Source organism: Genypterus blacodes, unplaced genomic scaffold (genome assembly GCF_046128005.1).
Source record: "Genypterus blacodes isolate CSIRO-AG114 ecotype Tasmania unplaced genomic scaffold, CSIRO-AGI_Gbla_v1 ptg000006l_1, whole genome shotgun sequence".
Taxonomy (NCBI): Eukaryota; Metazoa; Chordata; class Actinopteri; order Ophidiiformes; family Ophidiidae; genus Genypterus; species Genypterus blacodes.
Genome location: NW_027466820.1, coordinates 275,771 through 400,000, shown reverse-complemented (window position 1 = coordinate 400,000; position 124,230 = coordinate 275,771). Strand labels below are relative to the sequence as shown.

At 47.8% G+C, this 124,230-nt stretch overlaps 8 protein-coding genes and 1 long non-coding RNA gene across 12 annotated transcripts in view; 3 read left to right on the top strand and 6 right to left on the bottom strand.

Moving 5' to 3' along the window:
• Nucleotides 1-2,977: 2,977 nt before the first annotated feature.
• LOC143000530 (uncharacterized) lies at nt 2,978-41,427 on the bottom strand. The gene is made up of 2 exons (XR_012963635.1): nt 41,101-41,427; nt 2,978-3,093 (listed from the first exon to the last, which is right to left on the bottom strand). It is a non-coding gene; the product is annotated as an uncharacterized LOC143000530 (long non-coding RNA).
• Nucleotides 10,331-15,413, bottom strand: LOC143000279 (rac GTPase-activating protein 1-like). 3 transcript variants are annotated; one of them, XM_076149539.1, is made up of 17 exons: nt 15,215-15,413; nt 14,820-14,912; nt 14,358-14,548; nt 13,970-14,145; nt 13,733-13,802; nt 13,585-13,638; nt 13,393-13,470; nt 13,165-13,282; nt 12,919-13,067; nt 12,604-12,768; nt 12,418-12,513; nt 12,091-12,289; nt 11,895-12,000; nt 11,661-11,793; nt 11,445-11,553; nt 11,235-11,346; nt 10,331-11,149 (listed from the first exon to the last, which is right to left on the bottom strand). In XM_076149539.1, exons 2-17 carry the CDS (start codon nt 14,902-14,904, stop codon nt 11,074-11,076), a joined length of 1,917 nt encoding a protein of 638 aa, XP_076005654.1. In that variant the 5' UTR covers nt 14,905-14,912; nt 15,215-15,413; the 3' UTR covers nt 10,331-11,073. The 3 variants fall into 3 exon arrangements, with proteins under 3 accessions (XP_076005654.1, XP_076005671.1, XP_076005663.1); XM_076149556.1 differs by having other exon boundaries at nt 13,994-14,145; XM_076149548.1 differs by having other exon boundaries at nt 15,263-15,413.
• LOC143000298 (major intrinsically disordered Notch2-binding receptor 1-like) lies at nt 18,711-21,567 on the bottom strand. The gene is made up of 3 exons (XM_076149567.1): nt 19,576-21,567; nt 19,043-19,261; nt 18,711-18,905 (listed from the first exon to the last, which is right to left on the bottom strand). The coding sequence occupies exons 1-3, from the start codon at nt 21,565-21,567 to the stop codon at nt 18,711-18,713; spliced, it is 2,406 nt and encodes an 801-aa protein (XP_076005682.1).
• On the bottom strand, nt 23,732-30,080 carry evc (EvC ciliary complex subunit 1). Of its 2 annotated transcripts, none has more exons than XM_076149520.1 (20): nt 29,606-30,080; nt 29,410-29,523; nt 29,137-29,223; nt 28,570-28,793; nt 28,394-28,478; nt 28,206-28,304; nt 27,987-28,115; nt 27,736-27,897; nt 27,420-27,636; nt 26,842-26,993; nt 26,559-26,657; nt 26,237-26,449; nt 26,053-26,162; nt 25,660-25,864; nt 25,150-25,362; nt 24,932-25,067; nt 24,512-24,614; nt 24,298-24,424; nt 24,109-24,211; nt 23,732-24,011 (listed from the first exon to the last, which is right to left on the bottom strand). In XM_076149520.1, exons 1-20 carry the CDS (start codon nt 29,783-29,785, stop codon nt 23,857-23,859), a joined length of 2,913 nt encoding a protein of 970 aa, XP_076005635.1. In that variant the 5' UTR covers nt 29,786-30,080; the 3' UTR covers nt 23,732-23,856. The 2 variants fall into 2 exon arrangements, with proteins under 2 accessions (XP_076005635.1, XP_076005642.1); XM_076149527.1 differs by having other exon boundaries at nt 23,732-24,008.
• On the top strand, nt 30,398-40,504 carry LOC143000506 (limbin-like). Its single transcript, XM_076149851.1, has 23 exons — nt 30,398-30,810; nt 31,169-31,238; nt 31,429-31,589; nt 31,701-31,757; nt 31,842-32,028; nt 32,120-32,220; nt 32,317-32,382; nt 32,472-32,606; nt 32,692-32,831; nt 32,918-33,242; nt 33,386-33,625; nt 33,742-33,917; nt 34,074-34,233; nt 34,489-34,665; nt 34,865-35,163; nt 35,308-35,500; nt 35,916-36,053; nt 36,141-36,368; nt 36,452-36,699; nt 36,798-36,885; nt 36,971-37,146; nt 38,513-38,614; nt 38,816-40,504. Exons 1-23 carry the CDS (start codon nt 30,643-30,645, stop codon nt 39,228-39,230), a joined length of 4,050 nt encoding a protein of 1,349 aa, XP_076005966.1. The 5' UTR covers nt 30,398-30,642; the 3' UTR covers nt 39,231-40,504.
• Nucleotides 40,531-42,416, top strand: LOC143000525 (cytokine-like protein 1). Its single transcript, XM_076149872.1, has 4 exons — nt 40,531-40,742; nt 40,843-40,887; nt 41,452-41,598; nt 41,745-42,416. Exons 1-4 carry the CDS (start codon nt 40,578-40,580, stop codon nt 41,847-41,849), a joined length of 462 nt encoding a protein of 153 aa, XP_076005987.1. The 5' UTR covers nt 40,531-40,577; the 3' UTR covers nt 41,850-42,416.
• Nucleotides 42,417-47,202: 4,786 nt separating this feature from the next.
• Nucleotides 47,203-49,591, bottom strand: msx1a (muscle segment homeobox 1a). The gene is made up of 2 exons (XM_076149606.1): nt 48,954-49,591; nt 47,203-48,359 (listed from the first exon to the last, which is right to left on the bottom strand). Exons 1-2 carry the CDS (start codon nt 49,396-49,398, stop codon nt 47,941-47,943), a joined length of 864 nt encoding a protein of 287 aa, XP_076005721.1. The 5' UTR covers nt 49,399-49,591; the 3' UTR covers nt 47,203-47,940.
• A 64,419-nt stretch (nt 49,592-114,010) lies between these two features.
• LOC143000497 (uncharacterized) lies at nt 114,011-116,946 on the bottom strand. The gene is made up of 4 exons (XM_076149841.1): nt 116,772-116,946; nt 115,698-116,001; nt 115,299-115,416; nt 114,011-115,077 (listed from the first exon to the last, which is right to left on the bottom strand). Exons 2-4 carry the CDS (start codon nt 115,993-115,995, stop codon nt 114,675-114,677), a joined length of 819 nt encoding a protein of 272 aa, XP_076005956.1. The 5' UTR covers nt 115,996-116,001; nt 116,772-116,946; the 3' UTR covers nt 114,011-114,674.
• An 11-nt stretch (nt 116,947-116,957) lies between these two features.
• stx18 (syntaxin 18) overlaps nt 116,958-124,230 on the top strand; it is a 12,396-nt gene continuing 5,123 nt past the window's right edge. Inside the window, exon 1 of the mRNA XM_076149832.1 lies at nt 116,958-117,152. Within this exon, the coding sequence (XP_076005947.1) occupies nt 116,997-117,152 (156 nt within the window). The 5' untranslated portion in view covers nt 116,958-116,996. The remainder of the gene's footprint in view (nt 117,153-124,230) is intronic.

Below are 124,230 nucleotides of genomic sequence, written 5' to 3'. Positions count from 1 at the left end.
TCAGACGTCTTTATCCATCCTCTCATCAGGACACAGATGCTGCCGGCTCTGAAGACCAATCTGTGCTTCCTGTACGGCTGGTGGTGAGACAGATGGCGTGATGATGCTCCTCAGGCTCCTCTCAGGTCTGTGCTTCATGACGCGCCGGCTTCCTCCCGCTCCAACATCGTGTAACTGGAGTGTGTTTGTGTCCTCCACATGTTTTTAGCTTCCATACGTTTCAATAATCAGAGAGCTGATGAGAGAAGCTGAGGTTCCTGAACGCATCTCAGCTTCTCAGAGGAGGAGGTTTTGTTTTTCCTTCAGCTCCAACAGTCGTCGCTCCCACAACAGCTGCTTCCACGCCACTGGAGGCAGGGAGTGAAAGGCTGTGCTGGAGGAATCACACGCTCGGCCAATTAAGTGCTGAAACAGCGGTGTTGACCTTTGACCCCCGGCCGCTCGCCTGCTTTCCCACAGAGAGATCCCTTTTTGTTCATTAGGCCCGGCGGTGCAGGCTGAACTGTCCACAGCTTAGAGCTACACAGGCATCAGACGCAGAGGCCAGGACGCCGGCGACGCCACCAATGCCGCCGACGCTCCAATTACAAATTCACTCCGGCATCTCCACGTGTAGAAGAAGAAGAGAGCGTTCCTCTGAGGCTCCAGAGAGGAGAGGAGATAATTGTACTTCCTGTCTGACCTTTGGGGAAACTTTTTACCTTCCTGCTTTGCCGACACCCACAATTTTACAGACGTATCAAACAGACGCTTCACTTAGACGCTCAATTATTTTCCTTATAATGATCTCACACAGACGAGCTACTTTGTGCTGCATCACCACGGCGACAGCTGCCGTCACAGCCGTCAATATAAAAGTATCTGGACCGGCAGACGTTGTTCTGCCTGGTTTCCTTCCCTGTCTCCATCTATAGAGTGAAGCTATGGCAGAAACCTCCTCACCCTTCGTCTTCTTCCTCTTCATCATCTCTCCTTCCTCTCTGTGCATGTTTCACGGAGCACGTCGCCCCTGAGAGCAGCAGATCTTCGCCGGTTGCTTCAGCCCAGCCGGTCGTGTTGGCGTGAGCAGCAACTCTGTGTACGTTTCTGTCTGAGGGAATGTAAATCTGGGCTGTTAGCAGATTTACCGTCACTTCTGAATCTTGACCATCTGCAGGCGCTCTGCTCGGAGGCTGCTTAGACGGAGCGGCGGCGGCGGCGGCGGCAGCGGGTTAACAGTGGGCCCACGGCGCTCCGGAGCTCAGCCGGAGATCTCCCTCAGCCTGGGTTTGTTGTCTGACGGGATTCTATATATTTCGACAGTTTATCTATAGGAAAAGAGATAAACAGTCTGTTGCCCTGGGACACCCTGAATCCACCACCAGGGGGACGCAAAGAGCTCTGAGGCCTGATGACCTTTGACCCACACACCTTTACATCACCGCACCAAATGTAACGTCGCTCTAACACCGACACCTAACAACTTCCACTGTGACGATCTTACAGCCACGTTAGCCGGCGGTTGCAGTCGTTGCCGTGGGAACAGGTGGTGAAGCTCTCAGCTCTCACACCAGCAGCTCACACTCACACACTATGAACACACACACACACACACACACACACACAGAAAGCTACATACATACACACATACATCTTCCACAGCAGAAACATAGAAACGTATTTCTCTTTCTTAAAGTCTGAAGCTGATCTCTTGCTGTTTGTTTTCTAAAATACTCAGACCATCGCGCTGCATTCAGGTGACATCATCTGGGCACCATGGTGACATAAGTTCTAATTAAAGCGGTGTGTTAATAAGACGTTTGGTGTTGTAAAGGTGAGGAAACGAAGCCTCACACTCGTCTCCCGTCGCTCAGCTGTAAAGTTCCCTGACAGCTTGTTGTTCTATTTTGAAAAGTAACTTTGCAGTGATTGACACGCAGCAGCTGGGGAGGTGGATGATACACACACCTGAAACACACACCTGAGACAAACACACACCTGAGACACACACACACACACACACACACACCTGAACAGAGGTGTCAGTCACAGTGAATGATTAAAACAAAGGCAGCGGCGTTAATGAGAAACGGCGAGCGAGCGAGCGAGCAAACCTGCTGCTCCATCCTCCCCCGTTCACCTCTGACGAGAACCCTCAGTAGAGAATAGAGACGCTGGGATCACCAGGACGCCACGGAAAACAGGTTCAACCTCAACTGGAGCGTTTCCAGTAAACAATGAGGCTTGCTGCTCTCGTCCTGAGATGAGAGCGGACCGGCCTGAAGACAACGGCTGAGCTAAACAATGTGTTCATGTTAAAGACAGCAAAGCAGCAGAATGTAAACATCTAAACATCTAAACATCTACATGAGAGCTCCTCCTCTGCTCTCAGACAGGAGGCCGTCTCCTCAGCTGTGCAGGTTTCCTTTCATACAGGAGGGGAACAACAAAACCTCATTACATCATTCAGATGAAGCACACAGACTGAACTCAACAACAACAACAACAACAACAACAACAACAACAACAACAACGTCTCTGGGTTATCATGCATGTATATGTGTGTGTGTGGGGGCTGTGTATCTATAGAAACACACAGGCCACACCTCCACATTCAGTCCACCTCCACTGCTCAGATCAGAGGAGCTTCACACACAGATTTAATGAGGTTTCTTCTTCTACATGTCTTTGATTCTACAAACAGTGTTTCTAAAAGCCAACACACACACACACACACACACACACACACTGGTTACTGCTGCTCATACTGATCAGGCTGAAGGTCCAATGTCCTTTGAATGCATCGACACTACAAACCAGGCTGATGCTGAGGAAGCTCAGGCTGATTCAGGAGCGTGTGTGTGTGTGTGTGTGTGTGTGTGTGTGTGTGTGCGTCTCCACTTTGAACCTCCACAGATGAGGTCATGCATATTTCACAGCGTGTTTGGATGTAAACATAGACGGAGAAATGGACGCACGGCAAAGAACTCAGACTAAATTTAGATCAGAAGAGCTGGGAGCTTTTATGGAGGAGGAAGAGGAAGAGGAAGGATAATACAATGTTTGATAGAAATGCAGCAACGGGAAAACAAAGAGGGATGAGAAGGAAACCGCCTGAGAACATCTCAATGGGGTCGCAGAAGAAGAAGAAGAAGAAGAAGAAGAAGAAGAAGAAGAAGAAGCTGTGGAGGCTCCAGAAAACAAGGAGGGAACAAAAAGGGTCAGGTTTTCACTCAGTGTGCACAGCAATACAGTTTGGCTCATCAAATAAACAAAAAGATCTTCTAAATCTCTGGATGGTACAGAAACAGAGTGAGGAGAACATCTGGACTCTGGACCGGAGTTCAGTCAAGGCTGCTGGATCCTTCGTTCTGCGGCAGGAGCTCCCTCTGCAGGAACGCCACGGCCTGACTCAGACCTGAGACCTGCTCTTGGAGGCTGTCTCTGTCCGTCTCCAAGGCTTGGTATCGACACTGCAGCGCTCTGAGCCGTCTGCTGCAGGCGTCCCCCGGCTGGGCGGAGTCAGCCGGCATCTCTCCCGTCCCCTCTATCAGCGAGGCGTTGTGGTGGCACAGCTCTGCCTCTTCTGCTTCTGGATGAGCTGAAAGAAAGAAAGGGAAGTTGCAGTCGGAGGAGCGAGGGTTTCCTGTTGACGCGTTTCAGCTGAAATTTGAGAAAACACAAACACTCACATGACAGACGCAGAGAGATGTTGAGAACCGCCTGCAGGACGCACAACAGGCCCAGGATCAGCAGGGCCGCACAGAGGAGGGCCCGTCTGTCTGTGACACACACACACACACACACACACACATTACGATCATTTGGCAGACGCTTTTATCCAAAGCGACTTACATTACATTTACCACCCTTCGCAGAGGGGGGAGCAATTGAGGGTTCGGTGCCTTGCTCAGGGGCACCTCGGCAGGGGCTCGAACCAGCAACCCTCAGGTTCCCGAGCGGAAGCTCTACCCACTGAGCCACTGCCTCCCACACACTTACTGCGAACAGTGCACAACTCACTATGACGTCACAAATCCAGTAAGAGGGCACACAGAGAGGCCATACCTCCACCAAGGCCAACCAGTCCAATCATTTGTTTTTGTTTTTGCCAGCTCAGATGCAGACATTTACAGTCATAAGCATCTATCAGGTACCCCTCAGCTGTGTTGTTGTCATGCTCTTCTTCTGGATCTATAGTCATAACTATTCGTCATCATCATCTTCCTCATCATCGCGGCTGTATAGTAGTTGGTGGGAGGTGTGTAGTTGGATTTGTTAAATTACAGCAAAGCCATAAATATGACGTAATCATCAATATCTGGATCATCCTCATCACCCTCATCATCATCATCATCCTCATCATCATCATCATCAGGTAGAGCTGTATACATGTTGTTGTTTTGGAAATTGAGGAAATTGAAGTTAAACTCACAGAGTCATAATGTCAGAAGCTCATAATCCTAAATGAAGGTCTTGATTCTTACCTGATGGTCCCGTGGCGCAGCCCTTTCCTTCGCCGCCCTCAGGTCCCTGCAGCTCTTGGACGGTGCGGTCGTCCTTCATCTCGGTCTCCTCCATGGCGTTCTCTCTGATGCAAACCTCAGATTTTCTCATAAAGTGTCAGATATCCAGACTTCCTGTTTGACCGCCTTCCCAGCAAAAGGAGGAAGTGGTTTCTCAACGTGGCATTTCAGTCAAAAGCAGAATAATTTCGCTGAGAGGAAAAATTTAGGCGTGGATATTTGCAGGTCACAGCGCCGATGACTCGTTTCTCTGATGGCGTCTGATGTCATGATGTCCACCCACACTGGCCTGACTGCTGTTGCTATGGTAACCCCTGACCTTTCATTAAAGTGCTGCTGACAAATCAACACGTCCAACTTGTACGCAGGAAATATGTGCAATCATGATCCCCGGAAGATTAACCCTTTCAGCTGTGAACCATGGCTGTCAGAATGGGAACTCAGACAGACAGGAAGTCACCATGAAACTTGAATGTGACTTCACTGCCTCCACCAGGGGGGCGCCGGCTTTCACGCCTGTGGGGAGGGACGTTCTCCGAGCATGCACAGTAACTACCCCCCTTCCTCACCCATACGGCGCCACACTGTGGTCTTTATTTCAGGGAACCTGGAAGTCCCCTGACACATCTACAGTTCTATTCACAGCGATCGTCTATAGATATATAAGAAGAAGTTGATGAAACGCTCTGAAGCAGCTCAGGCCTCAGCAGACACACAGTTTATATCAGGAGGATTTGAATTTCAGCAACAAGAGGAAATTATAACAGAATTTAAAATAGAGACGGCAGAACGCGACGGGAACAGAGGATGAAAAGGTGAGCATGTGGGAGCAGATGTGAGAACGATCCCTTATCCTCCTGCTCACTCTGCATCTATGGATGAACTCTGATCTCACCTGGGAGCAGAGCGCCACCCAGCTGCCACCTGCTGTCACTGACAAACTTCATCATTCCTCATTAAAGCTTTGATACAAACAAAGAGGAAACTTCTCCTAGACGCTAACAACTAAATGATGGGGGGGGGGGCGTCACCTGACACAGTGATGGGTTACAGGGTGCAACAGTGCCTCCTAGCAGCCAAAAGGGAAACTACAGGAGCCGTTACTGAGCAAATCAGATATTTTATGGAGTTTTGACACTTGTGAATTTCCAGAGACCACAAGACACAGAATCCTTCACTAAAGACCTAAAGACAGATCTGTATATGCAAGGAATATGGAAGATAAGAGTGTGTGTGTGTGTGTGTGTGTGTGTGTGTGTGTGTGTACATGGATGTAGCTGTGCTCATCCATGAAGAAAAAACAATCCCAAACTCAGACACACACACACACACACACTATAGTACACTCGTTCATGCACACAGCTCCTCTCTCATATAAATCTATACTATGCACCCATGCACACACACTCACACACACACATTCTGTTACATGAACTCAGATGCAGTCACACAGCGAGTTCTGTAGAAAACTGCACATAAATCATGGCAACGATGGCAGAAGTCAGCGCTTGTGTGTGTGTGTGTGTGTGTGTGTGTGTGTGTGTGTGTGTGTGAGCGCACCCACTACTGTCTGAATGCTCACAATCAGGGCACGATGTCACTCTGGTGGGCAGCGGAGAAAATAGATGTTTTATGAAGAGTTATTTTAATGCATCACACACACACACACACACACACACACACACACACACACACACACACACACACACACACACACAACACACACACAGTTTTTTTCCCTCTGTTATCGATTTGTTGAAGTTACTGTTTTAAGGCAGCTTGAAGTGTGTGTCAGCCTGATTGACTTCCTGTTTCCTCGCTGGTTTGGACAGAGACGTGTTGGCGTGAGGACGAACTGAGAGGCGCTTTTAGCTTCAGGAGGGAAATGAGACAGATGTGTCGCCTTGTTTCTCTGTTAGAGGCCCCGATGAAACAAACGAGGGGAACGAGAGGGGACAGAGAGAGAGAGGGAGAGAGAGAGAGAGAGAGAGAGAGAGAGAGAGAGAGAGAGAGAGAGAGAGGCAGCTGTTTGTTTTGCCTGGTCTGGACCTAAACACCGACACCTACATCACTGCTCTGTCGCCTGAGTGAAAACGCTCCCCATTTGTTATTTTGGTGGGTTTCCTCTAAGGTGAAAGACGGTAAAGTCACATGACCCCATCATGGATCAACAGGTGACACAGACTCAAAGGTCACAGTATGATGACATCATTACATTTAGTTGAGGCGTGTTTGGCCCGGTGAGTGACACATGAGTACAGCTACATGTTCTGAAGTCCTTTAGAACACACGAGCTCATACTTCACACTTCCTGTGGCCTCTTCTTCTTCTACACATCACAGATTTAAGTGCATCTCTGCTCAGTTTCTGGTGTTTTTATATTTAACAATAATAATAAGGTGTCAGTGGTTCAGCTCCTTTACTCTCCAAACAGACTTTGAGCTTTAAGCTGCATGAACTCAGGCTCCATAAATCTCCTCGCCCAATGATAGATTCATATTTAATGGCCGCGGCCGTCGTCTGGGAAAGGAGGAGCGTTCTTTCATTATTGCTCGGTTCCCCTGCTGCTCGGTCCAGATAATTGATTCCTCTGTGGTAACAAGGTATCGACCACGCGTGGAAGAAGGCTAAGACCACGGCTCGATTCAAACGAGGGGCGGAGAAAGAGAGGGAGAGGGAGAGGGAGAGAGAGAGAGAGAGAGAGAGAGAGAGAGAGAGAGATGAAAAGGCCAACAAGCCACGTTGTTGAATAAGAGATGCAGGTTGTTGTGTGAAGTGTTCCTCATGTCTCTCGTCCCTCTCATTGCTTCTCTCCTCGTGTCTCGTCTCTCTCCTCGTGTCTCTTGTCTCGTCCCTCTCATTGTGTCTCTCGTCTCTCCTCTCATCTCTCTCCTCGTGTCTCTCGTCTCGTCCCTCTCATTGTGTCTCTCGTCTCGTCCCTCTCATTGTGTCTCTCGTCTCTCCTCTTGTCTCTCTCATTGTGTCTCGTCTCTCTCATTGTGTCTGTCGTCTCTCCTCGTGTCTCTCGCCTTGTCTCTCATTGTGTCTCTCCTCTTGTCTCTCTCATTGTGTCTCGTCTCTCTCATTGTGTCTCTCGTCTTGTCTCTCATTGTGTCTCTCGTCTTGTCTCTCATTGTGTCCCTCGTCTTGTCTCTCATTGTGTCTCTCGTCTTGTCTCTCCTCGTGTCTCTCTCGGTGTCTCTAATGAATCGGCGTGCTCATCTCTCTCCTGTTGCTCCTCTCGATGTCTAACTCACAGATGTAAAGCGTATCGACCCCACAGTCCGTCAGCAGCGACCACAGAGTCGGAGTTAAACTCTCTCAGCCCGTTTCCGCTCTGAGGAAGCGGCGGCTCGTCGAGTCTCAACGCGATTTCCCCCCGCGACATCGCAATGCATCCTGGGTGGTCGTGTTCCTGCATTTGTCTCCTGGTTAATGAACGCTGCTTCTCCCAGCAGCGAGCGTATCGAGCGGCGGCGTGATTAGACGGGCGGATCTGACCGGCCTGCAATTCAGTTATCGAGTCGACATCTCTGAGGTGCCGACATTATTGGAATGGCGTGACGCAGTGAACACGGAGGCCCGACACACGGAGGCCCGACACACGGAGGCCCGACACACGGAGGCCCGACACACGGACGCCACGCCGCGCTCGATAGCCTTATGAATTGGAGGATGTATTGATTGTATTCAGCTAGCGTGGACGCTTATGTTGCTGTTGGTTTACTTGGCGCCGCTTCCTGCTGCTCGCCGTATAAACACCAGAGCGGAATCCTGCCTCCGTCGCCGTCGTGGTTGTGTTTACTAGCTTACATTGTAATTTATTTAAGAGCTCTTAATTGGAGCGGTTACTCGTTTGGCCCCGGTGGTCCCGCAGCACGGTGGAGCTCTATCACCGCACGCCGGGGTGTACGGGGGAATGTAGAGCTGTTTGATGTGTGCAGCCACAGAGTGTCTGCTGCTCTGTGCGGCGTAAACAAACACACAAACCCCCAGATGAGGACGGAGACGCACACAGGAGACCTCATTCAGGCTAATGAACTATTAATGCCCATTCCAAATTCAAACATTTTTTTCCAAGGGTGTGTGTGTGTGTGTGTGTGTGTGTGTGTGTGTGTTAAAAACATGCCTAGACAAAATCCAATATCCTGAGTTAAAGAGAAAGAAATAAATAAAATAAATATCCCTCGTTTCTCTTAAGGATCTGTCAGACATATTAGTGTGTGTGTGTGTGTGTGTTTGTTTGTTTCCAGATGTTAATTACTCTGCATGTCCTCCATTAACCCTTCACACTCTGCTGCATGGACTCTACTTGCATTTTTCTTCGCAATTCAACAAAAGCTTTGAAAGTCAGCGTGTTGAATTCGCAAGAACATAAAAGTCCAGATGATTGGAGCCTTTCCTCATCAAGTTAGAGCGAGTCTCTGCAGCCACAGTCCGTTCAGCACCGTAGGTTCAAAGGTTAAAGGTTCCATGCAGAAGGACATGTAGAGGGGCGTCACGCTCTCTGATGCCACTCTCCCTTGTAGTGGTGCCGTTTTATGCTCATACAAACAAGTTGTTCTAGACTTCCAGGAGCAGTTTCCTGCCCGGTGATACCACAGGAAAATCAACACTGCCCTCTAGTGGCTCAGCTGGGTCCGTCCACAACAAAGACCGCCTCCTTTAGACTGAAGATAAATGCTAAATCCTATAAAATATGAGTCAATCCACCCCTGGACACGCCGCAATCCTCCACCAAGTCTCCACTGCCTGAGCACCTGGAAGCCAACTGAGTGGAAACACAACCTCCTCAGCGTGTGGAACTCGTCTCTGCGAACCATATTTTTAGACCCAGACAGCCGAGCTCGGACCTCAAAAGGCTCTTTTGTGTTGCTGAAGCTTTGTAAGTGCGTGAGGCCGTACAGAACTCATGCCGGTGCTTTCAGCTCGGTTGAGTCGCCGTTAATGGAATAACAGGAAGATGTGGAAATGATCCCGGCTATAATTTAGAACTTGGGCCCTCGTCGGCTGCTCACTCAGCCCGTTAGAGAGAAGAGAGACGGCTGTAATGACGACGGGAACAATGAGCAGAAAGCTGTATTATCACTCAGAGCCGTGTAGAATCACTGAAGATCTCCAATAACAAAGGCCAGCATTCAAATGTGATGCAGGCAAGAAGCGTGTTAAACATGAATGAGGGCTTCAGAGTGTGTACACCACATTAATGAGACATTCAGAGTTAATGAGGATCCATGGAACACGACAGAAAGACACAAAGCTTCAAAAAGCTCAACAACTGCTGAGTTTAGTTAGAAGCACATGATGCCTCTGAAGGCGTTCTCTCCTGATGGAGCAACGTTTGTATCTCAGATGTTTGAATCCAACCAAGCCCGACACAAACAGGTTGTTCTCTCTCACACACACACACACACGGTCTATTGATGTTTTATTTTTAGCACAACTGTGGACTCCTGTGATCAAAACAGAGCTGAAGTGAAGTGAAGGTTAGAATTCAATCCAACAGACGAGACAATTCATTACAGAAGACTGGAAACAAAACATTTACGTACAACTGAATCTTATTTTAGTGTTAGTGAGCAGAACAGACTGGCTTTTAGTGTCACTACAGTAGAATGGAGTGTTTTTGTCTTTGGCACACACACACACACACACACACACACACACACACACACACACACACACACACACACACACACACACACACACACACACACACACACACACACACACACACACACACACACACACACACACACACACACACACACACACACACACACACACACACACACACACACACACACACACACACACACACACACACACACACACACACACACACACACACACACACACACACACACACACACACACACACACACACACACACACACACACACACACACACACACACAGGGTTTCACTGCACTTCATCACATTAACCCCTGGCTGGTTGTGACCGGCGTCCAATCACAACGCGTCCACATAATCGCGATACAACGGCGCCCTCTAGTGTTGAGTGATCTGTATTACACACTAATCACTCAGATTGTCCCGTCGGTGCAAAATGCAACAGAAAGCCCATTGAGTTTCTGTGTTTACTATAAAACAACATGTAAAGATCACTGGCTGGTACATAAGATATGACATCATCACACAAAATGAATCAACAAAGGCAGAGCTAAATGTAAAAATGATGAAAACAAAAGGTGATGTCACAGAGGCGACGGGGCGGTTTGGACGGAGCTTTGGTCTGTGTGTCTGCGGTTACAACCACAGGTACACAGACGCACACACATCCATCACCGTGGAGACCGTCAGCTCCGTTTACTCGGCGGCTGCTTCGTCCAAACTCACACATTCATTCACACACACGACACTCAGTGAGCCATTAGTAGTCAAAGATATAAAATAAGTAAAATATGTGCAGGAATAAAATCTGGTTAGAGTTAAACACTTAGTTAGATTGCACAGCAGCAGCCCTTAGATCCCCTCATCAGTCTGAGTATATTCTGTTATTGCAGTAAATATAATAATAGCAGGGATCCGGTGAGTTTGTGTCCCATCACCTCAGCTGTGGCGAGCTGAAGAAGCTGACCTGTCTGTTACAGGCCGACGACGCTTTGCTCCGGCTCCCAAAACTAAGACACAGAGGAAGCAGGCTCTTAGTTTGTCAACGTAAAACATTAGAGATGAATAGAAAGAGAAGAGGCAGGATGATCTTACATGGTGGTGCTGGAGAGGGTCTGCTTGACTCGCTGGGTCAGAGAGCTGGAGGACGGCGTCTTGGACATCATCATCTGGTGCTCTGGAGTGGTGACTGGGCCCAGGATGCTGACTGGAGGAGGAGGAAGAGTCAGAACAACGCCGTCGCCACAACTGGGAAGCTGCCAAAGCAGCACCGCTCAGAGTGTGTGAGCTGTGATGTTCCCTCACCTTTGTGGTCTGGAGTGCAGAGGTCGTCGGTGCTGCCTATGGAGATGTCATCTGGATACGCAAACCGGCTCCAGTAGCTTCCTGGAATACTGAGCATGCGCTCGATCACCTGAGGGGAGACGGAACAAAGAAAGCCAGGATCTGGGGTCAAAACCTGATCAGAACAGAAACTCTGAGGTCCACTTGTGTGTGTGATGCTGGGCTGAGTCCACCGACCCTGGGCTGCCTGCTGGTGTCCTGTAGGATGGTCATGGGGTCGGGGTCGGGCACGGCGTGACCCACTAGGGTGGGGCCAAACACCCGGGCCAGGTTGTGTGCGTCCATCTTGGTCTCCACGCACAGGGAAACCCTGGAAACAAGTCCAGATGTTTAACAGGCGGAGTGAAGCAGTGAGAGAATGGGACGGAGCAGGACAGCGTGTTGGGTTAAGGTTAGGGCGGAGTGTCTCACCTCTGCAGGTGGATCATCAGGCAGGCCAGCGTGTCTCTGTTGGGCTGAGGCAGCTCACTCATGGTCTGGTACAACATGGCCACACTGTTACCATCATCCGAGATTTCTACCACAGAATAAGAAACGACAACATGATGATGATCAGGATCTCCTCCTCATCTTCAACCGAGCCAATGTGCTGCTGCGGTGAACCGACCTGCCGCCTCCATGAAGGCTTTGTTGAGGTGGAAGGTGAGCAGCGGCTCTGGGAGGTTCCTCAGGAAGTCTTTGAGGACGCCCGTGATGACGTGGATGTCCTCCACCTTGCTGAGCGAGGGCATGGTCTTCCCTCTGATCAGCTTCTCCTTCAGGAGCTTCACCACACGCTCCTGGCCCGAGACGCGGTACAGGCCCACCTGGAGAGAGAGAGAGAGAGAGAGAGAGAGAGAGAGAGAGGGAGAGAGAGAGAGGCCGCCAGTTGAAAATGACACCGGTTCATTTGACGGGAGCAGGAGAGGAAGGTGAGGCATAAACCTGGACGCACCTCGTTCAGACCCCGGTGCTCAATCTCCTTGATGCAGTAGACGACCAGAACAGGGATCATGGGGGCGGTGACCGGAGCGATGTCAGCCAGGGTGAACTGCACACACACACACACACACACGAGAAGTCAACATTAACGTGGCTGTAATACGTCGTGGTGCTGCGGCGCTGTGCCAACCCGCCGTACCTCTGTGTTCAGCGTGGGCGTGGCTGCGGCGGCCGGGATGCAGGGCAGAGGGCAGCGTTCCCGACATTCCGGGTGAGACACCAGCCTGCAGTCCTGGCAGCGGATGTACATCTTGCCAAACTTCATCCTCTTGCCACACGGAGCACAGAACTCTGACTTGATGACCTGAGAGGGAGAGGAACAGAGCTCAGCGTCGTCACTCAGCAGGGACGAGGGACAGATCACATCTCAACTAAGCGAACATCAGCGACACCGTTCAGAAGCCATCGCTTGCAGACGGTTAGTTTGGATGTCAAAGTGAGTGTTTGGCCTCACCGTCTTGGCGATGAACTGGTGCTTCTTTCCTCCCCTGGTGGCTCTCGGGGTCCGGAGGGGAGTTGGGAAGTCTGTGGCCGGCGTGCTGGGAGCCTCGCTGGCCGTCTCTGACTGGTCTGTCGTGGTCGTGTCGGCCCAGGCTGGAGTCACTACAGAGCGGCACAGCACGGTTAGATCCAGGTCCATTCACAGACACACACACAGGTTCACACTCATTCAGTCATGTTTGGTGTGTGTCCCTCTCACCGCTCCTCTTCCTGCTGCGGGTCATGTATGGCACCGTCTGGATGGTGGACACGGCCTCCACAGGGCCCCCGTTCACCGGCACAGTGATGGTGGTTTTAGTCACCACAGACTCGTTCATCTAAATCACACAGGAGAGACGTTTACACACACACACACACACGTTACAGCAGAGTGTGTATGTATTTCCTGCTCTTATTCTCTCTGTAGCTTCTGTGTTTGTCGCCTCACCCGCTCTGACTTGCGTCCACTGGAGCGAGGCTTCTTCACCGCCTGTGGAGGAACGTCACAGTGCTTTCTGGAGGAACGCTGCGGAGAACAAGGGCATCATTAAAGTCCAAGTCGGCTGCAGAACACACCGGGATACAAACGGCTACACAAACGGCTACAAATGGTCAAAGTGTGCAGAAATGCAGCTCTCACCCGTTTCTGTCGTTTCCTCAGCCTGACGTGCTTCACAGCTGAAGAATCCCAATCCTGCAGGAGACAGATGTGTCCTTTAGTCAGTAAGTTACCATGGCGACACATGATGAAGTGTTATGAGTGGAAACACTTAGAGAGATGAACTCACCAGAGAGTCGTCAGTTTGGTCGTAGCTGATGTCCGACATCAGGGAGGCCGATTCATTGATGGTCGTCAACCTGCAAGCAAAACAAACCAACAGGGAGTAGAAGAAGCCTGACTGAAGAAGAGTTAGAGTTTAAGACTCCAAGATTTACTAATGTGAGGAGGACAAATACATTTGAACCCTCACATTTGTAAATGGACATATTAAGGCACCCACAGACACAGACTGAGGGGCTCTGACCTTTGACTGGTGTTAGGGTCTGACCTTTGGCTGGTGTTGAGGTTCCCTTTGGCCGCCTGTGCTGCCTGTGAGTGAGCGCTGAGGAAGGCGAGGGCGGAGCGCTGCTCCTCACTCAGGTGGATGCTGTTACTGCTGTCTGAGACCAGAAGCTCCCTGATCAGCTGCAGCTGTCGCTCCTGACACACACACACAGACACACACACACACACACACACACAGCAGGTTCAACACAAGAATAAACTACTAGTGATGGATTCCACAGCTTTGTAAGAGTGTGTGTGTGTGTGTGTGTGTGTGTGTGTGTGTGTGTGTGTGTGTGTGTGTGTGTGTGTGTGTGTGTGTGTGTGTGTGTGTGTGTGTGTGTGTGTGTGTTGGCATTGACACTGACCAGCTTCTCGTAGATGGCCTCGGCCTTCTGCCTCCTCCTGATCTCCACGTCCACTTGGTTGCGAGCGTGCTTCAGTTTGACCTCCAGCGCTCCTCCCTTGGCCAGCACCTCCTTACAGGAAACCAGCTCATCGCCCGCCCGCAGCCACTTCTTGCGGTTTTCCTCAAAGTTCATCGCCATCTGGAGGAAATCTACACACACAGGACAGGTAGATGACGAAAAGAAAACAACAACAACAACAACAAACTCCTGTGGTGATCAGACAGCGACAGAAACTAACAGAACAGAAACAAAGAGGGCTGAAGCCACATCGATACAAAGCTGAAACACAACAGAACCTGAACATAAATACAATCATCAGCACTGCTGAATAAGAACTAGACCCCGGTGATTCCCCGCAGTATTGATGCACTTTATAGCGAAACCTGAGCGAAACTAGAGGGCAGAGTTTGATCCTCTTACGTGGCTCGACGCCGTCATTCAGCGCGTCCAGATGAGCGCTGAGACTCTGGAACTGGTGGAACAGGTTGAGCACGGAGGAGTCCATGGTGTCACCTGAAGGGGAAACCAAACAAACACGCAACATTAGAGATTTAGAGATTTATAGATGAATAAAAACCTCACTACTTCCGCTTTACATTTCCTGCTCGCCCTGTGTTTAAGAATGCGAAATAAGTCCAAGTTTAAGTGTAAGAGTGTAAACAAAGCGAATAAGCAAAACTACCATCCGGAAGTGTTCTGTTACTCTTTGTAGAAGTTTAGTAGTTATATCTTTATCGTTCAACGTTATGTATTACAGTTTGATGAGTTAGCGGAGCACATTAGTTAGCTGTAAGGTAGCATTAGCTTAGCCGTACCTCTACTAACTCTCGTCGGGACCAAAGGTGGATTAAAGTTGATCGTACCGGTGTGTCGCGTCTCCTCCGGCGGTGCGGTGGTTCTCCTGATATGTGCCCCAAATGTTCCCGGTACTGAGGCGGTTCTCAGTGGAGTAGTTTTTCCGGTGTGAGAGCGGAGCCGCACCTGAGAGACAAACTCACATTCTTCTCTAAGTTTAAAAATAAGCGCCTGTTTTCTTCCTCGTCGTGTTAAATGGCGGAGGATTCGCGCTCTGTCGCCCCCCACAGCACCGGAGCGGCAACTGCAGGAGGGTTTGTTGCTTCTCCGGCGGAGTTGAAGTATTAAGAATAAAAAAGACATAACGAGAGTAAAGAAGTAATGGACCGAGAATACAAAGCAAACAGCTACTTGGAGATTATTTAAACTATTATAAAACTTAACAGAAGCGACTTTCCAGTTCTTTTTCGTACACTATAGAAGAGGAATATCTTTACAATTAGTATTCAGTTACTCCTATAGTTGTGTTGTGAGCAGTGATAGAGTAAACGGGTCGTGCCTGAGGTGAAACACACTGGGGTCTCCTGCTGTCTGCTTCCTTGCTGCCGCAGCTACGTATAGTACTGACTGGAGGTTCGGCACATGGGATGCATGGAGCAGCATCATTAATCATCCATAGGTGGCAGATCTGGGTGCAGCAGCAGCAGATCTGTGTGCAACATCTAATAGGGGGAACACACACACACACACACACAAGCAAGTACACGTGCCCAAGAAAAAGTATTGAAAAATAAAATGACTATATATGTGCAAAAACCTCAAAATCAACTGAACTAAACAATGTAGCAGAAAATGTTTGTGACTTTTAAATGCACACAGGCTCAAAGAACACTGACAATGTGATCAAAGCTTAATGCATGCAGGCAGTTATGCTTCAGTGTTTACATGCATGTACAGTGTGTGTGTGTGTGTGTGTGTGTGCTGCAGGTCCATTAGAAGTGATTGGAGATAATAGGATCTGTCAGTCAATAAGCACTCTGTGTCTGTATCCATTATTCATGTTCACTTCCTCCGCTCGTGGATCATTTAACCGCCAGGAGTTTCCCCTTAAACGAATCACTTGCTGTCTTTCCTTAAACTGTCTGAAATATTTCCGCCATCTGCAACAGTTGTGTCGGATCAAATCAGCCTGTAACAAGTGAAACAAATGTGAAATAAAGCTTAATAAAGGAGTTCCTTTAAAATACAATTCCTCATTCAACATAATGCTCTTTAAGTGCACATTAATATGACATCACGCGTAGGTTTCAGTGTATTATTGATCAGATCAGACAGCCTTAATGGTATGTTAGTACTTTGCAGAGTTTATTCAGACAGGTAACGTTCACTCCACAGTTAAATCAAGCCTTGCACATCATCATCATCATCATCATCATATTGCACAGCCAGAGCGTGATATCTTCCCTTTATGAGCAGCGTTTAAGACAAAGTGTGTACCTGAATAATACATGTTTGGCCGTGTGTCTAACCAGCGCACAGACACGCCTCAAAAAAAATCCAAATTTCATAAGTGCCTCTCAGGAGTGAGCAAGTATTTGGAGGCTCTAATGCAGCGGCGTTCCAGAGGCGAGCACCTGCAGATTGTGCTGACTGCACTGTGGGAGGGCTGCTCAGTGGCACCATCACAGGGTAATGGATCCACAAGCAGCCTCGTGGGGAACACTTGGCAGATATACATCTACTTAGGAGGATGTATCGCTGGAAAACAAAACATTATCTGTACATCCTGCAACATATTTGTGTGCAAAGCGAAAAGGGAAGTTTCTTTTTTGAAGTGTGGACACAGAAGAATGAGCACTAAAATGATTTCCTCCTCTCACACGTCCAGTTTGGCTCACAGCTCAATACGTCAGACACAAAGAACTTATAATCTGCCATAAAGACGGTCAAAGTAACATCATGAATACCTAGAAAAATGTAATTCAACAAAACAGCTTCATAATCCTGCAAATCTGTAAGGTTACATATTTGTTTTCATTTGCCTCTTGAGTCATTTGTGGTCTGATTGCTTTACATTGTGAGACGTTTCTGTCTTTGATCCACATTATGAAACAGAACATGGATGGATGTAAGCGACGTTATAGACAGTCTGGCACTAAGTGTCTATTCAAGTCTCGTCAAAGTCAACAGGATGTTTTTATAAAATGGAATGTGACTCCACCGGCAGAACTTCTTCATTACTTGTAAAAGCAACATGAGCTGAATCTGTTTGGCGTGAGACTCAAGTATGTGGAAGTTTGTGGCACAGCATGATGCCAAAGTGGGGCGAGGATAATGTGCATCTAGCTGCACTTCAAACACCACCTTAATTAGATTACAGCCGGAATCTCCCACTCAGAGAGCGTTTCCTGGAAAAGGCCTCCTCCTCCCTTCAGCGCACGGACGGAGGTCAAAACATCATCAACAGCAAGAGAGAAAAGACTCTTATCTTCCATTTCTTGCAACCCGACACTCGGAAAAAAACACCAGCTCGTCTGTGAGTGGACAGATTGTCCCGTTTGAATAATGGGAGGAAAATCTATAGGAGGAAAAAAAGGAAGTTTTGATTGACTGAAGCTTGTTTGTGCAGGATATCATCTGGCTACAATGAGGCACAACAACTTTCAAACGGAACAGAAGGAGGATTCCGCTCTCAGGATCCAGAGTTAGTAAGAAACTGTTGTTGTAAAACTTACACACACTGATCAAAGTTCCCTGTGCTGCTCTCACTGGAGCTTCAGGCAGCAGATAGACAGATTCAGACTCAGGCAGTGATCCAGACTCAAGCAGGCTCACGCTCTGGAACAGTGCCACACCTCTCTCACACCCACACACACACACACACACAAACACACACACACAGACACAAACACCCACACACAAACAAACACGCAAACAGAAAGTAAAATGCAATCAACAGGTTTGCATTGGCTCAGTAAGGATGGATTCATGCTCCCACAGCAATCACAGGATTATTTAAAAGCTCCATCCCTTAATTGCTTCCTCTGGCACTCGTTTGCGGCTCAAAATGAGGAGGAACATAACTCATGAACTAAACGACAATAAAGGAGGGGACGAGGAGTGTGTGTGCAAGGGAGATTACTTACGACGGATTGGCAATGAATCTGCATGAGGGAATGTGTCCGTGTCAACATAAGAAGATGCAGTCCTCTTCCTCCTGTTTGATGGTGCAGCATGCAGAGGAGAGTCACAGCTGTCCATCAAGTTAGCTTCAGGGTCCTAGAGTCACAGTTTATCATCTTATAAGCACCGTGATTTAAGAGCCCCAACAACTGTGTGTGCATGTGTGTGTGTGTGTGTGTGTGTGTGTGTGAGTGTGTGTGTGTGTGTGTGTGTGTGTGTGTGTGTGTGTGTGTGTGTGTGTGTGTGTGTGTGTGTGTGTGTGTGTGTGCGTGCGTGTTTGTGTCCCTGGGTACAGCATGTAGTAAATGAATAATAAGGAGGTGGTGAGGATCTCTATGAGCCCAGGATGCAAATTGGAATTACGATGATGAGGATGATGGCCACCGCAATTGCAATGAGCGCGACAAGCTTGCAGATTTTGGCGCGGCGCATGTTGGCCTCTTTGCGCCTGAGGAGGCCGTCGTAACCCGGAGTGTAGATGTCGTCCATCCAGAACTCCATGTTGTTGGGGTTCATAGAGTCTTGACCCTGAGGAAGATCACAGCGTTTATACTCTCAGAGCAGATAGACAGGTGGAGGAATCCAGTATGAATCCTGTTGAAAACCTAGAAAGAAGTCTTCAATCATAGTTCCTATCATCCTAACTGAGCGTGTCTGAGTCTCACCTGTAAGTCCAGAGGGGACATGCGAGCCTCTCTGTCGTCTACGGTCCAGATGGGTCGGCCCCGCCCCTCGGCCAGCCGGGGGTCCATGACCTTCCCAGAGGTCATCCCACCGGTCAGACTGCTGTCTTTCTGTCTGAACAGGGAGGAGTTGAACACCTGGTCCATGATGCTGGAGGGCTTCTGGGAGAGCAGGTTAGTTGTGCTGCTTGATTGATCCATCTGGAGGAAAAAAGGAGGATTTCCTAATTAAAAAGCACACAGATAAGAAACGGACCGGATGCTGGCAATGTTACAGGAAGAGGACAAGCATCAAACATTAGGATGAATTTTTAATGTTTTAATGTGCAAAAGGTTTCCAACCAACATCCCACAAAGTGGAGTTAACTGACCGCTGATTCAATACACACACACCAGCAATTACAGATCAGGTCAGTGTGTGAAGCAACTACCATCTAACACACACACACACACACACACAAACATGTACTCAGGTGTGTATTGCGTCATAGTGAACACGTAGTCAGTCTCAGTACCTTGCCCGTTTTCCCGTGGGATCCTTTGCCCTCCTTGTTCTTGCTGAAGGCCACAGTCCAGTCCCTGGCAGACAGGCTGGGCTGATTTGGATCAGCGCCGCTCTTCTCCTCCGACTGGGCTTTGGAGGCACGGCGAGACGCTGCGTCCTTCTTCCCCTCCTTCGCCCCTTTATCACCCACACTTTTGCTGCCGCTTTCTGTCGGCGCGGCGGGAGCGTTCCATCGGTTCCAGTCCAGACTGTTTGTGCTGATCCCTGGGAACAGATGTCCGGACACAGACAGAGGCTGAGGGTCTGAGGACTCTGAGGCCGGGGTGACCGGGTGGCTGCTGAAGGAAGAGACCCCGGCACTGAGAGGCTCCAGCCAACGCCCTCCTGTGTTCCGCCCGCCGCCACCGGCCTGGATCTTTTCATCCAGGCGCTGCAGAGCTGAAAGCACCTGTGAGATCTCAGCCCTCACCTCGTTCAGGGACTCCAGCTGTCGCTCTATCTGGCTCATACGGATCAGCAGCTTACAGACGCTGGCCTTGAGTCCGTCATCGCTGCTCTCCAGAGAGTGGAAAAGCCTTTGGAGTTGACCTAAGCGGCCCCGTCTTGCCTCGTGGGTGTCCTGGTTGATCGGGACCGAGCCGTCAGGGGGGTGCAGGACTCCCGTGGAACCGCACATGCTGATGTCGTCCAGGAAACGAAAGATGACACTGATGTCATCCTCGCAGAACTCCGGGTCGTCCAGTGAGGTCATGAAGGAGAGGCGGTCGGCGTGGACCAGGCTGCGGAGGCGCCGGGGGTCTGGGGCGTCCGTCTGGGTTCCCTGAGCCTTGACTACATCAACGCCACCTGGCAGTCCACTATCCGCACTTTCACCTCCTGAAGACCCCAAAGCCGGGGTGGATCTCCTGGGGAGGTTGCCCCTTTGAGATTCCATCCCTCCACTGCCCACGCCTATCCGGTCCTCTAGACTGTGACTCTTGTTGCCCCAGAAGGGTCTTGGGTTTTTGGGCGGTTGGAGGTGAAGGGGGGACCACTCTGAGATCGCCCCAGGTCCGAAGTAGGTCGAGTCCTGCAGGTCGTCGATGCTCTCGTGTTTGGCCTGCTGCTCTGGCGACTGGTGGACGGCTGCGGGTGAAGGATAAGGATTAGGGATCGGATCGAAGCCCAAGCTCTTCTGCCCTTGGTTGGGACTTGGAGACTCGCTGCAAACAGTGACCTGCGGTATGAGAGGCGGCTGGTTATGGAAGTCCTTCTTGAACACGCTTCTCTTCTGATCCACAGACGAGCCCTGGTCCTGCTCCTGCTCCTGCTCCTGCTCAGCTTCAAACACCTCCATGGGGGCCGACTCTCCGCTGGACTCACTGTCCGTCTCCAAAGGGAGGTAGATGTTCTTCATGGTGTTGCTGTAGATTTGACCGCTGGGGTACAGGAATGTGCTGTGAGGCAAGTCGAAGGAGACGGCCCTCGCCCTGGGCGGCGGCGGGGACACGAAGGAGATGGGATCAGGGGGAAGACTCCCTCGCTTACGGGCTGAATAATTGGGCCGCGGGAAAAGCAGGTGCGGATCGACGGGCCTGCCGCTGGAGTCGGACTGCGTTCGCACTCGGTCTCCATAAAAGCTCTTCTGGTCGACTCCTGGCAGGTTGGGGCCGGGGGACTGGTCCACGGGGAGGGGGACGTGACTCCTCATTGGCTGGCCGTCATCGGGAGCCCCACCCGTCATCTGAATAAGATTGAAGATGGTGACGATGTCGGCGGCCACGCCTATGGGGGACAGCCCCGGGCCTCTGGTGGAGACCCGGTCCCTGAAGAGCGTGGCGGGGAAGCAGGGGTCCCGACTGGCGGCGGCAAACAGCAGGCTCCTGAGCTCGATGAGGTGCTCCAGGTCAAAGCGAGTGCTCACCATGCGGCAGAGGTCCTGGAAGGTAAGCCACTGCCGCATGTTGGCCAGCTCCTCCAGGATCTCCAGGAGGACCCCCGGGTACTCCTCCTGGTTAGCCATGGCTGCTCACCTGGGACTGAGCAGAGGAGAGGAGTGAGCACAAAGACAACGTGTTTACAAGCATGATTGAATTAAACACTTATTAGGGTGTAAGTTAGCATTAACAAACCAGTAACCGTAACGACACACAGCAGGTTTAATGTTCAAATGAAACGGGGATCAGGTTATGTAAGGACAAGCTTCTCTCACAGGCAGAATAACATTTGAAAGTCAGAGTGGGAATGATCTCAGATGGTAAAAGCCCTCCAAGTGGGAATTTGCTTGGCGACCTTATTTTGGAGCCCTAAAATAACCTGAACCATCTGATGTGATGACGCTGTCACACTGCGCACATCCTGCCTCACTTTCCTCCCTCTACACTTTCACTCCACTCGTTTCTTTAAGCGTCCGCTCGTCCGTTTGTCTTTCATAAATGTCAACGCGCCTCAGGTGACACAAAGACGCACAGAAGAGATGAAACAACAATCCAGACCAGAGAGCAAGGACAGGACGGTGCTGGGATGTAAACATGTTATCAGCTGTAAGTGTGAGGGGGAGGGAGAGTGTGAGAGTGTGAGAGTGTGAGAGTTACAACACTTACCCCAATCAGTGGAAAATCACAGCCGCACCAGCATCGCTCAAAAACCACAAATACAGATCCAGGTTTAGACGACGTGCGGGGCCATGTTTAAGAACGGATCCGGGCCGGTGTCTCCTTTCACGGGCTTCTCTGTGTGAGGCAGCGACTAACACCACAGCCAGGCAGGAGAGGAGAGAAAATTAGAAATCAGGTCATCTTCCCACAAGTCCCTGCAGTCCCCTAAGAGACCTCAGAACAGAGGCAGACAGGCTTCACATCACCGTCACCACGGCAGGACCACAGCCAGCAGCTCACCTTCACGTCCAGCATCACACAGAGACATGAAGAGGAGGACACACACACGCCTACAGCCAGGAGCTCAGCATGTGTGTGTGGTGTGTGTGGGTCAGGTCCAGCAGCAGCAGCAGACAGTATTTTCTCAGGGTGCCACAGGTCTAATTGGTTATGTGTGTGAGCAGAGCGTAAGAATAAAGCAGATATGAAAAATTGATGTTTTCTAATTGAGCCTCCTAAAACTACAAATTGACAGCGAGCACAGGACTCACGCTGCACTACGCTGAGCTAAATTGCTTGTAGATGGCCGCTGGTACGCTGAGCCTCGTCTGCCAGTCAGCCCTCTCAGACTTTTCACCATTACTCTGCATTATCATCCATAAAGGGCCGTACTTAAAACCCCATTAGAGCGAGCTAAGGGCCAAGCTTTCATCTCTGAGTAACAGCACTCTGCTACAATCAGACCAGACATCTCTAATTCACCTGACAATCCACATCCATCCCCCGGTGTACTCAGGAATCACCGGGAATCAATAGAGTGAGCGCTGGTATGAATGTAATGTGGATGAAGGGCGGGAGCGTGTTATTATGGACGCACACGCCTGCAGCGCAACAGCTCCCAAAATATGGAGCCAGGAATCCACTCAGAGGCTTCACCTGAGGGTTCATTATGCTGGAGGAAATGAGAGAGAAAGGCTTCTGCTTGAGTACTTTCCTGTGCCTGTAACTGGTGGGTGATCCCCATTCACACACACTCATACTGAGAGAACACACACAATGATCATGGAGCAGGGACATTCTGTGTGTAACTCTGGAAATGATTAGATGCAAAATGGTGGAAAATCTGCTCAGAGCAATGATGGATTACTTAAAATAAATGCTGATTCTATAACGTGAGGTTGAAAAGTTATAGCGCCACCTTCAGGCCGACTGATGAGAGTGAAGGGGTTATATTAGACCGGTTTCTTCATGAGACACAGCAGTGTTTGTCCAATAGGCCACACCCCCTCAGAGTAGCCTGCAAATTGTGTAAAGAAGTTTAAAACAAAAATCTGATTAACACCAGACAAACATTTGAAAAATCTGTGACAAATCACAAAAAGGTTAGGATGAGATGTGAAAGGTAAATGGATGTGAAAGGAAAATTTTGAAATGGCTGAAAATCTAGTTGAGTCTGAAACTAAGAATCAACTGGGTGACAACAACAGACTTGAGTGACAGCTGAGGGGACAAGGTCATTATTTGTGTTTTTAATGCAATTTTGATTTTAAAAAAGTATATATAAAAAAAAAAAAAAATACAAAAAATACAAAGGAATTACACTGAGCAACTCATCATTCAATCAATCAGATCAGTTCTTCTAAAAATGTAAATAGGAAGAACAGCGACTGAACCAATTTACAAAAGTACAAAGGAGCCTAAAATGCCCCAGAGCTTCAGTGAAGAAGAGATTCTTGCTCCCGTTTCTTCTGTTTGGTGGGCTTCACTGCGGGAGTGACCACCGAGGGAGTCAGCGAAGGGTTAAGGGCCGGGTCCAAGGCCGGGTTCAGGGCCAGCAGGTTCAGAATGGTGCTGCTCACATCCTCACCTGCTGAGGACAAGAGGCAGAGGAGAGGTTTGGTGTCATGGCTGGAGTGTTTCTCTCTCTCCCTTTGGTGGAGGTATGAATGTGAGCGAGGCGTCCTTACCGGTGACGTCGTCCTGATCGCTGGGCTCTGGCTCTGGCTCTGCTCTGTGCAGAGGGACGCGAGCCAAAGCTGCCAGCTCTGTAATGAAATCTTCCTCTGCCTCCTGAAGACAAAGAGCATCTATCATCACATCACACATCCAAAACTGATTCATCCTCTTTTATCTAAGTGGTGAAGCGTGGCACTAACCCAGAGTTGACCTTTGACCCTGTCCATGAATCGATCCTGGGCTTCTTTCCTCTTCCTCAGTGCTTCACTTATGGCTTCCTGCTCCACATCGCTCTGTTCCAACACCTTCCTCTTGTGGAGTTCAACCCTGATGACAAAATGTACGATTGTTTCAAATCAAACAACAGACGATTACAGAGGGAGAAGAAGAAGAAGGTGGCCATGACAGTTGTACCTCTGTTGGAACTCAGCAGATGTGGGTTTCCTGCCCCAGTTGAGCAGCTCCCTCAGCAGAGCTTTGTTCAGCTGACTGCTGCCCTCACGTCGCTCTTCCTCCTCTTAAAGGGTTAACACAACACACAGCTTTATAACAACCATAACAGCCTCACAGATGAATCTGTTTGTTCCCCCGCTGGGTCAATTAATGATCCGCCAAAGTTACCAAGTAAGATCCACGTCCATCACACAAATACCAAGAAATCACTGAACTGTGAAAACGCTTCCTCTTCAACTCCTTCAGACATTACAAAGTCAAACATTACTTTGTGTGTGTGTGTGTGTGTGTGTGTGTATGTGTACGTGTATGTGTGTGTGTGTGTGTGTGTGTGTGTGTGTGTGTGTGTGTGTGTGTGTGTGTGTGTGTGTGTCGTCTCACCCCTGCTTGTGTGTGCCTGATCCTGCTGTAGCGTCTCGGTGATGTCGTGCAGGCGTGAGTAGAAGCTCTGGACCAGTGCGGTGAGAGAGTCCTTGGTCACATACACACTCTCTGACGCAGCCTCAGTCAGGTGGCGCTGGCGATGGCGAACACAAACGTCACCAGACAGATCACAGGAAGCAGAAGAAGAAGAAGCCTTCTGCAGGCGTTAACCCTACCTTCAGGCCTGCTTCCTGTTTAGGAGTGGGCGCCGGGGCCTCCATGGTGTGTCGGATGGCGTGGCTGAGGGCGTTGCCTAGCAGCAGCTGCGCGTGGTTCTGCAGTAGCTCCGCCCCTGTTTCCAGTTCGGACAGGAACTCCTGCTGGAAGCTGTGGCTCACCAGCTGAGTCTCTGGGCCCAGATGCCTCTCTGCCAGGCTGGCACTGCTGCTCTGAGGTCAGAAGGTCAGAAGAGCAGAAGGTCAGTGAGTCAGAAGTTCAGCCAGTTGGGTCGAGCTTACAGGAGGATCTCATGTCCACAGAGAGGAGAACATAACGTAGTGAACTCTGACATAACACAAAGGGAGGGGCCCTTGTTTTCTCTCTCTCTGTCAATCAAAGCTTCCATCTCCCAAACAGAAGCACAGAATAGAAACGTTGGTTCTCTTATAACTGATTCCTGTCTGAACTGAGAGCTTCAGTAATGGGCTCTCAGGTCCAGGCTTCAGTGCGTGTGCGCTTCCTCCCACCTTGTGCTGCTCTGTGTTGACGAAGGTCAGGCTTTTACTCTGCTCCTCCATTAGCAGAGCTCTGAAGTCGCTCTGGGAGAGCGCCTTCAGCTTGGACAGCCTCATCTCCTTCAGGGCGTGCAGGCTGAAGTGTCTGACCACAAAGTACCTCTGCACCGCCGCCAACAGGTGCTGGTGCTTCTCCTCCATCAGCTTCTCTGCTGGGCTGAGGAAGAGAGCGGGGAAGCAGGATTTAGCATCCACTCAGAACAAAACACAGCGAGATTTAGAGCACGCAACTGTGAAAGCATTAAAAAGAGAAGAGACGAAGAAGAATGCTGCGTTGTGTATCTGTTGCTGCCACAGATTACAAAGGAAGGAAGAAAGGAAGGAAAGAAGGAAGGAAGGAAGGACCTGTTGAGGCTGTAGCTCTGTCTGACCAGCATGGCTCTGAGGATCTTCATCTGTTGTTGGCTCAGATGTTTGATGCAGGCCTGCAGCAGAGCCGTCTCCTCACACCACACCTGTACAAACCAGCTCCGTCAGGCCCTGACACAGCACACACACACACACACACTGATAAAGCATGGTGGTCTACCTGTTGGTCTCTATGTAGCTGAGCCCTGGAGTCCTCCAGCTGCAGCCTGATGGTGGACTCCACCTGCTGCAGCTGTGAGGCCAGCTGCTGCTCCACCTCCACCCACAGCTTGTCACAGCGCTCAGCAGAGAGCTCCGACTGGGCGGGAACAGAGGCCATGAACGCCTCACGGACCAGAGCCCCCAAACGCTTCGACCAGGAGGAGCGAAGTTTCTGCAAATAGAGAGAATACACAAACACACACAAAGGTTAAAGCATAGGTGATGCTCGTGGGAAGAATTACGATTCTGATAATAGTGCGGCTCTTTCTGCTCCTCTATACCTTCCAGAGGTCACACAGGGCTTCAGCCACCCTGTTGTCCTGCTGCTGCTCCAAGTCTGCAATCTGCTGCCTGTGCTTCACCAGCAGCTCCTGGTACTCCTGCAGGAGAGGTCATGGTTCAGAGGGAGCAGCAGGTGGGAACTAGATGTTTGTGTTTATGTTGACACAACAAAGGACAAAGGACGTATAGGAGAGGGTACAGAGGCAGCTAAATGACATGTGTGTGTGTGTGTGTGTGCGTGTGTGTGAGGTGAGAGTAAGCACTGCTTGGTGACCCCCTGACCTTGGTGAGCTGCAGGGGCTCGCTGCTGTGAGTTTGAGTCCCATCCAGAGCTCGACTCTTCTCTTTGGCCTGACTCCTCTGCAGCTTCGTCTGCTTGCCGTCTGCCTTCCTGCACTTCTCACTCACCAGCTCCTTCATCTTCCTCGTGCACTCTGAAACAACACAGCTTCAGCGTTCAGTTTGACCATAAGAACTGCAGCTCAGGATAGAAAATGGGCAATCATGGGCAATAATAAAGAAAATCCCATCAGCATCAGGATGAATGGAGTCAAACATGAGTGATCCATGTGAATGTGCTGTTAGATCATCTTCAGTTACTCAGCACACACATGTTTAGAGTCTCACAGCAGTAAGCAGCCTCATACTGTAGGACTGTAGGCACTGCAGCCGTGGAAGAGAACCTGACCTTATTTAAGAGAGATGAAGAGGATTCCCGGAAAATGCTCTATTTTCAGACAGCAACTCATTTAAGTTTGAGAAGTGGGTCACTGTAGCCAGACACACACACACACACACACACACACACACACACACACACACACACACACACACACACACACATACACACACACACACACCTTCAGTGCACTGCTGCAGGGCTTCGCTCAGAGAGGCCTGAACGTCTGAGAGCATCTTCTCCATCTGGCTAAAGGTCAACAGGTCGTCGCTGGTCAGCTGCTCCAGCGTCGTGGCGACCAGGCTCTGCCTCAGGGTCACCTCCCACCTTAACAGAGCCGGCTGGGAGTGAAGGAGCCCCATCACCTCCTCCCACCACAGCAGCCTGTGCTGGGTTCTCTGAGAGACAAAATCAAAGAGCCTCGTTCATGTTTCTCATCCTGAGGTCAGGAGAAAGACTGAGGAGCTCAGTTAGAATGTTAACACTCAGATCTTCACCTTCAGGTCTGCTTCCTGTATGTGGATCAGGTGTTTCTCTACAGACAGAAGAGTCTGGATGACAGAGCCGATCACATCCTGCACTTCCTCTGCAGGGATGAAGCTGCTCTTACTCAGAAGCTGCTGGCACAACTCCTCCACCTGCCTGCTGAAACCTTTGGACTGTGAGGAGAGGAGAACTTGCGTCAAAGCAGATCCACCTGGTCTAGAGGAGTTTGTCTTGTTTGATGTGGATTCTCTTCCCTGTTTACCATTTGAAGGCCGTGTTCCAGTAGATCCTTCTGAGCTCTCTCCATCTCCTCCACCGTGCAGGAGGCTCCGCCCATCTTCTTGCTGGAGGTCTGATCTGCAGAGAGCCGTTTCTTCAGCTCATTCAGATCCTACAATGAGGCAAACAATGTACTCTTACAAAGAAGACGGAGCAGAGAACTGTAGGTAGAGTGAATAACATGATAGAAGTTTGTTTCTACCTTTTCCTGTTTCTGAAGAACATTCTTGGAGAAATCCGCCTCACTTTTATCTTTTGGAAAACGACGGCTGACTATCATTTTGACCGTGTGGAGGAAGAGCTGCATCAGGAACAACAAGCAATAGAGATGTGAACAAAATACTTTAGTCCTGATACTTGTTGTGAGTATTTATAATGATGAAACCTCACCAGACACTTCTCCTCCTGCAGCTGACAGCACTGCTCCTGAACGTCCTGCAGGGCCAAACAGTAAAGACTCATCCTCCCTTCAAACCTATGGAGACAGAAAACACAAACACAACGTCCATCAGAGTCCAGCAGAGTCCAGTTTGGTTCCAGTAGCAGTTCCTTGAGCAGGCCTCTACCCGTTCTGAGTGACGCTGTGGGGGTAGTGGGAGACCCTGGTGAAGCTCTGGTTCTGCAGGCTCTTGGGGACCAGCGAGGAGGAGATGAACTGGCTGCTGCCGTCATTGTCCCGGTCCTGGCTCAGAGACTCTCCGGACGTGGACGAGGACGACTCGTCGTTGGGCGCCGCTGGCAGCTTGGGGTGCTCGTGGAGCGAAGGGTTGGACGCTCCGTCTGCTAGAGGCTGAGGGACATGAGGTCAAAGCATCTTCAGTATAATCACATTAGCAAGGCTGCAGACTCAGTTTCAGCTCCCTTTAAAGCTCAAATACTCATGGATTGTTTGAATGGTGAATAGTTACTCTTTCTGTTGTACTTCCACTTGCATTAAACAGCATAATGAGTCATATTCACTCAACTATTCTCTGTTCTGTCTGTAACATCTGTGGTTATTACACTTCATAATGACTATACATGATTAAAGATAACAAAGAAATGCCTTTACTTCATGTATCTAAGTCATCCATGTGTCGTGTTTTGTACTACATTGACCCGAGCCTGATAAAGGATCATACACACACACTTACTCTATACTTCTGGTTGATGGGATAAACCACTTTGGCTCTGGATGCAAACGCAGCCACGTCACTGTTCATGGGAGGAAGCTGCTTCTCCTGGGCAGAGAGGCAGCAGAAGAAACAGTTGGTGGGAGGTTAATAAGTAAACATTGAAGTCCACAGTCACTCTGTCTCTAAGAACACGTCTCGATCCACCAATGGTGCATGTGGCACACTTTTAAGAACCTCTGGTGTCAGTGACAGTGTGTGTAGCTGAGTGTGTGTGTGGAGTGATGGCTGTACTTTCTCATGGTTGGTTCCACTGGGAGGCTCCTTCTTGCTGCTGCTCACACGGTCACTCTGGTTGTGCTCCAACTCGCCATCGTCCGGTTCAAACAGCCTCCTGGCGTTATAGCCCTGAAGAGGAGAAACGATGAAACTGTGTGAGTGAGTGAGTGAGTGAGTGTTGTGTGTTGTGTGTTGTGGGTGTTCCACTAACTTGTCTGGTCAGCAGCAGAGGCTTGAAGCAGAAGCTGTAGAGCAGAGCCGCCGCTAGTATCCCCGCTAACCCTCCGCTCACCGTCGCCACCGTCAGCAGACCGGAGTAGATGTGCAGCGACTCCGCAAAGCTGACCGACACATCTGTGCCGCATCCCGCCATATGTTCCTGCTTGGACATTTTCCTAGGTGCTCATCCAGGGGGAGGAACGCTACAGTTTAGCATTTTGTGGGGAAACATCACAGCTTTTCCTCCGCGGTCTTGTCCAAAACTTTTCCAGACGAAAGTAGCACTTAAGTGTCTTACACTCACCCTATTCTGAACGCTGACCCGCTACAAACAGCGCTATGAACACATTAAGGAACAATGCGAGAGGGTTTTCCAGCGAAAAGACAGTAACTTTGTACAAAAACACAGATTTGGCGAAAGTTTCAGCCAATGGAGAGCCACGGATTTCACGATGGAGACGGGGACGGAATCGTCAAAACAGTAGAGTTAGCAAGAACGAGGCAAGGGCAAAGCGGAAATCGTCTCCAAAGTTTAAAGAAATAAATGCTAAAAATGTAGCGCTATAACACGGAATGTGCCGTAAACGTGACTAGATGTGGAATCATTTGATTTTGTTTCACATTGCCGCTTCAGATGTTTTCATTGTAGACAACTGCGCACACCACCGTACTTTCCGGAGAGCCATCTTTATCTTACTTTGAAAGCCAAAGCCGGAAGCCACCTTTTCCATTTGCCCAGTTTGTTGTACTTGACATTCCCAAAGGAGGAGCTCGTAAATTCTTCCCAACTTTTGTAAATGTTGGCTAGAGATCTGCAGTTACCTCTGTTTTTGATTATCACGTATTCTTTCCTATTCCTCAATAGTTGAAGCCGTAGCTGTGTTTTATCCCAGCTTTAATGGATTACGTGTTTTTCTGCGTTAGTGCGTTGAAGTTGCTGTTTTTTATGGAAAAGTAGCCGAAGTTCTTCTGTTTCCATCCAGCAGCGATGCAGCCCGTTAGCTAGCGGGAGGACCGGACAGAAGACGAATGCTGCCGGGGAAAGTTGCGCTATGGCCGCTGCTCTTACTCCTCCAAGTGTCGGGGTTACTCCTGCATCATTCCCCCCGGTGTGGGGCCGGAGCGCGGCCGGGTCCGGACGGTTCCTCTCCGGATGCATCAGGTCACATCTGTGCTTCTCTACCGGAGACGCAAGAGGTGAGTGGAGAGGAGAAGAAACATGAGGGCAAGATTACAACTTTGATTCTGATAACTAATCTAGCGTCTCTTTAAGTGTGTTTGTAGTGACTTACACCTCTTTTAATAAAGGTTTAATCCTGGAAGAAGAAAATAAAACACATCATCTCTACGTTCTGAGTTGTATTATAATCATTTAAAAAACAATATTTGTTTTAATAATAATTATGTTACATGGTCATAAATTGTTTACGTGATTGCTTTGAGTCTTGCACTCTTGTCAGTTCAAGAGAATCCAGTTGTATTTGTCATAATGTTTAAATACTATAATAATATGTAATATATGATTCATGATTCATCTGGTTTGTGTGTTTTCCAGTGTCAGCATCCTTCAGGACTGCAGCTCCTTCAACATGACCTTGGTGGGACCTGGTCACAGAGAATGGACGGTTTGTTCTTTACTATACAATAAATTCATCACAAAATACAGAAAACAATCCAGGATTTACCCAAAAGTGATGTTTCTGTACTGAGATCAGGGAAACAAATGTTAGATAAACGATGTGTCATTATATAGAGCCTCACATAGGGGTCGTAGGTCACTGAGCTGTGTCCCTGTGTGTGTTCTGACAGGTCCAGGTCCAGGTAAGGACTTGTACAGGCCCCTGTCTTCTTCTGCCCCTGCCGGCCCGTGGGGACACTCCCTCTACACGTCCTTCACCTTCATGTCCAACATCCTGCACCTCAGAGGCCAGAGGAGCACCCTGACCAGACACGACCCTGAACACACACTGCCCCAGGTGGGTCTCTGCCTCATCCCTGCCTGTTAACAACACATAAACTACACAACCTTCTCCCTTTAAAGCCAACAAAGGGTGATCTGATCTGATTGGCCTGTGATGTCTCCACAGGTTGGGAGTGAGGCGCCTCCACCTGCATTCAGAGTCGACTTCTACAAGTGCGCAAAGGTACGTGATCGTCTGCATTTAAAACCCTTTCTGTTTTGATCTGGGACCGCTCAGCCACACACACTGGTCCTGTTAACTCTGCAGGTGAAGCTGGGCGCCGATCCCCCTCAGCTGATCTTCTTCCTGCTGATCCACAACATGGGCCCAGCAGGGGGCACCAACCTGTCTCAGGTGGCTATCAGGGACTCCATCTCTGGTATAGTGCCTCTGAGGAGCGAGGGCAAGGTGGTGGAGAGAGGCTTCCAGACGTTTGCCATCGATTCTCTGTCTGGTACGTCTGGAGTCTCATTGTCTGCGTGGTTGAATGAAACTATTCAATCTGCACGTCAATAAATAACACAGCGTCGTCGTTCAATCTGCAGCCGGATCCCAAGTCGTTGTGAACTACACGGCTCACATCAGGAGTCATAAGAGTGAAACCCTGAACCTCCCAGCGTTCCTCACCTTCTCCAACGCCTCACAGGTATCACTGCTGCCTCGCCTCTGCTCTCTGTAAACACCTGACACACACACACACACCGCCACCAACGTCTCCCTGTTTGTCTCCTGACCCCCACAGAATGATGTCAACCTCTTCGGTCCACTGACGGCTAACCTGACTCTGAGGGTGAACGCCACAGACAGGGTGAGACATCAGATCACCTCTCTGCTGGTGGAGATGTTGGGATCTTTGTGAACCTGATATGAGAGGATTTGTCTGCTCCATGTTTTTAGATCTATCCAAACCACGGCGTCCACTTTGCTGGATTCGTCGGTGGCTTCTTTGTTTCCTTGGTGCTTCTGTCTTTGGGGTTCATGGCAACGAACCTGATCGGCCCCAGAACCAGACTGAGCCTTCTTCAGCAAAGGGTATGACTGTTCTAATTGTCAATCAAATGAAGTTGTGTTAGGATGAGCTGTTCCTGAGCAGTGGTTGTATCTCTGTGTGTCCCAGAGGAACAGAGGAGACTCGGACCCAGAGTACGCAGACTGCAACATGAGCGAGACGGTGAACGACAAGGCAGCGTTTGAAGACAAGATGGTGGACATCATGGTGCTGGAGGATCCCCAGAACATGTACCAGGCTCTGGAGAAGTGAGTAGACCGGCCCAGAGGGGACTCTATGGTGAATGAAACATGAGTTAACCCTGCTAACGTCCTCTCCTCTGCTCCCGGTCCAGCCTGGAGATGTCCACCCTGCTGTGTGCCACTACATCCCTGGAGGCCACGCGGGTCCAGATCTACAGAGATGTGATGGCGTCCCTGCTGGGCAGCGTCCGGTCCCGGGGCCAGGTGAGCGCCCAGGCCCAGCAGAGGCTCCTCAGCGTGCTGCACGGCCAGCTGCTGGGCATGGAGGGCCGGCTGAAGGAGGAGCGGGGCGCTCGCATGGCCGCCCTGGCCGGTCAGTGCAACCTGGAGACTCGGGAGGAGATGGAAGCGGAGCACTGCAGGGAAGCTGCTGAGAAGGCCGGGGCGGAGCTGCTGTATCACCATGCCGACCAACAGGTGATACTCAAGTTATGGTAGTTTGCTGAAGTCTCCTGGGTATGAAGCTGTGTGTGTGAGCTTATCTGATGTTAAACAGCCCAGATGTTAGGAGAACATTGTTTGTGAACTGTTTTCAGTAATTCTCCATCTAATTCCATCAGGAGATCCTCCAGAGCAGCGTCCTCCTGGAGAAGCTGCACAAGCTGAGCCAGACTCAGCTCCAGCGCTCCCTGCTGGCCCGGCACGAAGAAGCCTCCGCCAAGATCCAGAGGCAGATCATCGAGTGGCGGCGGGTGGAGCTCCACAAGATCTTCTCAGAGGAGCTGGAGGAGGCCACCAGGATGGGCGAGATGGAGAAGAGCACAGCCAGGAGTCTGCAGCACCTTTACTCTGACTGTCAGGTGAGCGGCTGAACTTCGACCATTCCATTGTTGTGCTTGGTCTCTAAAAGGAACATGGCAAGGTTGGTTCTGGTTTGTTCAGTTCTATAAAGTCTGATGTTCTCCTCTGAGTCCAGGATGAGCTGGAGGAGGTTCTGGACGTGGTCCTTGCCAATCAGCGCTATGTGCTGGCTGAACGTCACGCCCAGAGGAGGTTCCTGGTTCACAGCCTCCACAGTCTGAACGGTCTGATTTCTGACTCCTTCTCCAACACCTCCAGCACTCTGGACAGCTGGTTCACCAACATCAGGAGGTCTGTGCCCCTCAGATACATCTAACATCTGACAGCCCCAGGAGCTGTCAGATGTAGCAGCAGTTTCCCAGCATTAAAAACAAATATCTGCACTTCCTCATGTCAGATCTGACTGTGCTGTAACGTCTCCCTGCATGTTGTTCTCTTCTCCACCAGGGGGAGCAGCGTGCCTGCAGTGCAGCTAGAGCAGCTCCAGGAGGAGGCCCAGAAGGAGCTGGTGATGGTTCGGCAGAGACTGGACGAGGCTCTGAGCCAGGAGAGGAGAGCCATGCGCTGTGGGCTGATAAAGAAGAGGAGGGAGCTCGTCTCTCACACGGTGAAGACGCCACACAGATGAAGGCTTTAATTACATGGAGGAGCTTAATTACACTTCCTGCTGTGCCTCTATTGAGATGTTGAATCAAATCTGTCAAATAAGATTAGAATCTGAGCCGACAGATGACATCAGGAGTGTTTGTTCATGATTCAAGATGAAGATGATGAAGAGTCAGAGCTTTAAGTAGAAAGTCTACCTGTACTCACCTATTAATGTGTTTACTGATATTTCCCCCCCCATGTCTCCACCCTGCAGCTGCAGGTCCACAAGCAGAGGCAGAACGAGCTGTCGGGCCTGTCCCGGGGTCTGGGGGGGCAGGTGGAGGTCGGCCAGCACCTCCACTGCTGGCAGAACCTGCTGACGGCTCACAGCCTGGAGCTGGCAGAGCTCATCAACAACCTGGACGAGGAGGCCGCTGCAGACATACGCAAGGTGCTGAGAGAGAGAGAGAGAGAGAGAGAGAGGAGAGAGAGAGAGTAGTAATGTTGATGAGATGTTGTTATTATCACAGAACTTCTTTAACGTTTCAACTCTTTAACTATGATGTCAAAGACTCAGGAACTGTAGGACGTAAAGCAAACTTACTTACGATTTGTCTTCCCTTCCTGTTTTGACCCGGCGTGTTCTCCAGGTGACCATGCGCGTCATCCAGGGCGCTCTAGCTGAGGTCAAAGCCATCCAGCCCTCTGCAGTCCAGACTCTGCTGTCCCTCTGGCCTCCAGGGGCTCAACGCTCCCTGCTGCAGGTGGAAGCAGAAGAAGCCCAGGGACCAGCAGGCGGCGCTCTGCTCCAGGCCCAGGAGAGGCTGCACCAGGAGGGCAAGGCGGCCTTACACACACTCAGGTGCACCAGGGAGGCTCTACAGGAAGCCATGGAGAGAGAGCTGCAGGAGCAGAGGGAGCTCAGGGCTCACTGCAGAGCGTTCTTCAGGTCAGCATGATCTCTATCTGTGTATCTCCAGATGTTTGAGATGTGGATCTCAGGGTCACCCATGGAGAAGTCAAAGGCCAAAGCAGGAATGTGAGAGGAGCCCTGGTGTGTTCACGTCTCCTTCTTCTCCTCTCTCCATCTCAGGCGTCTGTGCTCTTCTCAGCTGACTCTGTCTGAAGACGACAGGCTGAGGATGAAGCTGGAGTTCCAGAAGTGTCTTTCTGTGATGGACCGCTGCCTGCTGCTGCCCCACGCCGTCTCCAGAGCCAAACTCCACGCCTCCTTGGCTGCCCGGAGGAAGGAGAGCGAGCAGCAGGTGGAGAACACGTACACTGAGGTGGGCAGCTGACCACACGTTCCTGAGAGGAGGAGGAAGAGTAAATGTGACACGCTAGGCGGGAGAGTTTAACATTTGAGTGGTAGCTTTATATTCTTTCTAGCGTTTTCCTTTTAAACCTTTATAAACGTCTGAGACTCATTTAGGGGGCGGAGCCTGGCTGGAGGTGAAGCGCTGCAGGAGAGAATGATGCGCTCAGTATTTTCACAGATTAATGAGAGCAGAGAATGACGACCACGAGTGCAAACACACACAGTGATCTTCCTCGTTTACGTAGCAGCAGGATGAGCGCTCATTGTTATTCAGAGATGATAGAGGAGTCGGTGGCGCGGTTTTCCAGTTTTAATCACATCATAACAGCGGCCGGGAGTCCCATTTTCCCCTGACCACCTTAAAGACGTTATGGTCTCTGCAGAAGAAGCCACAGGCGAAGGGGAAATCCAGCGAGGCCAGACAGAAAGGGACGGAGCTGCTCGCCTTCCGCAAGAGCTTGGAGGAGAAGATCCAGCTGTTTGAGAGGGAGAAGGAGATGGAGAGCGGCGTCATGAAGGAGGTGAGGGAGCAGCCTGGTCAAGAGTTCAGCATCCAGACTGAACGCGACCAAATGATGACACACACACGTCTGCTCTGCTCTGTTCAGGTGAGGGAGGAGATGCAGAGGGAGCGGGAGGAGGAGCTCTGCTCTCAGGCCGACTGTCTGGCCACACAGATGGCCTCCATCCACTACCAGAAGGCCGAGAGGAGGACCAAGGTGCTGGAGACGTCCGAGGCCATGCTCACCCTGCACGCCCTGCTCACCCAGCAGCTGAGAGAGAGCAAGAGCCTGGACAGACAGGACACGGCACAGAGCATCCAGAGCCACTGCCTGGTGAGAGACGCTCCACTGGAACATGAGCTCTATGTTGTCAGAGCGGCTCGTTTGATCGTGTCTCTTTTGTCTCTTTCCCTCAGGGACTGGAGGAAGCGGAGCAGCAGCTTCAGAGAGAGAGGACGGAGCTGGCAACGCTTCAGCCCGGAGTGGAGTCGAGCAGAGCACCCAGGGGCGACTCGGGCGAAGGGGAGGAGGAGAGCGAGGAGGAGCAGGAGGAGCAGGAGGAGGAGAGGAGGCTGTTTAAACTGCAGCAGGATTGCAGGATGGCGTCCATTATCCAGGAGGCCCTCTACAAGTGTGAGCAGGTCATCACGCTGCTGGCTGACAGGTGAGCTTGGCTCGTCCGTCTCCTCCCCCGGGGGCAGGGAGGAATTTAGTAAGAAGCTTTTGGTGAGCGAGGGTCGTGAACCTCCGCTGTGTTTACAGGCTGCAGGAAACGACTGCCAAGAGTCAAGCAATGGACGACCTGAAGGAACAACTGGAGCTGAAGAGGCTCTACGCAAGCTGTGACCAGGTCTGAGTCTGATTGAAGACTTTAGCAGGGTTTCAGATCAGAACATTAGGTGTGTTTGCTGTTTGCTCACCTGTCTTCACCTCAGGACCTGGAGTTTGCGTCCCGGCTGGTGAAGCAGAGTCAGATGTCTGCTGAGGTTCTCCTGGAGGCTCTGCGTCTCCTCCTCCCCACTCTGCCCGAGACAGAGCTCCTCTCCATCGTCGACGCCCTCTGCCCCAAACGGACGCTGGCGTCCTCCTCGGCAGAGCAGGAGCATTCTGGGTAAGAACCCGGCTGGTGGCTGTGAATGTTAGAGGTACAGGGGACGATGACTTGAGTGAGTGTGTGCGTACTTGTGTACTTGTGTGCGTCTTAGTGGTGTGTACTTCCTAACATCCTCCTGCCCCAGATGTTAGCTGAACCTCTGGCCCTCACCCTGGCTCGGCTCTCATCCTGACAGAGGAAAGAACGTGTGCACAGAAATAGATCTCTGTCTCAGTCAGATATTGTTTTCAGGCTGGAAAAACTTTTTTTTGTTTATAAAAAAAGAGAACAGTTGGACATTGTGAAAGAGTTTGTGCTGGCAGACTCCTCGCTACTCAACAAGACTGCTGTGGCTTTGCTAGAATAGTTTGGTAAGTGAACAGGCTGATTGAATAAAGGGCAGGATTAGCAGCAGCTGGATGAGTCTCAGTCGTATCTGAGCTTTTCTATTCAAACGGCTCAAATCCTGTTTAACTTTGTGCCGCGAGTCATTTTCCCTGAGCCAAAGCTTTTACTCGTCGCTCCGCTCCGCTCTCTCTCTCCCCGCTGGTCCCGATACGTTGGCTGAGGCTGAGGAACACGTTCATCTGGCCACCGCTGAGTCTGATGAATAATGTCCCACGCATGAGCTCCTCTTGGCTCAGGGACCGGGGAAGGAAAACACTCAGCCGGGAACAATACTCAAGACCTTCTGCATTTTTAGCTCTTGGACTGGTTTTGACCGCAGATTGCTGTGTGCAGGTCTCGAGCGGAGACCAGCAGGTCACAAGTCCAAGTCAACTCAACCAGTCATTGTGTAATCTTTGGTGTGAGGAAGAAATGGAGTCTCTGGTGTCAACGTCAAAGTCAGCAGATGTGACCTGACAGAGCCGTCTGGTTCCTGTTAGCCTGAACATTCAGAGTGCTTAGTGGTCAAAGCTGCATAAATACATAAACACGTCTGTTATGTTACACATCAGCGTCCTGAGAGCTTTGACGGGATGGAAATGTTGTAGCTCGACTGACAGAAGACTTTCTTTCTGTCGTGCATTGTTTTTCTTGTGGACATTGTAACACACACACACACACACACATGTACATGTAGAGGAATGTCCCATGTGCAGGATGAAGGATGGGACCGAGCCACAAAGGGGAGGAGCTTCTGTCACAGTTCCATGATTCCGACGCCTTCTGGAAGAACGATCCTCTCCTGACAGACGTCAGCCTCACATGAGTTACTCTTCCTCTCCTCACCTCGCTGTAATGTTGTTAGCAGAGACCCGGGGCGCACAACTGAGTGAAAGTATCACAGCGCGTCAGACGGCCGGAGCCTTCCTGTCACAAACGTGTCATCGTTGTGTTGAACGGACCAGACTGATGGGTTGTGGGTTTGTTTCTGGTCCAGGTGTGCGGCGAGGACGAGTGGAGCTCTGACCGTCAGGCTGAGAGAAGACATTGTGCAAAAACACGAGCTGAAGGAGCCAAACTGCAGCGTGGACACAGAGAGGTGAGAGGTCACACGGCTGTTACTATGGGAACCACTGAAGGGTTTAAGGGTCAGAAAAGGAATGAGGTCACTGAAAGTCATGAAATGTTGAGTATGGTTTTAATGTTGAGATATCTTTAAGATCACTCAGCACCATCAACTAATGCCTCTTTAAGTAATCAATCAGTGCCACTCACTACAGCGTCTTTGTTCCTCTCACAGACCAGAAGAGAAGATGCGCCTCCTGATGGAGAAGCTGCTCCCCACCTCCCTCCTCCTCCCGCTGCCAAAAGATGCTCCACCGCTGCCGGGAGACGAGAGAGCGAAGCAGGAGGCGGAGCAGCCGGGGCGTAAATCAGCTCCAACGCAGCACCGCGACGCTGCAAAGGTCAAGGCTGTGAGGGACGCCAAGGAGGTGAAGGAGGTGAAGGAGGCGAAGGAGGTGAGGGACGTGAGGGACAGCGGACGCGGCTCATCAGAGGCCGACGTGACATCGAGCTCTGGCGCTGGAGAGAGGCTGTTTGTGTTCAGAGACCCCCCTGAAGCTCGTCACAGTCCGGACGCCCCCCGCAGGAAGAGGAAGAGGAATTTCCTCAACCTGAAGAAGAGCTCAGTGGCTCCAACGAACCTGCCTTGACTCTGACACACTTTTCCTTTGATCAGGCCATGGAATCCTGCAAGTTCAACCCATGAACTTGAGCTTTGGCGACCCCATGAGATCGTCCAATTACCGGAGGCAAACGTCGAGCTCCCAGCCGTTGCTAGGAGTCGCAAAGAGACAAAATGAATGACAGAGGTTCCTTAGCTTGAAGAACTTGACAGCACAGCTTTGAGAGGTGACCTGGACATGTGGAGTCAAGTCTGAAACATGTTTGTACCATGTTTATAATAAATCTTTGCTACTACGTGTCTTGTTTTGGCTCCTCCCCTTGGTGCTCATATGAAGTAAAGACATGAAGGACGAGTGACCTTCTTGTTTCTACATCAACGTTTCTGTACGTGTCACTGGTTGCCTTGGTGCTGTTCAGTGAAACACTCAGACTAACATGAAGCCATGGCCTGGCTGAGGAGGAGGACATGCCAGAGTTCTGTGCTCTCTGCTCTCTGCTCTCTGCTCTCTGGTCTGGTTTGAGTGAAGGCAGCTGAAGTTTGGAGGAAGACAAGTCAAGCGGTGGACGTGTCAGCTGAGTCAGTCGGTGTTGATCTGCCTCACAAGTCAAACGTCTGTGGGTTGTGTCCAAAGAAAGCGTGTTCACACATCGGTCCTGTCCGTCCACGCCTCGGTGCTGAATGGAGGTCTTTGAGCGGAGTCCCCCTCACTCAGAGTCTCCTGATGGGTTCATGTAGTTTAGGGGAGAGAAGCTCAACCTCGCGCTCTCATCACCGAAGGATTTAACGCTTTCTAAACATTCGGTTCAAAGGCTCTGGTGTTCAAATCCACATGGCTGAACAAGTCGTCGAGTCTGTCCAGCGTCTCTGTTTGTTTACACGCAGCTCTTAAACGGAGAGACGGATCCCTGCGGACTCGTGAACCTGCGCAGACCTCAGCACGCCACACCACAACATTCCACTGGAGCAGGGGAGCAGAGGAGGGGCCGAGTCATTGTTCTACAGGTCACAGATGGAGTCCCAAGTCACGCCATGGAGTCACAAGTCAAAACAAGCAAGGCACAAGTCACGAGAGGCAAGTCCCAAGTCAAGACAAGTTAAGACAAGCAGGTCACAAGTCAAGAGGAGCTTTCTGACATTCTAAGCCGTGTCTCTGTTCATCTCGTCATGTTCAGACTCTCCTCAGGTTCGAGTGAAAACAGGACTCGGGGCCGCGTGCCTAAACTTTGCCCCCCCTCGTGTTTTCTCCAGCCTTTCGGCGCTTCTGACGTCATCGTCCATCTCTCTCTCTCTCCCTCTCTCTCTCCCTTCATTCCAACCTTAAGAGCAGCAGCGGCGCAGCTTCACTCGGTGTTTGGACTCGTTGCGGGCCAACATGCGGCTCGGTGCGGGACTCGGTGCGGGACTCGCCGCTGTGCTGTGGCTCTGCGGCTGCGTGCGGCTCATGGACTGCGCGCCTCCGACCTGCTACTCCAGAGCGATCAGCCTCAGCAAGGAGATCATGACTCTGCTGGACAAGATACACACCTACCACCGCACGGTGAGCCGCAGCGCCGCTACACACACACACACGCACACACACACACACAGTCTGGATCTATGAGCTTCATGTTTAATGTTCGTGTTTGCTGGATTTGCAGAAAAGCTGCGCTGAGATTCTACCGACGATCTTCCTGGACGTGCACGTGAGTCCTGAACTATGAGGTCACAGTCTGGACGCCAGATAAGAAGCGTTCACGTTTTGTTCATTAAATCAGATTTCACTCCAAAGCAACAAACAACAAATAAGATGACAGCTGAACACTTCTCTCTCCCAGTTACATCTGAGCTTTATGATCTGATTCCTGTACCATGAACACACACATGAGCTGCAGCTACACACACACACACACACACACACACGAAAAACATCTCCTCTATCAGCTCTGTATCTTCTGAAGAACCAAACTGCTACAGATCCTGATTCTCACTTATTTACAGTCTTTAATGGGACACAAGCCAGATTCCCTCCATTAAGATCTATGTAGTAGTTTGAAGGAATTTAAAAACATAAAATAATAATTCTTTTAAAGGTTTAATCTTGCAATGATGAGAAGAAGAAGATCCCCATCTGGACTGGACTGATTGTATCTGTAGAGCCTGATGAGGTGGTAACATGATGTCACCACAGCCCTAACCCTCTGTGAAACCCAGCACCGGTCTGATCTCTTTGTTTGTTTCTTTTAACGGCCCTGGTTTCTCCTCTGCAGAATTCCTGCGTCACCATAAAGATCCGAGACTTTCTGTACGTGCTGCTGAACCATCCCACCCAGTACTGCAGGGAGCGCCCCAGGGTGCTGCTGCTCAAACGCAAGATGCAGAACCTCTACACCATCATCACCAGAATGTGTTATCGGGTAAGTGTGTGTGTGTGGGGGTGTGTGTGTGACACTGATGACCTGTAGATTCCTGTTTACTGCCAGAAGGAGAGTCTTGACTGTGTGTGTGTGTGTGTGTGTGTGTGTGTGTGTGTGTGTGTGTGTGTGTGTGTGTGTGTGTGTAGGACCTGGTGTTTTTCACAGATGACTGTGAGGGCATCGACACGGGGCACAGCCGGCCTCACTATGCAGAGGACCGACTTCAGCTGCTGCAGGAAGAGGAGAGATGAGCACACACACACACGCCACCCCACACACACACACACACACAGGGCCGTGCACTTACACACCTACGTTCACTTAGTGCGGCGTAAACACAGCAGATGTGGGCCAAACCCTGGCTGCTGTTCCAGGTCTGACCCGTGTTAGTTGACATGTTTGGTCGCAGAACTTTCCACAGGAAATTTGCTGGATGCCAACGGTGCCGAAGGAAACCCTTGAAATAATAAAGCAATAAGAGGCGGCAGTGAGCCCGGCTTCACCTCTGCTCGCTCACCAGGCTCATCAAAGGTCTGCGTGTCATTTAGAGAAGCATGTTGTGTTGCTCTAGCCTCTCTGGACTCCCTCTGATGTCTTAAAGGAACCCTGTACAGCAGTTTGTCAACATCACAGTATTTGTAAAGGTTAGGTAACAAGTCTGCGTGTTATTGCCTCACTTTCTTGTACAGTTCCTTCCCTTAAACGTGTTGCTGATCAAACTGTTTTATTTTATCCTCAGCTGTGTTTCTAATCAAACTTAATGCTTCATGTATGTGTATCTTACATTAATACAAGAATAAACACTTTTCATATATCGACTAATTATGTACGTTTATTCTTTTGAACAGTATGTGTTGTCTCTGGGAAACTATGTGTTACTGCTGTGTTCCAACAGGTCACACATGACCACAGATGAATTTGGCCGTGTGGTTGTAAATTTGGGCTAAAATACTAAGGCTTAAGATGAAGCTGGAACCATTTAAGAGTTCAGTGATTATGGATTTAAGTTACAAAAGCAGCATTTCTCTACATTTTCCCAGTTATTAAGTGCTCACTTCTAATATGTGATTGATAAACTGATTTGTGAACAACAAACCGATTATGACGTCGTTATCTGCCCGTGAGAAAGCTGGAGTCTCATTTCTAAACAGTAAGCAACGACAGAGCAAAGCTAATACAGGACTCTGACGGCGTCTGCTGGAGAGAAAGTGAACTGCAAGGGTTCAGATGATTTGGATGGAGACTTTGTATGTGTGTACAAGTAAATGAAGCTGACCAGATCTGTTGCAGCTCAATACGGGACACACACACGCTATGATTAAGTAGATCTACAAAAGAAAGTAATAACAATAATAATAATAATAAACAGTCTGACTTACAGTCCCTCCGGCTCTTGGGCAGTTGTACTTTCCTGTGACGTGAATTTGACGTCCATTGAGTCTTTCACAGGTACATTTGTCATTTGTCCTTCAGTAGTTTGTCAGAAACGCAGAACTGAGCAGATTTAAACTCTTTTTAAAGCTCTTATTTGATGGTTCAAGCACTTTCAGTCACGGCGAACTAGCTAAAGAAGACTTAGCTATTAGGTGTACTACCGACAGAGTGGGCACAGGCGCGCGGGGAGAGGCTCGGTGATTGGTGGATTCTGCGCATGCGCCTGTAAAGAAAACAAACGTTAAAAAAAACACATGCATTATTTTTGTATTTTCCATTTCTGTGTCATCTTAGACAACGTTTTTCATTTGGCTTTGTAATTTTCACATCATGTAACCACACATATTAAAATCCCTTTAAATGGAGCACAGGGATGACGTCAATACTAATCTATTTTGGTCTCTAGGGGGCGCGAGAGTAACATGAGAGCTCCAAAATCACCATCAGCTCAAATCATCAATATTACCAGATAAGATTGTATTTATTCCCAAAACTCATCAACCAATCCGAGCAGGTTTCCATCCTTGTTCACATTTCATTCATCTTCTTCCTCATCTTCCTCACCTCCTTCTGATCTCCTCCGTCAGCAGCCTGTGGCTTGTTAAGCGAGAGCGGCCCGCGGTGATCTCACGGAGCTCGATTGCTTCATTCATTGATCATCATCAGAGGTTTGGAGCTTTGACAGGATCCAGGTTTTATTTTCTCTCATTAAGCCTCAGGAGAACTCCTTTAGACCTCAGGAGGCCTCAGCCCAACGTGAAGCCATCATCCCGGCTTTGTTCAGGGAAACTGTCTTGTAAAGGACAGATCAGAAATCTATTTACATTAATGGAAGCCTGATGCATTTGGAGATTAAGTGTTGTTTATTGGGCTCTCGGGCAATTTTCCATCTCATTTAGCATTTTTATTGTCCATTAAAACAAATGTTGCCTCATTAGTGTAAGAGAGGAAACGTTCCCTCTTCATCTCACTGGCTGCCTCTCTCCTCTGCTGGGATTAAGAGTTTCAACTCAAACACATAAAAGCAGGTTTTCCCTCCTGTCAACAGCACATTAACCTCATAAACAAACAAACAAACAAACAAGGCTACATTGATTTACATTGTAGAGTAATTACTTAAGCAATAGCTAGAGAGAGAGAGAGAGAGAGAGAGGATTGTGCTACCCTCTAGTGGACACAAAGCACACAGGCCCTGTGAGGACAAGTCAAGTCTTTCAATGTCACTGATGTACCTATTATAATGATCATCAATCGAGTAATCAACCATTTATATGTGGATATAGAGTTTGTGTCTAGAGTCTGTTTCTAGAAAAAATGTGAGTATTTTCATAACAGTATTTTACTTTTTTATATTTCATACTGTTTATACCCTTGGTGTCTGGTGCATCGATCAAACCAGTGTGTGTGTGTGCGTGCGTGCGTGCGTGCGTGCGTGCGTGCGTGCGTGCGTGCGTGTGTGCGTGCGTGCGTGCGTGTGTGTGTGTGTGTGTGTGTGTGTGTGTGTGTGTCTGCTTTATCCATTTTGACTCTTTGTCCTCATTAAACATATAAATAAATCCCTGTTGATGGTATTTTGATGATGGATGCTGACATGGATCTCATAATATTTATTTCCCTGCATTTCGTTGTCACTGTTTGAAAAATCAGTTTGTGTGCCGTGTATTTCTTCAACAGGTTTGTTCTTTCTCTCACGACGGCCTGCAGCTGTCAATTACAATTACAGATGTATTAAATTACTACTAACTATAGACTCTAATTTGCTCATTAGAATAATATATATGTCATTAGACTCTTATTGATTCTTATTCTTTGTTTACTGTTTCTCTCCTAAGCCATATCCATCTGTGTTTACTTTTCTTTTAAAGCCCATATGAACCTGGGATGGAAATCATCTCATGCTATCATCGTTTGTTCATTTTGTTAATAATTGCATCTTCCTTATTAAAATACATTAATAATTTAGCAATGAATCCAAATCATGAACTTCTTGTCACGCAGGCCTGTACAGTATCACCCCTGACCAGCAGATGGCAGCGTGGGATGACAAACGGCAGGATCAAGCACCTCGGCGCCTCGCAGAGTTTCAGCTTCACGTTTCCGCACAGTCACAGTTTCAGTGTTTCAGTGTTTCAGTGTCACAGAATGAAGCGGATCCGTTTAAACTCTCAGCTGCAGCGCACAGAGCGGGTTTAACCCGGAAACACCGTCTTAATGAGATAGGATCGATAAACGCTCATCGCCTGATCACCGTTTGCTCTTCCCACTCACAGCTCAGTATTGATGAACTGCTCAGACAATTAACCTGAAACATTTGAAGCCAAATCACGTTTAATAAAACCTTCAATAACGCTTCAAGAAGAGGATTTACGGTCAATCGATCCCTTAATCAATAACTTCATGTAGAACAAAGCTGAATAGGTGATCGTGGTTAAATCAGACTTTAGATTTCACTAGATTGTGCTCATCACAGCGGGAATGACAGGAAGTGGGCCGTTTGACAACACAATCATCATTTCTATAAATATAAATATCAGGGTTTTTTTCTCCACCGAGCCTGCAGATCTGAACCAGACTGTGATAGTGAATGGTTTTGGAGCAGGGATGTGAAGAGAACGCATCCAGCTCTCCGGGCTCCAGGCCTCCTGATCGATCATGTCCCGTGTGTCCGGCTCCTGGTGGGTCTGGACCTCAGCAGGGCCGCGGCTCTCTGCTGATCTGCGCTCAGTCACGATAAAACCGAGAGGAGGACAAATCCAAATTACATTACATCATCGAGGCAAAATACATTATTGTATTTCTAATATTTAAACCCTGGCATTACGTTTAAATAAGATAATTTAAATAATATTTTTTACACAATTTTGTATATTATATTAGATATTAATTTAGATTTTAAAGACGAATTTATATTTTTTCATTTAGCATACAATCACTTATAAGTCTATGAAGAGAACATAATTATAGATAATGATAATACATATAGTAAAATAATAATAATGACACCATAATACTAAATAAGCGTAAAATTTGTGAAGAGGTTGGGTAAAGAAAGATTTCGTGCATTTGACTCAAACATTTGTCTCACTTAGTTTCTTAATCATTCTTAGTGTCTTATGTATTTAATTGATAAAGTGAGGGGTTAAACTGAAGCTGAGGCTGTGATAAAGGCGGAGGATGAAGATCAAACTAAACCAAACAAAGCAGAGCAAAAAATGGAAGCTCAGAAAAACAGAGAAGCGACCTGAAGAACTCAACAGGGTTCAAACTAGCAGATAAATCAGTGTGTGTGTGCCTGTGTGTGTGTGTGAGTGATCTCGTCCCCCGCTGACATGTGAGGATGATGAAGGTTCCTCCTCGCCTGCAGCTACAGTCTGACTGGAGCCTCCGCAGCGCTCCGCTCATTACGGCAATTAGACCACAGTTTAACCCTTTAGACGCTCCGAGCCGCGGCGGAGCTGCTGTCAGTCCCCCGGTCCGGTCCCGGTTTAGACACTCAGGCCTCCGTGGTTGCAACAGTTTGACTCGAGTGTGTGTAAGTAGAAGAAGTTTGGCTTCCTGCGCGGAGTGTGTGTGTGTGTGTTTAGCTCCTTTTCCGCCCTAAACGCTCCTAATGACACTCCGGTGGCTTGTTTACAGGCTCTACAGCCCACAGCACTAATCTCTAATCTCTAATCTTTAATATTTATCGGAGCGTTTTGAAGTCAACTGTCGATACCAGCCCCCCCCCCCCCCCCCCCCCCTCCCCCCCTGAGCTCCTCTGGCGCCAACAGAATCTAGGTTAGTTATTCCAAAGCAATAGGCAACAGCTGTAGAAATACATTCCACGTGTTAGTCAGTGAAGTGACACATGACAAGCTGAGAGGAAGAGGAGAGGAAGAGGAAGAGGAGGGAAATGGGCTGCACATTTATCCAGCAGCCACGGATCAATAAATTCATCTATTTCAGTTTGAACGAGTCTGATAATTTAGTAGAACTCTGAGAAACAATCCCTTATTTTATTTCTATGTAAACTCTTCATATAGATCCTTATAAAGAGACTCAGTGTTTATATTATATAATAATGTAAATAAAAACTGATTTGCTTGTCTAAATAAAATTAAACATCTGATTTTTTTCTCTCGTTGAGTTTCTTCAGGGACAAAATGTGACAGAATCAAAACCAACAACTGCTTAATGAAAAAAGAATAAACAATTTATTGTTAATTTATGTCACAAATATATTCATAATATAAATGAGGATATTCTTCAAATGTACATTATTTTACAGTTACACATTTTCCCTTCCGAAGGGAATCATTGACTAACAGACTGAGCTGTTATAACATGAGCCCGAACTGAGCGGGTCAGAACCGTCCAAAGAGTCTGATTCGGTCCGTCAGAAGGCCTCCAGTCTCCCGTTGAGAGGAGCCGAGCAGAGGCGCACACACACACCGGCCAGAACCGTCCAGAACGGACCAGAACCGCCAAACTACTAACAAGTCACCTTAAAGCCATTTAACGCCTTTAAATATTATAATAACGAGCGTTTAGGATTAAAGTGTCAAATAATAAAAAGGTTGGTTTGGAAAAATATAGATCATAATAATAAGTGGTTTAAAATATCACAATTTTACTCAAACTGAATTATAATAAAAATCATAAAGATCATGAAGTTTGATTGATCAATAAGTCAGAACATAAATGAGACTTTAAAATAAATCTGTACCCGCAATTTCACTTGTTTTTCTTTGCATATTGAGTTTAAATGGCGATAAGGTGGCTTGTTTATGCAGCGTGTAAACTCCTCAGAGCGTGTGCGTGTGTGAGGGGGTCTGTCTGGAGTCCTGGTGCCACCTCGCCTCACCTGTGCGCCCCTCTCTGCCTGGGGGGGAGCAGGAGCCTCCATCTCCGTCCCGGAGCCCCGGCAGCTCAGGCGAGGTGGTACATGCTGTATCCGACGTGCGCGGCGTACAGTCCGACCGGGGACACCGGCAGGGAGTGCCTGTGGAACGGGTGCGAGCCTGCGTAAGACCCGGGGACGTGCGCGCCCAGCGGAAAGGAAATCCCGAAGGCCGGCGGCAGCATCGGCTTGGCTGCCATTTTCAGTTTCTCCAGCTCGGCCTCTTGCAGCCGCTTGGCTTTGGCCCGCCGGTTCTGGAACCAGATCTTCACCTGGGTCTCCGTCAAGTTAAGGGAGCTGCTGAACTCTGCGCGTTCGGCGATGGAGAGGTACTGCTTCTGCCGGAACTTCCGCTCCAGAGCCAGCAGCTGGGACGTGGTGAAGGGGGTCCGGGGCTTTCGGTTGGTCTTGTGCTTCCTCAGCGGACACGCAGGAGGACTCAACCGCCCTGTGAGGAGACAAGACGTCATGAGCATCACACGCACCGAACCTGGCCTCGAGAAAACCAACAAAAGACCCAAAGTAAAGGAGAACCGAGCCCGTTTAGAGCCGAGGAGGACCCTGGAGGTTTAAGGTCCGGACTCTTCTTCTAAAGTCATCAAATATGTAGTAACTGGAAATCTTTACAATTGTTTGTCTAAATGTTCTTTTTACATTTTGTACAGTTTCATTTTCTAACAGAAGTTCTGACTTATATTTGTTGCTCTGCATCTTAGATCAGTAAAAGTTGAAACACAAACAAAGTTATGCAAAACACACACAACCTGCTCCAAGTGCAGTCAAACCTGACGAACACACACTCATCGATTAATTAACGACTAATCGAGTGTTTACGAGCCCACATGGGTCTGAAAGGTTCCGGTTCGCCCAGAGGACCGCGGTGCTGGGGTTCAACTCGACCCGGGCCGTGCAGACTATGAACGTTTAAGGGTTAATCTACACTGCGAGCGTGTAGTGACACATATTTGACTGATCGCGTAAAAATGGCTCACACACATTCACACACACACTCACACACACTGACAACATAAACTGGACTTACGCGGAGGCGTGGGGGAGAAGCGCGGACTCTGTATCCAGGACGCCCGGTCCTTACTGTCCGGGCTCTCGGGCTTTATCAACACGTCGTCAGGCATGTTCATGATATCACCCACAGAAAACGAAGTGCTCATGGGCAAAGCAGGAACGGAAGTATCCAGACTACCGTAAGATCCCATCCGTGCGCCCTTCCCGAGCGCCTGAGACGTCCCGGCCGCGTCCGGGGAGGAGAGGTCTCTGCTGGGCTTCCTGTCCGCCATCAGCGCCTCCACGCTGAACGGCAGGATGGCCACTTTGGGCTTCCCGGCGGCGGGGGCGGGGGGCTCCTCCGCGGGGCTCAGGCTGGTCTGCATCTCGCCTCTGCCGACACCGAGCAGCGAGCGCGGGGGGGGAAGCTCTTCACTTTTCAAACCGGCGGGCAGAGTTGACATGGCGGTCGATGGGGCCATACAGGTCCGGCTGGAGACGCGAGGGGACTCGGAGGCTCGGCTGGGTTTTTTGGTGGAAAAACAAGAGAGAAAGCGAGGAAAGAGTCTCTGCGGTGCGGTGCGCTGCGCCCTAGGGTGACGGTATCCTCATGTTTATGTGACCAGAGTGCAGCGCAGGGCTGTAATAAGGCAGGCGTGGGGAGGGAGGCGGCCAATCAGAGCGCAGATGGGCCGGACCGAGCGCAGCCCTCCAGAACAGAGCCGGAGTGGGAAAGTTAACAATAGACAACAACAACAACACAGACTCAACTCCACGTTTGGGTCAAACTAAGACTGTTTGACATTTAAACACTCTGAGCCTGAGAGTTCGGCTACAGGAACACACAATGTTCAACAACATGGAACTGATTTGAGTTAAATGTTGTACTTTTGTACATCTGCAGTTGTAAAAGTTTGAGCCCCGCGGAACTAATTTAGAGAAACCAGAGATCAGAGATGTAAACAGACAAGATTCTGTGCTTCAGTTCAGGAGAGAGTGAAGATGAGCGAGTGAAGTGAGGAAGATGAGAGAACAAACAGAGGAGGGACAGTCCAGCAGTGTCCACATACATATGGCCACAGGTAAATACTGTAGATGTGAGAATTCAGTGCTGCTCAGTATGAGAGTGTGAGGGATGTTTAAAGCTTATTTTAGATTATTTATTTTAATTCATACAGCAAAATAAGCTTAGAATTAAAGATGGCGTGTGCTGTCTTTAAGTTCAAAAAGTTAAAATAACAGATTTGGAATGAGACCGTGAAACATGAGCGTTATAAACCTGACCCATCCTCTCTGACACACACACACACACACACACCAGTGGTGATTACGGCTTAGTGGATCAAACATTTGGCAGATTGTGAGGCTCTAAAGCGGCCTGCAGGCTCCCTGCTGTGAGGGTCTGTAAGGGTTAATGACGCACAATTAATCAAGCCTCTAATCCCACAGAAGGATGTTTGAACACAGATCATTATCCTCACGTGAAGCTGTTCATATGGAAGCATCAGGAACTTTAACTGGACTTTTTAAAATCAAAAACCCGTCCCTGTGAGGAGTTCGGCCTCTCAAGTCCTGAGACAAAGCGAGGCTGAAACATCTCCCAGCAGTTTGCCGACTTGTTTTACGTGATGAACCTCTTGCACTGTGTTGTTTATTGATGGCTGCAGGGCTCTAATCAGATTGAAACACAAAGGCCTTCGCAGTCATTTAGGCGTAATTATCGGGCTTGGGGGAGGGATCACCGGGGCTTTTTCCCCCCTTTGACTACATGCATTAAAGTCAAAAATGATGTGGAGACGAGGGAGGAGGAGGAGGAGGAGGAGGAGGAAGAGGAGAAGGAGGCCCAGGACTGTCAAAGATTTACCTGCTATTCATCAAGCACTTTCTTCTGGAGTCATAATAGAAACGCATCTCCCTCCCCTGCAGCATTAACGTGAGTTTCCTGCAGATATTTGGCGTTCCTGCCCCAGCCTGGAGGCTCCAACAGACAGTTTGGATCCCTGTTTGCTTTCTCCTCGCCAAGATAGACTAATTAAACACTCTTACATAGCTCCTGAGTAGATCCACAACTTTCTCTCTGCTTCTTCAACTTAAGAGGCGACGAGCTGCAGACTGATGAAGGCACCTGGAAGTTAGTTTAGGATGGAGATCCATGAAAATTTACAGATGTTTCAGGGTCAAAGGTCATAGGAAAACACTTCCTGAAGCATATTTGTGTCTCATTTAACCTCATGTAGAGGTTTCAGGGTATTCATAGATCCTTAAGGGTTCAGTCTGCACTCCAAACCTGACAGGAACCACACAGATCTCCATAATGCAGCAGGATCAGTGATCAATAGTTCAGACGTGAGTTCTACAAAAATACATTTTAAGTTTGTAAAATCGCAGACGAATCATTTTAATTTAGATCCTAAATTACGAAATGCATAAGGTGAATATATAAATATAAAAACAACAACAACAAATAATAATAATAAACAACACCCAGTAGAGTCACATATCTACACACACACACACACACACACACACACACACAGTATTTGTAGCGATAAGATGTGTTTACTTACAGAGTAATACAGAGTAATATAATGATATTATACCTTTACATTTCCATGTGAACAGCACTTTATAAAGCTCGGCCTCTTCTTCTTCATCTTCTTCTTCTGTTCTCAGCAAAGCGCCGCGTCGCTAATTGCTGCGCATAAACAATCTGTCACGATTTGTCAGAGTCCCTAATGGCGGACAACTGATGTTGTTCTTAGGCGCCAGCGGCGGCGGGATCAAAGCGCTGCACTTCAGGGAGACTGGAGGAACTTTAACCCGCACGGAGGGCGCCGCCCCCACATGCTCACCCGCCCCCGGGCCCGGGCACATTCAGCCATTCAGCCGGACTAAATCAGCTCTTTCTCAGCCGCTCGCACGCCCGCTCGTCTATAGAAACGAGCCTCTGACGGTGTGATGCAGAGGAGGAAGGTCAGAAAGGGACTCGAGCTCCTTTCTCTCACCGGATCGACTCCCATGATCCGGCTGCTTCCCCCGGCTGAGGCCCACAGACTCACCGGGGCTGAGGGGGCTTACACACCGTGATATCTGAGGAGCTCTGCCGCGTCACTAACGTCCACGGTGACGGTGACCGGAGGCGCCCGGTGAGGAAGAGGATGGAGGATGAAGGTGCCACTGTGATGTGAAGGCCTGGGATGCTTTTAATGACTGAGTGTCAAATAAAGAAATTAATTAATTCTATTGATCATTGCAGAAAATGCAGTAAATCTGTCAGAATGTTAACATAATCTGTCTTTTCCATCTTATTAATATTCATATGAGCGATTTAACAGAACACTCAGTGTGGAAATACACACATATATAATATTTGTTAATTGAAAATCATTTATTCGTGCATTTATTGAAATGTGTTTATTTGTTTTTATGTTTTTTTAATGAAATGCATTTATTTATGCAGCATCCAGACTTCATCTCTTTTATTCTTCCTGTTATATTTTATTTCCCTCATGGATCAATAATCTATAGTTATGTTCCACACATGAAGGGGATGTTCCTCAAATATTTCTTAATTTCTCTCATGTCACGAATCAGGTGTGTAGGCCGGTGTTTAACCCTTCAGCTGCTCAATGTGTGTGTGTGTGTTTGTGTGTGTGTGTGTGTGTGTAAACATCGAGCCTTCAGCCTGCAGCTCACTGGCCTCAGAGCTTTGAAGTCCTCGGAGGCTCCAGCGGCCCGGGGCTCACACGCTCCACATGCCCCCCAACACCACCGCGTCCAGCCCGGAACACAAACACGCTCCCCGGGGTCTCACCGGGTTTCACCGGGTCTCACCGGAGCCTCCCTCTGCTTAACGTCACCGTGATTCTGCTCCTGCTCGCCCTGATTTCAGTGCCACAGTGCAGACAGAAACAGACGCGGCTGATGGCTTTTACAAGTCTGACTTTATAGAGGCTCAGTGGAGGGCAGCCATGAAAAATCACTTTGGAAATGATGACAAATGAAGCACAATTAACAAAGCAAACACAGCGGGACGCGCCGGCGCTTACTCTGCGTTTCACTCCCGCACGGTGGAGGAATGAAGAGAAGCAGCAGACTGAGAGGAATCTGTGTTTATAGGAGCGCCGTTGCCGGTGTGTTTGCCCGGTGAGCGGCGCTCCAATTAACGTCCGGAGAGAGCCGAGCACCAGAGCGTCCAGAGCGTCTCATCTGAAGCTCCGAGGCAACAAACGGGGGCCGAGCCGAGATCCTGACCGACCGAGCGGCTCATCGGGCCTTTCTGTGGCTCCATAAACTACCTTTGATTCGACGCAGGGGGCCGCGGCTCGGCACAAAGGCCCTTTGTCGCCCCCCTCCAGTTGTCTTAACCCCTTTCTTGTCCCTCTGGACTGTAAAGACAGAAAGGCGCTGATGTCTTAAAGCGTATTTGCTCTGGGACAAAGAGGACGCACATGTGAGTCACTAACTGCTCCAGTCTTTACGCGACTCCTCTCTGTTTTCACTCCAACCTGTGTTTGGCTCAGCGGCACTCCGGTGGCTGTGAGTGAATCTGCAGCACTCAGAGGGATGAAGAGGCCCGCCGAGGTCTCCATCATTACACATAATGTCTCCTGTTTCAGAGCAATTAGCGCAATCAGGCGGATCGAGGCACTTTGCTGCCAGAGAGCAACAATGCCTCGCGGCAATTCAAGCTCTGAGATGCTGTTCACACTCATGCGGCTCACAGGTCCGCAGGCGCTTTAACAGGTGGATGTGCGCGCGCTGCCTCTCGTCTCCTTCCGTTTCCGGAGTGTTTTTAGGTCAATCACAACATTGTAATATTGTTGCCATAAAAAGCAAAAAGGAACAAAGCGATATGCATGAAAGTGTGTGTGTGTGTGTGTCTGTCTGTCTGTGTGTGTGTGAGCAAGGAGAGCAAGTCAACGAGAATAAAACACGTTAACACACAATTTGAGGATGAAGAGGATGACTCACAGATCTTCACTCTCATTTCCACAGTGTGAAGGTGCAGCAGGGCCGCTCACAGCATTTAAGGGGCCCAAGCAGGCGACACTGCCCCCCCCCCCCCCCCCCAATCCAACCTGCATGACGTCATTCTGACAGCTGAGTTTGTCCTGTAACAAGAGATTTAAATACATAAATTACATAAACATATACAAAACATCCAAATTAAAAAGCTAAATAAATGTGTTGTAAATGAAATGATGTAATTGGGTCATTTATGACTAAATACTTTATTATAAATGATCTCTGTATTTAACACAGAGAGGCTGAAGGTTGTTTACTTTGTTTACATGTCAGCATCTTTGTCAGACTGTAAATCTCAGAGCATCGAGAAATTAAATCCAAACTGTTTAAAGTACAGACACATGTGTGTGTGTGTGTGTGTGAGGGAGAGGGGGGGGCAGACACTTATATCCCTGAACATGTAGAGACTCAGATAGAGTCTCATATTTTAATATTTTCTATATGTTGTGCAAATAAACAAAACTTTAAACCTTAAAAGTCAAAGCCTCTTCTGAACAAAGTTTAACTATGTTTACAATAACAGAGAGAATTAATGATGACATCATTTCATTCATCTTGGATTCATTTGCACTAATGGTCAACATGAGAGTAACAGAGAGCAGACACACACACACACACACACACACACACACACACACAGATGTTTGGGACTAAAAATAATGGAGACACGATTTCAGTGATATTTATAGATTATTGATGTTCAGCAGAAAATCAGTAACAGGTTTAACACACACACACACACACACTAGATCATTTTTAGACCCTCATGATTCGCACTCTGTTTTTGACCACAAATCTGTTTTGCATCCATAAAAAATTCGTTCAATCATTCATCAATAAGTCTTTATTGTTTTTATTTGATATGAAGTTTACTGGATGTGGAGAAACTTTCTTCACCTGAGAGCTTTGATCCATGATAAAGACTCTATGATAGATTATTAAATGTAACAAACAATACAGCAGATCTGGAAATATGTTCCACTTAATAAATATAATAATAAATATTTCTGCATGTACAAATCTATAAATCTATCATCCGTCCGTTTGGTTCCATTGTCACAGTGTCACAGCTGTAACACTGTTAAGTTTTAAACTGATGATGAGGAAGCGAACACGTGACTCTTCTTCCTCCAGAGGCTTTAATCACAATAAGGTTTGTGGGTTTATCCTCTCATCACAGTCTGCGCTTCCTCGCTCCTCTTCCTCAGTCTGGACGATAAAAGCTGTTAACGGCTCAGCAGCGCGGGCGTCTCCACCCCAGCGGGGGGCACGTGTGTGTGTGTCTGTGTGTGTGTGTGTGTCTGTGTGTGTGTGTGTGTGTCAGCCGGCACCAACACCAAAACACCCCGAGAGCCCGTAAATCACGCGTCCCTGCTGCAGAACACAAGCGATGCGAGCCAGCACAACGCGACAGAGTGTGTGTGTGTGTGTGTGTGTGTGTGTGTGGGAGAGAGAGAGGGAGAGAGAGTCGCCGCTTCCATCCACCACGCTGCAGCTTTGCTCCAAATAAAGACGGAAAGGAAAAGTCCAGAAGAAGAAATCAGATCGTTCCCACACACACACACACACACACACACACACACACCTGTGACCTGGTTATTTAAATATTCATCAACCGGTTGAGCAGCTTCCGGTCTGATCGGAACAGACGGATCTTTGTGTAACAGCTGTTAAAGAGGCGGGAAGCAGGTCAGGCTCATTATTTACATTAAAGGATTTATTTTAATGACACATAATAATAATACATAATTAGTTCTTGTTCCTTCTTTTTTATTATTTAATAATCAGCAACGGTTTAAAAAAAATATTTCCTTCCATCAAATAATGTTTGTATAATTATAATTATTATTATATTACTGATTAATAATTACATAAGTTATTCCAAGCACATTGTAAACGTTTCATTATGTCTTTTACACATATTTAAAAAAATATATAATTTTTTTTTTAAATATGATATTTTGTAGTTTCTTTCTTTTTTATTCTTTAAAATCATTTGGAAAATTAATGGAACTGTGACGTATTTTGAAAGCTAATCGACACACACACATACACAAACAGACACACACACACACAGACACACACACTCTCTCTCTCACGCACACACAGACACACACACACCTGATCTCCATCTCCTCCCTCTGGTGTGACCTCTGTGTGACTCTACATCAGCATCACTCGCTGCTCTGTAATCCTTTGATAAAACCGCGGCGGCTGGATTTACAACATTCCAGCGTTCAATCACCTCATCTCCATTACGGAGGAGTCGGTGTGAGAGTGAATCATGGCGGCTCCATTCCTCTCAAGCCATTAAACAGGAAGCACAGTCGCATCATCTGCAAATCACTGAGCTGCCTAATATGATAGCAACCATCTAATGGATTGATTAACTAATGACAAATCATGGGATTAGAGCTGATAAAGTCCGGCAATGAGGCTTTCAAACGCACAGCAGCTTGTTGATAGAAACTCAATAGATTCTTAAATGAAATGTTCAATAAGCGAATAACAAGCAATAACTCTGCAGAGAGATGAAGATGCTTAATGATGAAGAGAATGGAATCAAAACGTAGCCGGTGCCTCTAAACTAAATGTTAATAATAACATAGGATTATTATTATTATTATTATAAATATTAAGCACATAGATAAACTCGTTTCTTCAGTGTTAAATGTTTTAATGTTGCAGAATAAGAACAAAGCTCATCTGTGACATTAAAGCTTCTCTGACTGAGTCCACAGCAGGAAAGAGTAGAAGTAGAACTAAAAGAGAAGAACAAATAAGTGAGAGTTGTTTGTGTTGAGATTCTTCTGTAGATGTTATCGAGCTTCTCCGTCTCCATCAAATCCTTTTCCCCCCTGAGCTGAACTGAACCCAGTCTCCGTTTTCATCCAGTCAGGCGAGTAACAACACAGAGATGATTTTGTTGGCGATGACTTTGTTGCATGTTGACGTCAGATCAGTGTTTCTGTGACTCAGGGGTCCGGTTTGGTTCTGATTCTGGTTCTTGGTTCTGTGCTCTGCCCTCACAGTGACACCGCGGACATAAACCGTCCCTCACTGAAACCTTAAGCTCATCATTCTGGCTCCTTCCCTCTTTAGATCTGGGCAAGGAAACGCAAACCCAAACAACAAAGGGGCAGGATGGGGGGGGCTGGTCTGGGAGGTTGTGCTGCTTTGTGCTCCGTCCCTCAGATCACAGTGCAGAAGTCTTGGCTCCATTCTAATCTCACAAGACTCAACAGTCTGCAACTCCAGTTTATCCAGAGGGGGTTGGCCCCCCCATCTCCATCTCCATCTCCTGCCCGCCCCTGTCCTCCGCCTGCCTCCACCCAGAGGAAAACTGTCAGTGACCCTTCACTGACTCTCAGGCTAATCCTGTTAAATGTGGGCAAAGCCTGAAATGATGAGGAGCCGGGCTTTGTTTTGCACAGGTGACGTCCTTTGCCTCCTTCGCCTCCTTGTTATCCTTGGGCCTGCAGGATCAGCCTGAAGACGCTGGAGATCCTCTGGTTAGTAATGAGCCGGCAGCAGGTTCTCTCTCCTCTGCTGCACAACGGTGGAGCTTCATGCAGCCATCTTACACAACACAAACAAAAGGTTTATATGACTTTTTAATGGCTTTATTAGAGGTAAATAAAGCTTTTAAAAGAGCTGCCAAGCTGAGAGAAATCATCTTTAAGGGGGTCGGGCTTTTCTCTCTTTATCACAAACATCAGGTCTGTATTGCTGGAGTCCCATAGTTCTCATTTACGTCTTACTTCTCTAACAGTTTGACCTTAAACACATTCAGGTTCAGAGCCTCAAATGTTGGTTCCTGGCGAGAACCAGAAAAATAGTTGGATCTGACATGACAGCCGTGGGAACCGTTCCAGCTCCGGCTTCAGTTCCAGTTTCAATTTGAGTCCCTGTTCCACATGTGGGGCTCACTGGAACCAGCAGGGTGCAGGGGGGCGGGGCTACTGCACTGTTTTATCACTGATGTGGCTGAGATGGTAGCTGCCATGTTGTATCAGAATGGAACTGGGCCAAGTCCACTCTACTTGGACAGCCAATTAAAGAAAAGCAGTGAGGAAAATCAAAAAACGAAAATAAAATTTTTGTCCGATTTGGTCAAAATATTCGATATGTAAAATTTTGAGACAATTAACTAAAAAATTGTGGGAGGAGATAAGAAATAAAAAGATAGAAATGGCAGAAAATGAAGTTGGGTGTAAAAAAAGAAAAAAGAAAAAAAGAAGGGGCGTGGCCTACATGGAGGCTCTGAATCCGAGGGATCCAGGAGAAACAATTTGATTCACAACTTAAGATTCAAAATCACCTGAAAAAATGTCAAAGTGGTAACCGGGGCGACTAAAGTTCCCTTCTAACCTGCCCATCAAGTTTAATAAAAAATCTATTAAAATTTGGAGTCATCATCATGGCACAGGACAGCTCCTCCTTGGTGGAGGTATGTACCTCCACTTCTTGTTTCCTCCCATGTAGTTCTCTAGTTCCTGGTTCTTGTCGCCCCTGCAGCTGAAGCTCCTCTCCTCCTGAACACTGAGCTCACTCACACTTGGGCACCCACAGTCTGCTGCCCCCCTCCCCCTCCCTTCACCCCCCCTCTCCACACACACACACACACACACACACACACCCGCCCCTCTCCTATGGGTGACATATTTAATTTAATTAAGGCCTGTCAACACTATTGATTTTGGCACTTTCAATTATGGCCGGGCCGTTTATGGGCTCCATGGGCTGTGGATCTACTGATCTGTGATGAGGGGCCCTATCAGCGCGGGACCACATGGGCGAGGAGCCTCTTTGTCTTCCTTATGGCTCTGCACTGTCTGCGGCAGACACTGACGTACGGCTGTTGCCTGGGTTCCACTCCCCTCCTGCTCCCCATAATTAATCCCTCATTAGACAGCTCTTTATTGTTTAATTTGTGCCGTTCGTAATCAAATTGGGCAGATTAATTGCTACAGAATCCAGAAACGGAGGTGAAAAATAACCGCTTTTAATTGCCTTTAGGTTTTATGACGCCCCCGGGCTCTTTACCCCGCCGCCGCCGCAGGACTGGCTGAAATATATCTCAGCCTCAAGAATCTCCTCTACATCAGTTTTTGAGTGATGAAGTGTTATTGGGCCGCTCTTTTTAGAAAGCAGGGACGCTTAGCAGAAGCTCATTAAAATGTTTCTCTGAGATATATTCTCCCTTGCAGTCCTAATTGCAAAAGTCAACCTTACAAATTCTTGTGTTTATTTATGGCCCTGGCCTTTTGCTTGTGTTCTGTTTGTGCTCGCATGTCGGGGTGTGTGTGTGTGTGTGTGTGTGTGTGTGTGTTAAATGAGAGTTAAATGTTCCTGTGAAGTGCATGAGAGAGACAAAGAAGAGTTGTGTGTGTGTGTGTGTGTGTGTCAGAAGGTGTCAGTGATACAGCAGGGATTTAACAAAGTTTCCTGATCTTTAGGGTGAAGTTTATGTCTGAACCAAGTCACTGAGGAGATTCTGGTCTTCACCCATGGACCCATAAGAACACACGAAACGCCTCTACAAGCTATATGCAACAAACATGTACCTGACCTATATCTGACCTTTGACCCTGAACCCTCTGTCTCTATTGTGGAGGGCAGAGCTTCTCCCTTTGTGCTGTAGATTAATTATCACATGGATCCATAAGGGTCCATTAGAGACCTACAGACCTGAAGAGGAGCACAAACATCTCCAGTGACAACAACACCAACATGTGTGTGACACAGGAGCAGCTACAACACACACACATCAACATAGGGAGGGTCCTGCCTGCGTGTTAAAGTAAAGAATTAAAGTATAATCCCATTGTTTCTTCAGGGCTTTGCCTCTTCGTCGGTGTGTGACTGCAGTCATTCAGTCGCCTTCTATAAAACAGGAACAAGTCATTTGCTTGACACATTTTTACAGGATATCTTTAAGTGGCGACTCAAACCCCAGTAGCCTTTAACACTTAATAAAGGATCAGAGCTGCTGGCTCTGCACAGCCACCTTGTAAATGTTCTTAACATGTAAGTGAAAACAGATATGAATATTACACTCAGTCTGTGTGTGTGTGAACACAGGCCTCTAATCCTGTCACACACACGCCGCAGTCACACTCCCATGTGACACCTAAGCACCGAGGCAGAAGCTCGGGTTATAAATACAGCAAAGCAGCAAGTTCATACCTCTACCAAGTCGGATCAAGACTTAATGAGTCATGCTGGAATGCAGATATTATATTTTTTATACTTCTCCTTTAAATTCATCAGACTCAGCACCAAACAAAACAAATTGAATGTGTTATTCTCTCAGTCATGTTAATAGTTTTTATCTCAATATTAATTTCAATTTTAGTGTCATTTGCAGTTTAGTTTTAGTTTATTTTTACCGGTTTTACTTTCAACTTTTAAGCCTTCAAAAGCTCAGAAACCTTTAAAGTGGTTTGATTCCTGAGCTGCTGTCAGCATAAAGAGTCTGGATGTGTGTGTGTGAGGTAATAAATGTGTCAACAGACTCAAACTCAGAGACTGAATAATGTTACACAAAATAAGATCAATCAAAATGGCGGCTGACTCAGCATTTAAACACGCACGACAAACAAACTGACCTAACCGGGTCACAGCCGGGCTGAGTGAAGCCTGCGGGGCTCTGAGGTCGGGTAGGTGTGAATGGTGACAGTGTGCAGGTGTGTGTGTGTGTGTATGTGTGTGTGAGCTGATGGCTGGTGCAGAGCAGAGAGCTGAACGCTTGATTCATGTGCAGTTTGCAGACGTGGAGCTTCACTCATGTGGACATTAATGTGTTAAAGCTGAGAGATCAGGAAGGATCAAATCTGAGACAAACACAGAAGTCTGAGCTCAGAGGAGAGACGGAGACGATCAGCTGATGTGAAACAGGCGGACTGCTTTCAAAATAAAGACAAGGAGAAACAACAGATTCTCATTTTGAATTTATTTACTATATTTTGAGTTTTGCAGGGGTTTGTTCCTTTAATTTAGTTATTTTCTATTTCAATTCCCCTTTTTGTGAACGATACATGAGTTTTTACAGCCACATTAACAGGAAGTGATCATTCACACTTTACAAACTCCTGAATTAATAAAAAAGCTTTAAAAAAAGTCCAACCTAATCTGAGCAAAGTGCAAATTGTTAAGTGAAAGCTGTTTTCACTCACAGTTGTATGTGTGTGTGTGCGTGTGTGTTTGTGTGTGTGTGTCAAAGGCACGGCTGGGTGGGTGTGTATCCAGAGTGTCGTGTTTCAATGACATCATTTAATGAGAGCATTGATGTCAAAAGTAGGGTAATTGCATGGTCTGTCGTGTCACCATACACCTCGGCAATTACGGCGTCACTCAATGATTACGGTTCATTATCTGGTGGAGAGCCGGCCGCTCCAAACAATGGCGGCGCACAAACCTATAGACTAATTGCTAGCAGACACGGGGACGCGCGGAGCCAGGTGAAGTGCTTTATGTTTAGCTTCTGTTCAGCGCATCGCTACTCCGGGCTCGACTTACACAATTATGATTATTTAATTTCAGGTGATGGACAGACGAGCATAGTGAGAAGTACAAGGCTGCAGATCAGCCGGGGAGGAGAACACGCTAAGAGCCACTTGAATGCTGGAATTAAAGGTAATTTAGGGGGGGGGAGGGAGGAGATCGAGCCCCTTTTTAAAGAACCTTAAAGAAAAGTTGGCAGCACCTCCTCCAGTCGTTTGGAAGAGGAGCGCTGAAGCCAAACAGAATAGAGTGTTTAGACGTTTGGGCTCCACAGTCGGAGATAAAAACAGATACTTTCCCACGGAGGAGCTGCTACTGTCCCCCATTTTGTGCTGGGCTGCATTGAGCCCATAAAAGGCAGCGAGGACCCTCCGGCCCGCGCCGCCTCTTATCTCCCCCTTATTGAATATGTGTGATGGTTATCTGTGCTGCGTTTGAGGACCACGAGGCTCAGGCCTTTTATGCACAAGCCTGTGTGTGTGTGTGTGTGTGTGTGTGTGTGTGTGTGTCCTCTGTGTCTCAGTGTAACAGTTTGTTACTGTGAACACTTAACAAAGTCTGCAGAGACGCACAAGAGACAACGTAACAATTTATGAGGTTAACTTCAGCACGTTTGGAAGTTTTAACCCTTTATACTCTGACTGCTGCATGGACTCAACCTGCATCATTCTTTATACTGAGCTCATGTTGACGCTCAGCATCAAACACAATGCATGTTTGTTTTTTTCATTCAACAAAATTATTTTCAATTTGTAATCATCTGAAATTTACAATAATAATCATTAATAATCAATAAATCTGTACATTTTGCCTTATAAGTGCAGATCAGCAATTTAAAGATTTTTTTAAATGTATAAACTTTGGTGTTTTGAGCTTTTGTGTCAATTTGTGTGTAAATCAAAACTTTCCTCACAAAGTTGGAGAGAGTTATTTTAAAGTTGGAGAGAGCCCCGCCCACTGCGACGAGCCTGTCAATCATCTCACTGACCTGCAACATGGATAAAGATAAAAATCAATCAACCCGTAAATATCAGCTTTAAAGTTTCATTCCTCTGGAGGTCGAGGTCTGACTGGAGAACAAGCAGTTAACAGGAAGTGCTGCAGCTCTGTCAGCATCCAGGTGACGACCATCACGTCTGAGTAACTCCTACAGCGGAGAATAACTCTACCCAACAACACGTCAAGCACTGAAATCCTTCACGCAGACGTTGGAAGCGGTGCAGCGAGTAACGAGAAGAAACGACCCAGAACGTTTCCACGGCAATTTCCTCTTTTTTTTCCCCCTGACCTGCAAATCAAATCATAAATCATCAACAGTATTTTTTCCCCCTCGGTGAGAAACAATGAACAGTTTCCATCTGAGAGGCGCTAAGATGGAAACACACACTCACACAGGAGCACGCACACACACACACACACACACACACACACACAAAGCAAATGTATACGTGGAGTGTCATTATGAGTCGGGCGGGGGGGCGAGGGTTGGGGGGCGGGGGGGGTGCATAGCTAATTATATTAGCGGCGGCGGCGGGGCTGTGACGGCTCCTCGCGCTCCTCGCTGTGTGGTGGAGCCGCGGAGGCTGCACAAACATCTCCTCAGAGGCCCTCACTCCGTGTTTAATGAAACGTCGCGGGGGCCCCGACACACACACACACACACACACACACACAAGCACACACACACACACACACACAGAGGCAGGGCTCCGTGTGACGGACAGTGTCACCGGGGCCACGCCAATTATGTTTTCAGCAACCCCACTCTCCTTCATCTACACACCTCCTCCTCCTCCTCTTCATCCTCCACGCAGACATAGAATAACAGGACGGCGATATGATTACTAATCTGCCCCCCCCCTCCTCCTCCAAGCCAAACATTAAAAAACGAAGGGATTTGTTTGTTCAGTCATGTAGAAGTGTTTCAGTCTGATGGCGTAATGAGAGTTTGCAGCTTCACATGTTTGTTTTCGCACTGATTGGATTGCGTGAGGGGCCCGGTCGCGTCTCGCCGCTCGTTGCGGCCGCCGCGATCGACTTTTAATAGCGGCAATTTGTCGGGTGCAGTGGGATGTGTGTGTGTGTGTGTACTGTACACAGGATCCCGGCCTGTGTGATCCTGCACTGTAATCACGTTTGGTGGCCTGGTAGGGATTTGTCGTGTGTGTGTTTGTGTGTGTCGTTGTTGCGTGTCTGGTGGTGATGACTTCCTGCTCTCTCTTCTTCTCTCTCCGCCTGAATGAGGACCTGATTGAGCTCTTCCCTCATGGATCCCTCTGGTTTGCTGGCACAGGTACAGCATTCACCTGACACGGAGGGACGGCACCTCCATTTGTCAAATTCTGTAATCGTGGTGCCGGGATGGCAAACATGTAACGGCGCGGCGAGCAGGGCCCACGGGGAATACAGGAGAATGGAGGGCCAGGTTCTGATTCAGCAGGGACAGACGGCTGTGATTTAGCTGCTGTGAACCTGAATGTGAGCTGAAGAATAGCAGCAGACGCTTATTGTCTCTGCGTCACACTGAGCTGCAGCCATGATTCATTTATGAAGTCATCAGCTCTGCAGGTCGTTACACACACCTGCAGCTCATCACCGATCACACTGAGCGCACACACGGCTGCTTACAGGACGCAATCATGAAAGATGATGGACCAAAAAGTGATTCTCTCTGATGTGGACTGAAATAATTGAGTTCCACGTCAGGCTCAGAACTTTTCAATCAACCCTTCTGTGTGGCTTCTTCCTCTCCGTCTTCATCCTCTCGTGTGATTCAGCGGGGAGCCACTCAACCAACAATGGCGGACAACTTGAATGTACACAAAGGCCCTGTAAACGAGCAGCGGAGGGCGAGCAGGCGGGCGAGCGAGCCAGCGAGTGAGTGGGCGAGGGAGCGAGGGAGAGAGGGAGTTGCGGTCACATCTTTATTTCGCCGTAACGGGATTAGCGAGCCCGTGAAAGGAGGACGGCACGCAAAGTTACACGATTACGGCGCGGTGTCGGTTTCACTCTACAGTTCGACCAGTTCCTATTCTCCACTCCCCGACCCCCCAGACCCCCAGACCCACAGACCCCCAGACCCCCAGACCCACAGACCCACAGACCCCCCTCCTGCCAGACCCGGGGAGCTCAGACGAATTCTCTCCCCTCCCCTGAACACGAAAGGGCCTCCTCACCCGCTGGCGAGCGACTGAAGCTCCTCCGGCCCCCCCCCCCCCCCCCCCGCAGCCCCCCGCAGTCTGCAGCTCATTGGGCATAAAAAACACAATTAAATTCAGCTAAAGGACCGCTGACTGCTCTGCTGAGGCCTAATAGGCTTAAGAGGGGAAAATAAATCTAATTGCGTGTTATTGGCCTGAAGTTAATCCCCCCGCCGCCCGACAGAGGAGAGAGAGGCTACGCTGCTCTGGGGCGGCTCTGGAGCGGCTCTGAAGCTGCTCTGGAGCTGCTCTGGAGCGGCTCAACCACTGCCACTTGTGAAAAGTTTTTGCTGGTAACAAATCCAAGAGGCTGCACTTGACTCCTGATGGGGGCTGGAAACCACACACACACACACACACACACACACACACACACACACACACACAGAAACCCCTCTTTCTTTAAGTGGGTCTGCCGGTCTTATCAAGTGCACACTCCTGTGGGAAGAGAGCGGGCCGCGACCCGATGACGTCAGGCGGCCGCGCTGAGCCGTCTAAGGTTTCGGTTTCTTGCACAGTTTGATTCTGAGGTGAGGATTATCAAAGCCTGACAGCGTTCCAGCCGAGGGAGGGGGGTCCGGGGGGTCCGGGGGGGTCCGGGGGGGCCGAGCTGGGGTTTTTGGGAGTTAATTGTTTCATTACACAGTTTTGGGTCATATTAGAGGGGATTAATATGCGATGACTCTGTCCGCCGCTGCCACCTGAGCTGATTTCTAACAGCCATGTTAAACGAAGCAAAGCGATATAAAACACTTAACTTGCTATTTGGTTTCTGAAATGGTTTCCAGTCGTGCCGGGCCTGTGAACACGCCGTGTTTTCCTCCAGCTCCACCATAATTGGAGCCTCGCTTTTTGCCCTTTTGTACATATTATTAAGTTGTTAAAACTATCAAGTTAGAGGCTGGACGTTTAACCGCACAGCCACACGCATTGTTAATCCTCCCTGTGTTATTCCAGCTCCTCCAGATTTGGCCCCTCTCAAGGTTTCCCCTCTACATGTACAATACCTTTCAGCTGTGCGGACGCTCAGACGGCTAAATGGTGTAAATAGGACCCAGACCATTCAGCTTCAAAGTGGATGGAAACAGTTTTCTAACTTATTTACTTTGGAACCAAGAGGAAAACCACCTATTTACTTCCAAGGCCTTCTTCTTCTTCTTCTTCTTCTTCTACTTCTTCTTTGTGAGATACAAGTCTGCCTTTCATTTGCTGAGCAATTCCACGGCTCGCTTTTCACAATGAGTGCTAATAGGCCCGCCTCAGTCCTCGTCCTCAAACTGCAACAGGATTACGCAACACTTAGGATGTGAGGAGGAAATATGGATCCTCTCAATCTACTTACTTTAGATTTCTTTAACTGATGTAGAAGTGATTTATGTGTAAATACAGCAGGGCCAGAAAATAAGAAGAAGAAGTTAAAAGAGAAATGTGGAAATTGTTAATGAACAAAAAAAGATGCAACACACACACACACACACACACACACACACACACACACACACACACACACACACACACACACACACACACACACACACAGCCTGGCACGGGCCAAACACTTAACTGATAAATGATAATGAACTCATCACATGTGTGTCTGTGCCCCTGGTCCTTCTGCCTCCATGTAACTCTGCACATGTGTGCATTAAGACGTAAACATGGACCTTCAGCCTCTGGACTGTTTACATGCCTCACTGTTACCACGGCGATCTGTAGGATTTTGATTTGTTTACAGTGTTTACCTGACATATGAAAAATATAAAATAAATGTTTGCCTTAATCTAAGTGGACTTGTTTTAACGTTTATGTAAACATTCACATACATTTAAATTACATCTACATCTCAGAGCGTCTTCAGTTTGGGATTCTAAAACAAAGAGAATGAAGAGTTTAGATTTAGAATCAGAGCTTTATGTGTGTAAACATGACTGTGTGTGTGTGTGTGTGTGTGTGTGTGTGTGTGTGTGTGTGTGTGTGTGTGTGTGTGTGTGTGTGTGCAGGAGAAGCTGAATTAGTTACACATTTTGTTTGTTTATTTGATTACGTTTTGTTAGCAGGATTATAAAAACAAAAACCTGAACTGATTTTGACAAAAGTTAGTGGACGGCGGAATTTGTGCAGGAATTTGTTTTCTCTTTATTTATGTCCATTTCTTCAAAGGTAATCAACCAACATTGATTGAAAATTCCTGTGTATTTATGCCATTATAGAGTTTCAATTTGTGCATTTATTCTTTATGTGTGAACTTTAAAAATAAGCAAGAATGTAAAGTGGGAAAATAATAAATTACAAAATATTTATTAACAATTTTCACTTCCTCAGCCTTGGTAGAGGTATGAGCGCTAACAGGTTATATTCTGTGTTATCTAACTTCATGAGTAAGTCTCATCCAGATGGAAAAGTGAACCTGGAAAGTGTTTGGTAAATTAAATTAAAGCACCTGATGGTTTTTGGGTTTAAAGTCCAACAGGATCTGACAGAGGACAATTAGCACCAAGGGCTGTGTTGTTTTAGAGCTAAGGATCTACACTGGAGTCTGAGCAGGGCTTTGATCACAGCCCCATCACCTGTGCACTTATCTGACACACACACACACACACACACACACACACACACACACACACACACACACACACGAGGTCTCTGTTTAGTGTTCAGGCGACGGCTTTGGGTTCTTCCTTTTTGTGTGGTCGAGCGAGGAGCAGATGAGCCGAGTGGAAAGAGAGAGAGAAGGAGGGAGAGAGAGAGAGAGAGAGAGAGAGAGAGAGAGAGAGAGAGAGAGAGAGAGAGAGAGAGAGAGAGAGAGAGAGAGAGAGAGTCGCTGATAAACCCAAGATTTACTGCAGCTCATAAAACACAAAGCTAATTATTGGCTCATCCTGATCTGTCAGCAGCTGTAACAGCTCCACTAAATCCTCATCACAAACACAAACTCAAGTGGAATCTCCACCCAGCGTTCATCTCCAACATGCTGCACATTTATAAAGGAGCTAAATCTCCTCCAGCTCCCGTCTACACGCCCTATATCTACATGATGTTTCCTCACACACACACACACACACACACACGCACACACACACACACACACACACACACACACACACACACACACACACACACTCAGGCAGGATGTAATGCATTCATACACACTCCAAGACCCCCAAAATCTGCAAGCTAAGGGGTAATAAGTGTTATCATTGGATTAGCTGCTTCATAAGGCTGCTTTCCGCTCTCACAGGCCTGGAAGAAGAAGAAGAGGGAGGAGGAGAGGAGGAGGAAGAAGAAGAAGTGCTTTCACACGCAATTGAGCCCAAAGTTCACATCCACACGCATCAGGCTCATCATCTCTAGAGTAATATAGAGCTTTGAACTGGAAACTCTGAGTCCAAACTGGGTACAGAGCAGCGAGCTGAGGTCACAGAGTTTCACATCACGGCTAGAGTTCAGAGTTTAGATGAAGGATCAGAATGTTTACAGATCAAAACAAAAACCTGACTACAGTTTAGTTTTTGAGAATTTTGGATCCAAACATGTGGCTTGAAATTGTGATTTTATTGATTCACATCCCAAAAATTTAGATTAAACAATACACACACACACACATTGTTGATAGGTTTGTAGCTTGAGTATATCCAATAAAAACCGGATAATAAAACTGTATGTTGATCTTAAATAATTATAGATGTGGAGCACGGCTTCATCTAAATATGTATGAAGACAATGTTACACAATTATACAATTATATTTACTCATATATGTGGAGCAGCAACATCTGTGCTGCATATATGACATCAACAGATTGTGTGTGTGTGTGTGTGTGTGTGTGTGTAAATACAGTAAATCACATGAACACACAGAGTAACAGCAGAGAGAGAGAGAGGCTGCTGTGTTTCCCCAAACAAAGTGATGAAGATAATTATAACCTTCATCAGTTCACTTTCAGCTCAGTTTGTATTTTAGACAGAGAGACAGAAATATTATAACAAGTCACACAGAAGAACAGGCCGGATCAAATTCTTTATCAAATTGAATTAAAAAGAAATCGAATAAATAAATTGAAAGGACGTCGCTATAAAAAAAAAGTTTAACAACTTCTTGACACTATTTAGAATTTAGCAGCTTAGCATTTTTAAAAACGTAAACACAAGAACTCCTCTCTAATTCGACGACATGAGCAGGTTAGGCAGGATGAAGCTTCTACTGGAATAACTGAATTGATTCTAATGATAGAAGTGATAATATATGGACACACACACACACACACACACACACACACCAGCCCAGCACTATACTGAAGTGTTAACCTGAAGAACCCAAAGGCTGCTGGGAAACATCACAAGCTAACAGACGAGTTTACTCCTGTTTAATTTATTATTTGGCTCCCGTGTGTGTGACAGAGAGGGAGAGAGAGAAAAGAGAGAGAGGGAGGGAGAGAGAGAGAGAGAGAGAACGGGCGAGCGGGGGCCCACTCTGGTATCTAACTGATTACAATGAGGCCCTTTCAAGCCGTAGCGCCCGTTGCTGTGACTTGATATGATTTTTATCAGATGCTGAAATGCTACATTACCAAGTGGGCAGTAAATTATGTCTAAACCAATTACAGCAGGACCCCGAGCGGCCCGGCGGCCACGGAGGGCCAAGTGGGAGGAGACGAGGGAGGGGTGGAGGCCGGAGGGAGAGGGGGAGGGGGGGGCAGGAGGAACGAGAGACGGATGTGATAGGGTGGGCTTTAGGGTGGGGGGGCATGGCTGGAGTTTGTCTTGATTAGGGGAGTCTGGGGGCGCATGAGAGTCTGGCGATAAGGGCACATGCAAGGCTTGTGTGTGTGTGTGTGTGTGTGTGAGGGAGGGAGAGAGAGAGCAAGAGAGAGAGATACGCACAGATTTATGTTGCATTTAGGGAAGGTGTGTGTCTGTCAGAGGTCAGACGAATCAAAGAGGAGAGTCATGGGAAAATGTGTTTCAAGGCCGCCCCCCAATAAAGGAGAGAGCAGTAAATTTGTCTCCTCTACCTAAAGCTTCTGCCATCAAACCAATTTCATATTGTCGGCCTGCAAATCAAAGCATTTTACCTCAACGTCAAGGTAAAAGGTTTGGGTTAGTTTGGTTACAGACTGAATATGTTCCTTCGACCTTTGACCCTGAGACTTCTAAGCATCGTGATCCTATAGTGACTTCGACTTCCTCACTTCATCCAAACATGGATCCATTCAGACGTGCAGACCTGCTGGGGCCTCTACAGTAAAGGTCACATCTCTATAGATCTGTCTCTGTAACTATTGACAACAGAGTTCACACGTTAGCGAGTCGCATCGCCTCAGCGTCTCGTTCTGTCTGTTACTGTGCAAGAGGAAGTAAAGTTCAATCTGCTATGTTCAAGGAGACGATGAGGATTTCAGGTAAAAAAGTAGCATAATGTCGAAAAATTTCAAGAAAATTCCTGGAATATGACACAAATTTCTTGGATTCTTCTAACAAGCCGACGGGCCACCACACACACAAGTCAACACACAAACCCCACAACCACCCCAGCACAACGTCTAGCGTCTAAGAGGAAAAGCTGTCTGTGTGTGTTTGTGCTTGGTCTGTGTGTGTGTGTGTGTGTCTCTTATCCTGCCAATCTGCCCTAAACTGTTTATTCCCATCCTTTTCATAATAGGTGATCATAAAGTGGAATGACTCTCCCTCCCATCAACTCAGACAATTAAGATAAGGAGAGATCCAAACTGCAGAACGTCCTCATTGGTCTTTGAAGATAAATAAAATAACTTTTATCTGCGCTCCCGTGCAGATGATTCAGCTGAGCGGCACATCTTTGCCTCGGCGTTCCTCCTGGCTCCTTCCTAGGCACATTTCTCTTCTTCATTTGTTCTTTATATATAATGCTACGACTCCATACGTCTGTCATGTTTAATTACGTATCCCCGCGTACGACCGAGTCCAGTTTCCACTTGACCTTGCAATTGGCAGAGACTGGAGAGAAAAATGCATCACTTTGTTCTCTAAATCCGTCTCGGCCACAAAATCACCAAAAATTTTTCATCCCTGGGCCAAACGTTTGCCTCGTTTCTATTTTCGCCTCCATTTTCATTGTTAAAGGGTTTAAAACTCAATGAAAATCCCCTTTCTCTCTAATGTTTATTCTGCCTTTTCCCATATCCGCTCTTGCTTTCCGTCTAGCCTCCCACCCCTATTCAACCATATTCCCGGATGCGAGCGGCTTGGAGCCAGCGATAGACTGCAGATGAAAGGGGGGAAAAAAAGAGGGGGAAGATGGTAATGAAGCGGAGGGAAGAGACAAGAGGTCCCCGGGGGGACGCCGACGCCTCGCGGGACTTGTTTCGCTGTCAAACCGCGCCGGCCCCCACGTCCACAGTTTCCCCCCGTGGAGAAGATGTGTCGGAGGATGTTCTGGGTCAGCCATGGGAAGAGAGCATGTCTGAACAGATAACGGCTTTCTGCCAAATTACCACCGATACCTTTGATGTTCCAGGGGCCACAGAGAGGCGGAATTAAAACGACTCAACACGCGGGACTGCGTTAGAATCAATCCTCTGACTTTGCTTTCTTTCATTTCTGCTGCGGATGTAGGTGAGCGTAAGGACTGTACAAACACACACGCTCACACACTCTCTCACACACACACACACTGACTGAGAGATTTGCATCGCCACAGCAACAGAGATGAATGATAATCTGCAATTACAGTATTTCCTCCAAACTCCATCTACGTCAGAGTCAATAAGTTTACAGGCTGGATTTTACTAAATGTAATAGTTTTCTGGAGATTAACTAATAAACTAGACCACCAAGTTTCTTTTCTACATTAGAGAGTTTTGTTGTTCACTCACCAGGCAACACCAGGAAGCAGGTAGTCCATAGAATGAAACCTTATGTGTCCATGGAACACGTTTGAAAAAACCTCTACAAGCTCCTCTACCCTTTTTTCCTGCGACATTTGACCCTGAAACCTGTGTATTTATTCATGGATCGCTATCTTGTACTACTGTTACTTGCACAATGTCGCCCCATCATGTGAAGGAGCTGAGTGAATGTTGTGGAGGTACACATGGATCCATCAGGCTCCATTCAGACGCCAACAGACCTGTAAGTGAACTGCAAATGATCCAATGTAGAAAAAACCCCAATCAAACCCCATAATCAGACCTAATCCCTACAAATGGATGTTGGCCCTCTACATTATGCATCTGTTAGTCAGTTTACTGGAGCGCATATCTGTCGGCGTGAAGCGTTCATGCGTCCCCTCACCTGGCGTCCTCTCACAGACGCTCAGGCATCCAGTCGTCATGCATATTCAGCAAGCGGCGGAATCAAATGACTTCCCTCCGCATCTCATTCTTTAAGTCTTTGCACCGACGGATACGTGAACGTTGCGTGCTTGTAAACACGGCGACCGCTGCCCGGCCTGACAGCTTCCGTGAGTGGCAGGGCAGGCGGCGGCGGCGGCGTGACACGTCATCCCTGTGTGCGGCTCTGCTTTTGCTCAACAATTTACCACTTTAAAAGGCCCAATGGCCAATCTGCAGACAATCGTCCCCTGTAACACTATCTGGGCCCTGCTGATAAAATGCAGATGTGGCTCCTCTCAATGTGAATTTGTGACCCATTAAGTAAAGCCCCTCCTCCTTCCTCGCCGCTCCATCCCTCCCTTCGGCTGAGACTCCGCGCCGCCTTTTCACATGCATTCCCCGAAAGCAGGTATGTGGATAGTATCAGGCTAACGAGTCACAATGGTGAATTTGTTCAACAAGGAATACCGCATTACTTAAATCCAAACGTGGTTCTCCTTCTCTTTGAGATCTGCGGACTAGATTGGCGCGGTCTCCCCAGCGTCTCATTTAGGGACGGACAAAAGGTGAATTCAAGCGCTCCCTTTGAGGTTCACGAGACCTGACTCTGGTCTATTGATGTCACGTCTACCCTCGGTCCCCCCCACCCCCCTCCTACGTCTCCATTGGTTCAGCCATCACTGTTGTGTCTCGGATCAGACGCGGTTGCAGGAAAGTGCAAAGAAACACAAGTGAGAATGGTAATAGTGAGGAAGAAAAACAAGCACATGAATGACTGAAGAGTACAAACCAGTGTCTGGTCTGAACACGTGCTCACCGTAACATTTCATCATTTTGATGTTGATCATAACCGGCTGTCTGCTCTGAGTTCCTAAGTATTTACGACAACGTCTTTTATCTTTCAAAATGTTAATTGAGAGTCATTTGGAGCCAACAGAAAGGTGAAACAGGTTTAGCGAGACTATCCAAGGTCGCTGCCAAAACGAGAGCTTAGAAATAAATGCATGGAGAGGAAAATGGTCTCAGTTGATCATTTGATTAGGTACACCTGTACCGTGTAAGGCTACACCTCCGTCCTGCTGCAGCGCTAAAGCTCCTGATGTTCTGGTTTCATGTTTGTTTCACTTAGCTGCAATGTAGAAACGCAGAAAACACGTGAGAACGACGTAAATGAGAAAAACATAAATGTAACTGTTTGATGAGCGTTTCCAGCATCATTACTGTGGCTTTTTCCTATTTATATTTATTTACTTTTCTCCATTTAGCAGCTTGTGGTCTGCAGACAAGCAAAAAAACTAATTGTACGTGCTGCCACCTGCTGGGCTGGAGGAGCCCTGCGACGCTTCCTCTATTATCATTAAAGGTTGTACTTTAGACACTCAGTTATGTTTCATTGGCAGCCTGGATGAGGCGTGTCTGCACTGCCCTCACTGGAAATGTTGGCAGGTGAAATATTAAAAATATAAAGCGGTCCAGGACAGTTTCACCATAACACGGAGGCTCATAAATCATCAGAGTCTGATCAACACCTCTCTGACAGCTTCAACAAAGACTCCACGCTGCACAAACCTGGGATTTATTACAGGGCAGAAGTGTTGGAGCGCAGTAGACTGAAGAGGTAGCTTGTTTAAGATAATAAATACATTTGTAAGTGTTTCTGAGTCTTTCTAAGGCTGATAATAGCATCTCCCCTGACTGTCATCGGCTTCTTGCTTGTGGCATTTCAACACTTTGTGAGCCTGAACCTGAGCTAGCCCAGATTGCAGCTCCATGTCCTCTGTTCCCGCTGCAGTCACCAAATGGAGCCGGTTTCACCCCTGAGGGTCTGAGCACCTCTGTGGAGTTTTCACCGCAGGATCTAAAGCCTAAATTGAGTTCCCGGGACTTCGTTTCTTGCCCCCCCCGAGAACTCCCTTAGCAGTGTTGTGTTCTACATTACCGCAGTGCCGGTACAACTTCCAGAGCTTCCATTTTAAAATACAATAAATCAAAGTATGGCTACAGCGGGATTTAAAAACATAAATCATTTTCCTTTCATTCATCGAAGCTATAATTCCTACAAAGTTTACAAAGTTTTTTTTTTTTTATCTCACAGCTGACGTCTAGTGGTAGTAAAGTGTAATAAAAGCAGGTCGGTCGCCGACTACACTCAAATTGCAATTGTCTCCGCGAGTCGATGTCACTCAGCCACAAATAAATCAATGCAATGTGTTCTTTTGTGCAACCAGTGGGTTTTGAACCAACAAAGCTTTTACATAAATATAACACTAAATATAACATAAATCTTTGCTTTAATCACAATATGGACAAAACCTCCATGTAAATGTTTCAGAAAGTAAAAGCTGAGTAACGTTACGGCAGAGAGTCAATGGGAAATAAATCACACACACACACACACACCAGTCAAACACACACACACTCCGTCTGGATACTTTTGAAGAGGACAGATATAATTTTCCCTTCACATCCCCCATTTTATTTCATTTTATTTCATTAGGTCCATATAACTCCTCTAACTCTCCGCTCGCCCGCTCTGACCACTTGTGATTTGCGAAGCGTCTCCCCCTGTTTATACTGACCTCATTGTTCAGCCTTTAAGGATGGCGGCTCATCTGCGGTCTGGCCCCTGCAGCGCCTCTGGCTATGCTTTTACATACTCTGTGATCTAGCTCATTGCGCCACTTCACTGTGAATGGAGCGAGTTAAAGTCGAAGCCCCGGAGTAACAGAGGAGCGCATTATGGATGAGCCTCAGCAGAGAAAAAGGCCCATTGAAAAAAAAAGAGAGAGAGAAGGCCTGTGACAGTTTAATTGGTGGAATTAGTCACAATATTCAAATCGCCTCTGTTGACCGGCCAATGACTGAAGTGTGTACCTCAGCCGGAGGAGCCAACAGCCCGACTCCGTCCAGATCGCGACCGAGGACGCATTAGGCTCGCACTTCCTGCCAGCGGAGTCCAGCGGCAGCCGAACCTTCGCCAGCGCAGCTCCTTGAAAAGTTTCATTGCTACTTTCTGGCCGCACCAAACGCATTGAAACCCCCTTTATAGCATCCGTCAGCTCCCCCAGCCTCCAACATAAACAGGTGTTCCACCCAAACCAGTGTATTTACTTATGTCAGGGCTGTGCTTACATATACAGACACTCAACACACTTCAACATTCTGCGCCGCGCTGCAGTCCGCCGCCGCTTGGCACCGGCGTCTGCGGCCTGCTGCACTGTTAGAGGAGACAAATTAAAGCCATATAATTTCCCCGCTGAAAGACTCGCTCTGTGTCGCAGGTGTCGGGGCCCAGAGCAGACTGGAGCTCTCACCTTCTACCCACACACACACACACACACACACACACACACACGCTCACATCTATTTATATATACATAAGACGGCTACATAAAATATCCCAGCAGTCATTTAAGTCCCCATAGCTTGGATCAGGTTGTAAAACATGTCAGCCTACACACAGCTCAGGCCTGTAATAACTGGTGACAACTGGTGTGTGTGTGTGTGTGTGTGTAAATACACGTGTAAATTGAGCAGTGAAGTTGTTGCGACACATTTGCTACGTTTACATTCGATGGCATCAATACACGTAAATATGAGCCAGCAGTTCTCACAACACACACCACTTGTTGCGTAATCTCAGAGTCCAGCTGTTGAGTAAGTGGATCTACAATGGCACTCAGCTTTGTTAGTGTGTGTGTGTGTGTGTGAACGCACGTCCATGTTTGTTTCTTTCAGAGGGACGCAAACCGAACTGAACTGAGCTGAACTTTGAAGCGGCACGCAGGGAAGAAGAGAGGAAGAAGAAGAAGTGAACTGCTGGGAGGAAGACGAGGGGGTAAAAGTGATAGATCACATCAGAGTGCTGAGTGTAATAATCCTGCAGAGACACAAAGGCAGCTACTCCCCGCTGCTCGTATGTGTGATAATGCGTTTTGGCCTTCAGCCATTTCCAACAGTTGAAGAAAAGCGCTGGAGAAAAGAACAGAGGCTGTCCCGTCCGTTTACCCCCCGACTCCTCTCCCTCTCTCCCTCTCTGCCTCTGACTCTCCATATAAATGCTTGGCAGTTTTACGCATGGCTGGGAGCAATTTCCCACAATGTGTAAATTAGTCAATCTCCCAAGTCAGTAAAGTGGCCTTTGATGGGGAGGACATTAATGAAGTGTACCATTAGGCCTCACATTTGTATTCTTAGGGGCTCTCCAAGCTTTTGATGTTGCGGGGGCCCCATGGCTGATTATCCACATGCCAGCGCTGCATGCCTCTGTTACTTAAATGGGAGGGAGGGAAAGAGAGAGAGAGAGAGAGCGAGAGAGCAACAGATAGAAAGAGAGAGAGAAAGCAGAGATGCTGGGTATTTAATGTTCTCTCTATTCCTCCGCTGCCCTGTCGGACTCTCCGCGACGTCCGACTGGCTACTTGAAATTGGCAAGAGAGAGACACGCAGAGACGGAGAGAGAAAGAAAGAAAGAAGAAGAAGAAGAAGAGGAGGGAAAAAGGTTGAGCTGTCCAAAAGAGTGCAGGCGAGGAGCCGGACTTCTCGCTGACACTTCAAAGCGCAGTCTGGAGTAAATTGCTGTGGACTGCTTCATTCAGTGTTGTAAGGGCTTTCCCTCCGCGGATGACAGTTGCATGGTGACAAAGTTCAATTGGCACTGGTAGAAGTGGAGGGAGGGGTGGGGGCGTGGGGAGCGGGGGGGCCGCAGATCAAAGCCGGGCCATTGTAATGGTTTTGTTCCGTGGAAAATCGCTTTTTGTCCCCGGCCTTTTCAAGCCAACTCCTGGCTCCAGTCAGAGTAAATGGGATTTTTAACTCCCTTGTGTGGGTGGAAGGGTGCGGGGAGGGAGGGGAGAGTCTTAGCCTCAGGGTAAGGAACTTAAGACCCCCGCACCCCCACCTTCCTCCTGCTCCTCCTACACCCCCCCCCTCTCTCTCTCTCTCTCTCCGCCCTCTGACAATGCAAGGCCAACTGTGTTGATGTTATTGGGCCTTTCATCTGAACTTGGCATCATAATCTTCACAGAGAAAGTTTAACAGGCCAATTGTGCAATTATGATTACAGCAATTACCAGAATGGGACGCGGCAATAACCCGCGTCCTTGTTTCCATGAGAGGTTTAAAGACGTCCCCCTTCAGGTTCTCATCTGCGCTCTCACACACGCAGACACGCTAATTTTCTGTCCGTCTGTCCTCTCTAATCTCTCTCTCTCTCTTAGTCACAGCTGATTCTGTTTATACAAATAAACAATTGCAGAGACAATCAACAGTAATCTTGGTATCTTCGTCTCCTCCGCCTCTTCCTCCGCCTGCTGCTGCCTTCCTGGCCTCCTCTCTCTCTCTCTCTCTCTCTCTTACTCCCCCTCTCTCACACTCACCCTCTCGCTCATTCTTGGGGCTCGTTTGAACCTAAATTCAGAACTAAAAGTAAAGCGAATGTAGTTAGAGTAGGAAGTAAATACATGGCTCCTCTAATTTCCACGCAGGCCGGCGAAATTAGAGCGAGGCACTTCTTCATACAGATCTTTTCATGCAGACGTCTCTCAGTGGCACGAATAAGAGGAAGGACTCTCACCTCCTCTTCAGTTTTTCGTAGCCACCCGTCATCTTCAAACATCTCCAAACTTCACTGTCGCTCCTTGTTGTGCACAAAACCACGAGGAAAGTTGTGTGAACTCTGTGAACTCCACCCAACAGTGTGTGACCCTGGAGCAGGAACTGAACATGAGACGGGAAATACGTTAAAATGGAAAATAGAGGAAAAAACGAGGGAAGGTTCCTGACAGACACTTTGGTCTCACGCTGACCTGCTCTGGACTGTAATGAAACTTATTGAAGCTCCATCCTCAGCTTGGATGGAGGCCTAAATAGGACGTCAGGACGGTGCTCTCAGGTTTATTTTGTCCATCAGTAGGGAGGAGATCAAGCTCAGCAGACACACACAAGCCTGAGAACAGAACTGGCGTGATCCGATAATTAATACTGATATTATCTGAACCATCTGGTGCGGATGGCAAAGTTTAGATTTCACCTAAAAGGAGAAAATAAACCGTCGTCTCTGTTCTCAGGGTTTGTGAGCTTCTACCTGTCTTACTTACTAAAGCATAACAATTTGCAGTTTTTACATCAAATGCTCATATTCCATTACAGTACATTAGTCATAGTGAGGTTCTGACTTACACTGAATTCAATTGAATTGTGTGTTTGTGTGTGTGTGTGTGTGTGTGTGTGTGTGTGTGTGTGTGTGTGTGTGTGTGTATGTGTGTGTGTGTGAGGATATTTTAGTAGCCAAATGCGTCAGACGGAGCCTGAGCTCGGTGGGGATGATTGACTATATGAGCTGTTGGCCAAACGTCTCCCGTTTTTTCCCTTGAGCTCGGAGAGAAAAGTGTTATTTCTTCAAAAGCCCCATTTGAGAAACCCGGCAAGCCTGTAATTGCTGGGGAAAAGGCCGGACAACCTGCCAAGCCAAACACTTGAGAGGGAATTTGAAATATTGTAAACAGTGGAGTAACCCACTCAGTGCGGAGGCCGAGATGTGGGACCCAGGGTGTCGGGCGGCGGATGAAACGCAGGGAGACGAGCGCAGGGCGAGTTTCTCACACCGGCGGAGGGAAACAGAGCGGCAGTAAACCTCCACGTTTAAATGACAAACCAGAGCGACGTCACGCTAGTGCCTAACATCAAAACAGATCAACAGAATAATGACAAGAGTGTTATTATGGTTAAAGAGGCTGCCTGGGCTGAACCACCGGATGTCCTCCATAGAAGTATGTATAATACGTTACTCTTTATCAGCCAAAATCAATGGATAAAGCCAATGTTAGCTAGCTAGCTGCTGTTATCGCCTGCCAGTGTTGGTGCTAGCGAGCGAGCTAACCTGAATCAGTGAAGCGGTGGTGATTGTAGAGAGTGACTGTGTCTGACACACACTTTGGACTGTGTAGATTCATTCATCAATTCCGATGCCGATACATTTCCTCTCTGCACTTGAGGAACTGCTGACTCATTGTAGACATTAGCCCTGGATTTAGCTCACTGTTAGCTACATATTTGATATTAGATGACAACACTACTCACATTGTGTTGGAAAGGTCACAGTCAGTCAGAGAAGTCAAGTTGTGTCGTCTCATAGCGAGTGACGTAATCTTGAGTGCAGTCTAGTTGTGAACGTTTACAGTTTCTGTCTGAATAAATTTGCAATTACATAATCAAGGTCTGTTAGTTAAATGATGTCAATTCATTCCAATTCCAGTTGAAAAAAAAGCTCTTTATCACCTCAGTCAGAGTCTTCTCGGCATTTTAACGCCTGCGTAAACGTCCTGATGATAACGTCTCACCTTCCTCTTCCTCCCCCTCACATCAATTACTCTCTCCTTCAAACGGCTCAAACCCGTCCCAGCTCCGTTTCATCCTGGCGTCCGGGCCGTCTCAGACCTACAGCTCTGTGTTTTTCAGCGCCCAGCATAGTTTATGATCACCAGTAACCTTTTTTATGTGTTGACACAATATTTTTCTTGTGCTGTCAAATAAAAGCGGGGGATTATTATTCTAGCGCGACCCCATTTTCCCGTCTTAATGACCCGCGCTCGGCTCTTTTGGAGTTGGAACCATTAAAGCCCAGTTTGGGTTCAGTGCAGCTCTGCAGTTCTGTGGATTTACTCCACCCCCCCTCCCCCTGCTTTCTTCACTCTGGCTTTTTTTTCACCCTCCCCTCTAAAAACCAAAATCCCCCGACACCAATTAGAAGGCAAAAACGGAAATCTTCGACCAAACATGACATTTACAGGCTAGAACTCAAGACTTTTAACAGCTCCCTCACCCTCCCTCTCTCTTTCTCCCTCTCTCTCTCTCAGACACACATTAACTACTGCATTCAAATAGCACACACGCATGAGTATGCAAACACACACACACACACGGTCTGGTGAATGAACAGGGTGTGATATTTGCTGACGTGGGGTTTGTATTGTTTCTTTAGCTGCATTGATTGCAGCCTGCGTGAATCAAAGGTAGCAGTTTGTGTTCCATTTCTCTTCACCTCCGCCAACTTTCCTCTCCCTCTCCCTCCCGCTCTTTGCTTTGGTTCAGGCTGCCACCCTCTGCATCCATCTGTGTCAGTGTCTACCAAGTGACTAAATCCACATGTGTCTTTATGTGTTTAACCAGATTGGACCACAGCATTAATTATCTCCTTCCCCAGCTCAGCGACGGCGCGCACACAAAAACACTTGTGTAATTCCTGATAATTAACTCAATTAGAGGCAGGCTGAGCGATGCCAACCCTGGGTGGCAGCAGCCGTGTCGGGGCACTGCAAATATTTGAACAGCGTAACCCAAATACGCTTCTTCTCTGCGAGATGTTTTTGCTTCAGCCCAAATCATCCGCCAAGCAGCTTAGAGGGCAGCAGCCAGCGCGTCTGTCAGGGCCGTGCCAACGTGCAGCAGCCTGATGAGCCTCAACATTAATGACGCCGTGATTAGTCAGCTTTTCCTTCCTGCGGAAGAGGGTCTGCAATTTCATCCCAATCATAGTTTGCTTTGAAAGGTTTTTGGACGACTGTAAAAAAAAAATTGTGGGGCAATTAAATTGTTTTTACTCTTTTTTTCCAGATTCCTATCTGGTGCTCTTGCAGTCATGGTTGACAGAAAAGAGATAAAATGGACCATTAACTGCCTCCTCTGGGGGTGGGCTCAGGCTCAGGCTCAGGCTCAGGCTCAGGCTCAGGCTCAGGCTCAGGCTCAGGCTCAGGCTCAGGCCCCGGCTGGGGCTCAGTGGTGGTTCTGCTTAAATGAAACTTTTCAAGCAGTCAAGTAATGAAATGTTTCTCCTAAATGTGCCTTTTTGTTTCAGCTAAATAAAGAAACAAGAATAAAATAACACTCATTAAGTGAGGTAATGTAAACACTGTTACGTCTCTGGAGTGTTTAATATAATCTCCATTTGTATTAAATCTATTTCAGTGCGACACTTTGTGATTCACATTCCAGCGAGTCAAACTGTCTCACTTTGAGTTCCTGTACCAGGCGCAGTGAAGCATTATGGGTCAGGACCAGCCCTTTATCAGATGCAGATTTGTGTGTGGGCGTGGCTCCTGATGTGCCTGTGTGGGTTTAGATAGAGACCCAGATTTACACTCTCTACATTTATGGGTCGCGATGCCCACTTAGACCTGCCGCCACCTCAGTCTGGACGCAGCAGGCGGGAGGGAGGAGGATATGGTTAACCCGGCTCCCTTTCCGACCCCGCCCCTTCCGCTCCATTACCTCCGTCATGCCAACTGGGGACCAAAGCTCTGATGGGCCGGAGGTCCTGGTGGCTCTGCATGCAGGGAGCTTGTTGATAACACATTCAGAATCAGAATCTGATTGATCTGCCAAGTAGCTCAGACAAGGAATTCTTTGTGATCCCAGTGTCGAGCCAAGCACAATACAAATATGAATAAGAGTACGAACACTGGAGTCCCACATGATGGAAATAGAATATATATATTCATCACATATTATTCACAAACATGGCATATTAAACTAGACACTGTTGTTCCGCCCCCGGTCACATATTGATCACATCTCTGGGGGCGTGAGTGTTGCATTGATTTTGTCTTGGCTGTCCTTTCCCACCTGTTGCTCTCCTGAACTGACTGTTTGAGGGAATCTCTCTCTCTGAATGTCTGGCTAATTCATTCTTCCTTCCTTTTCCTCCTGATATGTTCATGGAGGTTTTCTGTGTCTTTTCTGGGTCCTGAGCTGTTTGATGTGCGGCCCTGTGAAGCCTTTTGAAGACGTTGTATCTGATATTACGCCGTGTAAATAAACGGGACTTGACTTGAAACTAAATTAGTAAAATTTTAAAATCGAAAAAAAGAACAAGGAACAAGGAAGGTCCCCGCACAGCCACTGTAAGGGAGACGGAGCCAAAGCAACGATGCACCAACTGAATCTTGAACACCACAAACCGGATGAAACACTTATCAAACTCCGGATCCGTCTTTTTGATTTGTCTGTTTGTCGTAGCAGTAGCTGTGTCCAGTAGGGCCTGACATATGTTGCAGATAGTCCACAGAGGCTGCAGGAGGAAGAGCGAGGGCGCAGAGGGCAGGAGGGGGAAGCAGAGCGCCGCTGTGCTTGTCCCCCCCGGCTTATTGAATTACCTAAATGAGCAGAGGAGAGCGGGCCGGGGCTCTCAGCCGTTTGAAGTTTACAAATCATCCTGACTGCTCTGGGGCTGAGGGGGGGGAGGAGGAGGTGGGAGGGGAGGGGGGCGACGTCGCCAGGGAAGGAGCGGGCGGGGGGGCGTCTTTTGATGCTTTAAATAAAAACATCAGGGAAACAAACAAACAAGGGAGAGACGGAGAGGGAGATGAAGATGGCGGAGAGGTGGTAAGGAAACACCATGTTACCCATGGCAACTTGGGAATGGTGATGGTTGAGAAACCACTTCCTGTGTATGATGGGAAAATTGCATAGGTTTGCTGTTGGTGTCTGGGTAGGCTGTGTGTGTGTGTGTGTGTGTGTGTGTGTGTGTGTGTGTGTGTGTGTGTGTGTGTGTGTGTGTGTGTGTGTGTGTGTGTGTGTGTGTGTGTGTGCCTGTGTGTGTGTGCCTGCGGCTGCTCCGTGAGGACGCAGACGATCTTGTCTTAATGTGCGTTTGAGCCCGAGCTTCTCCTGGTGGCTCTGGGCTCTTTGTTGTGAGGATCCTGTCCTCCATGAAGGACCCCTGCTCCCAAATTTGTTTTGGAACATTTCATTCTGTCGTAACAAAGCACAGTGGAGCTCCGTTTCATTGCTGTGAACGTCCAGCCAGGAAACTCCGTATCAAAGCAAAACGCGGAACAAAGCTCACATCAAAACTCTTTCTTTCTCTTTTTTCTTAGAGTTTTGGAAACGGTTCAAAATAAAATAGAAACATTTTAATAAAACCTTCCATCTTTGTAATTACTATCACGGCTTCACTCTCTGGGAATCAAAGAGTAACTGGAGCAGATTTCGCCCTGTGGTTGACCATTTGATTCCTCTACAAAGAGCAATCAATAACTGCTTGTCTCTGGGTTTGATGGAGAGGAGACGGCATGTTGCTCGTACAATCAGGGGCCTTTTCCAAACTATTAACTGGAACCAATTAATTACGGCATGGAAATGCGTTAAAATGTCTCTTTCCCACTGAAAACAACATCCAGTCTCAGAATGGAAAAGCCTGAAATGTAATTAGTTACATAATCATGACAAAATGACTTGATTCAAACCATATTGTTCCCTCTGCCTGTCCCCGTTCCTCATAGCGCCGCGATACACCATTTTGTTTTCTAAGTCTTTATTTACCGTCTCTCCGCTCGCTCTCTCTTTCCCCGGCCGTCCCGCTCTCACTGGCTTCTTTCCTGATTCGATAGCTGGCTCATTTAAAACACATGAGGCTGGAGAGAGGAGAAATACCTGAGCCGATGACTTTTAAATCAAGAAGGAGCGGCCGGACTCACCAGTCAGATTACCAGGAACTCAATCAACAACTGTCTGGGGACGGTAGGAATCCATTTCAACTTTGTGACCCGTGGGCCGTGCGTCTGTCTTAAAGCCGGGGGCCCCCCCCTGAACCGGCTCCGCTCTAATTGGACGACACAGAGTCTGGGAGTTCTGAGACTGGACAGAACTCACGGCAAATTACCGCTCACTTCCTGTTCAATCTTAGCGGGCACGCCGGCCGTCAAGGGAGCTGTTGGCCTTTGAAAAGTGTTTGCTTAGCTTGGCGTTTCCAGTAACGCTGACCCGCTGCTAATGAAGAATAATTTGCCGTTTTTGCCGCTTTTATTTTTGCCCACGCCTTATTTACCACGGCAACATCCTAGAGCGGCATGGAGCCGCTCCAGAGATGCAAACACACAAAGTCACACAGCAGGGAAAGAGGTTTGTGTTTCTTTGTGGCCCATCCGAGACAAAACCTTTCACATTGGAAGGTTTCTGTGTTTACATGTAGGATCTGGAGCAGTAAGAGCACGGGTCATTCCAAACAAATACAACATCTCACACAGCAGCTGAGCTCAGATTCAGCACTGAAAAGGGCAAATATATTTAGGAATTGTTGCTTTTGGAGAAGTCACGGAATTTTAAATTGTGTTTTCCAGCTCTAGAAAATTGAACAAATATTCCAAACTCGTGAAAAGTCAGAGAAATGTTTAAATAATCATTAAATGTCATATTAAAAAATTTTCAACTGTGACTTTCCTCTGCTTTGGTCTCCAGACAGCAGTGACAGACGTGGCGCTGCTGTGAGACGTTCAGTCCCTCTGGTGTGTGTCGGAGCAGCAGGCAGCAGGTTTACACACACTCAGTCCTTAGAGTGTGTGTAGGTATACATGATGTGTTGTGTAAAGGCAGCGTGAGGCGTTTACATGCCTGAATAAATAGATGTAAAGCAGAATCCTCTCAGACCTCCACCTCTGCTGACTTCAGTCACATTAAGGGGCCGAATTATCGTCGTCTCACCTGAATCCCGGTGTAATGAAAGTTTGACAGTGTTGCTTTCCAGCAGCGTCTGAGCGCCGCTGTGCTGCCTGCTGGAGCCGGCGTCCGGGGGAAGTGTATTGGGACTGACGGCTAGCAGTTTGATAAAGTGGATTTGGTTTCTTAGGGGCAATTCCAGGCCGCTCTCCCCCGGGCGCCGGGCCTCCTCTGCTTAGTATATGACTTACATGTGTACAACGGTGAGACAGAGGAATGGTGTGTGTGTGTAGGTGTGTGTGTAAGTGTGTGTGTGTGTGATAGTGTCAGTGTAATACAGTAGAACACACAGCATATTTAAGGTGCCGTTTGTGTGTCGTAACTTGTGTGTCTGCGTCTCTCTCTCTCTCTCTCTCTTTCTCTCTCTTTGTGTGTGTGTGTGTGTGTGTGTGTGGTTGAGTATATTGGGCAGAGGGGAAGCGGTTAGTTCAAATGGAAACCAGCAGCCCCTCCACCGTGTACATTAATGCAGCCTTTCATCACCAGCTCCCCTAAAGCACGGCCTCTCCCCTTCTAATTTACTTTAAACACACACATTAGTCTCATCAATAAAGGCTAATGGCTCTTTATGAAACGGAGGGTCCACTTCCCATTTCTCTAATGAAGGCCCTGCTGTTTCCCCGCCGAGCCTCCCCAGTCCGCTCTAATCCGTCGCCGACATGGCTGATCCGTCCCTCCACGACATTCTCAGCCTCAGAGACGACACGGAGCGAGCAGGCAGAGCAGAGAGCGGAGAGCGGAGAGGCTAACGTGCCGCCATTGTTCCCGTTACACAACAGGTGGTGGGATTCCACTACAGGGATCCACTTCACTAACAGAGTGATTTTAAACATTGATTTTAACACATTTATCTGGTTTGAGTCGCCGAAGTGGAAGAAGACGTTTGGGTATTTCTGTGATTTTTGGAGATAAGAGAGTTATAATAATAAGTTGTGAACATTCAAAGAGCCGTATTCATTCCATTGATTTCTACACTTTACTCCACATCTTAGCCTGAATATACAGTAACATGCTGAATGTGTTCAGGTGAGGCAGAGGCAGCGATGCAAAGCGATGCAGAGAGAAGAGAAGGACACAAAGTGCTCAACTCACACGGCAAGTTCATCAGGTAAGTTCAGACCGATGACATCATTGCTAGCAGCTGTGTGTGCACGTCAAGCGAAACGAAGACACGAGACGTGAACACAGACAAGAGTGTAACGACGTCATATACACAGGATCTGCACCTTATGTTTAACAACCAAAACACCAAACTACACTTTAGTATGCGTACAAATATCAACTAACTTATCAAACTGGTTCTGGGTCCCGTGAGGAGCGCTCACGCCTCAGAGGAAGCACGCCGACACAACCCTTAGTTCACACCTTCAGGTCCAAAATGCCTGAAGCTCAAAGATACAAAGCCTTCTCTCTGCCGCAGCTTCTTGTTATTGTCTCCACCTCATCAGAGAACACACAAAAGGTTTAAACATGTAAACACGCCGCCGGTCACAATCTTTTACCATTAATGATTTAATATGTAAAGCTCAAATGCAAACAGATCTGCTGTAATGAAGCTGCTGTGAAGGTTTCGGCCAACGTGGAAGATATAAGAGCTTTTGAAATTAGATTTCAATCAGGCTTTATAAAAACAATATTTAGGGAATGTGCAGTGTGGCGGCAGAGTAAGAAAACACTTCATACGCTTCATACAGCGACTCATTACAAAGGCTAAACAACAGGAATGCCTTCTCTTCTGCCAGAGCTTCTTCTTCATGTGGCTTCCAAAGCCAGCGAGCCTCTTGCGTCTGTCGTGAGCGGCTGCTTTATGAACATGTTGTGGGCTGCAAGGTTTGCTTTAGGATTTGGCCACATGAAAGCCGAGGTGGAGGTCAATAGTCGCAGGCTCGCTGCGGCTACCAAGACATCATGTGTGTTTTCTCGGCGGGCTCACGCGAACACGCCGGGCTCAAGGACGGGCCGCGGGTTTAACCATCAAACGCCGCAGCTCGCCCCAGAAATGTAAACAGGATTTTGCATCACCAGGTAGTTTCTAGAAAGGTTCAGTCCAGCAGAGAGACGCTGCAGCCACGACAACTCATCGTGTCGGGGTCAGAGGGCATCGAGGAAGTTACACCTGTGTTGTTTCCGTGCCAACATCAGGTCATTGGTTGAGATGCAGCACTATTTGGAGAATGAACTGCTCCTTCTTCAACCTCACGCAGCACATTGTAGCAAGACGTTCAGGAAAATCCAAGAACAAAGATTCAACTGTTCTCCAATTTCACAAGATTGTTGGAAAAATCTGCTAAAACTATAGGAGGAAATACAAATTTTACGATTTTTGGGGGAAAATTCTGAATGCCACAAAATAGGTGTGGCCTATATGAAAGGATCCAAGGAATCAACACAAAGACTGGAACGAGACAAAATCAATGCAGCTCTGTTAGACCAGAACACACAGAGACATGGAGACATGGAGACATGGAGACATGGAGACAGTGAGACACGTAGCCAAGGGCCAACTGCTGCATTTCCATACTCACAATGAGTTCAAACATTTTCCCTGATTACATCAATCCGGACTGACTTATTATTATTAATGAACGTCTTACATGTGCATGTTTTTCTATTGCACTTGTTAAATTCTGAATTGGCCTCCAGCTTTGGATCGGAGATAAACAAACCAACAGACGAGACAGAAAACAAAACCTTAGCAAATTCAAGACAGATTTAAACTCATTAGGACGTAAAAGCTCATATCATGTCATCAAAGTGGAATCCTCTAAAACGCACCCCCCCCCTCCCCGTCTCTGAGCAGAGTGCAGGCTCTCCGTCCGGGCCTTACCTCACCCGTGGCACTGGAGGGGGAATTACAGGGCTTAGTTCTCTCAACTTGACCCCGCTCCTAATTACTTGTCGGATAAGTCTTTGGGCTCCTGGTGGAGTGTTGTCCTAACCTCCACTTGTCTGCTGTGTGTCCAAACACGGAGAAAGGAAAACACGTTCCAGTGGAGCGAGGAGCTTAGCCTCCACGCCACGTTCTCACACAGCCTAACGGCCCACCGCAGGCTCCCGGGGTCCCACACAGGTTAGACTGAGGGGGGAGGACGGGACCGCGTCTCCGACCAGAGAGGGAGTTTGAAGTCCTCAATGTTATAAAAATGTAGACGTGTGTGTGTGTGTGTGTGTGTGTGTGTGTGTGTCCAAACGCAGGACTCAACGGGTTTCTATCTGTCCAGCAAAGATCCCAACTCTTCCACATCAGGACCACAAACAGGTCGACCAAATCATGTTTAAAAGATCAGCTGAGAAATTGTGGAAACTTACTGCTCGTTTCTATGGCAACATTCTCATTGTTAGCAGATATCCAGGCTTTATTAAAACAACATTTGTCTGCAGCTGTTCTGATGTCTGCGGTGAGTCGCTTACAACTGTGATTGTGCTTCACTTAAGGCCATGAATTAATTCTTATTATTGTTTTATATATTTATATTTTTGCCTTTAATAGTAATAAAACAAATATTCCCTATAGAACAGGAAACACATCAGAACACAGTGAGCAGCTGCTGTCTCATAGCAACCAGCACACGTCTCCACTTTAACCGCTCCTCCTAAGATGATATCACAGAATATTTAGAGCTGAAAATTGTTCTCTTGACATGTTTGAGCTTTAATTGCCAGGATGAGATAATTAAAAACATTTCCACGACTTTTCCAAAGCTGGACTGGGAAAGATGCTTTAATGGAATTTAATTGGAGTATTGTGGCCTCTGTTAGAATAAAAAGGTCATATTTGGAGAGAAATGGTCAGAAATTGCCAGTTTTTTATTTTTTGAGATAAGTTGTAGTATTTAACTCTGCGTCTGTTCCATAATGAGGACAGGTAACGACGCTGCGTCATCTCCTGAGAGCATAATAACACAGCAGCAGATGCTCGGCCTGTCGAGCGTCTGGAGACGAGTTCCCCCCTCGGCCGGGGTGACGGGCGGCCGGGAGCAGACGCAGAACCTGCAGTGAATTTGTCTTCGTCACTGCATATTGTCTAAGACGTTCCAAACCTTTCTTTTCTGGCAAACCCACCCTGTAATTACGCCGTCTTCAAAGATGACAAACGGTGCAACAACCTAGTGTGTAATAGACGCTAATGGTGGATAATAACAGCGGCTGTGGGAGAATCCTGGACTCATCAGAATCAGGTGTTTAAAGGCGTTTGATGTGACTTTACACCCAGTGAGGCTCTGTCACATTTTAAGACTCATTCATCACATTTTTTACTCATCTTTTGCCTCCATTTGCCTCCACCGGTTAAAGCAATACGTTTAAGCCATTTTACAAACTTTCATGAATCAAAGCTAAAGGTCGCTGACATTGTTTGTTTTTGCAGCATTCTGGGGATATTTGGCATTCCTGTAAGGCTTTGAGTGGCTCACTATGGACGCCACAATAACACCTAATGTATCTTCTGGATTCCCGTGTTATAATGACGAGAACGCCTTAAAACATCTCCGCAACATTCTCTCAGCTACTTTCAGGTTATGAAGCAACATCACACAAGCTCCCGGAAGTTACTACAGGATACAGATCCATGAAAACATACGGAGGTCTCAGTGTCAAAGGTTTCCAAACATACCAACGTATACGACACAATAAAGTACAGAAAGCAGAGAAAAGGTCAAAGACGATCAAAGTTTTCGTTTGCGATCTTATCTCTTTGACTCCCCCCCCCCCCTCTCCCCTGGCTGTAACCCTGGGAACACACATTCTAAATAATAAATCATAAAGAAGAAGAAGAGGGGGGACCGGGCGATGAGCTCTTAAAGGAGATCCATGCAAACCTTCTTTCATTTATGTCATCAGTTCCACCTCAGTATGCCGACCGGGCGATAAGGAACTTCAGTGAGACGGACAAACCTCCAGGGACCCAATAAGTTAAGGGGGCCAGTTTATTCCATTATTGTCTAATAGCTTCCATAACCGTCACCCTTTACCCCCAATAAAGCCCGGCTGGCCTGAGGATTGAGTCTGGATTACATGGTAGCTCTGCTAATAATGTCAAACACATGAAGAGAGCCGACCCCTAAACTCACCACTCACCACGCCGCTCGCCTACCTCCTCACCTGTGCGTTAAGAGGAACACGCAGCCACATGGGAACATAAACACGGAGGTTTTAAAAGGCTGCTTTAGACGTGGACGTGTGTTTGTGCAACAGGTAGAAGAACTGTTAAAGACGTCAAAACAAGCAGCAGATCAGAGTGAGGACAAGATATAAAAATAGAAGACAGCCTGAGCAGTGTTGGCTTTTTCCTGTGTGAGTGTGTGTGAATGTGTGGGTGTGCATACCTCAGTTGGTTGGCTGCAGCACTGTACTCCCCCCTCCCTCCCTCCCTCCCCCCTCCCTCCCCCGGGGCTGCATTGAGTTGCTGGTGCCAGAGAGTCTCACCTAGCCAGGTTAGCCTGGGAACACACTCGTTCTACAGGCATTTCTTCCACTCTACACACATTCACACACACACACTCATGCACACACACACACACGCTACCCACATCACAAGCTATTGGCTCATTATATTGTCATTAGCGTTTTATTTGCACCACCCTGTCTTTTAGCAATCTGTCACACTGTTCACATGACGATGACTCAGACGCGGTAAATTGTTGTTGTGGATTTGACTGAGCGTGTGTGTGTGTGTTTTTTGCACGGCCCTGTGCACACATGTGTATCACTATAATGCAATGCAAATGTGTGTATGTGTGCCCCCTGCGTGTGCGTGTGTGATGGAGTGCCTCTGTGTGTGCGTCTGTTGTCTCTGTAGCGTGTTTTTAGCATGTCGTCCATCTCCATTTGTCAAAAAAAGACTAAATCTGAATCCATCACCATGATCGGTGAAAATCCAGCTCGCCGGCCCGATTCTGACGTGTTCCCTCGGCCGGGGCCCGCAGGAACCGCACGTGATGTAAGCCGACCTGAGACGTGTTTAGGGAACATCTTACTGTAGGAAGCGTGTGTTTATGTACATAGCACGTCATTATCTCTGCATCTTGATTAGATTTTCCGACGTTCCTCGTGTTTGTACACCTAAATAAAGGAGCGTGATGGCAGGACCACCCAAACAGAGCAATCACATGTCGAATAGGAGAGGGGATGCTCGTTACGTGGCAGACAGCTTGACGCTCGCTCTTTGCCTGCTCGATGTGAACGTACATGCGAGCTCTTCTCACGTCGGCGTGGCTGAGAACTTACGAGCAACCACTTCCTGCATTGCATTCATAACTCAGCTCCAATATGTCAGCGGAGTGATTGATCTCCTCTCATGTAAGCGCTTCATAAGTGTCGCCACAGCTCAGCCTCCTGAGCCGAGCCGCTGCCTTGGTTTCTCATGGTGACGCTGAAATTGTGCTCTCATATAATCCCACACTTTTAAAGGAGCCGTTTGCAATTTAATACTCTTGTCAAAACAAACAAATGAAACCACAATGTGGAGCAAAGTGATTGCCAGAGCACCTATAGGGGAGAGGAGAGACCAGCTCCCCCCGGTGTTCACTCTGAGCACTGCGCCCTCACCCCTACATGCTGCTGCTGCTGCTGCTGCTGCTGCTGCTGCTGCATTTATGCCTCACGTCAGCAAAAACAAGCCTTAATTGTTATTGAGAGCGTTTTGACCACATCACAAACTTTACAAGCACAACTGACTATAAGCTCTTTAAAAATAGTGGATAACAGCCGCAGCAACGTGAAGAGCATTTATATGAAACATTTAAAGAGTTGGCAAACAGAACGACGCCTTGAGGAAAACTCAGTTTAGAAATAGTGAGGCTCATATAAACTTCAGCAGGAGTGATTTCCTGTTGCCTGCAGCTTCACATGCAGGTGAGCCGCTCACCTTTTACCTTCACGCGGCACAAATCACTGTTTGTGTTCGGCTCCGTCTCACACAATCGTCCCCCTCTGACACATTAGCTTGATTATTATGCTACTAAACTATTTACCGAAGAATAAATCATTTCACACATTATATTAACTTTAAATTAATTTATTACTAATCACAAGCCTCTGCTGAGTAAACTGGGGCCCTTCCAGTTACTCTGTGCTAACATAGCAACCATGCCGCTACGTAAACAAAGGCAGCAGAGTCGAACCTACAAGCTAGCTGGCTACGTAGCAGCAGACTATACAGAGATGAAGTTAAATTGCACTTTTCCTTGAATTGTATAGCGTGACACGGTGAATAGGATGTCTCAGTGCTGTTTGACTTCTTCTATGGCATCAACAACAAGGACATGCTAGTTTTGGCTCGCTAGGAATGCTGGCCACTCTGTGTTGTGATATGAAATGGTTGCTAAATGTCATGACTCAGCTATATAATTTATAATATATAAGTTGTATGATAACAAATTGCAATAAACCTATATGACTGTGAATCAAAGCTCATATTCGACACATTTGTATGTAATTACAGAGAGCGGAGCAGCTTAGCCTGATGATGTATTTATGTGCTGCATGAAAGTGGATGTCAGCCACTGACTCATCGACGGGTAACAAGGTAATAATGTTCCTTCCGTGCCAGCAAACCACTTTCTCTTCCCATGATGCATCTGATGCATTCTTCCTCGACCTTTGTTGTGTCCTCAGCCAGTGAAGCTGATTTTCCCAGTTAATCAGATGCCACATCAGACTTTGTTCAGGGTTCCCATTGTCACAGTCATAAAGTCATAATCACAGTACTTTGCATCGTTAAAGTGCAGCTGTGATGAATACTGCTTTGTTCAATTCTGAACCCTTAATTAACTTTGAGTGATTGCTTTAGAAGGACAAAGTGCTGCTGTGTTAAGGGCGTAATTAAATACCAATTCTGATTACAAACAAACTCTCACGATGATTCGGTGCGGCCCTGTTGAAAAGTTTCAATGGATTGAGTCACTTCATGTCGCAAATCTCAGGAAACGCGGAGGAAAATATACACAAAGCTCCACTGAGAGCGGGCGTGCTCTCACGGCGTGACTCACTGTGACTCACCGCTCAACGTTACCTGAAGAAACGCTGGCACAGCTACTGAGCCAGTGATGGAAAATGAAAAAGCCCAGTTAGTGCCCATGGGTGAGAAACAATTATGGGTTTGTGTTTATTACAATGTGTACAAAGGGAATGAAAATTCCTCAGCTAAGTGTTTTACCATGGAAATGCCAACAGTAAAATGAATGTAATTAAACCCACAAATACCTCCAGCTTTTGTAACAAAGCTGTTTTACTGCCTTTAGCAGCATGAAGTACTCCGCTTAACACTAAGTCAATACAATACCGGAGCTTTGGCTTGAAATGACTCTGAGGTCGCTCATGCACAGTGCAGCAGTTTGACTTTGGCTCTCTGTGCATCTTTGTTTACCAACGCTGAGATATCTGCACTTTAAATACGATATGGAGACCTTAATGAATTTAAGTCGCCGTAAAACAAAACATTTGTGCCTATAGACGGCATTTCTTCCATTACACACACATACACACACACACACACACACACACACACACACACACAAACCGTCTTTCTCTCTCTTTCTCCCTTCCCAGAATTGAGAAAATAATTTCCCATATTAAATCAATACACACACACATAGAAGAGAAAAATACAAAGCTCATCAAATTTGAAAATACAACATTTTGCCACATTGATGCTTGTTGGTATCCATAGAAACACTTTGACACGTTTGATAGTGGAGTAAATCTATTCCTAATATTTGCCCTCTTTGTTTACATAAGGATCATTATGACTGCAGGATTTTGTGCGGTGTTATCTCCTTTCAAGTAAATGATATGATAATTTATGAAACCCCTCTAGGCCAAATGATGAATTCACATTATTACACATGGATTTACATTTACACCAGAATGTCAGCAAATAAAAAGCTTAAACAAACATAAAGTCTCCTGATATCTGTTCACATTCACACCTCACTGTGTGGCAGCTTAACCTGTGATCATCCTCCTTAACCGCAGTGTGTGTGTGTGTGTGTGTGTGTGTGTGAGTAGGTTGCAAACACACACACACACACAGTGGAGACGTACAGTACAGCGCTTCCGCACCTTCCCACTGCCGCCTCAGGTTATTTGGACACATTTCCCTATGCTTGTGAAACAAATGAATGAAAGGATTAAACAGCCTAATGGGTGTGTAACCGACTTTCATTAATATGGGCGTGTGCTTGTTTGTCTAAATTACAAAGTGTTCCATTTCTCTTGGATGGGATATTAATCAGGAAATGTCAGAGCCTTCACATGAAGCCCGGCGCAAAAGTGGCGTCTGAACTCTAAAGCGTGGAGCCGATAATATGCGGCATGTGTTATTTTATGCAAACTCAAAGCCGCACTCATGTAGGCTCTTAGATTTGAGCTCTACATTTCCCTCAATTGAAAACATCTCCATTCAGATGCATAAACAGATCTGAAAGTCCTATTCCGCTCCACATTTGGGTTCGGCTCGAGATCTGATTCCCCCCCCCCCCGGCTTTGATGTTAACGTTCCTACTCTTCCTCCTCCCCGGCAAACATATGTCCCTCGTTACATCACGTCATGCCAGCGAACAATCAGTTTGTCAAAACACATCTCCGGGCTCGGAGGAGCAGGACGAGGAGCTCGCGAGGGGAAGAATGGCTGCAAACAGAAGGGACTGTCAGGAGTATTATTAAAGCCGTAACAGATAGCTGCTCTTAGCATGGGACGGCCGGCGGCTCCACGGCCTCGCCCCTCGCACCTTCTCCTTGATGTTGGCAGTGGGGCTGGATCACTGACTGACAGTTTCAATAAGGCTAATTATAGTGGGCTGCAGGGCCCAGTTATGTTGTCTGGCGACTCCACCCACTGTGGAGCCAGAGCGACTGTGTTAACTACGGTGTTAGACCAAGGTAGGTATCAGTCATCCACCCGCTGGACCTTACAGCAGTAAAACACACACACAAACACACACACACACGTCCACACAGGCTGCTTCATGTTGAGACTCACAGACGAGTGACTGTGCACCTGATCACAAAGTTCACAGGCCGGGAATCTCTCGGAAAGACGTGTTTTCAGTTTGATTCCAATTCTCAGGCTCAAATTCAAAAACTACAGAGTTCTTGTAGAGTTTGTGGGAGCTGGAACTGACTGAAGGACACAGAGGACGTAAGGAGGTCACTGAAACACACAAAATAGCTTTTCCACACGACATCTAAACACCACACTGCACCTGAAACCTACAGCTGACTGACAGTGACAGAGCTGGATACAGCAAGTCAACGTCTGGATGAAGTATGATGCAACTGTGAAATCCTATTACCTTTGAAAGCCTCTCTGTATGTGTAGACGGCATCAGTATCACATGTTGGCCTGTAACTGCAGTACAGACACACACTCTGAGTATTGAGTGTGTGTACACGTGCCGCTATCATCAGCAGGAGTAGTTTACAAAATATTACATTTTTAATGAGAAAGATTTTACTTCCTGTGTCCTTCCTTCCTGTTTGTGACTCAGTGTGACCCAGATGTTAACATGCCTGAATAAATCCACGTCCTGCCTGCTCCTGTCACAGAGCAGAAACCTCTCAGGTACGTCTTTGTGACAGTTCCTCTGGGTTTCCAGCCTCAGAGCTCCCAGACGCTCACGGGAGCGGCGCTGCCTGGCTTCACATTCGTTCTAAATCAGGTGCAATCTTGCCTGTTTGGAAAACTGGCAATTATGCATAAGTACAATTCAGCTTAATGACGGTGATTAAGGCGTATTGTAATTCGTTGTGGCGTTCTGTAATGACTGTTTCCTCAACACAATCACTGTGCAATCACCTCCATTCATTCATCATTACACGCCGTTTTAATCGTGAAGCTGATGATTGAGCGGCGGCGGCGCGGTCGGACCACCTGTGCTGCGCGAAGCTAGAAAGGTACAGACTTCTGTACTCTGTGCTTTGGTTTTTGTCGTAATTCTGTCCATTTTCTGCGCTCCGGCACGCTCACACACACATCCAGGCTCCTGTTGTCCAACCTGGGCCGCCGGGCAGACAGGCGGGTTTGTGTTTTTGGAAGCGGACAGCCGGCGTGGGAGGCTCATTCCACACTGGAGCCAGGAGTGTTTAGAGACCTGTCACGTCTGGAGTCTCTCGGGTCACTTTAATATCAGCCCGGGGCCACTCGGCCCCCGTGTTGCCCCGGCAATTACCCAGGATCCCCTCCTTCCCCGTCCTCTGAGCGTCCTCGTCCTGCTCCTGTCTGCCACTTTGTTGTGTCTGCTGAGCCTCTCGCCTTCCTTTACTTTCACTTTGTTTTGCTCAATCAGTCGCTCAGGAGTGAAAACACGACACACACTGACGGCTGCAGCCCAAAGGACCGAGCTCAGACTTTTCACTCTATAGAGTCGCAGTGTAGCAACTCTATGAGCGTACCTGCTGCTCTGTACCAGAGCTTCATCCGTGTACGTGATGTCGTGACACTTCCCAATATGCTAGTTTCAAAGCATGACAGCAAACTACTGGAAAGTATTCAAGTATTTAAGACTTGTAGCCATGCTCGCGGACAAGACAGTCAGAGAGCTGGAGCCAAGCTAGGACGCTCGCCAAGAGGCAGTTATGCAAATGATATTTACAGCGAACAAGTACAAAGAGAGAGAATTATAAGTATTATAAGTGAGCCAGGAGCAAACAATTTGAGCTCATCTGATCAGGTGAGGCATGGAGGAAGCTGTCGGCCATGTTAGCTCCTCTCTCTCTCTCTCTCTCTCTCTCTTTAATGGCGTCCATCATGTCCACACTCAGGAGCAGACTATGGTCAAGTAAAGATCCAGTTTACTAATCTTTCTCCCACGTCCACACGTTGGTTTGACTCAGACCTTTAAACCCTGAGACCTCCGTCTTTAAGCGTCTCCGTCTCTAAGCGTCTCCATCTTGGCTCAGTGTTTACGCCGTCATTGATCTGCCAGTAAACTCCACTTCCTGTCTGTGTGTACTTCCATGTAAGCGTACACAATCCGCCCCCGTGAGCTCGCGTGTATGCAGTAATGCTTTTAGGGGATTGCGTCCTGCGATGGGCCTTTTAACTTCAGTCGGGCTGCATCCTGATACCCCGGTGTGACTGGTTCGAGGGGGTAATTCGCTCCACTAGGAACGCCGGCTTTTAGAGGTTCCACATGTGGCTTGGCACCAGACAGAGCGAGAGGCCGGTGCCTTCCATTAATTGTGGCAACATTCCTGTAGCGTTGTCAGGCGGTTTTATTAGCATTAGCCTGGCTGGCAGGCTGTCATTATGGCTCATTTAGAGGACAATGAGCCGCCAATGGCCATTCAATAATACAGCTAATCACTACGGTATGTATCATCAAATCAATAAACCGGCTTTAATATCACTCTGTAATCAGTTTGGTTAAAGGGAACTAAAGCATTTGATTCCATCCGCCTGTGTGTGTGTGTGTGTATGTGTGTGTGTGTGTGTGTGTAGAGCTTTAATTTGACCACAGCTTGTCATGAAGCATTAAAACCTTTGACTTAACGTTCCATCTGTTCCTCTCGCTCCACAAAACAAACGAGTCCAAATTGAAGTCTCGTAAAGAAATAAAGTTAATGTTTGTGTGAGCAGCTGGAGTGACAGAATGTGAGCAGGTTCCTGTGTCAGACATCCAAGAAGAAATGTCAACCGGCGCTCTAATCCGTGTGGCTCAGGCGGCGGCTCTACCGGCCCAATCATCCTAATAACAGTAAAGCTTCTATAATCGACGTCTCACAATTACTCGCAAAAGAAATCGTCTCTTTTTTTCCTCTTTTCCCGAGCGAGACCTTTTCAAACAGGTGGAGACGATTCAGCCGGTGAAACGAGAAGCAGATTGATGGTTCCTGCGCACATTAACCCCGCGTACGCTCTGATCTGCCGGGGTCAGGCCCGGCTACCGAAACAGAGCCGCTCCGGTTTGATCCGGGGCCTGATGACAGGGTCGGCCGTGAGAGGCGGTCACGACTGAACGCCAACCCCGCCGCCGCCGCCGCTCTGCACCTTCATCTGTCATCATGTCACTCTGCAGCCCAACGCCGTCAGGAAACGCTTTGGCCTCTAAACGCCATTAAGACACATCAGAGTATTTTTATAACATCCTGGGTTTCTAATGATTGCAACACAACCGTGGCTCCAGTCTGATAATGAAACTGTGACATAATCCTCTCTAGATAGATCAAAGTATTGCTGTGCGGCTCTAGTTAGTGTTTGTAATTCATGTTTCTTGTTATAACTTGATCCTTTCACATTTTAACAAGATACTTTGCGTTATAATGACTGATGGTTAAAATGAAACATAATAGCACGACTTGTTTTAACAGGAAACAGGCGGGGGAGTTGCGTAACACACCGACGACATATCTCCTTAAAACAAGCAACTTATCTCTCTCATAAGTCGTTGTGTTGACGTTTGAAGAATCTGTTGTTGTAAGGAGACGAAGGTCGGCGCAGGTCAGTACAGTCAAGTCGCTGTCACTCAGAGTAAACATGAGGGGGAAAGAGCATGTATTGCCTCAGATGGAGGATAATTAAAGCTTCAAAGTGCAGGTTTAAGAAAGGGATTAGTTGTTTACATGATTTTGAAGTTATATTTCGTACTCAGTGAGACGAAGAGACAAGAGACGAACGCGCGAACACCTCTAACCAACAACTCATCACATCTATACAGAGAAAGGTTTGGTGGTTCTAGCCCCAAAACTTACTGGTCTCCCTTCTTATTCTTCTTCTTCTACTCTTTAGTTTCCTAGTTTGGTCTCCTAACTAGCAGCCCTGCCTTGGTTAAGCTCTGAGCGGTGACTAGTTAGCGCTGCGAGCTCACTGCTGCTGTCTGGACGCCATTAGTTTGCTCCAATAAAAACACAGAGGAATTGTTTGTTTTTAACGAGCATGTTATCCACCGAGGAAGCATGAAATTTTTATGTCTTTTTTCCACTAAGAACTCCAAAATCACCTCAGGAGGAGATAATTAAAGTGAATTGCACTTTATTAGAAATACATTTAGTCATTACGTCGTCCCAGTGTTTAATTGACTTTGATGTGTTTTTATGTGCATATTGCATGCGAGCGTGTGCAGGACGGTATACATCTGTGTGCCTGTGTGTGTGTGTGTGTGTGTGTGTGTGTGTGTAAGCAGACTCCCATCACCCTGTAAGTGGCCACTCATTTACATTTTACCAGCATCTGAGCCGGGTCTTTGCCTTGTCTCTCTGCATGCAGTTAAGATGTGAGGAGTGAATGAGGAGGCGCCGCCGCCGTCCCACCGCAGATCAAATACACATCAGGTGGTCGGAGGACGACAAACAGTCCAAACAGAACCTGATCTCAGGGGCAATTACCAGTGTTTGCTTAATCTTTGGAACGTGCTGTCAGAGACCAGGGTCAATGACGCCGCTTGACTCTTGCCTTCTTAGAACGGGGATTATTACTCATTAGGACTTCACACTTTGGTGTTTGGAGATGTGGGGGTGGAGGGGGAGTGTGTGTGTGTGTGTGTGTGTGTCCCACCCCCCATCAAACACACAGTTAGGGAGAGTAAAGAGAGAGAGAGAGAGAGAAGAAAGGATTGGAGAGAAAGAGGATTAAAGCGATACTACTGCTGTGATATGTGGCGCTCACATCTCAGGCCTTTGATTGGAGCCTTATGGATCCACAGGAACATGTTGAAAAGCCGCTCAGAGTTCACTATTACCCTCTGACCTTTGACCCCCGATGTGCCTTCTGCGGCCCGTGTGCGGTGTCGTTCCGTAACGCAGAATCCAGAGCATACAGAGGTTGCATTGTGGCGTGCATCACTTCTCTCCTCGCTCTGTTTAACAGCATATGGATCCGTTCAAAGAGTCCAACGCCAAAAAACTCCCAAACGCCACGACTTACAAAGGCGTCGGTGTCATTCTGTAATCATGAGCTGATGTAAATGAGCAGCGACAGGGTGACAGCAGCGAGCGTGTGTGAGTCTGTGTGTGTCTGCTGGGGTATTTGGAGGGTAAACACGGAAGGTTGACGCTCTTCCTCTGTTTTTCCATGGTTTACCTGCTGGCACTTCTCTCCCGGTGATTCTGTTACCTGTTTGTTAACTCAACATCAATTAAAGCCATTTGAAACCTCCACCACCCACGGGCTGCCTCCTGCACCGTGCAATTAAGGTGGCGTGAGACCGGAGCCGGGTCGGCCCCGCTCTAAAGCCACAGCGCGTCTAAACGGCAGGCAGCGCTGCGGCCCTGCAGGCTAATGACTGAGCGGCTTTATGGCATTGTTGATGATTTATAATTAACCCAGAGAGTGATTACAGCTAATTCCACCCTCCCCTCTGGATACTGCAAATTATAGCTGGGAGCTGAAGTGGCCTGTGGTCGCCTGCAACAGGTTTGAATCCTGCCAGCTCATAATCCACAATCATGAGAAACTTATTGACTTTGGCTTCAGTTCAGTAAAAGTGCAGATGAGTCAGACGTATACATGTACATACTGCTGCTGCTAATACTGCAGCTAATACTCCTGCTCAGATGGAACATGAGACTGGAGCAGTTTACTGTTTTACTATTTACACTACGCTACTCTTACTTTTCTAGATTTCAGAGGGAAATATCTTACTTTTTACTTTGGTTGTAGTAGATTTGAAATGTCTTGTTTCCTTCATTCCTTGCACATTTCTTTCCTATTTCCCTGTTTCCTTCCTTGATTTCCTTCTTTATGATTTGATGACACAAACAAAAATATCCCTTAAATCTTGCCGAACATTAATTGAGGATCCACTTTTAACTTTCCTTAAGCAAACTGAAGTATTTTGTATTATTTTATTGCTATTTTTACTCATTTTTACACTTTATGTTTTTGTTATTGTGTGACAAACTGCAACTGCAAAGGTTTCTTCTTTATATTTGGATCTATGAAATGACAGTAAAGTGTTTAACGTAGATACATGAACCTTTCCTCTGTTTTCCCTTTTGTTCCCGCTTCCTCCTCTCTCTCTCTCTCGCTCTCTCCCTCTTCCGCTCTGCCTCTCTCTCTCTCTCTCTCCCTTTCTCTCTACCTCTCTCACTCCCCCTCTCTCTCTCTCTCTCTCCCTCCCCCCCCTCTCTCTCTCCCCCCCTTCTCCCCCTCTCCCCCTCTTCTCTCACACACACTCACACGCACAGAGACACTCACAGATCTTTGTGGTCATGTAGTGACTAACCCCGGGGATGAGAAGAGGTTCCACGCTGACAGGATGTCAGTGCTCAGTGGGAGACGGCTAACTAGAGGGAGCATCAAAGCCCGAGTAAATCAGCTCCCGACCACCACAGCACACTCGCCACCGCCGCCGCCGCCGCATTCCTCCCAGGCACAGATATGAAAGGGAGTCCGTGCGCTTTGTAGACTTGACAGCCAAAATATGGTGGAGAGTCAGATAAGAGTCTCTGCTGTGAACCTGGAGGAGCGGCTGCTTCACTCTTCCTCTTTACTCTTCCTCTCACCATCACACAGGTTTACAGGTTTAGGCCCTAACTCCATGTTCATATCTCCCACTCCGAATGTGTCACATGTGTTGTATTTATTATGGCCTGTCTGTCTGAATGCCTGTCTCTCTCTCTCTGTCTCACTGACTCTTTCACTTTTACATATAAGGGAGAATCCTGATCTTTTAAGGGTTTTCTGAGGAGTTTTCCCTTCAACTTCTCAGAGAGTGCGTGTGTGTGTGTGCGCGCGTGTGTGTGCGTAGCCCTTTGACACTCTGAAGGTTCACTATGCAAATAAACTGGACTTCAGTCACACACACACACACACACACACACACACACTCTGTAGATGTATAGTTTGTATTCTCACTCCCAGCTGTCTTCACTTTGTCCTGTAGTCTTTACTCCATTCATTACAGCAGCACAGTAACCACCACCCTAAAAATGCTCATATACCACTCAACACACACCCGGGGGCACTGTGTGTGTGTGTGTGTGTGTGTGTGTGTGTAGAGGGAATATAATGAGACATTTATTTGGTGACAGTGTCGGTGTGTTTACATGCACTTTAAAACTTTGATTACACTGCAATTAAAGGCAATAAATCCATATTTCCAAATGTCACAATCACAAGGGAAGTTACCACGACGACGTCACAGAACAAAGATGACGCAACTGAAAATCCCATTCAAATTACGCGCGCACACACACACACACACACACACACACACACACACACAGGGCGGTGATACTGTAAGAGTAAACATTGACTCTGTTTCCTCCACAGTGGGCTTTACCCTCCTGTGCTTCACGGCCTCTCCATTGTCTTCTCACCATTCTCATTCATTCCATCGCATCCCCACCACCCCTCTTGTGACTCTGCCTCCCCCCCTCCCCTCCCCAGCACACCCCCGCCCGCCCCCTCCCTCCCTCCCTCCCCAACTCGCCCCTGCCAAGTTTGTCACACACCCGAACAGGACCTGCTTTGACTGCCACTTAATTACACACCGTTTTACTCCACAGTTAACCAGTCAAAAGGAAGGGCCGGCTGGGGGTATGGGGGGTTGGGCCGGGGGGTTCGGGGGGCCCCCGGCATCCTCTCCATCAATGTCGGCGAACCCCACAAAGGCCCCCGTGACAGGGGATGAGTAGTTATAATGCTGTGGCCGTGCCTGCCGCTCAAAGTCACCCCATTCCTAATTGCCCTCAGAGATGGCAGATAATAGAGGCGCTTTGAAGTGAAAATGGCCCCTAATGAGCGAGAGAGAGAGAGAGAGAGAGAGAGAGAGAGAGAGAGAGAGAGAGAGAGAGAGAGAGAGAGAGAGAGAGAGAGAGAGAGAGAGAGAGAGTGTGTTTGTGGTTTGGTTGACACCCTGAAAAGGAGAAAAGGAGCAGCAACGAGGGAAGAAATGTAACAGAGGTGAAGAAGAAGAGGGACACAAAGATGGTGGGTGAAAGGGATGCATTATGGGAGAAGAGGCTGTCCTCCCCTCTCCCACTGTGCCCACGGGAGCACAGAGGAGACGGAGACGGGAGTCTGAGACGGACACCCGGCGGGGGTCTGCTCCATCCATCTTCCCGCCTCACCTCCTCACCCCTCCGTCTCCAGGCACCTGTCTCCCCCCGATGGCCGCTCGCAGCATCTCCCTCTGTCTCTCTCCCTCTCTCCCTCTCTATCTCTCTCTCTCTCCTTCCCACTGTCTCTCTCCTTCTCCCTCTCTACCTCCCTCTACCTCTCTCTCCCTCTACCTCTCTCTCTCCCTCCCTCTACCTCTCTGTGTCTCTCTCTGTGCGTCTCTCTCTCTCCCCCTCTCTCTCCCTCCCTCTATCTCTCCCTCCCTCTCCCTCTCTGTGTCTCTCTCTCTCTGAGTATCTCTCTCTCCCCCTCTCTCTCCCTCCCTCTACCTCTCTCTGTCTCTGTGTCTCTCTCTCTCCCCCTCTCTCTCCCCCCCTCTACCTCTCTCTGTGTGTCTCTCTCTCTCCCACTCTCTCTCCCTCCTTCTACCTCTCTCTGTCTCTATGTGTCTCTCTCTCTCCCACTCTCTCTCCCTCCTTCTACCTCTCTGTCTATCTGTGTCTCTCTCTCTCCCTCCCTCTACCTCTCTCTGTGCGTCTCTCTCTCCCTCCTTCTACCTCTCTCTGTGCGTCTCTCTCTCCCCCACTCTCTCTCCCTCCCTCTACCTCTCTCTGTGCATCTCTCTCTCTCCCACTCTCTCTCCCTCCTTCTACCTCTCTCTGTCTCTCTGTGTGTGTCTCTCTCTCCCTCTCTCTCCCTCCCTCTACCTCTCTCTGTGCATCTCTCTCTCCCACTCTCTCTCCCTCCTTCTACCTCTCTCTGTCTCTCTGTGTGTGTCTCTCTCTCCCTCTCCCTGTGTCTCTCTCCCTCCCTCCCTCCCTCCATCCTCAGATCGTTCCCCCGCTTTGCTTTCATCCTTTCTCGTCCTCCCTCTGTCCGCCCGTCCCTCCCTTTGTTCCCATCCCTCCCTCTCTCTTTATGTGTTTCTCAGAATGTGACTTGTATGGAAAGTAATTGACAAAGGCACCGCCGCTCGGTCTGCTGCCGGGGCCTTTTCCCATACCAGAGACATGCCTGGGATTCCTGCCGCTGTCCTGCGTGCTTTCACGTGACGCCACGGAGACTCGGCCTCGGATGATTTACATACAAAACAAGTTGCTTTTACGGCTTTCTCCCTCCGTCCTGCTCTGCATTACCTTCCCTTTGTGACGCGGCTCTCTCATCTCTTACCTCGGGTTGAGTCAGCAGGTTATAAAGTGAGTTTACATTCCAGCCTGTGAGTGAATCAGTGAATCAGATCTGATCATCACGCATGTAAGGGAGAACTCAAACTGAAATAAGAGACAGGTTTATCCAGAGAAAAGGAAAAGAAAGAGCAGAATAATCAAATAAGGTTCACAGCAATGAGCCGCCAAGATCAGAAGTCATGTGGAAACGTTTTCCTCTCTTCTCTCTGACAGCGGAGACAAACACTGAAGGCAGATCCACTAACAGGAGCACCTTAAAGAGATAACCAGAGTGAGACGCTTTATCTCAAACTCCTTCAGACAAACATCCTTCGCTCCTTCTTTACACTTTTACCTTAATCACAGCACACATAAAACCTTAAGGAGACTTTAAAGACTCCTCATTTTGCCGGTTTGAGTCCCATTCATCTTGCCTGGGAGCTTTAGAACCAGTTTGGTCAGAAACACAGCAGCTGTCGTCTTTGAATAGAAAGAGATACAAACAATGTTGTAAACAGGACAAAGTAATCCTTTAATATAAGCTTGTGTGAATCAAAGTCATTCTGTAGCATTTGAACGTAAAGGTCACCCGGTCTCAAACTCACGAGCGGCGGCGGCGGCGGCGGCACCGGACGCTTCCTGGGGGCCGAGGTGTCGCGACCCCTTCGCCGCACAATAAAACACAACTGATGAAACGGCCGCTTAACTGTAATCTAGCGTTATCAGGATCCATCTGCCATTGTGAGACTCCCCTCGGGCCGTCAAGTAGGCTGCGTTTGCGGTGCGGCCTGCCATTTCAAAGGGAAGCCTCGCTCCTCCTCGACAAAGACCAGAGCCAGCGGGGGCCCTTTGAATGACAATACGTTCAGGAATCAGCCGGTATTTACTGCTGGAGAGGTGGAGTGCATTAAGCCAAGTGACTGATTGTTGTTGTGTTTGCCTTTACTAATTGGCTGGAAGGCAGTGAGCCGCCGATACAAGTCAGAGGGGAAACGGTGATCAGAGGGAAGAGGGAGAGGAGGAGAGGAGGAGTGGAAAGTGTAGATTATAAAGGCATGCTTGGTTGGCATTTTAAGGGCTGATGAGAACATTCAGATTAAAAGGACACGCCAGGCACCGACATGCGGTCCAGCCGTGTTTATTCAAAGTAAATTATACTCCATGCGTTCCCACATGAGGAGTGAGGTCACGACCCGTTCTATCAATGACTTTATACAGTTTGTGTACAATTACAGTGCCTACATAACACATATTAGCCACCGCGATGCCCCGTGATTCAAAGCAGGTTTATTTTAGAGCCCTTCGCCGTCCATGAGGTCCCTTGTCCTTCACGGGAAACCTCAGAGACCGTCGCTCTGAAATGTGAATGAGGGGAAACGAGGACCAGAGAGACCTGGTTCCATCTAACCGTGGGTACTTGTCTACTTAGTAATCAGGACAAGCTGTGGGGAGACTTGGCCTAAAGTCCCCGACCGCAATTTCTGTCTCCGCGGTGGAAGAAGACGAAGAGGAATAACAGAGGGGGGAAAACGGCGAGAGAGAGAGAGAGAGAGGCTTTTTTGCTGGACGAGCAGAAAAGTAGCCATCCCTGTGATGTGTCGTGAAGAGCGGAGGCAAAGCCGCAGGTCTAAGAGACATGTACAGTGTGTGTGTGTGTGTGTGTGTGTGTGTGTGTCACAAATGGAGCAGAGGCACGCATCAGTTCACTTTTTGCTGACAAGAGCCGCACAGAAAACAGAGACGCTACTCATCAGCTTTTAGGTCAGAGGAAGCCTAAATTGAGTGTGTGACATACAGCGCGGAGAGAGAGAGAGGGAGAGAGGGAGAGCGAGCGAGCGAGCGAGGGGAGAAGGAGGGGGACTCCAAATCAATGAGGAAGCCAAAAAGTTGGGCTCTCAAACGGTCATGGTTGAAACCAGTATTCACAGTGAATTTCCGGCCGCAGTGCCATGCTTAAGTCCCCTTGATTATTTTCTGGTTCAGGGGTTGCCGCATTTCAAAGCCTCCCGACTCTGCCCACGTCTGTGACTCGCTCTCGTTAAGGGGCCTGTATTTCAGCGGAGAGAGACACGCCGAGGAACCTTTTAAACTAAATTACAAGTGACTATCAATCACACAGAGTTCTCGTTCTCTGGTCGGGGTGTGGTGGCCACTGGGATATTTGCTGAGTGTGTTTCAGTAATAGAAAGGTTAAACTTACTGTATTTAGCTGCAGTGGAACTTTATACACCCTGAGAGCGCAGATCCATGAGACCGGGTCGCGTCCACGTTCAGGAGGCCTTTGTCCTCGGCGAAGACGCTTCAGTGGGAGCGCACAATCGCTCACTGTCTGCCTGAGAAACGCACAAATCAAATGAATATGTGTGAGCTACGGCTTTTGCAATGATGAAGAAGAAGAAGAAGATGCTTGTCTAAATAAATCTGAACGTAACCAAGAATCATCACAAGGGCTTGAATCTAGTTTAACCCTTCAAACTCTGGCATTTGGGCTCAATCTGCATCAATCTTTGTGTTCATTTGACCACTCAGCATCAAACACAATACTTTGTGTATTCAGGTGAATCTGGTTCCAGTAAATTAAGAGTTATAATTTTCAAGCGTGTCAAAAAAATAATAACACATATTTTGTACTGTAAGTTCCATCTTACATCTAATACTGTGACAATATTTGCCCTTGTAGTGGTGCTGTTTTACGCAGATGCACTTCTAGGAGCGGTGGGCTGAACGTCCTCATGCGTGCCACATGGGAAACACCGCCCTCTGGTGGCTCTAATAGCGCTATCACGTCTTGTTTGAAAGCCTCAGCTAGCGGATAAAAAGAAGAAGAGCGATATCTATAGTGGCAGTAAGTACAGAGAGAGTAAGACAGGCTCTGTGTGTGTCTGTACGGGGAGTTAATACCCCCAGTTTGTATTTGGAGTCCCGCTACAGGCCGTCAGAATGTCCTCCACTTTACCGCAATTAGCTCACAAACAATCTAAATGACCTCCGTCTCTTTGCTCTGAATAGTTGCCACATATTAAACTCAACTTGCAGCCCCTGTGGGTTCTGGGGTCTATAGGTTTGTAGATAGCACAGAGGTCACGGCAGGCAAACGGCGTTTATCGTGTGGGAGGACTGACCCATCAAACTCTGAGATAACATAATGGCCGAGGGCTCAACTCATCAGGAGATAAAGAGGAGAGAGAAATGGGAGCATTGAGATGAGGAGACCCTGTATCTGTTTCACAAAGTCTCCTCGTCCCGGCTCAGGATGCTCCCTTCCTCCCCTTCCTCCCCCTCCTCCCCCCTTCCTCCTTGACATGAAAGAGCCAACCTCATAATAAAATGGAATAAACCATCCTCCAAGGTTGAATTATTGTAATTACGTGTAATTGAGTGTTTGGCGGCAAAACCATTTCCTCCTCAGATCCCGCATGTACTTTTTTTGAAAAATCACGATCACTTTGTTCTTGGCCCCAGCCACCGATTGACCTTCTCCGATTGCAGTCTTTGGTGAGGGGCTGTGACATGAGACAGAGTGGGACTCGGGGGGTGGCGGTGGCGGGGCCGGGGTGGGGTCGGGGCTGCGTGCTATGTTGTCACAAGATGAGTTACTCTCCACCAGCAGCTCCATATGGTTTCAGTCACATATTGGGCTCCTTTCTCTCTTTCCCTTCTCTCCCGTTGCCTATTTATAAATACACCGAGCCATTGTGCGACGTCTTGGCCTTGGCCGGGGCCCCGGGGTTAAGAATGGGAGAAACCACCGAGACGCAAATTAGTCCATGTTTCATTTGAGTGTCTCTGAGGAGGCTTTTGGTTTGTTTCTGGGCAGAAGTACGTGCCTGTACAATAGACGAGCCTGAGGAAGCATAACACAGGCCATTGTCTTTAAGGTTACACCGGTCAGCCAACAGCGCATCAGCAAGAGAGCACAACTTAAATCGACCTCAACTGACCAGCCGTCGCCCTGGAAACACTGTCTTCTGTCCGCTTTTGGGTCAACAAAGATTTCACTAAGATTACAGTTTGCCACAGTTTGTAAGTGGAGAGGAAAACTGCGGTACACGTTCTGCTACCTATGCCACCGCAGCACGAGGTTCTGCCTACAAAACACATTCACTCCCTGAACCCACTGACTGGAGCCAACGCCCATAATTGCCAGAGTCATTTCAGAATCAACGTCTTCAGCCTCCCAGCTGTCCGGCGAGGGGATGAGGCAATGGGGCGAGCGGCGGCGGCCGGCTGCTGTGTAAAAGCTTCCACGGGGCTTTTTCGTATGCTTTCATAAACTATTGTGTCAGTGTGAAGCTTCACGTCTGCGTCGCCTCTGTCACGTCCTAATTGGGAATCCGTGCATAAGAAGCAAGAAGCTATCGAGTCGCGTGATGACCACAAACTGAATCCCCGACAAATGGGTTGGAGTTGAGCTCAGAGGGAGCAGCGCTGTTACTGTCCGTTAGAGTAGAGATGAAGCCGCATGATTCAATCTGACCGGGACGACTCGCTGACTTAATTCTTCACTAAATCTGTTTATATTTTTGGTAATTTCTTACACATTTCAGCAGTAACAGATTGTGACTTTGCAGGCTAAGCTGTGCCGTTTTTCCCTGGGCTGGCAGGGAAATAAACACATTTTTGGTTCCCATGCACATGGTTAATATTAGAGGCATAAAGAGACATTAACTCTCCACATGCATCCACAGCAGGACGGAGGAGCACAGTGGCTGCAAATAAGATCCTGTTTTCCTCTGAAAGGTCAATGCAGCTTCTACTAAACTCACAGGAGAACAGAGACAAAGACAAGCAGATAAACGAGGCTCAGTCATCTCATGAGCTTTAGTAACATCTGAGAGGTCGACGGTCTCCAGGTTTCTTTGCCATCACAACAGTATATTTATTTAGAACCTTACATACATAAAGATGCGACTCAAAGTTCAGCTAAAACAAAGATTGAAAGTACGACACAAGTGAGAATAAAAAGGTGAACAAATAAAATTAAAAAAGGATGTGCAAAATTTGATTAGAAATTATTTTAACAACAAATAAATAAAATAGAAAAAGAGAATAAATCAGAGGGTAAAATAAAATAAAATAAGTGAATGTATATAAATTTATATTCTGTTAATTGGAGCTGATGGATTTCAGGGGGAAGTGAGTTTGTTGATGATGTTTACAGGCTCATTAATATAATAAACATCTAACCGAGCTCACCTGGAGAAGCTGTGTGTGAACATGTGGCGGTTTGTCTCCATCAGAGCGTCTTCTCCTCCAGCTGACATGAAGCTGAGCGGGATCTGATCAGAAGCATCGACACGCTGCTTACTAATGTAGCCTCGATGCAAACAAACCAATATGTGACGTACCAAACGTTATGAAATCAACGATATCTGTGATTTTTGTCTGGGCGAAGCGTTAAAACGGGCCGAAAAACCCGAAACATGTTCCAAGTGACAACCTCACTTCCGGTCCTGTCAGTTCTGACCAAGCACAAAATAGTTTGCAAGCGCGAGGCGTTTGTTTACAAATTTCGGACCGCCCGGAAAAAGTTCCGGTGCGAACACGAATCCAATCAAGACGCGTTTGTATTCTTCTACTATAATAAATAACAATAAATAAATAAAGTGTGTTTCTGGCTCACATGCCCCCTGACGTGTTAAGGGTTAAATCCTCCTGTAGATGTGCCTGTTTGTGTATTAAACATCAGATATGAACTCATCTTTATCCATCTTCATCCTCCATCTTCAGACTGATAGTTTTCACGTCTCATCACATTTGCTTTGACATCTAGATTGCAGTAAGTAGCTTTGTTTCAGGTTCAGTGGGAAGGTAATGGTTTGAACCAATAAGAAGTAAATGGATAATCACATATATGTGACTTTGTATGGATCAAGTCACTTTGAGCTGGAATATAAAACATTCCATAAGTTATAATAGAGGAATGGTAAGGTTAGTGTTCCCAGTGTGTTTGTCCGTGGCTCTCAGGCTCTCCGCCCTGATTACATGGACTCCAGCTCAAACCTTAGCTGCGATTGGGAATGTCAGGTTGCCATTTTCCTATGATTGGCTGATGAAAGGTATAATTTGGGACTGCCAGGACAGCAACTTCAAAAGCTTCCAATGCCATATTAGGCTGGAATGTGAAAGCTGTCCAGGCAAAAAATGATCCAATTTTCTACTGGCTTTAATTACAAAGAGGCTCCAGTTTCATTGGTGGAGCAATTGCTGTCCATTTCTGAAGACCATTGTGGAAAACGATCAAGTCAAGCATATCCAGCGTGCTTGAGTCTGGGTTGTCTTAGAGGCCATTAGCAACATGTTCATGCATTACAACATGCTAAACTCATGCATCCACAAAGTCTGAACAACAGCCTGCAAATACCAGAGAGGGTTCAAAACAATGACAGCACTATGGCTCACATCCCATCAGTCAACATCCAGAAGACATTTACTTCCATAACAGTTTCTCTTGTACTTGTGGTGAGGGTTAGGACAGAATACGTTGGTAGAGAGTAATTTGCCTTGTAACTGTGTCCTTTTACAAAGTTTCCCTTTCTTGGCTGTCGCCACGCCAGCAAAATAAAAACATAAATTGTGGTTAATCCCTGGAGTGGAGACATTGTGCCTGAAGCCCGTTGGTAATGGGCAGTGCCCTTTCTAATCTAAATAAAGTTAAGCGTTTGTAACAGCGAATGCATTACGGAAAATCCAATTTGTGATTGCAACATCTGTCCTTAACCTATGGGCCGCTCTCCGCCGGGCCCGGACGCTAAGCTGCACGTCTTTTCCATGATTATTTTTTCCAGGGAACGTACATGTACATGACCCTGCATGCAATGCTTATGATTCATATGCAAAAGAACTGCTCCTGCTTATTTTGGAGGGAATAAAGAATTAAAAATCTAAACATTGTTAGACATGCAAGCCCACGAACAGAGAACAGAAACAGCCTGAAGAGATACAGAGTGTGTATAAACACTTAACCTCTGTCTTACTGTGAGGGTGTGTGTGTGCGTGTGTGTGTGTGTGTGTGTGTAAGTGTGTGAGTGTGTGCGTGGGAGTGTATGTGTGTGTGTGTGCGTGTGTGTGCGTGGGTGCTTGTGTGTGCGTGTGCGTGTGAGTGTGAGTGTGTGTGTGAGTGTATGTGTGTATGTGTGTGTGCATAAACACTTAACCTCTGTCTTACTGTGTGTGTCTTACTGTGTGTGTGTGTGTGTGTGTGTGTGCGTGTGTGTGTGTGTGTACGTGTGTGTGCGCCTCACAGCATTAGATAATTCTATATGAGAAGTAAACTTTATGTAACATATTCTGGATGTTTACTGTTTTTACTATGAATTGAATTTCAGTGTCGCTCTAAATCACAGTAATGAAATCAACATGACATCATCAGAGAAAATAAACACAGCAGATGATTAGAACCTGCATGAGGCGGCGGTGCTGGCGGGCGGCCCGGCGGCCCGGCGCCCGGCGCTCTGAGTGCTGTGAGAAGAAGGCTTCCTCTCTGACATCACGCCAGCCTGACTGAGCTGTGGGAGCTAATTCAAAGTGTTGGCCAACGCTTCTCCCTGCGCCCCACCTGTCAAATCCTGTCAGGCCAGATGTCACGCGGCGAAGGACACGAAGAAAGGGGACCATTCTCACACACTTGGGTCGTATCCAGAGGCTTATTTGTAGGCCTGCAGGGTGTGGCAGGTAAGCTTCCACCTCAAAGGCTGCGGCTCCCTCCCAGATAATTGCTCCTCATCAGATCGAGCTGCATGACATTCCTTTAGACTGTTTCAAGTAACGACCGCCAAAACACTGTCAGGGCGCCAACCGCCCTCAAAAGAGAGATGACAGTCAATCTCCCATCAGCAGAGGTGCTTGATGGGACATTGGCACATCCTCAGCTTGAGTTCCTGACTTCACCCAGGCAATAAAAGATTACAACGTATTAATTACTTCAATGATGTTTGATTATTTGTTGTAACCTGCGGAGCTCAACCATGCGTATGATCAGTAAGGTGTATCAAACCAAACATCTAAACATTGTTATCCAGCCAAATAAGTGATCCTCTTATCTGTTAAGTGGGAGTGAGGATGCATCCTGAGGCAGAGCGGAGATAAGAGCCTTTGATAGAATTAAGCCAACGTCAAACAGCCAGTGGATGAGTCCTGTGAAGATAAAGCAGGCAGGACTGACAGCTCTGATAATGGTCCAAACAAAGGGAAAGTGGAGATTAAGGGGGTTCCTTTTCAGGCAGTTAAGTGGACTGCCCAGAGGACACTCCAAAACATGGCTCATCTGTCAGGGACGGGAGGGGGGATACCATCATTAACGCTTCATCCAAGGGGAGATAGGATCTGGGAATGCCTGTAAAGTATGCTGAGTCGCCAGAAAGTGAGCCGAGGTTATCATCAGTGCAGCGTTGCATCAGCGTGACTGCGTTCTGTCTTATTTAACCTTCTGCTGATGCTCTCACGTAAACTCAACAGCAGAGTGAGCAGGAGAGCGCCCAGATTACAGGAGCAGCGCTGTGGATGAGGATGAGGTTAGTTTGGGACGGATGCTGCAGAAGAGGAGAGAGTCTTGAGTTCAACCAGAGAAACGGGAAAGGAGCAAGAAATCACAAAGTGTAAGAGGAAAGTGTGTGATGCTGAAAATGTAAAGGCGAGAAGAGAAAGAGAAGTGTGCAGATGGAGAGCAGACTGCAGTGACGTCTCTCTGAGCGACTGACTGAATGGTTTGAATACTTTGTAGAACACGATGTCGCCGTTAAACCGCAGATGGGCATTCCTCTCTTTATGGACGCAGCATTTGGTCATGGGGCGGCTCAGCTCTGCTGTGGTCCGAGAGGAACACGGACAGATTGGAGGACAAAACGATTATCGACTCCCTGAGAGCCGAAGCAGATCGTGGTTCACGTGTACTCATGATCCTAATGCAGGAAAAGGGTGAGAAAAGCTGGGAAAAGACTTTCTTCGCTAATGTCACCATGGGAACACTGCCAATGTGCTGTTGGTAACTTTTTAAAAAACTACATTTTGCGTAAACCTTGCAATGGAAACATGGCTCCTGTCCAAAGATACGAGCTCACAGGAAAGAGACAAAAGAAGAAGAAGAGAAAAGTCAGCAAAGACCAGCATGTGATTGACTCTGCTGCTCTGAGTGAGGGTCATAGGTCATTCTGTCAGTGGCAGGCCAGGAGCAGAGGGAATCAATCCTCTGAGAGTCTGATTGGGCCATTTGGGACGTTATTGGAAAAAGAAGAAGTAAAGAACTCACTGGGGAACCTTTCAAACCCGAGCAGATCAGTCTCTGAGCCAGCGTTCTGTCATCCAGCCTCATGAAACACGAAGCCCGGGATCGGCCGCTCACACCGACACATCACGTGTCAGAATAGCAATCACGTCTGACTGAAGCTGACACAAAGTTGGTCGGCGAAAGGTTCCTCACGGGGCGAAGCGGGGAGCCGAGGAGAGAAGCGGAGGAGAGGCGTAAACGCTGAGGCGGCAGACGAGGGCAGACAGTCGCTGCACTGAGCTGTAACACCGTCTGGCACAACACTAACAAAGGAAATGAGCAAACCACACAGCAAATAACAGCCTTGTATTCAACACTCAGGGCCTCAGAGCGCCCAGCGGTGCCAGAGCCGTCACTTACAAATAAACCCAGTTATGAGAGATATTACGCACAAATTACAACATTTGTCTAGACAGGACATTATTTTAGATTTACTTACATTGGCATGACGACGCTCCATTTTCATAAACACGGCGTGTGTGTCGGTGTGTGTGTCAAACATTCACAGCCTCCACATTCGCACTTGGGAGTAAATGTTAGGGAATCTGCAGTTCGACAGCTTTTTCCAGCGTAAACTTTACAGAATAAGACTTTATTCTGCCACATGAGCACGCAAAGTTTAACTTCCTTAAGACAACGCGGACAATTTCAAGAATTTGAAAAATTAGTAGCTGGCATTCCACAGAGACATGGAGTGTGTGTGTGTGTGTGTGTGTGTGTGTGTAAGTGATTAGTTTGTTATTATTATAGTTACTATTAAATAAATGTACCTGAAATACATTTGCAATCGTTTTCCTGCTTTTTCTTTAAGTTAACATTAAACTAATCAGTCACTCTTTTTTTTTTGAGCATGTCAGCTGTTTCTCTGCTTTCTCACCTCTCCTTTTTGTTTGGAATACTTCTGCTTAGGAACCCAAACGTTTCCTTTCCTCACCAAGCATCTTTTTGATCCCCGACCTCCACATTTCATCTTAATGATGAAGAACATGTGACACATTATAGCTCCATTAATATGCAATCATGGGCGTTCCTCCAACCACGTAAAGGTAAACATGGAGAAGACCCTCGCCCCGGACCCCCAGGAAGACAAACACATGTGTGCACTCACATTGAGACATGAAAGTGTTCTTTATATTAACATACAGCAGATAAACAGAATATCACAGTGATAAGTTCGTCACATTGGCCCGCTGTCTTTTCACGTAAAGCTCCTCTGTGTGTGTTTGGGATTGAGGTGGTTGGGCACTTTGTTAGAGGACAGAGTCTGTGTGAGAGAAGCTCCATGACAAAAGCCTGTTTGGGACTAAAAACAAAAGTAAAACCAGAGGAAATCCTGACTAAATGGATGTAATTACAAAAATACACCACCAGGGGGCTCAACAAGTTTCCTCTCTCTGCTTTAAATCAGAAAAACAAACTGCACTAAGTTTGTCTCTGCCAGTCTGAGAACACTGCGGTCAGATGCAGAGTTTATTTTGGTCCCAGTTTGTTCACACCTCTGCCATGTAAACAAACAGATTCAGTTCAGACCCTGAACACAACAACATACAGGGAACAACACCGACCCTTCACTACTCACACATCCACCAGTAAACACAGTTAAAAACACGAGGAAAGCTGCAGCTGCTGAGGTTAGAGGTCAACCAGACGACTCTACATCCACCCAGTGTAAAGATCACATGTTCATTTAGAAACAGCACAACGTTCAGCTTTAAAACAGGCTGCTAATGCTATTACACAATGTTCACACACACACACACTGCAAACTAGTGCAAGAGGTCCTGCTGTGATGCCTCAGTCCTTTCCAGTGGGCTCTTCCATTTGCTTCTTCATCAGCTTGATCTTCAGCGTGTAGTACTCCTCCTGCAGCTTGAGGACGGCCTCTTGTCTCCTGAGGACAGACATTTCCAGATCCAGCCGCTCTTGCAGGCTTGAGCAGTGTGCCGAGGTGGGAGAGGCGGAGCAGGGAGTGTCCAGCTGTTCTGCAGGGGTGGAGGACAAAGCGGTGCAGGGACCGTTAAAGTGCAGCGCCAGCGACCGGGGGACGTTTGGGAAAGGAGTGAGTTTATGCCCCGGCGGAGAGGCGGACGGGTCGAGAGTCTGGGAGGAGGCGAAGGAGGGAAGCTCCAACTCAGACAGAGAGAGTTTGTCTGTGAACTTCTCATCTACTGTGGGTTTCTTCTCATCAGTCTCACTGCTGAAAGGAAGAAAACTCAAGATTTAGAAAAGGATTCCTGTCAGTTCCTCTCAAATGAATTATTATTATTATTATTATTATTATATTTACATGTACAGCTTTAGAGCATTATTCCTGCCATTTTACTAAATATAATGATTTTTGGGGTTGTTATTGTCTCAAAACCTCTGATCAATAATAAAATGATGTCATCATGATGTTTGTGAGGTGACCTGTCTCACCTCAGATCTGTCTCCACGAACATGTCCCCTCTCTCCAGGTGCAGCATGTCGGACAGGTTCATCACAGAAATCACAATCTGGGTCACGGCACTGAACTGCTGCAGCAACAGGCCTTCATCTACCAGCAGAGGAGGAGGAGGAGGAGGAGGAGAGACGTCATCATACAGGACCTTATGGCTTATATGTCTGATGCACTGGACCAACAAAATGTGTCTTATAAACCCTTTATTCACATTAATTAAGTCAAGTTAAGGGCTTATTACCCCTCATTCAGTCATCAAAGGTGGATATCTGGCCCATCTGATGTCTTAATGTATAAAGTATTCAGTCATATATGCTCCTTACAGCCTTACAGAGTTCTATTCATGACTATTATTTGCTGACTCGGCTCTTTCTTACCTGTGCCCACTTGCCTTTTCTGCCGCTTGATCTCTTCCCTGGACTTTGCCAGCAGATTCTCCCACTTCTTGTTGCAGTCGGAGACTGTGCGCTGCATCTGAGGGAAGGTGGCGTTGATGGCCTGGGTGATCTCCTCCCACGCCTGTCTCTTCTCCTGGATGGAGACGCCCGTGCTGCACTTCCCCCTGATGATCTCCCTCCTCTCCTGCATCAGCTGAGCCAGGAGGAGACACTCCTGGTCCGTCCAGTTGGGCCGGCGCTTCCTGCTGGACATCGCTTCAAGGAGAGGAAGGGGCATCTTTCTCTGGGAGAGAGGGGGGAGAGAGAGAGAGAGAGAGAGAGAGAGAGAGAGAGAGAGAGAGAGAGAGAGAGAGAGAGAGGGAGAGAGGGAGAGGGAGAGGGAGAGAAGGGGGGGAGACAGAAAGAGAGAGAGGGGAGAGAGAGAGAGAGAGAGGGAAAGAGAGAGAGGGAGAGAGAGAGAGAGAAAGAGAGGGAGGGAGGGAGGGAGGGAGAGAAAGAGAGAGGGAGGAAGGGAGGGAGCGAGAGGGAGGGAGGGAGAGAAGGGGGGAGACAGAAAGAGAGAGAGAGAGAGAGAGAGAGAGAGAGAGAGAGGGAGGGAGAGGGAGAGGGGGGAGAGAGAGGGAGAGAGAGACAGAGAGGGAGGGAGGGAGAGAGAGGCAGAGAGAGAGGGAGAGGGGGAGACAGAGAGGGAGAGGGAGAGAGAGAGAAATAGAAGGAGAAGAAAAGATGGTATCAGATATTTGAGAGTGGGGGAAGAAGGAGAGAGATATGGACAGGAAAAAAGAGGAGGCGTGAGCGATGAATAGAAAGGATGGAAGAGAGAGAGAGACAGGTGAGCAGACAGACAGACAGGTGAATGTGCAGTTGTTCCTCACATCACATTCATTGACATTACTGTGTGCATAATCATCTCATTAATAAATAATAACTACATATTAATAAACACTATGGCACAGGATCAATCACATCCTACATCCAACCTAAATCAATTGACTTAAGTCTACCTTAAGGTATTACACCTAAGAGGTTTTTTCATGTTAAGGTATTATCTACCTGGAACAAGAACAGGGCTGAAGCTAAGTTAGCAGCAGGTCAGACGGCGGCAGAATAACGACAACACGGTGAAGAAAACAACGCCGCAGGACATAAGCGCGTATAAAAGCCTTTAAGGAGAAACGTAAGGCTTTCTGCTCCGTCTCAGGGAGAAACCACCACAGCGGCGCGTGCAAGTGACGTCAGCGCCGGTGACGTGTCGGTTTGTTTACAGCGGCGCAGAAGATGGCAGTGGATATAACTTTACTGTTCAAGGCCAGCGTGAAGACGGTGAAGACGCGGAACAAAGCGATCGGGGTGGGCCCGGATCCCGCGGTGAAGGATGAGATCTTCAAGCGGACCAGACCCAAGAGCGGCTTCTCCCCCAGAGCTAGAGAGGTGGTGAGTCAGCTAACACGAGCTAACCAGGCTAACGAGAGGCTACACGGGCTAAAACATGACACGTAGCGGCCAACATGTGTGTGTGTGTGTTGTCATGCGGTGTCATACAGAATGTGGTGGGGGTACAGCGTGTCAAAGACCCCCGCGGTGTGGGTTTGTGTGTGTGTGTGTGTGTATGTATGTGTGTGTGGGGCTGTCATGTTGACACAGTTAGCACAGCAGCTAAGGTGCTAAACTGTCACTTAACCATCTCAGGAGTATGTAGAATCAGACTAACTGCAGTTGAGGGTCAGTGTCCATATGTCCTCTGTGTCCACATGTCCTCTGTGTCCATATGTCCTCTATGTCTGCATAAGGATACATTTCTGTGGGAAATTCATAATTAACATTTTGACATCAGTTCATTGAACATGTTACATTTTATAGCACATTACACATCCATAATAATAATAGAAAATATGCATAAAAGAACTTCTGGACTGAATGCTTCCTCATCATCATCATGCAGTGTGATAAGAGTGTTATTACACGGAGGTTCAGAGGGAGCATCAGTCTGTAACAGCACACATGTTCAAGGTATGAAAGTCCACCAGGGGAGGAGACGCTTACATGGACACACGGTTCATGCATGTAAACAAACTGACTGACCAGCCTGGACCCTGGTTTAGAGCTGAGCACAGGTGTGTATTTAATCTGGACATAAAGCTAAAAGGCAGCCTCTAAGATTATAACACATCATCTAGTGTTCCTGTAAATGACTTAAAGCTGGATGAGGTTGCTGTCAAGGCAATCAACCAATCAAATCCCAGTGTGTTTACTCAGAATAACCGACGGAGGATAAGTGAGTGGATTCATTCAGCATGTAAATGTGTTTGACTCGACTCTCATGTATGTGACTTCATTACATAATAACCTTTAATGTCTGTGAGGGAGGATTGATCTGTTCGATGAGGAGTGAAACCCTCTGACTGTGGTACGACTTTAGTTTGGGTGAATGCTGGAGAATCGTTTCGTGAGGATGCGAGCGTTTGTCCCTCATTTCTCCCGTTGGTCTCGCTCTGTCAGCTCACTCACTATGAAGCCTCTCCAAACACAGACGTGCAGTGACAACAACATGACCGCTGACTTTAAAGAGCCTGGCATGAGAAAACTAACACTAATTATTTGAGGAAACTGTAAAACCCCGTCGATGTTGCCATGAAGAAGTATGGCGACATGAGCAGCGTCTGGCAGTGAGAGATGAGCGAGCGTTGGCGAGCGAGCGGCTTTGCTCTGTGGCACAGAGCGTGTGCTGGAGCAGCCAGAGGTCTTTGGCCTGACATGAATATCACCAGCTCAGACCTTCAAAGGCACCTTGAAGAACCACTTTACATTCCCCTTGGGGACTCTGGGACTCTAAGTTGTACCTGATGTCTCCGCCCTGCGTCTGGGGCAAACACACACACACACACACACACCCAGTCACCGCCGCTCTCAGGCACAACCGGCCTTTTGTTACGGCCCGTTAGCTCAATATTAGAAATGTTGGTTTAATAAAAGCAGGGGTGCTGATTCAAAGAAACTCAAACCTCTCCTGCGGTGTGTGTGTGTGCGTGCGCCCTGCTCTCCGCCCCCGCACCACTCGGGCTGCAGATACCATCTCAAACCATCTCGGCGACCCAGCATTTGTAGAAATTGCATTGGGAGCCTGGAATGTCCTGACTGCTCACAGTTATGTTGTGGTTTTCGCTCCCACCTCTCCTCTCCTCTCCTCTCCTCTCCTCTCACTCACCCAGCCGTCCTTCCCCTCCGTACAACTCCAGATAGGCGGCGTTCTCTCTCTCTCTTCACATGTACGATTCCATAAACACGCTGCAATAACATTTTCTTTCAGCTCTCGAACAATTTCTGGGGGAAAGCCGATCCTCCCCAGAGCCGTGATTAAAGGTGGAAGATCAAAACAGAGAAAATATTAAATTAGGTCCCCAGTAACAATGCTGACGGCCCGCTCCTAACGTACAACAGATGTGGGCGCCCTTCAAGACGCACATAACTCCTCCGAGCTCCCACTGAAGCTCCTCAGAAAGAGAAGGGAAACATCAAAGCGCACAAATATAAAGTGGGACTAGGAGGCAGCGTTCCACTCTGAACGGAGCTCAGCAGAGTGGAGCGTCCTTCAAGGCCACAAGGCAGAGGAGAGGCTGATTGACTAATAAGAGGGCCTGTGTGTGTGTGTGTGTGTGTGTGTGTGTGTGTGTGTGTGTGTGGACAGCCTGGGCAGAGGAATCTTTACCTTGTAGGGGTCCATCTGGGGCACTGTGATCTCTGTTTCACTGCTCCTCTCTCTCTCACTCTCTCTCTCTCTCCTTCTCTCTCTCTCTCTCCACAGCATGCTGCCCTTCTCGTGTTTAAATGGAGGAGGTCACTCTAAAATTGTTAAATTGTGTGTAGAAAATAGCGCCCTGCTCCCTGCTGAGCCTTTAGCAGAGGTATTCTGAAATTGGCTTCTTCTCACAGTGTTTTCTTTGAAAGGCTGAACAGTGTGGCCCTCAGCCAGCACTTAAAGGTGTGTTGTGCTGTCAGGGGGGCTCCTCACACACACACACACACACACACACACACACACACACACACAGAGTCACCTCAGAGCCACAGAGTCAAATCATTATAATAACATCATTACATCACCCTGAGTAAGAACAAAGATATTGTGTTTGAGAAACTCTACTCAGACTCAGTCCTGACCTCTATTGTCTTATTAGATCATGCAGAGGCAGATTACAATCAGACTCTATGTAAATGAGTCAAATCTCTCATATGTTGTTACTCTAGACACAAACGCAGCACTGGATGAGTGAAAACAGAATCATATTCCTGTCATACAAACACAGGCTTGTTTCCTTTAGCTTAGGCTCAGCACTCAGCCAATAAGGATGAAGTTATGTTCATCCGCCGAAACTGATAACTAGTAATAATAATGAGGCTCAGTCCTCTGCCAGGCCACAACGACGCGGGCTCTGTTTATGTTTCTTCATCCCGGTGAAGACGAGCTGAGGCAGTCGAGCGAACGCAGTCATAGCGTTTCCAATGTGTCGGTGTTGCCTGACCTGGAGGCAGAGAGGCAGAAAGGAGAGAGCGGAGCACTCGACCTGAGCTGGTGCTGAAGTGCTTCCTCTCTCCACTCAGGTCAGATACTGTAGTGACCTTCATGTGGAAGGAGAACGAGGAGCAGCGGAGGTTCTGTGATCTGCAGGAATCAGGCTGACATCCCTGTGCTGCCAAGTGCTCTCTTTACCAGCTGACCTGAGCTCAGCACTGTTTTCTCATGAAAGCCGGGCCTGATTGAGTCTCTGCCTCTCTCTGCCTCTCTCTCTTTCTCTCTCTCCCTCTCTCTGCCTCTCTCTGGTCTCTCAAGAGGGCAAAGTAGTGGAACACTTCGTAATGATGAGCTGGACACCAGATCATAAACTGAGTCTGACAGAGCAGACTCAGCACGAAGCCTGTGAGCTGCTGCAGACACACTTAGAGACCTTTAAACCTGCTTTGTGAAGAGAAATCTGAATTGTTGTGGAGTAATTGATCGGTTCTGCGCCGGAACTCCGAGCGTCCACATGCAGGATTCATTAAGCTGAGTACTGCAGTTAGACTCAGCCATTTGGGCTTAATCCCTATTTTCACCTTAATCTCTGCACAGACAAACAATCAGAGCAGTGTGTGTGTGTGTGTGTGTGTGTGTGTGTGTGTGTGTTAATTGCATCTTGCCGTTCTCTCATGCAGGCACAGAAACATTTGCGTGATTTTAACTAAGCAACAGTCAGGTTGCTGTTGTTGCTTTTGTGTTTGTGTGCGTTGACGTGCAGATGAAAGGCGGCGCTGGAGGCAAAGGTCAGAGGAGTGAAGCAGACGTGCTGCAGCCTGGCGTCAGTGTCTGTCTGCTCTGTTTCTAATGAGGCTTCAGTATTAATAGCATGTGTCACATCTGCCAGGTGTTCATATTGATGGTTGCCCCTCTCTCTCTCTCTCTCTCGCCCTCTCTCTCTCTCTCTTCTGGCCTCAGACGCTTCATTCAGACAAACAAACAATAACACAAACAGCAATTAAGACTTCTTCTCCATGAGTTTCTGTTTCTGTTTTACTGGCTCTTTCTTCATCTTTCGACCTGATGAAGAGTTTGGTTCATTCTGCAGCCTTCTGTAGAAACGTTTTAAAGCTTATTATTCTCTAGAGTTTATTCTTATAAAAGCATTCAGTATGTTACAGTATGGGAGAGAAGGAAGGAAAATGTTTTAGAAAATTCAAAATAAATCTCACATCACTTTCTGCATCTCATTGTGACTCTAGCATGGATGCAATTTTTCCGATGGCACATTCCCTGCCTCTTCCCTGTCCTCCTCTTTGATCCCGTGCGTCTTTCTGCAGCGATGTCGTCTCTGTCTCCAGGCTCCTCCTGATGGAAACATGACAGCCCGGCTGATTCACACCTGCTTTACATCAAGCTAATTGTTGAAAAATGATTTGGTTGCTTTGCAGCGTTTGTTTTGATTGTAGCTTTTTCCAAAACAGCCTGTGAGGCCTGTCACACAGATGATGTCACCGCCGCTCCACCGGCACGACAGGGACGGCCGTGCCCACGTCAGCTTGTTTGTAAACGACTCTAATTCACTGAGCACTGGAGGTTGTTGGGTCACGTGTGGCAGAGTTTAGGGTCACTGCCAATAAGGACTTCAATCTAGTTTAGGCCTAAATATCTGATCGATGAACGTATTGTTTAAAAATCTGACTTTGTTGCTCTTTAGCTGCAGTAATTTGACCTTTTCGATAGATGAGATTTTGTTTTACCTGTAAACTGGAGCTGCTCACTGTCAGGTTGAGTCAAAATCTCTCCAGTAAAATTCTCAAACCCAATTAAATTCCTATCAAAATGAGATCAAAGTCTGGATTCATAAAAAGTCTAAAAAGCTTCGTTTGATGCTTCATTTGTTTGTTTATAGAGCCGACCAACTAAAGGTCCCGAGTCCAAGTCCACATGAGAGAAGACAACAGTGAGGCCATTAGGGAGGCAGACGTAAACATGATAATAAAGCCAGCATGTGGCGCTGAAGCATCCATGGAGCTGCTCGCTTCCCTGCAGGCAACACGGCTGCAGCCCGAGCCTCCGTCAGGCAACACGGCTGCAGCCCGAGCCTCCGTCAGGCAACACGGCTGCAGCCCGAGCCTCCGTCAGGCAGTACAGGACTCAAACCAAAGCGGCGCTGTCATCAACCTTACCTGGATTTAACCAAACAAAGAGCCACCAGGCTGTTTAGAAATGTGCTGGCTGAGCCTTTTCTCCTCTCTTCCTCATCCTAATCCCCCCTGATGGTTTGTTTGGGCTCAGCCGGGGCTGCAGGGCAGCGGGGGGACGGAGAAAGTGAGGAGGTAAAGTGGGGGTCTTTGATGATGACCAGATTAGATGCAGCCCGGCAGACTGTCTCCTCCTGCCTTCGCTGCGAGCTCTGCCTGTCTCACACACACACACACACCTATGCAGTAACATGTATACACACACACATATATATACACACACACACATGCACAAGGCCACCCCCTTCCTCATTGTTGAGGAATTACTTGCTCTTTAGGGTCTTAAGTTACAAGAGCAATTGATCCCTCTGACCTCCTGCAAACCCTGGAGGTTGTGCTGGGAATCTGAGCTCCAGTGTGTACACACACACACACACACACACACACACACAGGAGACAGCTCTGCCCCCAGAGCAGCACTCATGACACACACCCCTCTCTCTCTGCTGTGCGCTCTGATTCAGCAGGTTTCTCTGCTGAGGGTTGAGCACTGCCTGCTGGTCAGAGCGCTGCACTGCACTCTGCAGCTGCACCTCAGTATGAATCAGGTTAAAGCCCAGCGCTAATTACAAACAGAGCTTCAGTTTAGAGCTTAAGATAATTTAGTCACGGCTTTTAAAAGATGATTCTGTGTTTTCTGAGGACGGACTTGGAAACTCAACATGAGTGAAACTCTTCAATCTTCTCCCTCTGTGGTTTCCCTGCATGTTTTCCTTGAATGAGAAGGATCAGATCACATTATGAGAGTTATGAACCTGGCTGCTGATCGAGGCTCCCAGAGGCCTGGAAGCAGACACTTGTTGTTGCTCAGGATCACTTTCGGCTCGGCTCTCAGCTCTCAGGTGTCTTTGTTTGATAGTTTGTTCCACTAATGACTCTAAATGTTTGGGGCCTTTTGTTCAAACAGGCTCAGGCCTTCAAGACAAAACTGTGAAAACTTTTCGGGCTCTTAAACAAAGGGAAGCGACCCAAACCTTACCCTCTCAGCCATGACGCCATGATGTCATAGCAACAACCTCTATTAGCAGGGTGTGTTAGACAGCACAAAGCCGGAGAACACGCTGGGAGCAAACATCTAATGAACCTTTCTCTCTCTTCTTCATCAGTAGCGTGCTGGGCTCCAGGCGCTGCACTTCCTGTCCCGCCTCCTCATAAGTGTTTGTAATTTAGGCTTCAAAGTTCTGTCACAGCGTCGCCGAGACGCTCCACAGCACAGACGGCGTCGTCAGAGCCTCTCACCCAGAAGAAGAAGGCTCCTCTTCTCTAAGCTCGCCTGTTCTCTACTACAATTAACTCTTGACCTCTGATAATTGTATTATGACAGTGGCTGGCCGGCCTGAGCTGCTCCTGCCTGGACACGCCTCCTCCAGCCAGGACACGCCTCCTCCTGCCTGAACACGCCGGCTCGCTCCGTCTGAACCAGAGAAGAAGAAGAAGGAGAGTCGGGGTTTGAACAAATTGCCAGCCCCTGTTTACCTTGACACCTTCACTCAGCAGAGAAACTCTTGTCATCTTTCAAAACGTCGGCTCAAATAAGCGGCGTCTCTGGGCCGGCGTGAGTCTGGCAGACGTGCCGAGGCGTCGGGTGCCAGGTTTCACCTCACAGCCACGGCAATTAGATAATTAAGGCAGTTAGAGTGGAACAGGCTGAAGGCTGAAGACAGAGCGGTTTAGCTCTATCATAACACTCTCCCACGCTCTGGGGTCGCTGTCACAGTCTCTCTCCTTGTGTCACGCTTCAATCCCGGGGCTTGTC

What these genes read in the sequence shown, in the direction of transcription:
- LOC143000279 (XM_076149539.1), bottom strand. Translation starts at nt 14,904, where the DNA reads ATGGACTCCTCCGTGCTCAACCTGTTCCACCAGTTCCAGAGTCTCAGC. An exon ending in GTGGACGCAAGTCAGAGCGG is followed by an intron (nt 13,283 to 13,392) that starts GTGAGGCGACAA and finishes TGTGTGATTTAG; the next exon opens with ATGAACGAGTCTGTGGTGAC. An exon ending in AGCACCGGGGTCTGAACGAG is followed by an intron (nt 12,290 to 12,417) that starts GTGCGTCCAGGT and finishes CTCTCTCTCCAG; the next exon opens with GTGGGCCTGTACCGCGTCTC.
- LOC143000298 (XM_076149567.1), bottom strand. Translation starts at nt 21,567, where the DNA reads ATGGCTAACCAGGAGGAGTACCCGGGGGTCCTCCTGGAGATCCTGGAG. An exon ending in CCCACGGGAAAACGGGCAAG is followed by an intron (nt 19,262 to 19,575) that starts GTACTGAGACTG and finishes TTTTTCCTCCAG; the next exon opens with ATGGATCAATCAAGCAGCAC. An exon ending in TGTCCCCTCTGGACTTACAG is followed by an intron (nt 18,906 to 19,042) that starts GTGAGACTCAGA and finishes GATCTTCCTCAG; the next exon opens with GGTCAAGACTCTATGAACCC.
- evc (XM_076149520.1), bottom strand. Translation starts at nt 29,785, where the DNA reads ATGTCCAAGCAGGAACATATGGCGGGATGCGGCACAGATGTGTCGGTC. An exon ending in TGGAACACGGCCTTCAAATG is followed by an intron (nt 27,898 to 27,986) that starts GTAAACAGGGAA and finishes CTCTCCTCACAG; the next exon opens with TCCAAAGGTTTCAGCAGGCA. An exon ending in TCTGCTGAGTTCCAACAGAG is followed by an intron (nt 24,425 to 24,511) that starts GTACAACTGTCA and finishes TTTTGTCATCAG; the next exon opens with GGTTGAACTCCACAAGAGGA.
- LOC143000506 (XM_076149851.1), top strand. Translation starts at nt 30,643, where the DNA reads ATGCTGCCGGGGAAAGTTGCGCTATGGCCGCTGCTCTTACTCCTCCAA. An exon ending in CTCTACCGGAGACGCAAGAG is followed by an intron (nt 30,811 to 31,168) that starts GTGAGTGGAGAG and finishes TGTGTTTTCCAG; the next exon opens with TGTCAGCATCCTTCAGGACT. An exon ending in TCTACGCAAGCTGTGACCAG is followed by an intron (nt 36,886 to 36,970) that starts GTCTGAGTCTGA and finishes TCTTCACCTCAG; the next exon opens with GACCTGGAGTTTGCGTCCCG.
- LOC143000525 (XM_076149872.1), top strand. Translation starts at nt 40,578, where the DNA reads ATGCGGCTCGGTGCGGGACTCGGTGCGGGACTCGCCGCTGTGCTGTGG. An exon ending in TACACACCTACCACCGCACG is followed by an intron (nt 40,743 to 40,842) that starts GTGAGCCGCAGC and finishes CTGGATTTGCAG; the next exon opens with AAAAGCTGCGCTGAGATTCT. An exon ending in TCACCAGAATGTGTTATCGG is followed by an intron (nt 41,599 to 41,744) that starts GTAAGTGTGTGT and finishes GTGTGTGTGTAG; the next exon opens with GACCTGGTGTTTTTCACAGA.
- msx1a (XM_076149606.1), bottom strand. Translation starts at nt 49,398, where the DNA reads ATGGCCCCATCGACCGCCATGTCAACTCTGCCCGCCGGTTTGAAAAGT. An exon ending in CTTCTCCCCCACGCCTCCGC is followed by an intron (nt 48,360 to 48,953) that starts GTAAGTCCAGTT and finishes GTCTCCTCACAG; the next exon opens with GGCGGTTGAGTCCTCCTGCG.
- LOC143000497 (XM_076149841.1), bottom strand. Translation starts at nt 115,995, where the DNA reads ATGCCCCTTCCTCTCCTTGAAGCGATGTCCAGCAGGAAGCGCCGGCCC. An exon ending in GAAAAGGCAAGTGGGCACAG is followed by an intron (nt 115,417 to 115,697) that starts GTAAGAAAGAGC and finishes CTCTGCTGGTAG; the next exon opens with ATGAAGGCCTGTTGCTGCAG. An exon ending in TTCGTGGAGACAGATCTGAG is followed by an intron (nt 115,078 to 115,298) that starts GTGAGACAGGTC and finishes TCTTCCTTTCAG; the next exon opens with CAGTGAGACTGATGAGAAGA.